The following is a 144,179-nucleotide window of genomic DNA, read 5'->3' as shown; positions in this document are numbered from 1 at the left end:
TGACTCTGATTCCCAGTCAGAAGAGCAGGGACTAGAAGGGGAATGATTTTCTTAAGAGAATTCTCTTCAAACTGAAGGTTCTGTTTCTGAGGAACAAGTTTCTCTAGATTTCCCTCCAGAAGACTTATCTTTTTCTGAAAATATTGCTAAAATGATTTGTTTCAGTGGGAAAATAATGAAATCTCTATTTCCCAGCAAAAATATTATGGTTTGCTGCAACTGGATTTTGCTTAGCGAGCAGTTGTTTCTCCTGTTTTATCACCTTTAAAGAATGTGATCTTAACAGTTTGTAGCATGACTGACAGTGAGTCTCATGCTCTCAAAAATTCTGCTAGGTTATAGAAACTACCTCAGATACAGACACATCTGTTGTCTAATCCCAGATCAGATTCGGCTATTATTTCCCTATCTAAAGCCTTTTGCTGCTTAATATATTGTGAACATTAATCCAATTCCATCTGATAAGGATGAGAAAGGTTTTGATAGATATGTGAAGGAAGTTTATTCTTCTGTCTCTAACTTTCAAAATTCTGAATTGCCAGGATCGTATGTTAAAATTCTTACTGGCCTTTTTTGAGAACATGAAAAAATGAACTGTTAACCTTCCTTTTTCAGAGGTTAAAACAGTGTCTGCTTCTCGAGTAACCAAACATTCCTTAAAATGATCTTATAACTCTGCTGAAACTGTATCCAGAGCTGCTGCTACTGGGGCAGTTATGAGAATATTTGCTTGGTTATGTTTTCAAAACTTAGCAGAGGATGTAATGGCAGAAATTTTAAAGTCTTCCCAGGACAAAGATGTTATGTTTGGTCCTTCTGATGGTGAGATCATAAAAGAGTTGATGAAAAATAGACACTCATTCAGTGGGGTTATCCAGATTTTTCCACCCTCCTTTCCAAAGTTCAGTAAAAGTTTTCCTTTGAATTCAGGGCTCTTATTAAGAAGCAAAGTAAGCAATCTCAACAAAGTTCAAAGAAACAGCTGCCTTGTGGGCAAATCCTAGGCTGGAATTAACAGGTAGATCTATAGCTACTGCAAAGGTGAGGTAATGTTGAACATCTGCTATAGTCTGTGTAGTAATACTCAGTGTTTTGCCTTCCAAGCGGTGGTCATGGTCAGTGAACTAACTACATGCAAAACTAACATCATAACCTAGAAGCTCTCATTCTTAGAAATCTGCAACACATGGCTTCTTAAACAATTTCAGACTAACAATACCACACTGGAAAATATGTGCAGTTTAAAAGTTTTACTAACAGCAAAAGCAGCCACTTCTGGAGAGGACAAAAAAAAATCAATGAGGAGGCTTGTGTCACACTTCAGTCCTTCGCCACTTTAGGAATCCAAGTTAATCTTGTTGGCGTGGGCTAGGAATTATTTAAAATAGGTATGCCATTACTGCAATCCCCAAGTGAAACTGATAAATCACATTCACCTGCCATATTTACTCTGCAATAGCTACATGATGTAGAAGGACTGAGCCCTCACTACATGACGACTAGAAATGTAACCACTTGGCCGCCTTGGAGGTATTTGCCTTTTTCCCCACAATAGTGCAGTCTTGGTGTTGGTATATAAAGTTGGGGGGTGTAGGGGGTGAAACCCCCCCCCCCCTTTGGTGGGTTTTAATTGCTTTGTTGTGTACAAGTTGTCCTGGTGGCCAAGTGGTTACTTTTCCAATAAATGTTTTCGCTTGTTTAAAGTTTTGTGTAAGTGAAGATTCGGCATTTTCATCCAATGAAATGGTTTTCAATGACATGTTTTTTTGATATTCTGAAGTAGACCCATATATAGATATAGATATATATATATATATATGTATATATATATATATATATATATATATATATATATATAGAGAGAGAGAGAGAGAGAGAACGAGAGAAATAAATTGATATGAAGTTAGTAAATTTGTATTTTTGTAAGAGGCACCTCAATATGGAGCATTGGAACAAAAGGGAGGGGGTTTAATGAATTGTGTGATTCAAAACTTATTTAAACAATTGTATTGAATGGTGGCACTATCTGATGAAGTCTGATGAAGTCTAATGAAGTGCTTACTGGTTTTGCTTTAATAAGTATCAAAGCCTTGTTGGCGACGGTAGAAATATTTTTACTTTTTTTTTTCTTTTAGTTCTTTTAGATCATTGCATCCCAGCAAAAGGTTGCTTCTGTTGCCAAAACTCCACGCTTAATTTTGACATGAGTACCTGTGTCTGCTCAAGGATTTTCTATACTCCTCTATTCATGCATGTTTGCTTCCTCATATATGTTGACAAGGGCTGCCGCCATCATCATCTTGGATAGCTGTAGCCTACATCCTTCCCTGTATGAGTTTCCTGCTTTGTACAAGCCTCTGTTTGTACCAGACTAGTGTCTGAGCTGGCCTGGAACAATCACACCCTAATCTCAGGATAAGTGAACCATACACAGATCACTCCCTTCCCCACCTGCTGAGTTCTTTCAGCACCTGTGCTTCTATATAAATTCTGTCTGGGTCACAGGTAAGGTCTTATTCTTCTTCATAATGAGTGTGGCATTTGGTGCACTGTGTTGATCATGCTTCAATACTCTGCAACTGATTAGACACCCACCCCTTTGAAAATGGCTTAAAGACACTTCATGTTGCATTATTAGATGGAATACTGTATGTTTTCCACTGCCAACGCTCTGTCAAGGCATATTCAGCACACACTTAAATATATAAACTAGGACCTGATAAAACAGTGCAGCAAATACACACTATATGCCCATTAATCAAAACATGGAAACTCTTTATCCAATGTACAGTACAGAAAGTCATCTGAGCAACATACACTTTCAATATCCTGAAAGTGAACAAAGTTGTTGGAGATGCCAGTGAAGGTAGGGACTGTACAGGAGGTAAGTCTGGTTTTCAGTAAGGAATAAGGGGATAAAGGTCAGGAATCCAACAAAGAAAAAATTACTACCCCACATCAGGTTCTGTTATTTATGAAACTGGGAGTGGAATGTGGAAATGAAAAGAATAGATGATTTTGATGGGTAGGTTTTGTTTTCTTAAGAAAAATTAGCAAGTAGTAAGTAATGCACCTTAGGAAGGAATGAGGCAGGGAATGGTAAATGGCTTAGTGGTAAAAAATGCTGGCTTATAAAGATGGCAATGGATGGAGGAAATGGAAAGCATCATCCACATACAGGCTAATAGCATGGTAGCTAGGCTACTGTAGAAAGCAGAGAGAAAGCTTGAGATCTTAAATAATGCAAGCAGTGAGATGACAGGGATAAAGCTGGACATAAAAGGGTTGTTTGTATAGACTTCAAAGCACAGGAACACATGATTACAGATTCAACATGTTGGATGGAAAAGGGAAAGATGTGAATTCTAATGCTGAAGCAGAAGCAGTTCTATACTCAGCCATCAAACAGAAAAAAACATTGAAAGACATGTCTCAACGAACATGCTGTTCATTGAGCCATTTGAGTACAATTGCATCACGGTAGGGATCAGGAAATTTACCCTTTCCCCAATGTAGTGGGATCTCTGAGTTAATATATATAATTAGTGGGGGGTGGGGAAGGTGCAGCCCCTCACGTGAGGAGTTTTGCTTTATGGCATTTTCGATGTAATGCTGTTTGCCGATTTTTCCATTTGACGGCTGAACACAGACCCAGCAGAAGCAGTACACATATTCTTCATTTTGGTTTTAAGAAAATAATGAAAAGCAGTGTACACGTTTGGGAGTTGTGAGCAATTATGCATGAGGATGATTGAACACACTAAAAAGTGCATGGGGGAGTATGGAGAATAAGTTCACAGCACTAAAAAAACAAAACAAGAAAGTCTGAGTATGCATGCTTGTGTGTGTGTATGAGAGAGGCAAAGAGAGAGAGTGTGTGTAGGCCATAAGACTCGTGGGTCTAACACAGACAACAAAACAAAAATAAATAAATACTACATTTACATGGCATTTGGCAAAGGCTGCATCTGAAAATGTTAGTTATCTTATATAACAAAAGATTAAGAAAATGATCTATTTGGTGTACACATGAAGACTGACTTTAAAAGTAAAGGATGGAGTTTGGGAGTTGAACTAGAGAAACAAAGGAAGAAATAGATTTGGAATTAATGAATATTGTTGACCAAAATATGCAACAAAACTGCACTGTTTATTCCTGAAAATCAGTTGTGTACTGGACTCCTGCTGCGATAGCGTTGTCGCCTCACAGTAAGACGCTGTCCCGTCCAGTTCGATTCTCAGCTAGAGGGTCTTCTGTGTAGAGACATGCATGAATGGGCGTACCTTTGTTGAAGGTTGTGCATCAGGGCTGGTAACTCAGCGCGTAAAAATCAACTACCAATCATTAGCGGGCTGGAGTTCCGCTGTGGCAACCCCTAACTGGGAAAAGCCGAAGGACACAAACAAACAAGTTGTGTACTGGACTCCACAAAGAGAAAGAGAGTGAGATCAAGAGGTGGAGACTTGGTGAAACACGTCATTTTTCCACGGAAGAGGAAACTAGTAAGGCCACAGCTGGGGCTCTGCATACAGTTCTTATGTGTCTATTCAATAAAAGTGAAATCAAACTTACAGAAAGTATTAGCAAGAACACCATGAAAATAATCTGGTGGTTAGAAAAGCTGAAGCAATAGAACATTAATATACTACAAGTCAAAAAGACAGTAGTTGGGAAGAAAATAAGATGGACAGCAGATCTGAAGCTGACACTGTGCTTTGCCTTTGCCTCTGTTTAAAGAGCTACTTTGCTTTCAGAACCCAAAATTATCCATTTAAAACTCACCTGGTATTCAGTGCTACCTATCCTCCAATGTTTATCCCAAGGGTCTGTGCTCGAGTCTTATTTTTTCTACATTTTCATTAAAGGAAAGGGTAAGTCTTGCATCTGACTTCCCTTATACAATACACCAATTAAGTTCTCTTATTACAGCCTAGTTTAGTGCAGACGTACAAAGATCCCGTATCTGAAAAACAACCTTGATACCCTGAACAGTATCTAAACGTAAATAAAACCTAGTGCATGCCATTTATGTTAGACCAATTATATTATGATAATTAACAATTCTTCTAGCAACACAGTAAATTAGATGGTAAAGTCTATAAAATTTCTGGCTGCAATTTTTAAATTGTTAAATGATCAGACTTTCAAGCCATATTTTCTATATCCAAAAAAAAAAACCCACCACCAAAAAACTGTACATTTTTATACCTCTACAGGTTCTCAATCTATATCTTGTAGAACTAGAACCAACACAGAACAAGTTGCACCACTCTTGTGACTCTTGTACTATTGTCACATTTGTCACCAACTACCATTCATGCCCCCTTCCAGATGTGAAGCTGGCTGTAATAAAAATGTCCAGTTTTCAACATGGTCAGCTAACTGTTTCACCATCTTTTTCTAATTCTGCACAAGTTTGCACATAAATGCCTGCATAAATGTAAAAGTCAATGTCTATTTCACGCATACTATGGCATTCCCTCACTCACTCACAAAGGTCTTCTAATGTTGCTCCATTTATTTCTACTGTATTGGCAAGAACTTAAACAGGATTACTGAGCCATGAGGCAGTTCTTTATCGTGTTATTAAAGCCCTTACAATGTGGTTTGACATCACAGGAGCACTACATTTGTCCAGACTGCCAGCTCTCTTGCAAGTTTGTTCTTGCCTTGTGCTTCTCAATTTTTCTTTGCTTCATTCTTTCTCTCTCTGCTGTTTTTACTCATACATTCTTTACTACTCCATCTCCCACCCTACTTATTTCCTGAGTTTACTTTTCATTTTGCCCTGCTCCCATTTTCCTGCATTACAGTCCCTTTTTTCATTTTCCCTCAACTATTTTCCTATTCCTTTCCCGGCATCTTCCCTTTCTCCTCTTCTTGTTTCCGTCATCTTGTTTAGGATATCTAATCTCAGTCTAAGTCTCTCTTAACTTGCTTACCCCTTTCCTCTCTTCATCTAGTCTTATTTATTACTTCTATTTGTTATTCTCTTGTTCTCACAATCATTTTTCTCTGCTCTTTAATTTCCCCAATGTTGTCTTTTCTTATTAGCTGTAAATTTCACAGTGTTTTCTTAACTCAAGTATTTCATATCTATCTATTCTGCACAGAATTTATCACTGCACCCTCATCTTTCTCTTTGTTCTCCTTCATACATTATTTTCTTTTAAGTGTAACCTTTATTTTGCATGTACAAATATTTATTATACCATGACCCCCCCATTATTATTCCAAAATGTGCACGCTGATTGGCCAGCGTGCCCATTGTAAATCGAGTTATACTAATGGAAAAAGGTCCGGTCGCATAATGCCCTTCATGGACTTAATGCCAACAGAGACAGGGAGACTGAGCCCTGAAAGGACAATGCTAGGAACAACAAAAATAAATGTCCACACTGGCATAAACAACACAGAAAAAGCAAGGGAGATGGAGAGAAGCAGCAGACACTGTAGTAGTGATCATTTGAGCATCTACTGTTTATTAAATTTACATACACAACTGTAATATGACCATCATACTGGTCACTGCTGCAGAAGTTTTAGCCATATCAGTAGATTGCACTGGCTTACTATATTTGGGAGGTGGAAGAGGAGGAGTCCAGGATGTCCTTGAGAATGGTCCTAGCAAAGCATGAACCAGACCTAGAGAAGGAATTGAGCTTATAGTACTTTTAAAAGTAAGTTTAGAAAACCAAGTTGCAGCTTCTAGAATACTTTTAGCATATGACCCTTTCCAAATACCCAGAGATGAAGTCAAGGCCCTGCTAAAGTAGGCCTTGACTCTCCCTGGAATAGTTCATTGTGTAGAGTATAATAGCCTTAGACAACCATTTGCAAATAGCCTGTTTTGACACAGGTTGCACCTTTTTACCTTCACAAAAAAATGAGCAATCAATCTGAAGATCTAAAAGATGTAGTTCTGTCAAGATAGTACTTGAGACATCTGTGAACATCTAAAGTATGAAGTATCCTCTCTCCCTCATTTGTAGGTTCAGGAAAAAAATGGGAGATGAATAGTTTGGTTTAAAATAAACTCTAATACCACTTCAGGCATAAAAGAAGGATTAGTTCTCAAATAAACTCTGTCACTGTGGAAAATGAGATAGGGATGACTCACCATAAGAGCTTGTAACTCAGATACCCTTGTTGCAGAGCACAAAGCAATCAGAAAAAAACGTTTTCTGTGTTCAGAACCTCAAGTCAGCTAGGTTAGCAGGTTCAAATGGAGTAAATGTTTGCCATTGTAGAACAAAATTAAGATCCCGACAAGGGACCACAGATTTTCTTGGAGGCATCTTATGCAAAACCCCTTTGAAAAACATTTTGACATCAGAATACATTGAAAGAGGAGGATCCATAGGCAGACATGCTGAAATGGCCAATAAATGAGCCTTGATAGAAGAGTAAGAATGGCCACAGGATAGTAACTCACACAAATATTGTAAAACCAGAGAACAACTAGATCTAAATTGATGCTGGTTGTGTTGTTTTCACCAACTAGAAAACATTTTCCCTTTACTAATATATCATTTTCTTGTAGCAGGCTTTCTTGCCTCCATCAGTACCTGCTGCACTTCCTCAGTAAATAGGTGCCTAAAGGGAATAAGACTACATTATCCAGGCAGTCAACTGAAGCTGATTGGGGTTGGGGTGTATCAAACACCCCTGTTCTTCTTTGAGTAGATCCAGTCTTTGAGGAAGCATTTGGTAATTGTTCTTGACTATTTCCAAAAGAAAGGACAACAACGGTTGCCTGGGCCAGAAGGGAGTCAACACAATGATCTTGGGGAATTCCTACTGAATCTTCAGAAGAACCTGGATATTATTGGAAAGGGTGAAACAGCATGCAGGAACATTACTGTCCAAGAAAGAAAAGGCATCTGTCTTCAAGAACTTCTTGCATGGAGTCCTGGACAGAATCGTGGCAGCTGATTGTTCAGAGTGGAGGCAAATAGGTCTACTTGAGGAACAGACTGCAGATGAACCAAATATTGAAAGATGCCTGATCTACTCACAATTCATGAAGACCTGTCACTGTCCTGCTTAGGTTGTCTGCCACACAATTTTGCTATGATGGAATGTAGGATACCTATAGAGTATGCATGTAATGTAATTGTGCCGTTAAGCAATATGTCATGTTAACATGGCTAGTCTGCAAAGGGACTATGACTTGGTTCCCCTTGTTTGTTAATGCACCACATGACTGTGGGGCTAGCTTTAACAACTTGAACAGATCCTGGGGACCAAAGAGCTAAGTGTCTTAATCAGGGCAATCATGTCTTTTACATTTATATGCTTGCATCTGTCCTTAGTGAACCTCACACTTTACACTTTTATTCCTACTGAAACTGCTCTCCAAGCAAATTCTGAGATGTCTGAGGTAACTGACTGCTTTGAAATAGGGAGGGAGATGGGGAAACCTTGATTTAAGTGATTTCTCATCTAACAAACCCCAGCACTGAATTTTAAAAAGAAAAAGGCTATTGGAGATGGGACCAAAGAGATTTTAGATATCACTGTATCTTTCTCATGTGGAGTCTTGTGAAGGGTAGTATAAGACTCACAGATGCCATGAGACCCAAAATCCTGAAGTATTAACTCACAGTGACTGAAGTCTGAGTGGAAAACTTTTCAAATAGGTTTAGATAAAGATCTATTTTGGTCTGTGAAAGAAAAACTCTCTGAATAGAGTTCTCTTGCTGATATCCATGTAATACAGTCCTGTGCAATGGAGTCAAAATAAGACTTTAGAATGTTCTCTTGGAATTCCAGCTTGTGAAATAAATCTTTCACCCAAGTAAGAGATTCCTGCCACTTTGAAAAGACTCTGCCAAGATATGCAAGTTGTCTGAATAGGGAAACATGTCGATACTCTGTAGCCTGCGATGTGCTATTATTGGAGCCAGATACTTTGAGAACAGTCTTAGTGCAGTGGATAGTCCAATAGGTAAGGCAAAGGTAATAGTGTAAGCCAGACAAACAAATCCTTGAAAAACATCTGAAGTCTGAATGAAAAGGGATGTGATTTTAATCATATTTTAAATCTAGTATTACCAAGAAACTTGAATGAGGAAGACGAGATAACAGCTTTTGATGAAACATCATTTTGAACTTGGGCACTATCACAAATAGGTTTAGGAAAGAATGATCCATAACAGGTTTCCAAATACTTTCTTTGGCACAAAAAAAACATCCTTGAATAAAAATGTTTCACCACCTGGGAAGGAGGAACTGTTTCTATCATTCTATCACCACCTATTACAGGGACAGCATGTGATGAAGGACAGGTGAAAATAAAAGAGTCTGGTCTAGTGGATGAGGAATCCCCACCCCTATTCTCCCACTGCCATCTTGTAATACTGATGAATGATCTTCAGAACCCATTTGTCTGAAACTATCCATTACCAAAGGGAAAAGTAAAGGAAGAACACAAGCCAACCATTGATCCTCAAAGCCTCAGAGGAGTGAACTCTTTGGTAGCAGGAAAACTCTGAAGGGCTTTATATCAAACCTGTTGTTTTAATCATCTCAACTTGAGCTGAGAAATGCTTCGAGTGCATGGAAGGTACCCAAAAGCTTTGGAAGCTGGATGGCTGTTATATCCTTGGCAAGAAATAACTCAAAAAGCTAAGACAACTTCAACAGTGATCAATATGATAAACACTTTAAATGCATGCCAAGAAATATTTTTTTAACATTACTCAGAACAAGCTCTGAGGTCCTGGAACAACTTATAGACAAAATGCTGGCAGGTGTTTCATCAGTGGTAATGAAAGAAATGTTGAAGTTATATGAGACGAATGGCAGCCGAGCAGTAGATATCTGCAACGGTCAGGAAGTTAATATAGGTCAGTGGTCTTTTTCTAGTGAGTAATTCATCTTTTCATTGACATGTGTGTTCTGTTCCATTAACTCTGACATACCAACGCATATTTTAAACCCTTGAAAAGTAGTTTGTTTACTTAAGGTTTGCACATATATTAAAAAAATGAAAAAATATGGAGGCTGTGTCGATTTCTAATGAAAGCACATGCTTAATGTGGTCTTTTTGCACTGCTCCTAAGCAGTCTCCATTTGTATTAATATGGTTGCAAAAGGGGTGCTATTAGACATGCTACTGAAGGAAATCATAAGATATAGGGGTGGTAAAATTTAAAAAAAAAAAAAAAATCTCAAAAGTCAGCAATTGTTTTGTCTCAAGTGCTGTGACATCAGAGTTTTGGAAATAAATTTATACATAGATTAGAGGCTCTTTTCCACATCAAGAAAATATCTTTTGAGATTTTCTCATCTTCTGAATAATTAGGAATAAGATTGCTTCCTACTAAACATAATATTACAAAACAAGCAAACAGCTTTCAATTTAAACCTGTGCATCCATGATCAAGCAAAGCTTATATCACTACCACCATCTAAACTGAACACTAATTTAAAATGGAAGTTTAAATCTGAAAAAGACAAGACAGACTTCATTTTCAATGATGAAAGGGTATAGCACAGATCTGTTGCACCTGACAAAAGAGTCCCAACCACCATTAGTTTTGTGCAGTGAAACTGTATCAATGTTCACTTCACAGAATGATATAAAAAACCTATTTAGTTTTTCTCCAATCAGTGGAAGGCAATGTTCTGTGAGTAATTCCAGTCCAACCCCATCTACTACAGAAAACAGCCATGCCCTTCCTTCCATTTGAGATGCACAGTGGACAGAGGAGTTGTATTGCTACTTTCATCCAGAAATGGACAGGAGTACAGTTTTCGACTTCAGCTTATTCCCTTCGAAGTAAACAACTTCCACTGAGTTCCTTTTCTTGGTGTAGATGATACTGTTTATTAAAATGTAAATAACTTTATACATTCACAGCAAAATCATATCTTGTATCTACCTCTGTTTCTGTACATTATGAAAACTTTTACTTTATTCTTAATTTTCAGTAAACAAGGTATGCTCTCACTTTAAAGAAGTATTGTTAACTAGGCAGCAGGTAAACCACTTACTAAAATAGAAGAATGAAGCAAGAAAAAGCTGCTGCCACCCTTTTAAGGTAGCTTCTTTTTTTTTTAATTTTCTTTACTGCTTACATTCACATTAGCATTCTAATATTTACTAAGGTTCCATGCAATTTATTTTATTGCATTTGTTTTATTGATTTTGTTTACCGGGAAAGTCCACTGGGCCTAAAAGAGCCCATTTTCAGTGGCAGCCTGGGGAGAAAAGCTCCAACGAGATACAGAAAAAATATAAACATTAATTGGTATAGAAGTAGAAACAGTGTTACAGATAGTAAATATAGTAACATATACAGAATATATACATAAAAGCAGGAATCTAGTTTGTTTGATTACAGTAATATATACAGAAAATATACATTAAAGCAGAAATCAATTAATTCAATCAGAGTGGTATTACATTTGTCTACATTTTGCATACTAACATATCTCATCTCTAAACTATGGTGACTTTCCTTTATCATCACAGTTAAGTGAATCTACACGTTCTCGACACTTGTTGCAAAACTTCTCAGTACTTAACAGAGCACATCATTAGACATCGTCTAAACTCATCTTCACAAAGGATAATATCACTCTCCCGACTAAATCCCATAAAACCACAATACTCAAAATCATCCATAAATCATATCTTATATGTCCAGATCCATTTCTACTAATATACACCATAGATGTCTCCTCTACTTCTTATCTTATCGCTATTCAGCATGCCACTTTACTCACAAATGTTATACTCTCTAGCTTCATCCCCAGAAATCCTGGATCAGCAACAGGTAACTTTGCATGTCAGCCTGCCCTATGACAATTTACTGCAGAATATTTCACCTGCACTTCTAGACTACTCCTCCCTTCTATACATCTTCAACCTCAGGATGCATATCATCTTTATTCTACAACACATGAACCAGTGTCCAAGACTCATAAGTTTCCCATTATCAGACTTTTAACTTTAAAATAAAAGAATACCAAAACAATTTTTATTACTATTCAGTCCTGAGGACAGCATCCACCACAATGCATTATATCTGAATCATACATTTCCATATTTTATAGTATGTGCAATAATTGCCTATTGCAACCCTTTTCTGTGAATGTATCAGCATTATTTCAGTTTGTATTTAATATTGCTCCTTAATTTCATTGTATGTTGTTTTCATTTTATTGCCAGTTGGCTTTGTTCATACCAGAAAACATCTTTGAAAAGTGTACTTAGGTTAACAAATATATATGCATGCATGCATAAGTAAATAAAATAAACAAACATATAAATACATGTTATCATAAATATCAGCTTTGCTATAATTTTACTTTATACCAACACTCAGTTTTAACAAGTTGCCCTTATTCAACTTAATATCAAATTACTCAATGGCTAGATTATACCATCATCCACATAATAGTAAGAGCATAGTATCTATGACTAATCCTTCACCATTTACCAACAAATCTAGAATATAAACAGCATTGTGTGCTATTTTATACACCGAAATGTGATACACATCTTTCTCAAAAAGTTATCATATTCTGCATCATATCTCCAGTTCAAATTCCCACATATTTTCATTAAAAAACACAACAAACTCATATAAAGCAATATTTCCCATTATAAATTCGTCTTGTCCATATTATTAATATATCATATTCTGCAATAATTATTCTTGCTATGAAATTACTCCATATAATTCATCATCATCAGCCTCCTTTTTCTACATGGAGTTGGGGTATCATGTAAACTGTCACCATCTCTTTCAATTTAATGCCACACTCTTAGCTGACTATCAAAGATCTTCTCTCACACAATTCATCCACCTCTGTTTGATGTCCTCAATTCCTCTTACCTTCTTCCTGTCTGTCCCAAATCATCTTTATCAGATTGTCTTCTGCTTTTCTGCATGTGTCCTAACCATCATAATTTGTACTCTTTGATCTTTTATGAAATTGGAGTGACTTTAGCTTCTGCTCTTATGTCCTTATTTATTCATCTGTCCCTCAGTGTGCATCCTGATAACCTTCCCAGGAACTTAATTTGTATCACCTCTAGCCTCATCTGCTCTGCCTTTACTGCCTAGGTTTCTGTGCCATACAGTAGTACTGGTCCCACTCCTGTCCTGTACACCTTACTTTTCAGTTTCTTTGGCATTCTTCCATCATAGACTACAACTGAGACTCTATGGCAGTTGGCTGCAGCCCCTCTGATTCTAGCTTTGAACTCTTCAATCAGATTTCCCTTCTCTTCAACCACCCACCCCTACACTAGAAGCTATTTACCTGTTCCACTATCTCCTCTTCTATCTCAGTTCTCAGCTTCTTCTGATTTCCCCAGTTTGCTGCCATTACCCCCATGTTATCTGTGCTTTGTTTCATCCCGGGTACCTTCATTTTTGCATTCCATTTCCAATCCTTTGCTGAAGTTCTTGCTCAGAGTCTGCCTGTAATGCTACATCATTTGAACTTTGCTGATCTGTCCCCTCCGACCTGTTTGGTAATGTAGTCCATCACCATTATTAACAGCAGTGGGCTCAGAGCTGAACCCTGGTGCACACTCACTCCTATGGGGAACCCCTCTGTGAACTCAAACACTTTACTTGAGTCATTGGGTCATTGTATGTAGCCTGCATTAAATCTACCAATGTTTATGGGACTTCAAAATACCACAGTACTGCCCATATCAACTTTCTTGGGACTTTGTTCATATAAGTTCATAGATTAGTAATAGGTAACTTCCTTTGGAACCATTTTAAGCCTAGCCAACTACCCCATGTCAGATTCAAACCCTGTATCTTGTGCATGTAAGGTAAACACCTTAACCATTATGACAATCTCCAAGTCTATGAATGCCCGCTTGGACTCTTTCCTCATCTCTAGCTTCTTCTCAACTATCTGTCTCACTGTACACATTGGGTCAGTTGTGCTACATCTTAATCTGAACTGCTCGTCTCCAATCTTACATTCTACTACTCTACGTATCCATGTATCAGGAGTTTGATGCCTCTGTACTGCCCACATTTGTGGATATCCACTCTGTTCTTGAACACTGGCATACTTATGTTTATTTTCCAGTCATTTGGGATATGCCTTTCTCTCCACATTGCTATGAGTAGCCTTAGGGGCCATTTCTCTCACGTCATCTTCATCATATCTGCTGTAACCTCATCTGAGCCTACTGCTTTCCCTGACTTCATTTTCCTTAGTGCTGTTCTTACTTATTCTAGAGTAGTCTCCTCTACTTCTCTCATCATGGTCCATCTCTGTAGCAGTACAGCTTCTGTGGGGTTTTCTCCATTCAGAAGCTGCTGTAAAATACTCCTTCCATCTATCTTTGATGTCCTGTGGACTGGTGAGCAGGTTGTTGCTGGTATCCCTTATGAAGAGTGTCTGACTATCTTCTTTATCTTTCTGTCTTTGCCTTGCAACCTGATATAGTTTCTTTGTGCCACCTACGGAGTCACTTTCCGGAAGCTGGCAGAGTGATTCCAATTCCCTGTTCTTTGGTACAGCAACTCTTTTTAACTCCCTTGTTAGCCAACTAGTAGTCCTACCTAGCTGAGTCAGTCTTTTCTATCTCACACTTTTGCCTGAACTTCTCCTTTCTTTTGATGACTTCCTGGACATCCACATTCCGCCACCAGCTTTTATGTACCTTATTTCCATACTTGGCTTGGCCACTATCACTTCTATAGTCCTCACACATGCTGTTTTGAGGTTCTGCCATTCTTCTTCAACTCAGTCTATTTCCTCCTCTTCATGGAGTGCTAGAACCCTGAGTAATTCCATTTCCTTGAACTGCCATACTTTCTCTCCAGTCAACATACACATCTTCAGCCTGGTCTCTGTAGACTTTAGAGAGCCATCTCTGACCCCTGCTTGCAGCTGATTGTGGCAACCAGTGGTTTATGCTGTGGGCTGACTGTTTCACTGGGGATGACGTTGCAATCATTGATTCTACCCCAGTACTCTTTCCTTGCTAGGAGAAAATTGCATGTCAGTCACTCTTATATGTCATCTTGTGATGGTCTCTCTTTCTGAACCATGTGTTATCTGCTATCAAGCCGTTTGCCAGACAAAAGTCTAGAATGGCCTCCCCTCCTTTATTCCTATTGCCCCACCCATGTGGACCCAGACAATCTTCATATCCTGCTCTGTCTGGCCCAATATGTGCATTCAAGCATTACAGAGACCAGTTGGCATAATGGTTAAGATCTTCACCTCCCATGCACTCCATATAATTAATTCTTTAAAATGTATATCCATCGCTTTATACAACATATTCTGCATTATCTTTACAGGTTCAATCAAATGCCCATTCAGTATAACCAAATCTTCACCAAACAAAAATCAATAATTTATAATTACATGACACAAAGTTCTCACCTTTGTGAGTTTTATCATATCCACATAGTTAATGAGTGACCATATTCTGTAACAATAATTCACTTTATAAAATGACTGTATAATCAGTATAGCACCATTACTCTGTATTAACAGTTCTGCGTGGATGGTTAATACAGGACTATATTTCATGACTTAAAAATCATCTCAGTGAATATCAAGCCTGTTTAGTGCAAATGATATACAAGTACTAAAAGAAAAACATCTCAACCTTTTATGTCTTTATAATACTTAAACACATTAAAATAAAAATACTGCAGTATCCTCCATTCTAATTAGTTGCTGTTCATCTGCTTGGTTTGTTTTACTGACTCTGCTGCCATACTCTGAATCTCAAATACTGGCTGTTTAACACGTCCTAAGGCTGCTTGATGAACCTGAAGGAAATGTTGCATCTTCCACTCACATCATTTACTAACATTAAAACTATGCAATAGACAAACTGCTTAATTTCCACACTTCAAATATTGCTCCTTCCAAAACAGTTAACTCTCATTCCAAACAATGTTCAGTCATATGGGTAACACTTCACTGTATTCCATTTCAAACCTTGCATTAATAGTCTCAAATGCTTAGAACTTCATGATAGTCAATGATTTCTAACAACTGGGCAAATGTCTATACAAGTACTCGGTAGCCCAAGTATGGAACAAATTCCTAGAGACATATGTTGTAACTTAAACCAATCCTACTTCAAAGAGAAACTCAAACTTTATCTTCTCAACTCCAGAATCTGCCCTTGTCAAGCCCCAACTTAACTCCCCTTACCTCATCTCCTTCCTCTTCCTCATGCACAGAGCTATTTCCCCCTCAGAGAATGGTTACTAGTCCTAGCTCTCTAATCACAACTGTTGAATTTTAAAACTTGTTGTAAATATGTATATACTTTTGTTACTCTGTATACTTTTTGACAAGTGTATTTTCCTGGTGTAATGCATTTTAAGCAATACCTCCTTAGGTATATGTATTTTAGTATTTGCAAAAATGTTACTTAGTTTTTGTGTAAACTGTATTTTTTTGGAGCTTTTCTCCTCGGGTCTCCACTGAAAATGAGCTACAAGCCCGGTTGGACTAACCTGGTTAACAAATGTCAATATATAAATAAATAAAATAAAACCTCTAAAAATCATCTTATGATCTATTTTTTACAGGTACTTACTCAAAAATGTTATTAATACTGCTTCTGTCTACCAAATAGAAAAACATTCACATGCCAGACATCTAGAGAGTTTGTCCTTTCTCTGTATTATGCTAGGCAAGTGGTCTGGCAAAGTTAAACAACTTCAAAAAAAAAAAAAAAAAAAAAAAAACTCCTGTTATATATCCCTTAAAACGGAAGCAGCCTCATCATGTTTCTCAGACCATCCTGTTCTAGATATTGCACAAGTAAGTATTCATCTTTTATCCCCCAAACCCACATTCTCTCCCCATTCATCTTCTATTTCTCCAACATTATCAATGCCTCTCATTCCTTTAACTCTGCACTTGCATCATGAGGCCTCTCAAAAATTAACATGTTACCAGTCAAACTTTCAGTGTTACAAGAAATGTCTGTTTTGCCCTTTCTCTTCACTTGCATTACGTTACTGCTTCTAGAAGTAACAAAGGATGCTTCAATGTGAGCTCAGAATAGTCGCACTAAACAACCAAGTTACTGATAAACTTTAGCCAGCCCACCAAAGTATTTCCTCCTGCTCATAGCATGTTAGAAACTCAATCAGTATAGGCTTCAGATTCCTAGCTTTAATGTCTGACTCCAGTATTGGAAATTGCCTTAACAAAACAATCCCCAAAAAAACTTTTGCAAAGTTTATCCATTACACCATCTTGGGATCTGCAGAGTCCATCAAATCTAACAATTCTTTACCATCCAATATTTCAAATAGTTGCAAATTTCACCTCCTTACCTTCTACTCCAATTAATTGCTGCTGTTCACCTGCTCAATTTGTTTTACTGTCTCTGCTGCCAAATGCCAAATATCAAATCTTTGGCATTTAACAGGTCCCATGACTATACGCTGATGATGAAAGAAGGTGAAATCCTCTACTACAGTCCCTTCCTAATATTTCTGATGCAACCATAAACAGTCTGCTTAACTTCCAGTTTCAATCTGTTTTGCTTCCAAGCCATTTGTCACATCTGAATTATTTACTTGTATCAATTATATCCGGTCTCTGCCCAAAGACAGTGAAGCACCATCACGATCCTGCTCCAACTTGCAGCTTTTACTACATTGCTGAAATGGTCAAATGCAGCTACACATTCTGCTTCTGCAGTCGGTCAGTAAAAGTTACCTTTGGTTTTCAACAGACTTAAAAATGCATTGGTTACTCAGATTTATGAAAGAAATGTTTGTCTTAACTTCACCCAGTTTTTTGAAAGAACTGTCGATGTTCTAAATTTACCCAATTGGCCCTTAATGAATTTAATACTTATCTAATTAATTTAATATGTCTACAGTACCCAGTAATCTTTGTATAACTGGAGTTTACCATGATTTAATACTGGAATCACTGCTGCTTTTTCTGTACCAGATGAGATGTGGATGCACTGTAGAGGCATAGATAATATATAAAATACAGATGTTGCTGATGTTAGTTAAACATAATATAGTTTACAAATTAAGTGATCTAACCGTGTGTTAATAACCTTTGCCTAAATTATGCTAAAACTAATAATGCACTTGTTGTTTAGATGTAAGACCGGTGAGAATCTCTGAGTAAAGCTACTTAAAGTAATATCATCCAAGGGCAGGGTAACTGAACACCTACTTGTATTTTAATATTTCATTTTACATCTGCATAAGTATTTAAATGTTTCAGTACATGCTGAACACTAAACTGGTATGTTACACTATCATTTTATAAAATACTGAATGCTGTATGATACCATAAACCCAAATGTAAGGCAGATGGAAAGTAATAAATTCCTCCAATGGTAAATGCAGGTATAGGACTTACAACATTAAAACAAGCATAAATGCAGAGGCCTTGAACAGCTTATCAAAAAATAATAAGAGTTGCAACTGAAGCTAGTAGAAATCCATATCATCTCAGTATTATATTATGTTTGAAACAGATGAGTTAATCAAGTATGTTATTAAAAATGATAAAGGGTAAAGGCAGCCTGCATAGTTCTGTAATCTGTCAGAATTGTTACACTTCCTGATACACATGGGTGTGTATGCTTAGGGAGTTGAGGTCTGTATCATTTTCGGATGCTACTGCACATTCCAGTTTGTCTGGATGACTTGATCCATGTGCAGCTGACTCTGATTCTGGCCTAATGACATTGTGGAAGAATTTCCTGAGCATATGATATTGACTGCTTATTTTTTATCATATAATCAGCCTTGATAGAACTTGAAACCTTAAGATAGGGAAGGTTTTTCGTGTTTCTAACTCTCACATATGGACATAATTTGCAGAAAAGAAACACAATGGAGATATACTTCAGTACATTTTTCTTTTAATACTGCTGCTATATAGAAATAATTATATTGCAAGCTATGAGATATATAGGCTTCATATAGTTTTGCCAGAGTGAGCCACTACTGAAATACATGTATGAGTACACCACGTTTGTTTGGAAACATACAACTGATTTATAGGCAAAGTATTGTTTATGCCCATTCTGCCTTATAATACATCTGATCAGTATAAGCAGGGATGCTTATATATCAAGACTGTGATGTACCTAATTTTGTAATATTTTTGGAACCGTATTTCCTGATATATTTCTAATCCAAAACTTTGCTCAGTAGGTATTAGATTTGGTTAACAAAATGTAAATAAAAAAAAAAAAAAACATAGCTATCTTAATTTCCGTTTGTGTAAAAAAATACTCCTATTTCAAATGCCACAATAAGGCATTAACAAGTGGTATGCTGAATTTCCCCCTGCACTGTAAGCCACGCCAATTTCCTGACAACGTATTCTTGTACCATAGCAATGAAATTTCAGATAAATATTAATCTTCAAATCATGTCATTAACTCTATTGCGCTATGAAGATGAGGGCATAGCAGAAATTGTTCATTTTGATACAGGAAAGGTTTAGGATGTCTTACATTTTCAATTGCTTTATTTCATGCTAGCCCGCATTTGTACTGAAAGAAATGTTAGAAAGGGAGAACACAGTCCTTTACTAATTCTGTACATGTGGTTCCTCAAACTTATTCTGGTTGCTACATACTCAGTGAAAGCAAAGAAGAATCAGAAGGGATCCAGAAATTAAATCAAACTAAATGTATTATACAGAGGAAAAAAGAAGACAGGGAAAGAAGTATCTGATGCAGAGATATTTAAAAAAAATCTTTTCATTATGAGAAACTATCATGGAAAAACATTACTTCTATGAGGAACTGTCTTGCATGTGTGTCAACTGCTCAAGCACAAATCTTTTACCATTTTAGCTGTGAACACCATTTATTCCTAAAATACAAAGAGAAGGAATCACAATTCTTATCCCTGTCTGTTCCTGTTTATTTTTATACACTGATTCTAGTAGTAGTCCTAAAACAAGGCTAATCAGAGTATTTTAGTGGTGGCAAACTACAATTATCAACCACAAAAAGATTCATTCAGCAACTAGATAAAATTATTTAAAGTTGATAACTACAATAAAATATCAGCAGCACATTTGAGGTAGTAAATAAAAAATAATAATAATAATAATAACATGCCTCTGTTGCAGATGAAAACAGCTTTGCAGTGTCTCTTTCTTAGTGCCTCTGTATTAGAAGCATGACACAGACATCTGTCCCTTCACTGCGTATGGGTAAAGTAATATAGGCATGCTCATTAGAGGAGAAAGGATGTCTCCCTTTTCCTGATAATGTGTAAAGGTATCTAAGTATCTATCAAGGAGACTTATGACTGAATATTACATCAGTTAGCATACAGTACATTTCTAGATGCAACGATTACTAAAAGGAAGCACTATTAAGTATTTTGTACATGTATGACTGATCATGATTATGGCAATATACAGTAACTTTTGCATTTAAAATGAGTTAAGGCAATGACATTGCTAAAAATGAATAAATATTTGTTTAACATACCATCTAAAAGTTGGCACACTCAAGAATGCACCATAGTCCTTATCCTGCACTGCAGTATCAGTAATGGACAATGAAGCCAAACAGCATGAGTAGGAACAGAACTTCTGATCTCTCAGCATCAAAAACAAGTATACCACCTGTTGTGTCACTGGATTCAGACTAATGTTTTTCTAATTGTATTCAATTTGGCATCTGTCCCAAGTCAGGTACTTAATATTTTAGTCTGGTTTATCACTGACTGCTTATAATCATGTGATCTTTTGCAGTTCTGTTTTATTCACCTATATTATTCAGACTTCATTGTTTTTTACAGAAGATGTCTCTTTTGAATAATATGGAGAAAAAAACTCAAGCTTATTTTCTGAATAAAGAGCTTCTATAAATATATAAGTATGGTTCTTATTTTTTTAATATTTCTTTACTATCTGAGTAGGTGCTTTTTTCATCCTGAGAAGATATAAAAGCCTGCATACCACTCCTATTACCACTAGATTCTCAGGGTCACGGTATATGCTGGACACAATCTGTCATTTAAATAAGTAATTCTGTTTTGCATTACATAAGCCTTTTGCCTTTTCAGTTTTACTTTGGACTTCATTATATGGAGCTATTACCATATACTGCCTTTCCTAAAATTCTGATTCAGCCTTACTACAGATCACACTATTATCAAGAGTTTCACCGTCCTCCATTCCATCAAACATGTCTTCTAGCATCCTAAGGTATACTTCTGGAGCTGTCCAGATTCCAAAGTAGATGGTAAAAATAGAGTAGTAAAATCATAGTTTAGCAGTATGCTTGCTTACCACTGTTTGGGAGAGCTCATATCATGCATTTACATCAAGAAAAACACTCTTCACAAACTCGTAATGTCCCCCACGTATTAATGTATTGAAGCCCCTGTGGCCTCAAGCTTCTATTTTTTCCCACTATCACAAGTGAACTGAGCCATATAGCTCAAGTCTTGTGATCTGTTCCATATTCTATTAGAAAAATGATCTCAGCTTTCAATCTACTCTTTAGAACAATTTCTGTTTTCCTCATTGGGTGTATCAATGGTTCTGCACTACTTTATGAATGTATTTTATGAGTACCTGGTAATCATCCAACCCCCTTAAACACTTTTCTTTGTTATAATACCACATAATGTGTGTTACTGACTGCCTCATTCTCTTATTTATTGGGTAACTTGCTTTTACACTAGTGCAACTCATATTAAGAACTTTGTTAATGGAAGCAAACCTCTTTCAGATCTTTAACCAGAGGTAAAGCTTTTTCTTTGCTTCCCATAACCAAAAGAAGGCTTCTGCTGCAGTTTCTTTCTGGGTCAAGAAATGTTATTTTTTTTTTCAGAAGGGCTTATTAGAGTGTCTTCTTATAATAAGTCTATAAATTTACACTCCTGGCGTAAATCTCTAGATATCTGCAAAATATTTTTACCACCTTTATGAAATCAAGAGTTAAGACATAGGCACATGTGCATTAAACTAAAAAGAAAACAAACTCTATTAATATTTTTATTTACATACATTATACATCATTCCACGGTGGTACAGCGGTAGCGTTGTTACCTCACATCAAGAGGTTCTCCTGTTTGATTCTCGGCTTGCCTTGGGAGTGCCTTCTGTGTGGAGTCTGCATGTCCTCCCCATGGTTGGGTAGCATTCGAAAGACATGCGTGAATAAATGGGCATGCCTTCATTGAAGGTTGGGTGTCGAGCTGGCACCTTGGCGTTTCGTAAAAAAATCTACTGCCAATCATTAGTGGACTGGAGTTCTGCTGTGGCCACCCCTTACCGGGAAAAAGCCGAAAGACAAACAACATTTACATACATTATACATTAATGTTATGTATTCTTTTTTTAACAACTATCACTCAGTCCAACATTACATAAATAGCTCAATTATAGCTTTTCTGTAAAACCCATTCCTCCACCTAAACATTATTCTGCATGTAGTGTTCCAACAAATTCCATTAATTTCTATGTAATTTTCTCCTTCCCTTTTCTAAAGATTTCACTTCTGGTTATCATTGTTACAATATTTAATACCGCAAATACAGTCGGTTTAGATTTTGATTACCATTTTCTAGTAAATGCTTTTTTGGCTGCCAACAGAATTAAACTTAAGACCTTACTATCTCTAAGTAATTCAGATCCTGTGCCCCAGCTCAAGTGAGTAATTTCTTAGATACAACCATTTGCTCCCTCAATATTTTTGACAGAGTGTTTTGTAGCAAATTTTTAGTCGGACAACTCATAACACTCACAAAAAACATATTCCCAGTTATCTTTCTTCCCCATCACAATTCTAGTATTTGCCATCTACACGGGGAAAAATTCTTTGAAGTCTGCTTGGGGTATAAAAATACCTATTTAAACAAAATCCTCAACCTTCTTGACTTTGTTGCATACTTGGAACTTTGGAAGACATGCACGTCTTCCTATCACTCCTTTATAAATTACTTTTCCAGTGGCTCTTCCCAATCTTTTCTAATGTCCTCTGACTGATTATTAGAGTATATTTCAATATTTATATGTCTTACTAATAATTTTGTAAGGCATTCCCTGGTAAAATGTTCACTTGGGCCAGAGTTTCCATTTTTAATAATAAATGCCCCCTATTTACATTTAAAATGTTGCCCTTGTGATGTAGAGTGATAAAGACCAAACTGCAGCCCATCCAACCCATGAACCTATTAGCAGCTTAAGCATTTCATGAAGTAGCAGGGTGGGGTACATGTTACCATCTCTGGTGGGATGGTGATTTTGTTGATGTCGCCTGTGATTATCCCTGTTGGAGGCTTAGGACCTCACTACTGATCGGTGCACACCAAATGGGTGATAAAATGAGGGCATGGCCAAGGTGCTGTAGAACTGGGGCAAAACAGCACACATCCCCATTTTACTCCCACTTTTTGGACTTTACCATGAGACCACTGAAGAAGCTGGGGTACAGGAGTAGATCAAAAACAGAACCCATCCCCTCAGCAGATATCAAAAGACAACCCCCTGGATGCCCTTAAAATCCTTGTTAGTTGCAGATTTACTGGAAAAAGTCCAGGGGTTAGTGCATAACTGGGAGACCCAGTGATGGACTCGGGGTACTGAATAGGGAGCTCCAGCTTAATGCAATGAGTAGAAAAATCACCCCCCCCAAAAAAAAAATATTTACATCCAAATGCATTACACATTCTGTCTTGGTATTTGTTTTCTGTTACTGCTTCCATGAATAAAGTTTTTTCTATGTGAACAAATTCTTACTTTGTATAATGACTTGCAATTTTTTAAAGTAAACATTTTCAGTGTGATTTTCCCCCTCTGTGCCTTGCCCAATCTTCAACATATGTATGATTCAAAAATAAAAAAAAAGTACCCAATGCAAAAGTGCACAACCAACTAAATGAAAAAAACAATCACTTCTAGAATAATTCAGCAGACCAAAAGATAAACTATTAGCACTTTTGTTCCTTCATTTGTTAACAGAACTTCATCAGAAAGTCATGTATGATTTAGGTGTCTGCTTCTCACATTCCTTATAAGCATCATCCTCAAATAACTTTCCTCATAGACTTACAATAACTAAAACTTCTCCTTTGCACTATGGTGCTCTGTGATGTCTGATTAAGGTTAGATCTGGCTCTTAAATCAAGTATGTTTTCACTCACTTGTATTGTAATTCTGTATCAGAGTGATCTCTTATTTCTGAAATCATTCCATACAGCAAAACAGCAAGAATAGTTATTTAATCTTAAATCAGAGATTATTAATGTATTCACCATAACTTGGCAACTGTGTTGTCCATTTTCATTCTTCCTCAACAATGGGTTCGGATCTAACCTTTGGATCCCCCCTTGAGCTCCAATTTCTACCCATAATGCTCTATTCTATCACCAACATCTCAGATCGAATTTGCTGCCTAATCTCCCCATTTTATAGCAGAAATAAACACAGACAGAAGATGGACTGAAGAATGACAAGGCTCAAACCAGGAAATGAATAGTTCCAATAAGGTCTAACAGGTAGTTCCAGGTGGGACAAGGATGAGGGAAGGATGTGAGGGAAGGTGAGGAAAAATGTAAATGAACAACACAGATGACAAGTTATGGGGAGTACATAACTAAAAAATCTGATGTCCTTTTCATTCTTCCAATGGGACAGAGTCCCCAGCTATGTAACCCTTGGGAGGCCCTCATGGAAGAACCTGTCAAAGCACTGTCAAATCAAAAGAAGCGCTGCTTCTGGAAATTATACCTAATTTGTAATGTGTAACAAAGGTATGACACTTTGAGCAAGTAGCTGCAACATAAATGTCATCAATGGAAGTTCTTGACCAAAAGGCAGCTGAAGTAGTCATGGACCAAGTACAATGAGCTCAAGGAGTTTGTAGTAATTTTAGTCTTTTTTTAGAATAAACCAATGAAATGCCATCAGTAATCCACTTGGCTAGAGTAACTTTAGATACTCCCTGATCCAAGCAATTTGGGGAGTAAGATACAAAGAGTTGATCAGACTTTCTCAACTGTTTTGTTCTGTGAAGATAAAAACATAGTTTTTTCTGTGCACATCAAGGAGATGAAGCACATATTCCCTCTTATTTGTAAAATTCAAAAAGAAGACTGGTAATTGTATGCACTGGTTGATGTTATGTTCAGATGCCACCTTAGGAAGAAAGGAAGGGTTAGTGTGCAGAGACACCCAGTCTTTATGTAAAATAATATAGGGAGGCTTTGCTGATAGGGCCTGCAGCTCAGAAATTTTTTTTTCTTTTTTTTTGAAGTAACAGCTAATAAAAAGATCATTTTCCAAAAAAGGTACTTCAGATCACATTTGTTTGCTGGTTCAAAGGGTTTTTGAGTTAAAACCTGAAGAACCACTGTAAGGTCCAAAGGAAAGCACCACCCTTTACTGGGGATCTGAGGAGAAAAATGTCTTTCATGAAGGCCCTACACAATCTGAGTAAAGCCAGAGAAGAAAATTCATTTCCAGAATGGAAATTTGAAATCGCTGACAACTGAAGTTTAATTATAGAAAAACTAGTTTCTTCATTAAAAAGAGTTTGGTGCTGAAAAGGGGTCAATATTTTGATTAGAGGCCCAAATAGAAAATGTTTTCCATTTTCTTCTGAAGACTTTCTTGGTACAAGCTTTGTGGGAGGCCATGATAATATCTTGAATTGGGGAAGAAAGTCTGGACTGTCTAACTATTACTGGAAGCAGAGAAACCATGCAGTTAGCTTGAAGGTGTGGATATTGGGGGTGCTGAATTCTCAATGGGTGAGACAGGAGATCATGAGTGGGTTCAAGTATCCATTGGGGGATATCGCAAGTGAGAGCATATGAAGAGCAACCATACATTCTGAGGCCAGGAGGGGGCAATGAGGATGAGTGAGATCATCAGTATGCTTGCTTTCTGTAAGAAATTTGGAATCACAGGAAGAGGAGGGTAGGCAAACAGGAGACCCAGGGGTCAATTGTGAATCACAGCATCTCTCACTGACTCCCCAGGAGGGGGGATCTGAGCTGTTCAGGGCTGAGGCTCCAAGAGGAAGTGATGGATCCAACAAAATCAGACCTGAACCCCCACACACACACACACACACACACACACAAGACTCAGTGCCAACCTCTCAGATCCAAAACCTGCTCTGATCTGAGGATATCAGAGCAGAACCAGTCAGGAACACTGTCAGTGTCCAGGAAGGTACTTTTCTTGGATCGGACACTGAACCTCTCTGGGATCTTCATATCCTGGGACTGAAAAAAACACTGGTTGGGTCAGAGGAGGAGAGAGAATGAACTTAGCAGATGCACTTATGGATCTAATAGGGGATGGAGCTGGCAGAACTCCCATCTGGATCTGAGACCTGAGAAATTTAAAAATAATCCTATCCACATCCACCTTGGGCAAGCTCTTAAAAGACCTGGAAGACACTGTGGATGATGGTGGTTAGTGTTTCATCAGAGTCTGGAAAATCTGGCCTGGTAAAGGAGGAGATACTGGCTTAATGTTATACTTTCGAGTATGGCTCCTGCGGGCAGAGCTAGAAATTGGATCCAAGGTCTTGGGATCTGATGAGGAAGTAAAAAAATGTGGAGAAATCACTATTGGAGCCAAAACTGTATGATCTGAAAGGCATTTAGGATCTGAAGGAAGGTGTTTAGGTTTAGCATCCAAAATCGTTGGATCTGAGATACTATTGGAGCCAAAACTGTATGATCTGAAAGGCATTTAGGATCTGAAGGAAGGTGTTTGGGTTTAGCATCCGAAATTGTTGGATCTGAGATTTTCTGAATTTTCTCCAATGACTCCAAGAAAGTTCGAGGAGACTTCAGTGGAGATCTCTTTTTCGTTTCTGAAGAAAAATATTTTGCTGGTTTAGTGGGGTTTGAGCCCCAGGAGAAACAGGCAAAAGACCTTTAAGTATTAATACATTGTGCCTGTCAGCTAATGTTCTGGGGTTGAAGGTAGAGAATACTGAACAGGCTATATTAAGGTAATCATGTCTTAATCAACAAATGCATTTTTTGTGGGCATCCAAATTGGGGATCTTATGCCCACAAGAAGTGCACTTCTTAAATTCTGTTTGTTTCTCAGACATAGCCAACTACAAAAAGAAATCCGATCCACTAGACAACCCTATAAGCCAAAGCAATTTTTTTTTCCAAGAAGATCAATAACAGAGTAAGCCCAAAATAAAATAATAAGTAATACCAGCTATGGTATGTTATAACTACCTAAAAAAGTAAGGAAAATATGCCAAGAATGGTATTCGATAGGAACTACTGAAGTACAAGATTATAAAAGGTAGAGCAAAAGATAAACACTAACTACACTAATGCCCAGTGAAAGCTAAGAGGGTGGAAAAAGCAAGTAAAAGGGTATCAAAGGAGGAGAAAAGGGAGAGGATTTTAACTCAAAAAATGATCACTTACAGCTCAAGAGCTGAACCTACTTTTAACCACAATGGCGGCAAATGAGATCTGAGGTGTTGGTGATGGAATAGAGGATTATGGGTAGAGGAAGAAGCTTGAGAGCTGCATCTGAAGTCTACTGAATGTGGCTGAGTCAGATCCAAGGATCAGATCCAAACCTATTGGTGAGGAAGATGAAAAGGGCAACATCAGATCAAACTGTTTAATAGACTCAACATATTCCGGAAAAATATATTTTCTTCAGGTCTATTGTTTTTTTCTGTGTTTACAATACTCGTCAACCTTAACCAAATGTAGCCGTAATATTACTTCCTCTTGCTTCAGTAGGTATGCACTGTAACCATCTGACGTGCCTCAATATGCCAGTACGTAAACAGCAATATATAACTTTAGTAGTTATTTTTCTTATACAATGTATGTGCCTGCAAATAAATCTCAAAATACTGAATGAAAGTTTTCCATAAATTTTTAGTTAGTTTTAAATTGTCTTCTGGGGGAATACCATTCAAATTTGCAATCATTTTGCTAACTTTGTTTCATAATTTAATCTTCATATGATAAATTGATGAAAGTAAAACACAACATTGTTTTTATCAAACAGCTGCACACCTGACTTCACACAATAACACAGTACAACACTATCTCATAGCACCTAAGAATCTCACCACATAATACATTTGGATCCATTCAAAATTAACACTGTGAAAACCTAAAGCTATCCTACTTTTTATGTTTTTTGCAGGTAGCTGAAAATACACTTCATTATTCATATTATTACCCAGACACAATTTCCCTGCCATCAAATACAATAAATAAATTAAAACCTGTATGGTCTATTGTATCTAACTGTAATGTATGAACTCTAAAAACACCTCCTCATATAAAGCTGCATGAAACACATTAACCTAAGCACAGAAATGCTTTAAAGACATAAATCTGATCAGCACAGATCGCCTAACAGATTAAAACAAGTCATTTTGCGGAGGGAAAGACCCTCCTCTGCCCCGCATACACTCCCTAACAACATATTTTGACTCTGAATTGCTCCAACTCAGAGGAAAAAAATGAACTCAGAGCAGATATCTCTTTCTCTGGAACTCTTCCAAGTCAGAGCATTCAAAATGTTCACATGATGTGCCTAAATGCATCAACAATGGGTAGTGTGCAAATCTGAAGTTTGAGTAAAAATGGCCAAGAACACAAAACAAAAAGAGTAATGCCACACTGTTCAAGTCAAATAAAGCATATATACACACAAATACACACTGGATGATAGTGGGAGTATCCAGACTCTAATGTTGGTTATCTACAATGTTATTCCTTTTATATTTCTTGCATGTAGACGGTTGAGCTTTTCCTGTTATGCCGTATCCCCTATTCCAACATACACATGCTCATAGTCAAGATCAGTGGTACGGCACTAGAATTTCCTGATTATTCTTAAAATTATACATTTTGGTAACTTTCAACTAGAGAACACGTGAATCAATTCCTGTATAGCCAATAATCTCATTAACTATCCTCAGAAGATTCTATGAGCTTCCTTATTCATTGTGACCAAAGACAGCATATTTAAGCATAATTTCCACTTTTATGCACCTCACAGATTGTTTTCAGTAAGTGTTGTATTCAACTTGCTGTAATTCACCTTTAACACAACAGTGGCATCTCCTCACAAACCACTTCAGCGATGTTGCAAACTGTTTTTTAAAGAGTCTCATGTAGCTATTATCTAATATCATCCTTTGGTGCAGAAATGACTTGACTAGCTTTGTTCACATGAAAGCTATCTTTTAAAAGCTTGTAGAAAGGCATTTCTTTCACGGGCAGTATGAGTTTGTGTTTGATTCTGTGAGTTCAGCTTACAATATTGTTAGTGTTTAAAATGTATACTCCAAGAATGCAGCAGAAGTGTATCTGTTGAGCAGTCCTTCGATGTAAAGTGTGGAATCGATGACATCAGTCCACATCCAGCAAAAGTAAGCAGTGAAACTATCAGAATACATGAATTGATCTGCCCAGATTATCTTCTAAGGTTCAAATGTATAGTAGTTCCAAGCTGCAGATCTGTAATGATTCATTCTATGTCTTCCAGAGCAATCTTCATATAATAGTATTATGTTGAATATCTGGCACAATAACAGTGAAACAAGAGCTTGTACAAGGAATGTGTTGTTTCCTGATGTTATGTTAAAGTCTTAAGAGATTTTTAACATTTTTCAGACAGAAAACAGTAGGACGTTTCCTCTAAAGACTGTATAAATGTTGCAGCTATGCATTTTATATAGCCTAATAAAAGTGTTTTCTGTACACACCGCTCAATTTCCACCAGGTTACCCATTTCTCATCACAAACACACCCTTGCACATGCACTTGTGCACACACATATAGTGCTAAGTGAAGTATACAATGTCTGAAGCAGCTTAAGGCTACTTCTTCAAAGACTAGTTACTGCAACGTTGTTATTTCTAGGTCAGCAACAAGAAAAACGCAAAGAAAATTTGCACCCTTAATAACTGATTGCATCTCCCATATTGTGTCTACCTGCAGGATCATTTCTTTGAAGCTTCACTTATTTTCTTTTTCAGCTTCATTTTAGCAGTTTTCTTGTTTGGAATGTCTCACACTCTGTTCTTCTTTGTATATACCACTGAAGTAGCTGCAAAACTTTCTGTCTCATGCTGCACATACCAAAATTGCAACTCTTATAACTACTTTCACAGCATTTTTTGACATAAACGTGCTACACAAGTCCAGTTAGTTTGTCCCTTAAAAGAATGTTCATTCTGCCAGTTTCTAAGAAAGACATAAATGGTTTTATTTTATTTTATTTTGTTCCCTCTCTAGCGTCTCATTCTGCCTCACAGGAGTACCTAATACAGGTCTTTCAGGTTCACTTTGAAACTACAAAACACATTGCAAGTATGTATCAAAACTAGAATTTACACAATAGCAAAGGGAAAACATGTACATGCTAATGCAATTAAAAATAACATACTCTACTGCATTTTCTCAACTCTCTAGATAAAACTGGATTCCAAGCCGTGCTGATTAAAGATCTTGTTAACAAGAAAGCTGGGCTGTTCTTCACAAAGCAAATGCTCCTTCATTAGGGAAACTGGCAGCTGCCTTGTGCTACTTTTCAACAACTTTCCTAAAAGCAGATCCAAAGTCAGATGTTGTTTCTGCAGCTGTGAGAGTTCAGCTTAATTAGTCTGGTTTGTACCCTCTGAGAAGACTTCTTCAATATAAGTGATACATGTTGTTCTGTAATGAAACGTGTCTCAATTTAAATATTTCTCCAACACAGAAAAGTAGTGGAGAGGAACATAAGTGCCATGCAATACAAATGTAAGTGAAAAAATAATCATAATCCTCTTCAGGGTAATTGTGTACATTTGGTTAAGACTCTAACCATGCATTGGAAGGTTTACAATAAACATTCTTTTTTTGCAGAATTTTCTGTCACTTTTATAAAGGTATTTTGTTTTAGTCACAGTACCTTAACTCCAAATAAGTATAACTTTAAAGCATTCATTTTATAATTGTATCAAGAAATCCACTTTCAGCCATATCTTCCACATGACTGTAGTACATTTTACACTTCTTTTTAGATTAATACTCAAATCCCAAATTGCAGGACAAAAAAAACACCCTCATACCACTAACTTTATTAAACTTGTGCTATCTCAATCGAAGGAGCAAAATACAGTTGGTAAGATGACTGACATAGGAGGAGATTTGGTAAACTTCTATGCCCCTTGTGATAGGAAGTAAAAGGCTACCAGACTTACAGCAGACAAAAATCAGGACTAGTGTTCTGTGACCCTTGACATCAGCACTGGAGATTTATTTATGCAGTCTGATTACTGGTTTGGTAGGTAGGGATACTGTTCTGAGGGAACCTCTGTTAGACACAACTAAAGCCATGAACAACAGCAGAAAAACAATGACCCACAACACTTACTAAGATTATGGTGATTTCCCCTTTCAAATAAAAATAATAAAAGTAGGAAAATTCACAGCCTAATTAATGCACCCCATGAACTGTATAATCAGTTGAGAATGGTTGTAATCAAACACCACAGATATCTCTTAGCATATACAGGATTATGATTGAGCCTCTAATCATAAACAAGTATTCCAAATTTGGAAGTCAATAAATTCACCTTGAGAAGTGAATCTTGATATCTACGACAAGTACTCATATCAACGAGTTCAGATGAAAGAGACCTGATCACAATTCTTCATAGTACATGTAGCTTTAGCTGCTCAGGTCTACTATTAGTTACATTTAAAAAAGTGCAGGAGCACAACATTTTTTACAAAAGCCATAAAAGACAGACTGGTATAAGGACAGCAGCCAGAAGCTAAGTGTACCTCTGATGAATGAACATAATTAATTGTTGATAAACGCTTCACTGTACCACACTTTTCTAGGTACCAGTGACATGCATAAAAGCTTTTAAGTTGGTTTCTTTTTCAAGCTGTTGCAATGTGGTGGACATCGGTCACTGTTATGACCTAGCCTGAGACTAGAGCTTAATGGTGTTGTAGAGTCTTTAGCAACATTTTGTTGCGCATCTTGCTGACATGAGAAAGCTGCATAACAAAGTTGTCTTTATCTTAAATTTGGATCACAATTGTGGCACTGTACGTATTCGACATAATTAACCAAACAGGTAAGATCAGTGATTGATATTAAACACACAGAAGAGTCTGAGCAACAGAAGCTGGATATTTCTAAAACATCAACAGCAATTCTTATAATGTCTTGTACATGCTTTGTATTTTTATAGTCATCTCGGAAAAGTTTTTACTATCTTGAAATTTCTGTCAATTTGGTATTGTGAATTTATCTTCTAGCCTTGGAATGTATCTGAACAGTCTTTTTTGGATTAGTGTGCTCATCTGGTCAACAAATGTATAAATAAATGAATAAAATAAAAACAAGGACAGACCATCTAACGTCACACATGAGTGCAGTGCTACCTGAAAACTAAAGTGATCCCGGCCCAAATATACAGCTCAGGCAGTCAGTTTTATCATAGACCTGTACAATCGAAAAATAGCTTTCAAAGTCTCCCCAATAAATCTTAAAAATTTCTGTCTTATTCCACAAAGTATAACAATCAGTTTTGGTAGTCAAGTTTAATACTGTATCATATTCTGGAGAGACTAGGGTGGGGAAAGAGGGATATGAGGATCTAATGCTTTGCTGTCCTCTCTTAAGAGAGAAGGTTAAGAGGCTTAAAACACAAAAGCACATCTCTTTGGGGGTGACAGACAGCCACTGGGATGCATGAGTGAAAGCATGTACCCACTACAAGCACAAAAGTCATTGCACTGTGTGCACTCTTGGAGGGCAGGAATTACAAGATAGGGTATGATACAGAATAATCCTGACTTCTACATTATGACAGACTCTATGGTAAGCTTTCATGCCTTGAAGGAATGATTAATCTGGTAGGCAGTAGACTGACTCTGGGACTCGGGATTAGTAAGGTACAATCTGTTATTTAGGTGTAGGTATGAGCCTTACCTTTTCTGTCATTCAGTATGGATGGCAAAGCCTTGAAGGTTTATTCCTGTCTTAGCATCTCACTTGTACCAGTGCATACTATGAAATAAAGAAATAAGCCATGTTTCTTTATTTGAGGTTATATAAAGATAAAGAAAAATCATGGATTTTAGTCATCAGTCAGGACAAGCAACACTGCATCTGGCATCCCTTCCAGTTTACATCATGAAGGAAAGGAGAAGAAATGGTGTATGAAACAACATCGTAATGGACAAGCCAAGATTCTTCAGTCACCTTAACAGTGACTAGTGATGGGGGTGCCAAATCTGCTGGAACAGAAAAAATAAAGTTTGGACTATGGTCCATACAAACCAATTTTGGTTAACAGTTTGGTGCAATAAGGTCCTGGAAGGGGAAGAATGACATTCTCATCTATAAAGAAGTGGAGTAGAGCAAAATGTGCACTGCCACAACTGAGAAATACAAATCTATATCCAGAGGGGTGCATTTTTCATTACCCTAATCCACTGCTCAATGTTAGCCTTCGTAGTGAGTGTAAAGGAGAGTGTGCTTTCAAGAGAAAGTCATTATGTTTCTCTGTGGTGATGCGCATAGCTTGGCCCCTGTCTAGCATGTGGGGTAGGGCAATTACAAATGTCCTCATAGCCAAGATGGCAGCAAGGACACAAAACACCCTCATGGTTTGCTATATAATTCCCCTCTCACTAGGCTTCTGCACATATGCATCTAGTGGGTAACTACTCCAGTATAAGGGGAACAAATGGGCTGAAACTGAGTAGGGAGAGGCTTGATACTCTGGACACATTGAGGCATAGCTGACAGAGAAGAAAAGAATACTGAGAAGTTATTAAATGCTGGCCTTTCTGTATGATCTCACTGCATTAAAGTGCACATGTAAAAAGTAAAGTGTCAAAGTAAGCAAGTTAATCATCAGATTTCATCTAAGAGGACATAACTGCTCAACCAAACAGCTATGCTAATAGTTGCCAAAAAGGTTAAATTCAGAAACAGTCCTGCATGTGATATTTCTGGCATGACAAACTTATTTTCATTGCTTCTCCATCATTATGCATTGTTGTCAGACACCAGCTGTTTTGCATTTCTTTTCTAAGTTCTCATTTGGTGGGTTTCTGAATGATAATAGAATGTTAAAGTGGCAGCAACACAGAATGCATAGTTATTTAAAGGAAAGAAACACCATACTTGTTTTATATTATGGGAGGAGTGTATCTGTTATGGTTGGAGATATGAAAGTGAAACAACTACCCTGACTTACTGTTGCATACAAGATGAGAGATCTACAGACTTTCAAAAAGAGTGCCCCCACTCGGCCACAGAAGCCAAATTCTCCAAAATTGTAAAGAGGTCATTTTATGCCAGTAAGCCAACATAAACTTGGCCAAGTATGACAATATGAAACATAATGAACTGTGCTTTTAGTGTGCATATGTCTTATGGAAAGGATTAGAAAAAGAGGATTTTGAGTGCTGAAGTCTTCTTTGGCCTAGTGATAAACTGAGGTCATTCTATTTTTGTTTCATGTAAACTGTACACATCAGCACCTTGACTGCCGTACATTCCATGCTTTTAAGATTCATGCTCAAATTGTGTGGACACAACATTTTTGCTTCTCTAAGGCTTACTTATCTATGTGAAACTGCATGCAATAATATTAGCAATGTTTTGCCAAGAATGACATCTAAATGAAAGTATGCAGTGCATCAAAATTCTTCACGGATCTTCCCTTTTCCTGTGAGAGCATAATTCTCAATATTAATATGCATTGCTTTCCCATTGATCAAAAGGTATTTAGTAATATCACTTTCCTCTAGTTCAGTGTCCCGTGGTAGTGGTGCTGCAGTAGCATTGTCGCCTCACAGCAAGATGTTGTCCCGTTCGATTCTCAGCTAGATCGTCTTCTGTGTGGAGGCATGCGTGAATGAGCGTGTCTTCGTTGAAGGCTGTGCGTCAGGGCTGGTAACTCGGCACGTAAAAATTCACAACCAAACATTAGTGGACCGGAGTTCCGCTGTGGCGACCCCTAACTGGGATAAGCCAAAGACACAACAACTTTCCTCTAGTTCAGTGTTCACAAAAACATGTGCTTCATTTCATGTGGATTATATCATGTGATTTTCAGTCTATAATTCCATTCATGTAAACATACTTTTAATATTGCTAAATAAGGCATTTTACCTTTTGACTTGATTGGTTCTTGGCATTTTTCAATTTTCTGTAAATATACTAATAATAACAAAGCCAGCTAACTTGAAGATGTTAAGAATAGTTCTTTCACAAGTATCACTAACATTTTGCTGTTATTAATGTTGACCTTACGACTGGCACTTACTGGGATATTTTGCTATATTACCTGAAAAGAAATCATACTAAAGCTCTAGGCCGAAAAATAATACAGTTTTAAGTGCAAGTAATAGGAAGGAGAATTTGAATCATTTGTTATCCTCTGCTACAAGTACCACCTGCAAGGCTAGATTTGTGGGAGTCCAGGTAAAGGATCTTACCAAAGACAGAGGATGGCCGAGACAACAATAAAATGCAGATTTTGGAAAGATATTGCAAAATATGTATTTAATACAATAACACGGATACTGAAATTAACTGTTAGTGGTATTGCCATGGTACAATCATCATTGCCATTTTTTTTCTTCATGCTAATAAACATGGGCTTCTAAAATGAAGAAATTCTGTTTTACAGACATGGAGTTTTAAAGTAAAGTATATTCAGCACTTCCAGTAGCCTTCACAGTTGCAGTATCATCACTTCATTATCTGATTTAGGAAAAGTAGAAACATACAGTATTAGGATGTGACATGAGAAAATGGATCCACTGTTTAAGAGAACTTTCACAGCCTTTCATGTTTAAAATGTACATTTTACTATATATGTCTTACCACCCTTCTGTCTTGGGCACAAATCAAAATATTGTACATGCCAAATATATTTAATGTTATAAAATCTAATGATTAAGAAAGGCAGAAGGTGACAGAAGTGATATTTTTAATGCATTACTTCCAGTAAACTTCAAATGACATGCAAAAATGCAAAGCCATTTCTTTAGCTGCATCTTCAGTTAAACAAGTGAGTGATATGAGGACATATGACCCCTCCCCCAGAATCAGTTATGGCATTGCTACAACAGTATTACAGAATTAAGTAAAAACACATGAATGCAGTGCTTTTAAATTTAATGGATTAGTACACAAATAAAAAATAACTGCAATAGAAATACAGTGATACTGCAATGAACTTTATTGGGATTCATAGGTGACAACGTTGTTTTATACCAAATTCATAAACAAAATAACAGGGTTTGTGTTTGGAAGAGATGGCGACATTATTTGCATTGTAACTGAAAAGCACTTGTTCATGGTGCACTGAGCTTAAAAACAAAAGTTTGTCCTTCAGCATGAGCTTTCAGAAATAATGTGTGCAAGCTGCTAAAATGAATAAATAGCCATTTAAAACGTATATACTGAAAACATTTATCTGTATGTTAACTGCATAATGTGTCGGTTTTGCTTTAACAATGTTCTTGCATTTGAGGTTCACATACACTAAAGTTTGAGAAGTCCAGTGCAATGTGAAATTACTGGAAAGGAAAATCTGTTTATCTAACTTGCCCTGACCACTAACTCTCTAAAAGGTATGGAAAAGCAGCTGTGATCTTTATTGAAAATTGTCTTAAAAGCAACTATCTGAATGCTGCCACTCCCAGATGATCTACTGTGCTTCCCATGTAAGTAGGTGATGGCTTTTTACTAGGTATCGGTGACATATCATAAGTCCACATTCCAGAAGAGAACTACCGTTCTATTAAAAGTTCTAGCTTTTACTTCCTATCATTTTAAAACTTGTCTTTTTTTATCTTATCATACAGTGTGCATTTAAACAGATACAATATTTTTAAATAAAACAGTGACTCAGTCATAGCATACAATATATTACCAAAATCCAACAACACACTAAGTTCTCTTTTTTCATGTTCTTTAAGGTTTTAACATATCCAACTACTTACTGACTCTCAAATTTTTGTTTTGGAAAAGACCAATGATCTGGATTAGTTGACATGGCTACACTAGAAACCATCCGTTTACATTATGCATGTTCCTGAAATGTGTATCACTTGCATATATTCAGAAAAAAAAAACTCCCATGCTTTACTTCTGCATAGCATCTGCATATATAAATGCTTCCATGCCAAATGCTTTATAGTGTACAATGTGATAAGCTTGTATGTATAAATGTGTTCATGTGCATGTTAATAGAAATATTCACTGTACATTAGTTGCCACAGATTGGTACTTTTTTAAACAACACCTAAAATTAATGCTGCTGAAACAGAACAATGCCCATCATTTTTTTGATAAGCAAAACTATATTGCTTTTGCTGCTTTATAGCACAGCCCATGATTCACTGATTGATTTTCTACTTCTCACTGAGTTTTTCATTTTCTTTTTGATATTACTAAAATATGTTTTCAAGGAAAACTGCATGGATTCTGACAGCAGATAAAACACCAACACACTTCCTTGGTATAATGGGAACATATTTCAGTTGTCTTTTTATTGTGAAATAAAAACATAAAGGGGTATGAAGACACTGTGGCCAGTACTAAAGACAGCACTAAACTCAAGGACTGCATTTGCTAAGTCTGATTCCAAGACTGGGCCCAGAACACTTTTGCAAAAAGAGAACTTTATTTTCAACAAAAAAAAATCAGCTTTGTAATAACTGAAGCATTGCAGGTAAGACCAATAAACCAATAGCACTGATATAGAGGCTGAGGCTATGAAAACATCTCCAATGCCAGCCTGTTAGGCAGGGCAGTGTGGTGGCAATAGTGGCTAGAATGCTATTAGGTCAGATTCAGGGGTGAGGATGAGCTATCTCACACCTGTTAGGGTGTTGGGGTGGTGCTACAAAGTCTGTAATAATGTCATCTGGATAGCTTTATGTGACAGTGCACATGGAGAATTATAGAAAGGAAGAATGTGGGACTAGATATGCAGTATACTTAGCCATATACTTTCTCCATAATTTCCATCTCTGTCTTCATCATTCATCTGTCTGAAATAACATACAATACCAATCAGGTCATCTTTCATCTATGTGAAGTCTGCTATTATCCTAGTAAGCGAGCCCAAACATTCTCTACATTTCTCCTCCGAAGTAATCAGTTGGACTTACTGCTGCTCAGTTATTCTATGAAGATGCAATGAATTTTGCCCAACAATATTTTATGTACCTGTTGTTTCTTGGCTTTTATATTCAAGAAATGCTGAGACTTTTGTGACAGGAGGATATTTTCTCTCCTGAGCTCACTACTTTCTGTGAAACCTTGTGTTGCTTCCTTTCATACTTTTCACAGTATTACTTAAACCTTTCAGTTGTTCCTGATTTTCACTGACTCTCTTGATTTTGCTGTGATGGTGTAAGATATTGCCAGCTATGCTAGGAGAAGTAGGGTAGTGGATGTGTAACATATGCCAGCATAGCTAGATGGAGTTTTTGTAAGAATTATATGTCATTTGTATATCAAACTGATTTATACAGGTGCTTCTGCTGAAAATGTATTTGTAAAGTTGCTTGTGTTAAAAAATGTACCAACAGTGCGTCCTGCTGGACAGAAAAGAAATACACCTGTATGTCAGACTCTATTGTAACTGCGAAAAAATATATATTATAACAGAGAATACTGGAAGATAAGACGTTAATCTCAGTCCAGTTAACTTTGAAAAAATAGTCTGAAATTAAATTACCTGGTTTAGGTCATAAAGAGTGTATCCTACAGTTCTGACTGTAGCCAGAAATTAAATATCTGTGAAAACCAGGACTAGAAATCCTACTACATCATGTATAGAGGTGAACTAATTGCTACCATGAAAGGGTTGATGTTTTTGAAATGGTTTTATAGCTTCCAGATGCTGTAACACATCTTAGCAAAGCTCTGTGTATTTGTGTATTATGACACATATGTGCTAGATGTTGGTTTAGTTGCTAGTAAAGGGGGTAGTGCGGGAACCAGAAGTCAGATGACAAGATTTATGTGATGTCATTCTGTAATCCAGAACTGAAATAATGTTTTAATACTAGATGAGACAGAAGTCTCAGGGCAGTCTGTTTTTGAAACTTGACAAAAAAGGATTACCCACCCACTTCATCTTGCTTTGCTCTAGTAAGTTAAGTAGGGGACAGTAATTCTTTAGATCAGTCAGGAAAATATAGTGAGATTAGTTAAGTATTGTTTATCTGTATCTGTGTGAATCTTTCAATCGGTGTTATTTTTAATATTTGCTATGACTGAAACTCTGGTGTTTATTGTAAACAGATATTTAGTATTTTCATGTTTTTTTTTATTATTTATTATTAAATATATTTAAACTTTTCTTGTGGCTGTTCATTTAGAGAATATTTTAACCTTTAAGAATACTTAAATTTATTTGGTGACACTATGACCACTCCTGAAAGCCTTGCTGCATTGGTCAAACACTACCATTTGTATTAGTATTCATTTAATTCAGTATAATAGGGTACCCCTGTAACAGCCTTAGCTGGCTTTGGAGTGTTCTGATGACAGTATGTACCTTATAATTTGGGCAGAGGCGACATAGCTGGTAAATGTGTTCCAGCCTTTCCAAAGTGTGTGTGTGTGTGTGTGTGTGTGTGTGTGTGTGTGTTTGTGTGTGTGAAAATCAAATCTCAAAAGAGTCTGTATATCAGCTTCTTGGAGCAGGAACACAGCACACTGGTTTCACAGAGAGGGGGCTGGAGGACTTGACTTGGAACACTCAGCTGAAGACTTAACTCTACAGCTGTGGTCAGTGTGGAGTCTTATTTAGGGCCTGATGAGAGAGACAGGAAACTCAGCTCTAGGGTGGGAGTGTGCTCTCTGTGTACTCTTCAGGGAAATTGTGCTTAGTGCAGAGAGCTGCATTTGTAAATACTGTTTGTATCTATTTTTGTTCCAAGTGAACATTCCTCACCAGTGTCAGTAGTGAGGACTGAGGCTCATGGATTACTGGCTTAGAGGAGGGATGTCATATTTGCTTCATTTTTTCTTATAAAATTTAATTTTTTGATAAAACTCAGATGACTGCAACCATTATTTAGTGCCAACATGTATATTAATACATACCCTCCCAGGTATTAAAACAAGTTTAAGGTCTAGTGGAATTCATAAAGTATAAATGTCACTGACTATTGCTGAAATTTATGCACATCCTAAATATTCTATTAATAATGTGATGGGAATGGAACCGTTTGAATATGGGGATGCATTAATTCCAATGATACATTAGATGTTGGACTAGAAATAAATTCTTACTTCTCTTTGTGGAGATTTTAAGTCATTAGCCCTCCCACTAGCCTACTCTTAAAAGACAGTCTACAACCTGAGAGGGTATTTTTAGCCTTGAAAACGAGGCACAGATGCCTCAGAGGAAATGGTACCACAGTAGAAAAATGGACATCACCATCAATTCATCTGAAAAAAAGTTGCCAAACCTTTCACTTCTTTAATGAGGAATCTCTATACTTTCTCAAGTGGATCAGTGTTTTTTTTCTTAGGAGGTTGCAGATGGGGTTACTCTATTCTGATTTATGGGAAACTGAGGAATGCAAGGGAACAAGTAACTTCCCTGGAATGCCTTGCAATTTTTTTAAGTAGCATGTGGATAACATTAAAGGTTTCTGTTAATATCATGTCCTGCTGATCATCAAAGAAGAAAGTCTATTCTATAATTCTACCAGTATCTATTGTAACAGAGTTTATCTTTAGTGCTTTCTCAGTGTTGTAGATGGCAAGACCACTGCCTTCACAAAAGAAACAATGAAATTTTTAATTTCAACCTATTATCTTTACACCCATTATACAATGTTTTCAACTCTGTCTGGAGAATTAATACATCTGGGGAGACAGAAAATGCACTCCAATCTGCATTTGTTTATAAACTTTGTGAACTAGACTTTTTTTTTCTAACACTTGGATGCCAAAATAAAATAAAACATCTGAAATAGAGGTTTGAGTATGGAACTCTACAGAATAATTAAATGCTTTAAGTGATATGGAGTTTACCACTGATAGTCACTTTGTTATACAGAGGAACATTCCTCTTATGCTATGAGATTTGTAAGTGAAGTGTAAATATTTAATAGGGACCCCTGATGTTGTGCTTCTTATACATGATTACGCTGAAGTATGACACTGACTCCAGGGACAAAAGTTAAAAGCTATGGAAATGTTTACAGTACAGTGATTTTCTTCCTGACAAAGACAGGAAATGAATACAGAAAGATAATTTTATCTAAAAAAATACAGCCATCAAAACAAACTAAACATGTCTCTGATTTCAGCTTCCACAAATAACAAAACAGAAATGTATTTAGGTAGGTAAAACTGGGCATATCCTTTCAGGGAAAGTTATCAAGTCTGCATATATAAGCACTCAGCTAATGATAGCCAACAGCTTCTCTCCTTTGGTAGGCACTGTGCGAGAGGTAACAGCAGCTACAACTCTGAGTCAGAATAAAAAGGAATTAAATTAGCTATTCTTTCAAGCACAGCTATTGAATGAAAATTACAATGGATATTTAGGATGCAGCTACATTACATTTTTTAACATTTGCTTGCTTGAATTACTGTTTTTTTTATATATAAACTTCTTTGTGATAAAGCACTGCAGTGGAGGTTGCAATCAGTTAAAATCAAATTGGATTACTCAGAAAAAAATGACATTTTCACCATAAACAGTTAAATAAATCAGAAAACAACAAGACTAATAGTGTAAATGAATGAAGGGCCAGGATCCATGCAAATGTTGAGACTCTCTAATGTTATCTTATTGGGTTAGAGATTTTAAAGTAGAAGCAAACTTTCATAGCAGCCCCCATCAATCCATTTTAGTGCGTAACAAATCATAAGATTATAGAATCCTACCACCTGTATAACTATTAAGTGACTAAAATGAGCACTAACATTCATCACTTTCATGGGGTGGAGCAGCTATATTGCTTATTATATTATGGGTTGCATTAAAAAAAATGATTGGCGCAGAGTAGTATAATCTAAATAAACAACTGCTCCGACAAGCAAACAAAGATGCAGAAAGAACTGAAATATTGTCAACAATGACATACCAGTGGAGTTTGATAAGGTGGCAAATGTCATGCACATACATTTTTAAAACATTCTCGAAGCATTAGAATGTATGTCATTGTGTACAGTAAACATGTTGATCACAAAACATAAGGATGGTCACATTATATTATCAGAAGCAAAATTCAGATGAAATTTTCCTAAGCTGTTTATTTTAATATACTAGCAACCAATATACACTATAACATACATCTTGGTCCCATTAAGTGTTTTTCATGTCGGTTATGTGGACACAGCCAGAAAACAGCAGCAGCAAAACAGATGTGAAGTAAATACACTTTTAAAAGAAACAGAAGTAAATGGATTAAAAAAAAAAAAACTTACCTGGTGTCTTTGTGACTAGTAGCAAAGTCAAATGCTGTTAGATCTGGTCAATGCAATAGCAGTGTGAATCAAAGAAATGCAGTGCACAGGAGCTAAATCTTCCCTCACATTAACATAGTGATCTGATTAGAAGTACAGTTCATCATCATCATCACGCATAATGATGCTTGATAAATGTCCTCTGGTATGTCAAAAGCTAATATGGATATTTCTTTGATCAACCAAAGCATAATACATTCTATCCCACTGCAGAATTCATTAAGAGCTGATCCAATATGTTAACTTTGTTTCACTGCTGTATCAACATTTTTCAAGATTTTGCCACCTATAAAGGAAGCTGTTTCATCTTCTTTGTGTAGTAACTAAGATTGTTTGGGTCACAAACTGTTTTTTAAATGAAATTATGTCCTTTTCATCGTCTATATGTAGTCACTTTTATTAAAGAGATATTTGCTTATTTGGAGAATTATTTTTAATTGCTCATAGGGCTTCTACAGTTGTCTTCTCACAGCATAAATATTTCAGAAGGAACCATTGTGTGTGCTGCAGTGTACATCACAGGTTTACATCATGCCAAATGTACCACAGGGCATATCTAATTTGAGTTTTGTTTCTATTTACAACTAATACAAAATAAATTGAAAAACAGTTTCAGGCTGGCTATTTCTTAATGAGTACCATCTGGATATAGTCAATTATCAAATCAACACTACCGCAATAAAATGTCACAAAAGGAATTAATTTAAAATCATAAGAGGAAAGGTATAATCATATTATTTATAAATCTCACTAGCAATAGGCTGCATACATGTATGATTATTATGCTTTGATAGCATTTTGCACTGATAGCTTTATTAATGGATGTGATATCTAACAGATCTGCAGTCTAAAATTGCCATTTTCAACATGGTGTAAATGTGCCTTCAAATGGCTCTGCCACAAAACACCTGTTCACATAAACACATTCTTGTACAACAACCATGTAAATGCAGTGATTACTCATCCACAATTATAATGCTAATATTATATCTAATATACTCGCATGCATTTCAAATAAAGCACGGCTTTCCTTTCTATTGCCTTTCATATGTTCATACTAACAACATTTACTTTCACTTTCATCTGCATTTCTCTGCATAGTATGCCTTTTCATTTTCCTGCTAAAATCCAGTCAGCTACCACTGCTATAGGAAATCTCTACAGTAAGAAAACACTTTGCATTCACTGGGTATTCCAAGATGGTAGCTGTGCTGTCACTGTGTGCCTTTGCTCCCTCTGAACCTCTTCCAGTATTTTTTATTTATTATATTGTGTGTGTTTGAGTGATTTATTTATTTTTTTCAGTTTTTTTCTTTCTTCATGGATATTTACAACACTTTTGCTGATTTCAGTTTCCTATAAGTTTCAGCATATCAACAGTCTGTCTTTTTCACTTGTATGGCTAGCAAAACTATAGAGGAGATATAATCTCAAGTTGCAGAGACAAAAGATTTTCAACAGCAGAGAAAGAAACTAATGCTAAAAGGCATGGTACATCAGAAAATGAACGGGGAAATTCCGTATCTCAAAATCATTATTTATTTCTATAAATTTAATAAGTGTTTACTGCTCAGACTGGACCACATGGTGTGGTTCCAACTTAGCCCTAGCTCTAATCCATATACAGGCACGTAGTGTCTGGTCACATGGTAGATTAACACTGCTCACAAGGTGAATTTCTTGCCATCCATGTCTTGAACACTGTGGCTACCCTAACCAGGAAAAGCCAAAAGACACAACAACAACAATGTCTTGAACACAAACTAGTAAGGATTGGCGACCAGCTCATAATCCTCTTTATTAACAGCATGCATTGGCTGGTTGCAGGATTGTGAATAAACATTATCTGTAAAGCAAGTCTATATCACTTCATGTGCAGGTATTTACACAGTGCATTTTTTGAACACTCAGAGGTGATCAAGACCTCTTATTTTAGCAATGAGTTTGCTCCATAAAGATGGATTCATTTGGGAAAATGCACATTCACATGTGATAGTTTTAAAAGGAGGTCTGCTTAAAGTAATAGTTTAATTCTATGCATTTCTTTAGTTGTAAACCTGGTCCCTAATGAACGTTTTCTTTTAGCTTCTGTAGTAGGTCACAGTGGTGAGCTCCACTGTCAGCCAAGAAGGGTAATCTGCAAATTTTATTTTCATTGATTTGTAGCCTTTTGGTACTGTAAGTTGTGTAAAAAGTGGTAAAGCACATTACAGTTTAGGAAGGAGCACAGTTTTTGCTAGACCAATATTGGCTGTAGAAGAAAGCAGATAACAACTTCTATAATGAGCCTGCCAGCAAATGTTAGAGTGAGAGTGAGGGTATGACCTAGGTACTTGTATTTTGAAACATGGAGGATAACACTGTTGTGCTTTCCCTAATAGATTCATAGGTATTTACTAGGCTAATGAAAAATAGGGCCTTTATAAGCCAAGCCATGCATCTCAAATCTCTGACAAGTTTTGATACCCTTGTGTAAGCATGGGCCTAAGAGATGAAACATTTACAGGTTACCTGTGTCCAGTAGAGACACAGCTGCCACACCAGGGATGAATTTCCAGTTTCCTAAAATGTGCAAACCCATGCTAGTTTGGAAGTCAGTGTGGGATTCACACTTGTTCTTTGGGAGATACACACACACATATATATATATATATATATATATATATATATATATATATATATATATATATATATTTACACATATACACCAAGTGGGCTGGAGTGAGATAAGAACTCCTACCTATCTAGTTTTACAGACTACAGATCACAGTACTTAACACATGTGCTACAGCTCAAGTCTACTTTAAAGACTGTGTGCATGTCATACCATTTCATATATGGCATGGGATATGTAATGTTGCCCTTGTTTATAATGCTTAATGCTTTTGACATTTGGTAAAAACTAAAAGAAAAACTCAGCCAAGCTAGATTTTCCATTGTGTGATTCCTTAACATCTTTTGTATTAGATGTAATATGGGGTATATGGACTTACTACAGCTGGGATATTTGTCGACATGGCTAGGACATTTGAAACTATCAGCCATAACATTATACATGGGATAGTGGAAAATTTCATCTTTGCCTGTAAAAACATAACATGGTTTAAAAGTTACAAAGACAGAACATCCCAAATGTATTCTAACAGCAGCTTGTCATTTTGTGGCTTCCTTTTCACATCTGTACCCACAGTAATCTGTGCTATGACCCACCCAGTTCTATTTGGGCAGAATCTAATCATAATTTAATTAACCACACAAAAACTAATATTATGTTACTTGTCTCCTCCCCAAAAATTCAACTACCACCACATATTAACATTATGTCCATAAGGGGTCATTTGCATATACATGAACAGTCCATCTGCTACCTAAACTAAGATGGAGAATGGATGACTGTATGCAGATTGCAAGACTAGTCTGTCTGCTATCTATAATAGCAGTAGAGAGGAACGGGGTTTGACTGACACACAGTCAAGAGAAAGAGAAGGTAGATTAACTGACAGTACAAGAGTAGTTTATCTTCCGCTGAAGTAGACAATAAGATAACCGCAGGATGAGCCTGTCTGCTGCTAGGGTGATAATATGATGGAGTAGGCACCCATGGGGTGCTGCTCTTGTGCACTAAGTATAAGGTCCAAAATAATGCAATGTATTTTATAATAACTTTAAAGACAAGAGCAGTGCAAATATTAGGCATAATCCTATCAAATAATAAAGATAACAGCACCAAAGAACAGTGATTCAAATGTCAGGATCAAGAGACTCATGCAATCACTCTCATGGCATGCTGATGCAAACAGCACCAACAAACAGCTAGTCACTCCAGGAAAAAGTGAGTATAATGAGACAATGGTTTTCAACTGCAATACACATTAATTCATAGCTTAACTACCAGCTAAGCAAGAATGAGATTCACACTAGCATTATTCTACAGCAACGCAAGTTTTTCAACAATGCAAACTATTTGCATTTATCATCAGTTTGAGCAAAACAGATATACTTCCTAAATGGATTTCCTATTCCTCTGCCATCCTACTACACACAAGCAACTGTGCTATACCAAGCTTTAGCAAAGCTTTTCAACTCACATGTGATATTATTAGTAGCATGTGATGCAGTTTCATCAAGTTGTTTGACTACTACTAATTATTTATAACAAATATGACATCAGCAAAATGGATGACTTAGAATGTGAACTGTTATCATACGTACTTCACTACCATTTCAAGCTTGAGCTCACATAGCCATGCATCACAGTCCACAAAATGCAGAAGTGTGGACAACTCTCAGGTAACAAACAGCAGTAACTAACTTAAATAAATGCTGTACCAGCACAAATACTATTATAGAATAAAGGCAATAAATAGCATACCCGGATGAAACACAAAAACAAAAACAGCCTTAAGGAGTAATTGTAACATTTATTTTATCTTAACAACCAATTATAACTGTAAAATATAACTCCTTACTCTGAGTTCAAGGAGGCCACTACAAGAGAGGAGAGGATGCACTTCATGCCTTGATTAAATATTAGCCAGGATGGCTATACATCTGCAGAGTGTGGGGTGGGGGGGTAGTCAGAAGGCAGGTAGAGGAGAGAGAACATCGGAGTAGTCAGTGAAGGGGAGATGGCTGGGGGATATCTATATTTATTTTACCAAAAGTGGGATGAATAGGAGGGTTACAAGTAAAGTTTTCAGTAAACTGAGTTTATCACACTGCCCCAAAATGGCCATTCTCAGTGCAAGATGCATTCAAGGACTCTGAGATTGTGGAAAAGTTTCATCCACTATCACAGCATGAGTGAAAGAGAGAGGCAGAAAAATGCACAGTTTTTCTCTGCTCCCTCCAAAAACAATCAACAAGAGGCTTAAAATGTATCTAGATTAGTGTAGAGGTGTGTAATCCCTCTGAAAGAATTATCAGTCAGCTGCCAAAGTGAATTACTGCTTCCAACTAAGCCCTGAGTAGAAAGTGTTATTCTTGGAAGAAGGGGGGTCAGCACTTAGGTCCAACAAGCACAGATAAACTCCTTCTAGTAGCATGCTGGACTTATTTTGTCAAGTAACACAGTTAAAAACTGTGCATAAAGGTAGCCAGCCACTCTGCACTTACTGAAGCCTTTTCCTGGCAACAGGCACTAGGGGAAAAGTCGAGATCTTGTGCATGCTTGACTTTAACAATCCTGTTTCATTGAAAACAGGAAATTACTTGTGTGTGCTGCTTGAGCTGTTACTAAGGTATACATTTTATGTCCCTGATTGCAAGGGAGGCCCACCAGAAGCTGCTACATGCTGCAATGCATGACATGCATGCTTGTGTACTTATCGTCTTTTCTACTGGTAATACCCATGTGGTGGCTACCCTGTGTATTGCTGATGAGAAATGAACAGTGAGCATATGGGTCTTCATCTCCTATCTGCGTAGTATTCATGGAGGTGACCCTACTAGCTGTACTGATAACTATCAATTATCTTCAGCTGAGCATTTCTCCTAGTTGTGTCTACTGGGGATTGTATGGTGAATTTGCCTGCATTTTATAAATGCATGTGATTATGTTTTTAGCCATTACGCGCACTAAACAAATGAGATGCAGCAATGATTTACATGAGAATATGTTATTCCACATCCAGTGTTAACAACATTTTTTAGTATCTGATACAATAGCAGTCAGTGATCACAACAAACGGCATGGCTTAGTCAGTTTTAGTGTATACTTTTGATATCTATACTTTACAGCTTGTTCATAACAGATGAATAAGAACAGAAAGATATATCTGCAATACTAATTATTATAATTTCCACCTGCACTGTTCCTTTCCTTTGAACTCATATTTGTTGCCACACTAGCAGATGTTTGTTTAACTGCTGTCCTCCTTGGCAACAAAAATATATTTGTTCTTATCGTTCTGCAGCTATCTCTGTTGCTAATATCTTTTAATGTGCATGTGTGCTCTTTTGCACCGTCACCCCAAAGAAAGGCCCAGTATATCATCTAAGTTTCCAGTTATGAATTTTGGGAACTTTACCTTATAATCCCTGAAGTTATTTGTATTGGACTGTTACCTCTTCTTACTGTTTGGTAATGATGACCTTGGGCCACCAATTCACAAACTGATACCTCACATCCTGAGCCAGCATTACAAAATATCTCCACCACTGAAGTAGATGGCTAGGCACAATAAGCATGATTTGGTACTCTGGACACTATGTGCAAAACCTGGAACTATGATTTTTTATTACCAAATAACACATTTTGGAAATACAGTGCTTGAATCTTAAAGGTACTATAGAGGTTTCTTTTTTTTTTGTTTTCTTTCTTATGTGGTACACCTCTGTATACCCCATGCAATGAGCTCTTTTCCTTTTATCATTTTCACAAGATATCCTGTTGTTTCTAGCTTTGTAGTCATGGCCTTCAAATCTGTGGTATGGAGCCAGTCTCACTACAGTCGTTATTAATGTTTATTTTTTAATTCACATTCTTCATTATATACTCAGGTTTACTTCCCTCTTCCCAAGGACACAACTAAAATAAGTCAACACCAATAGCATAGTAGAAATATGTTTTTCTGAAATGTTTTAATGCATTTTTATTCTGTGAATCATGTATTTGCCTGACTACTATTTTCATTGCTTTGCTTGTCTGTGAACATCTTAATCCACAATAAAAAAAAAAAAACATAAAAACTAAATTTATTCTGTCCATACTTCAGTTTTGTTATTCATCAGTAAAACATAAGTGCTGTCAAATTCAAACTATGTCCTAGAAGTTGAAAACAAGTATAAAGACCACATGGAATACTAAATAACCAAGTAAATAAAAAGTAATGTGTCTAAAAGTGAGATCGACTATTAGAATGCCTTACAGAGATTTTAAAAATTATGATGTCCATTAAAGCCAATCACAATTCCAAAAAATGTCAACATGAATAATTAAAAGTTGATGACAAATGATAAGGGATTTCACTGCTGCAGAGTGCACTATTACACATTGATTTCGGACTAATTATATTTCCAGATGATGTTCAGCACATAGCTAGGGCAACAAGGTTTGCTGACACTAAATAATAAGTAAATCAGCTACCAAGTAACCTACATCAAATGGCCAGACAACATGTTTTGCAGTCATAATGAAAATAAATGCACTGAATGTCTGAATAAAACAGACAGCTGTCTGCACTGACCAACATCAGTGAAGTACACCTGTGGGCCCGACACAGTGGCATACACTCTCTGCTAACTCATCTGAAACACCTTTAAGCTTCCTAGTAAGTATATATAAACAGGAAGATTATTACCAAAGACTTCCCAATACACATTTTATAGAAAGAAATTTCCATTGCTCTATCAATAATTTCCAAGATCAACAATAAGTGAGATACACTATGAAGTCTAGAAATCTATCTGTCTTTCATAAAGACAAAGTTTGTTCTTCTCTCCAAGACCATTCTTCCAGATAGTAAGTTTAGCTTTTCCTTGCGTAATTCTTTCTGTTGGGCTTGAGTTTTGGAAAACTGAATGCCTGGATCTAGAACACAAGAGAGACATCAATAGGAGATTTCAAAAAGATGGAGGCTGTGGCAGTGAGCTTTATGACAGTATTTGGGTATGGTAGTCAACAAAATCTTTAGTTTCCAGGTTTGAATCTGTTTTATTTTTCATAATTGTGCACAATTTAGCAGGTAAGGGCACTTACTAAACAAGACAACTAAGTGTCTGATGAATTAACGTGCATTTATGAAGTATGCATAACGATGGTTCAAACACCTGATTCTGCTAACTTCCGACTTACATTTTCAAACTAAAGAAGACCTGAGATACATCAGCTAAATAAAACTGGATTACACCCAAAGGGAAAAAAAGAATGTATAGCAAGATGTACAGTTTTCAACTTCCCCAAAATTATTTGGAATTACACATGTTCAGCTATAATGAAATTATTGCTTTTATCTCTTTATGTAATCCAAGTGGAGAACCCATTAAAAAAAGAAATTACTTTGTGATCTTGACCAAGTCACTTAACCAGACAGTGCTTGGGGGCAACTAAGAATTCAAGTTAGGTTCCTCAATACTACCATGGACTGCACACATAGTAGTTACCTATGAACTTTAATGAAAATAATGTATACATTTCAAGCCTGTGTGTTTCAAAGCATAATTTGTATGGGAAAGAGGGACACTGCATTGTATCAACTACTGTAAAGGATGTACTGCTGAATGTACATTTTTCTGTATTTTTATGATAGCAAATCATAATAAATAATCTTTTTTTCCTTTAATATGCAATTAATTTTGCTTGAGGATGATGAAATAATGAGTCTATATTTTTAATGAACCAGTCAGCCTAGAAGAACATATTGTAAGAATTCCAACTTTTGGAAAGTCAAAGATGTGCATAATAAGATAAAGAAGAAAATGATAGCAGTGTAGATTAGAAATAGAAAAACATCACTGTTTTGTTGTGGAATGCATGGAGATGTAGATTTTGTATAATTTGTTGTTTGTAAACAGACAATTAGATATAGAATAAGAAAACTTTTGGAATCCAAGTTTAATTACTCATCAAACTCAGAAAGTATCAAGAATGGAAGAGGCATATACCATTTTTCTTAGAAAGTATACAGCTGTGATCACGGTCATTATAAAACTACTCAAAGAATGATTGATTTTAATCATATTTCCCAGTTTGAGAGACCATGATAAATTGTGTAATGCTTTAGATGAATTCTAGGAATATGTGTTAAAAATCAAATTACTGAATAAATTATTTTATTTGTGACTCCACAGATGTTAGCATCAGTATGTACGCATTCTGAGGCAAAGTCATTTTACTGATGATGGTGACTCTGTATTTAAATGAAAGAAAATATTTGTGTAACTGTATTCTGCATTCCTATTTACTCACTCTCAACAATACATGCATTGTCAAATTAAAACCAGTGTGTCTCGTCAACCAACATCAGTTAATTTATTACTGGGAAATGTTTAAAACAGTACAATACAAAGAACACAGGGTTTTCAATGCCATTAAAACAGCATCTGTGATGTGTGCTATTTATAGTATTTTACTCCAAATACTAAACTATCCAAAGTACCCTCAAGGAAAGATGGCTCATGAGGGCTTAAAGCTGAAATGTGGATTATCTGGATTCCTGACCCAGTGCCTGCAGTGTGCATGTTAATATCTAGTATCCAAAGCAATATATGATACAAATATGATACTTTTTGCATTTCTAACACCTACTTAAATTTACTAAGAAGGCATCCTAACTTTTTCTAAATCCTGAATTAGACATATCAAATCTCTAAAGTACATGGTTATAGGGACATAGACCAACAACAGGATACATGGAATAATTTCTTAGAAGGAGTAACTGGTCTAACCATTCATCTCAAAAATGAATGAGTATGTGAAGGTGGAGGTGGGTATATCATTAGCTTTTAAGTCAGATATAAGTCTAAGCATTATGTTCCAATCACTGTGGAAGGATAGACACTCTGAATACATATGACAATATTTCACCTATGAATCTTTAGGCCATCATTCTGGATAGCTGAAGATCAAATGTATATTTGCATATAGCAAGTATTGAATATGTATTTTTGATTGTTGATAATGATGCACATTAACCATATTCCAATGTGACAGACTTGGAAATCTAGTTATTGGAATGTTTTTAACAGACTTCTTAGGATGAGGAAGCAACACTAAATTTAGTTCTACAAATGAATCTTCATAACTTTAATAATTCAGATATGAATAGCTGTTCTACAAATTCCTTGAAAGGATGTGAGTGACTCTTCAGATTTGGAAAGAAACTGCAATAAATAAATAAAATGAATAAATAATCTGTATATAGATTTTATGTCATTTATGATTTGTGGATATAAATACATGCTTCTGCTCAAATGTTTTTTATATTTAAGTTTCAGTGGCTAGATCAAAAATAATATAAGATAAATGACATTGTTTTGTACTTCTCAGTGGAATTTGAAGAGAAAGAAGATAAAGTAATCCATTTTGATGATGAAGTGGGATTCTACATACAGATTTGCCGTCATCTGTGAGCATAAGGAAAAGTAAAATTGCACAAGAACTTTATTTATATATCCCTCAAAAAATCACCTTCCTCCACGAATCCATGATTTTCAACCTCATCAATATAGAATCCTTCCCTCTGTTTGCCAGCAAACTTGCAGAAAGTTAGCCACCATACAAGCCTTATATCCTTATCTTCCTGAGTCCTGATGTCCTCTGCCTACACACCAAAATTAAATTATATAGAACATTCTTTCTTTGTCAAAGGTTCCAAGAAATACAGTGACACAGTTTCCATTCCTACACTCAGGAAAAATTATTCTCCATTATGGGCCCCAAAACATGGGAATCCATACCTGCACAACTTAGTAATGCACTTTTCTTCCCTATTTGCAGGAAAGGATTAAAAGCCAAGCTCTTTAAACAAGCAAAATGTACATGCTATAACAAAAGTAATGTCACAAAGCCCTAAGACTCCATCCACATAAAGACACTTGCTATAATCCTAAAGAATAAATTTTCCTAGGTGTACTATCTCCAAAAATGATAATCTTCAACCCAGTATGTTCATAGCCTTTTCTATTAATTGCAGCATCATTACTGTGCTTAAACTGTTATAACTCTGACTAATATTTTCTCAGATATGGTAATTCTTATCTCTTTGAATGCATTCCTCATTATTTCACTTTGTGTTGTGTATTAATGTTCATCTGAGTTGACACTGAAAATGGACCATTTTGATCAATGTTCAACACTGGTTAATAAATGCATAAATAAATTAATTAAAAGTCAGTGGCTGTCCTAATACACAATAATACAATATACTTCTCTTATTTATATGTTGATAGTTCATAATGAATACGTTTTTTTTTCTAAAGTGAATTATCACTATTCTTACCTTTATTATTATTTTATCAGTATAATGCCTCATTGTGTATGGTTTCACCATAATTATTTCATGACTTGCAATAATTTTTCCCTTTTTTCATTGTGTGATGATGCACATCCATTGCAGAATTGGTTGAAATGTTTAATAAACAATTGTGAACGTCTCTTTTTTTTTTTTTTTTTTTTAGTTTGGACACAATAAAATATCACTGGGCCACATAAGACAGGGTAGTTCTTTGGGTCCTGACAACTTAACCAGGATGCTTTAAAGATTACTTACATTAAATATACTTCTACAATTATTGCATCATTCTTTAATACAATGTTATTTCATGGTTATGTTCCTTAAAGATGCAAGTGTGAGATGATATACCTCTTCACAATGCTGATTCACTGGAAAACATCTCCAGTTATATGTCAATTAGTTTAACTTCTTTGGTGGGCAAGATTTTTGAGAGATGTTTACTATCAGTCTTGACTACTGATTTAAAGGATTGTCTGCTGGGCCTGTTTTAACATGATTTTACCTATAACAGATCAACATTTACTAATTTGACAACTTTTATGACCCTGCTACTTTGGCCTTGGATCAGAGTTCTTCTGTTGCCATGGTATATATTGATAATTCTAAAGGGTTTGACAGTGCTCCACTTATTGAATATTATTATTGATGAAATAAATGAAAAGCTGATAAATCCATACAAAAATAAGATCACAGAGAGGGAATATAGAACAGAGGATTACTAAATTAGAAGTTAAACAAATAGAAGATGAAGTTATGGAACACCTGCAAAGTGAGGAATTTAGTGTAAAAATATAACACAGGTTATGCCACAGCATGATGGGATAATCAGTCCCCAAAGTAAGGAGAAATAGGTGGAGCAGGAGACATCTGAAATAGAAATATGAAAATGGGAGAGAAAAAGAGATGTAATATGGTGAAATATTTATGCAAAGGAGAAAGCAAAACTAATTAATACAATAAAGCAGCACCAAAGATATTTGCAGAGAAATACAGACAAAGGTATCCAGATATGGAAAATTTCACAATACAAAAAAATAAGATCACAAAGGGGGGAATGTAGAACAGAAGATTAGTAAAAGCAGAAGTTAAACAAATAGAACCTGAAGTTATGGATTACCTGCAAAGTGGGGGGTTTAGTGTAGAAAATCCAGCTCATAATTTCACAGTTTGATGAAAAAATGAGACCTAAATTAAGGAGAAACAGGTGGAATGGGAAACATCATATCACTTGCCACATGAGTATACTCTAGAGCCTTCAGTAGGAAACCAATACAAAAGTTCAATTGTAGTTGCATAGCAAGGGATAGAGCAGAAAACAGTGGCAACTCTTTAGTTTTGCCTTTAAGCTGTCTACTTAACAGATTAGATCATGGCTACAATTTAGCTCCTAGGAGACAACCAAGTGTAAAGACTTATCTTTTTGCGTATAGTTCATCAGATGAGGAACTGAAAGCACAACTGCAAGTGGTTAAAACGTTCTCAAATGATGATATAATGTAATTTGGTCTTGAGAAATGTACAAATAGAACTTTTAAAGAGGAAAGCTGCAGCACCACAAAACTGTCAGTGTGGGACAGGAATGTGATACATATATATATATATATATATATATATATATATATATACACACACACATATATATATATATATATATATATATATATATATATATATACACACACATATATATATATATATATATATATAAAAACTTGAGCAGGAAGGAATGTGTATATATATATATATATATATATATATATATATATATATATATATATTAAGGAACTGATGAAGGAATGACATAAAACATGAACAAAATGTGAGCAAAACTCAGTAAGAAATATTTTATAAGAATAAAATTAATACTGAAAACAGCCTTCATCTAGAAACAAAGTCCAAGCTACAAACTAATTTGTTTCCTGCTCTAACTTACAGTTTTGGGGTGACTGACTGGACCCAAAAGGTACTAGATCAGTTGGACAAGAAAACAAAAAAAATGTTTTATGCTAATAAAATGATATAGAAACATCATATTGCTCGTTCTTTAGGAGGTATGGGCCTCCTTGAAATTGATTACATGTATAGATTTGCTGTTGTGGGACTGCATACATATCTGCTGACCTCACCAGATCAAAACATAGTGAAAGTTTTAAAATATGAGGAGAAAAGTCTAAGATGACACCCCTGCTTAGTTTAGTAGAAGCATGCTAGTGTTAAGTGGGAATGGAAATCAAACCAGAAGAAGACAAAAATCAGGCAGCAACTAAATATGCCAAAAAACAAAATACGTAATATAAGGAGAAGGATCAGATGACAAGGCAAATAGTGTGGAAAAGGTATAAATATTGTGGTAAGTGCAGAAAACTCATGCAACAACCTCATGTTGATCAGGATTTGATGCAGAAAAGATCAAGGAGATGTGAATTAAAACCAAAAGATAAAAGATTAATATTGGCAGCCAAGGATAGTGGGCAACATACACATTAGTTTACAAAGTTCATTAAACATGTGGGAGAAACAGACAAATGCAGGTTCTGTAAAACAGAACTAGAAAGTCACACATCTTGTTATTGAGTGTGATACACTAATGACAGAAGGCTTGTATACTGAAAGGCATAATAATGTGGCAAGACTGTTGCATTGGGGATTGTGTAAACATTACAATATTGACATAGATGAGAAGCACTGGAAATATGAGCCACAAAGTATTATAGAGAATGATGAAGTTTATATCACATAGCTCATCCATAATCAACAGTTTGGAAAACAGATGTGAGAAAACCAGATAGAGTAGTCCATGAAAAGATGACAAAAGTAGCATTGATCACTGAAATTGCTACACCCAGTGATTACACTGACTTACATACAGAGAGAGACAAGGTCATAAAATACCAAGGTTTCCAGACAGAAATAAGAGCAGTGTAGAAGAAAGAAACCCAGACAGTTCCAACAGTAGTAGAACAAAACAAAAAAGAATTTACAGTCTTATTTAGATATGCTACTAATACATGCAACTCCATATGAATTTCAGGAGCAGTCATAGCAGGTGCTGCAAAAATAACTTTTGGCTAACATCAAAGATCAAAACAACATTAATTTCATGAACTTTAATCATACTTTGATTTAGGAATGGGGTCCATTCTTGTCATGGTATTATAAACCCAAATGACTTGGAGAAATTAGACCTGAAGATGGGGGTCTGTTTAAATGTTTATATCCACAGGTTCATAAGTAAATACCAATCTAGAAAGTAATCCATTATTGCATTGCTTATAAACAAAGGGATGGTATCTAGATCTAGGGATGTCATTGTTCCCCTTTATTCAGCCCTCATTAGGCCAATCATTAAATGCAATTCCCCTTTTGGCATGTATCTTTCCAGAGACATACAGCAACTGGAATGTTCACAGAAATAACTTACTAAGAGGATACAAGGCCTAAACATGTCCTGCATGGATCAACTCAAAGCCCTGACACTATACTCGGCACCCTACAGACTGCTAAGAGGTGACCTGTGTCTGGCTTACAAGGCAACCTTCAATCCATTACTAATGGATTTACTGCACATCAGCAAATCAAATGGAATCAGAAAAACTGGGTCCAGGAATCTAAACCTCTTCTGCAACATCAACAAAATGGACGGACAGGTATATCTCATAGATGATACCGTTGCTGTGAAAAATACTCCCTATCCAGATAAAACAAATATCATCCCTGTCCATTTTCAGGCTGCCCCTAGTTCTATAGATGGGAAACAGAGAATTTACCCCAAGACTGCCCCCTGTACTACTAATAGACAAAGGCAGCTCTTAAAGTCTTTATCCAATGCAGTGGTCCCCTCAAATCATCTGTGGTATGATCCCACTTATTCTTATTCATTAGGCTATTTATTTATTGCCAATGGGATGGGTCATTCTATAACCAAATGGCAAAGACTATTTCAAGCATAAAAAGGGAAATTAGCGAGACTTAAAATGACCTGCAAGGACAGCTAAATACTTACCTAAGAACCTATATGACTTTATAGAAAATGAGGGATAGATTCCTGTCCCAGACAAACTACCTATCTATATCAAACAAAGCTCCTCATTAGCACCCTTCAAGAAAAATCTTGATGACTGGATGGGAAATAGGAAATTCACCCCGGGGATCACCTCTGTGGCTCTGCTCGACAGGAGTACAGGAAAATATTTTCTTGGGTGGCGAAAGCCAGGGTACCTTTTTGGCTAGGCTTATATAGGCCCTAGGGCAATAGCCTAGTACCTACCTATAAACCTGTGATATTTTAATCCATTTTTCAGTCTTGTAAGGGTTTGAGGAAACCAAGTAATAATGTACCTTTAATTTATTCAAAACATAAGCAAGTAAAACATCCATCTTTTCTTAAAGTCTATGAGATGTGACATCTTGCATAGGCTATCTTCATTTGAAATTTGTAAACTATTAAATTAAATCAGTTTTGTAGGTGCAATAACACTTCAAATTCAAAATCTAGCATCATTCAACTTTTCATTGAAGAGAACCATTGTGGTGGTGGTGGGGAATAGGTTCTGGTTCTACGTCATAGCACAAAATACTGTACATGACTGACTAAAAAAATCAGTTTTAGGTGCTATGACATTTCAAAATATTTGGAGTATTCATAATCTGAGAGAGCAAAGAAGAGAAACAGTTTCAGTTTTTTGACTATCATTTTAAATCAGTATGAAATATTAACGAATATATAAAGGGAATAATCTCTCAATATCAAACATTAAGTATTAATACGGAACAATGATAAAAATTTAGTGCCCGTCTGCACTGCAAAATATAGACAGTCACTTCATTGTATTGAATTAACAAGGAAAATCTGATTTCAGACACTACGGATAGTGAGCTGTTTATGTATTTACCAAGAGAGAATAGTACCTTATTAGAACTTTCTGACATTTGATATTGAAAGCTGATTGAACCTGACATTATATATAAATAATGAGAAAACTTCTCTGTGTGGAAGATCTAAGATTCCCTGTAGTTCATGCACCTAATAAAACATTATATATACCTGTAGTTTGATTATTTAATGAATTTATATGTAGCAAGTTGAAGAGACTATTGTTTTTTTATCTTGTTTGCATTATCACCAATACTATTTATCCCACCCTTCTAGAGGGTATTGATAACTATCCCACTGATTCAGAAGAAAACAGGATCTGTTGTTGAGAAAGGCTTTATGTATGTCTCAAAGGAAGAGTTATAATTAATGTAAATTTTCTGGTAAATCTGGTCAGTTTAATTACACAAAGTGCTCATTTTCAGTTTTTCCAGACTTAGACACTTAGGAGTTTTCATTCTTTATGGAGAAATTAAATATCTATTCCAAAAAACAGGGCTTGTGGATTACAGTGCAAAAACCGTAACTTTGCCAGCAGTAGAAGATGGACATGCCCATCCTGAGGGACAAGAGTCAGAGCTGGTCATATACTCCATCGGTCTCCTTGGAGGAGGGGCTAAGATGCAAATAAGTGGTGTGTGGTACGCATTATGCTCACCAAGCACCAATGAGTGGTAGCCTTCATAGCTGATGTGCAGGAGTATGAATCCAAATGTGGAAGCTTATTTGAGGCCCGCACAGCAATGCAGATTGCTTATTACCCTTCCCCAGAACTAGAGTTAGGTAGTTTAAATGTTCTCATTGCTGGATTTCACTGACAACACAAAAGCACACACACAGTGCTGACTGAATGATGACCCCCCCTCCCCCAAGACAGCTGTTACTACTGGGTGAAAGCACCAAGGATAAGAAACGTATGAAATTTGTCTGTTTTTGGGAAGGCCTGATGGTCAGCAAGCACACAGGCAAAAATCAAGTAGCAAAAAATCTAATCTAACAGTTATTATATATCATTTATTTTAGGTATTCAATAATGATATAAATTAATTTTGAAATTTGTATTTTATCTCAGCTGGACATTTTACCTCAGGATTTTTTTCTGTGATGAGATAATTAATATAAACCATGTTAATGCTTGGTGACCATTTTGATACTCCATTGTATATGTGGGGAACTGTTCTAATGTCTTATACATATCGGCATTGGAGATGAGAACTATTAAGTATGTAGGTCTGGGGCATAAAATTAAAACTTAAGTATTGAATCTACAGTATAATGGCCAACAGAAATAAACAACACAGTCCTTGTCTTAAATGAATAAATGATCAGAGAGGGCAACCGATAAGACCTGGGGCTCACTGAAGAGTGCCACTCTCCTCAAGATTGATGAAAAATATCTAACGAAAAGCTAATAAAAAAATCTCCTACAGATACAGAGACCACCAGAATGAGATTACTAGCTATGAAAAGCTAACCCTGGCTGAAATAGAGCAGTCACTATCTGTAAAAGGAAACCAATGTGGATTTGTAACCCAAACAACACCATGTTCGTTCAGTAGTTAAGGTATATGACCTTACCCTTCCCTGCGGTTAAGACCCAACTTCTGATGAGTGCATTAGGTTTTCATGTTCTCCTGGATTTACCATGGGTTTTCTGCTACTAATCCATATGCCTCTCACTTCCCAGAAAAATACTAGTTGTCTAGCTAATTGAAATTGTAATATAAATTGCATTTCCCTTGACCTTTTTGCCTAAATCATGACTGAAAAATGTGTGTGAATAGCCAATGCACTTGCTCAAATAACAGCCAAATGAATTAAATTAAAATGAAGGGGGATCAGAGAAAGTTAGTTAAGGATAATCCGTAAAATGAGGCATAAAATGCTTGCTTTGATAAGCTTTTAGTGTTTATTTCTTATTTGCATGATGTTGCATTCTGCTCAGTCGTGTGTTACTGGAGACTCAAAAAGGGTTGATCTGGAATGAGTATAAATAACAGGATAACACACAAAATATATCCCCTCTTGCAGACCTGATCCCCTTACATCAAATGCCTCATCTCAGGTCCTAAGTGTTTAAAATAACTCACTGGTGGGATATGTCCATGAAACATATCTCCTTTTAATCCCACGTATACAGACATATCACACCTCCTCCAGTAGGTCTGACCATGCCAAGGCTACCAGTCACATACAGGTTTTCAGTGATGCTATATTCCTGAACAAATTGGCAGACTCAGATATTTTGTGTCCTCCATATGAATCCTAAACTTGTTTTGGAAGAAAAGATGCACAATTTTCTCTTGAGTGATTCTACATGTTTGGAAAGTTACTGTGCTGACTACAGTCAAGTTGCTTTTCCAATAAAGTAGACTTAATTTACTTAATTCTATCCTGGCTGAGTACTTTTTGCTGAATAACTTTTAAAAAATTAGGCCAGTATGTGTGTGTGATAACCTCAAATTCATGTACTCATTCATTCCCACTCTGAACATTGTCTGCGAGTGTAGAATTGCTCAGCCATCTCAAACAGAGTGAACTGCAGTGATTTTTTTTTCTTAATTCAGTTCCTCATAATATGACAGAATTGTCCAGGGAATGAGACTACATTAACAACAAAATTCTCAAAACACAGTGAATAAGCTAGCCATTAAAAGGCACATACAAAATAAAAAATAAAATGCTTTAAATATGAAAGGAGTTCCTACTAAGGGAAAGGAAAGGACCCAAAGAAGGGTGCGCATTAGTGTGTCTGTGTGTGTCTATAAAAAAATTGCTCTAGACCTTCAAAATGCTATACTCTGGAGCCATCCTTAATACTTGACAGTTTTGTGTATAATTCAGTGCTCAGGTGGGGAGAAACGTCTCCATAGCGATAATATTACCTAACTGATTTCCTGGAATAAGCTGGACTTCTGTAGTTTCAGGAATCAATTTATGGCAGGCTCCTGCCCATCCTCCTTACTATCACCATCGCCTCGGCCATGGCAGAGTTCTTCTGTGCATTAATCACAGATTTCTAGTATCCAGCATCCGCAGCCTGTTTTTTTTTTTTTTCCTTCTTTAGATGTAATTAATAACACTGGACAAAAGTCTGACTATAGTAATGCCTCATTAGCCCATTAGAAATAATAACCTGTGATCTGGATATATTATAAAATTTTCAGTGATTAATCAGCCATTTATTGTTTTGCAGTCTATGAAATTACATTCAAATACTATATTATTTTTTCAGTGATCAGTCCCATAGCAATCAGGTTTTTAAAAACATATTATTTTTAGTTGAACATATTATCTGCTCTGAGCATGAATAGTACATACTGAACTGCATTTCCATGTCATTTACCCGAAATCAAAGAAACACATTAGCAGCTCAAGATTTTCATGCCGAGATGACAGGAAGTATAGTAGGTTATCACTAAAAAATTATCATTACTGACCATATGTAATGTGCATCTTTGCATAAAATACAAGAACAGAAATGTTACAATTGTTAGTTACTCAATGATTTAAAAGCAGAAGTTGCTCAAGGTTATTTCCCATCAGTGCTTCCTGCTTTATAACAATAATTCTATTCACCTGCAATATAGTTTGTGAATAAGATCAAAGAAGCATCTGAATTTTTAAAATATAAATGTAGAGAAAAGCTTTATAAATGGACCTGGGGAACAAGAAGAGTTGGCAAAATACAGCATACACCAAATAGTTTCAACCACATCATGGTCATGGAGGGAAGTAACACTTTCCTTCTAGTACCTTAACTGTTGCTAGCATTCCCTGACCAAAGTTTTGGAGAAAATTCATTAAGTAAAGTAATCATAACAGCGGCTGCTCACATTGTCACTGCTGCAGTAGCCTTTGATATGTGGGTTATATCCTGCATAGAATATAACAGGCTGTCAATTTTCAAATCTTCAAGACATTTTCCAAGAGGACAAACTATTATCAGCTCAATCACAGCTGAAGGAATGCTTTGAGCACCAAGCCCTTTACAGCTTTCATGACAACTAAGAGTAGGAGAACAGTGTCCTGGAAGAGGTCAATGTTAGGTACTTAAAACTAAAAATCTTTACCTCGGTAACAAACACGTACAGAAATAAAGGGGTTGGATAGCAGAAGTGGTGCAATTATCATTCAAACATCTACTATTATGCTATGTTTACTGTACTGTGTTCATTTAATCACTACTACAGTAGCCCTAGCTATATGGGTGGATTATCATAGCTTATCTTTACTGGAAGGAAGAAATCTGAAGTTGTAAAATCCCCTGGAGAATGATCCTAGTAAAACCTGCTCTAGACCTGGAAAAGGAATCTAGTTTGTTGTGCTTTGTAAAGGCATGTACAGAGGACCAAGTCCCTGCTTCTGGAATACTTCTAGAATCTACCCCTCTCCAAAAATCCACAGAATATGCCACAGTCCTTGTAGATGGAGGCTTGATCCTGTTTGGAACTGACTTATTGACGTTGGCATAACAAAAGGTAAACAGCATGTGACAACCACTTGGAGACAGTCTGTTTGGACACAGGTTGTCTTTCTTTATTACTTTCTTAAAAAATGAATAGGTGATCAGTTTCTGAAAATAATAGTTCTGTCAAGGCAATATCTGACTTCTATGTGGGTATCCAGAGTATAAAGAATCCTCTTTCTCTCTAGTCTCTGAATAGTTTAGATCAAAGTCATCTTAGACACCACTTTAGGCAGAAAGGGATTTGTTTTCAAGGAAACTCCGGCTTAGTTGAAAATGAGAGAATACTGATCAACCAAAAGAGCTTGCAACTTAGGTATGCTTACTGCAGACACTGGAGCAATCAGCAAAACAAAGTTGAGACTCCAAGGAGGAGACATCTGTCTTCTAGGAGTGCTGGTATGAAAAACCTCTTTCAAAAACATTTTAAGATGGGAGTGCATTGAAAGGGACGGATCCATTTGAAGATATGATGAAATGGCTATCAAATTCAACTTGATAGAAGAGTAAGAAAGGTCATGCAAATATTGTAAAACCATGAAAACACCACTCCTAAAAGGGTCCTAGTTTTTGTTTTGGCACAAACTGGAAAATCTTTTCTGTTTGCTAATATAATATCATCTAGGATTTAGTTCTAGCGGTTTCAAATTGAGGTGCATCCACCACCCCCTGTCTTGTGGGTGTAAATCTAGTCTGTGAGGAAAGATTTTGATAATTGACCTTGGCCATTTCCATAAGAAGGGAGAACCACTGTTACCTGGGGCAGAAGGAAGTCACCAAAATGATCTTTGGAGAGTCCTTCTGAATCTTCAGAATGACCACGGTTATTGGTGGAAAGGATGTAAAAATATATAAGAACATTCATTCTTGTCCATTGAAATGAAAACGCATCTGTTTTATAGAATTGCTTCAGTGGAGTTTTGGAGCAGAATTTTGCCAGGAGGACAACAGTTCTGAGGTGTTTCCCACTGCTGGATGAATTTGTGGAAGACCCTGACTTAATTTTCATCCATAATGGTCTGTCCTGCTCCTGTTCAGCTTGTCTGCCACAATTTTTTTTTTGTGATGAGATGCAAGTTGTCTGTGAAGTGATTCTGTACTGATAAACTATATCCCAGGCTACTCTGTACAGGGGGCACAATCCGATTCCCATTTGTTGATGTACACATTGCTGTGGTGTTGCCTGTAGCCACTTTCAGTTTCTCTGGGGACCACAGATGATTTTCAAATGTTAATATTTCCTAATGCCAATATCTGTTTTATGTTTATATGTCTTGGTCTATCCTTTTTGTTCCATAAACCCTGCTCTCCAAGAAATGCCTGAGGTGTCTTCTGTTACAGACTGGAAGCAGATAAAACTAATCTCTCCAGATCTACTGTTTTCTGTGGAAGACAAGCGTTCTGGTCTGAGGAATCTTAGAGATATCCCTCAGAAGCAATCCTGTAAGGAAGGAGTCAAACAAGAATTTTGGATGTTTTCCTGAAATGCCAGTCTGAAAAGATCTCTCACCCAAGTGAGAGATTCCTGACACTTCAAAAAAGATTCTGCAAAGATAAGCAAGTCATTTAAATAAGCCAAAATGTGAATACCTTGGCCACTAGGGTGATATCCATTATAAGGGTTTCCCCCTCTGCCACGAGATGCCCTGTCTCAAGACTATTCTCTCCAGGGTGAGAACCCCTGTGATTTACAGAACAAAATTTTCATGCCTCCATTTTGATTCCTGAAAATGGTCCTTTGAGAAGTAGAAAATTTGATCCCTATGGCAGAAAAGGATTTGTCCTCTTTTTCACTTCTGCAGATTGTAACTTTCACCTGGGACCAAAAAGTGTTGATCTACCAAGGGGTCATTCATGAAGGATGACGTGAAGTGCTCTACAAAGTTGTAGAGCCTCATCTAAGCAAGTTTGCTAATGAATATGCCTGTGCCAGCCTCTCTAGACACATCCTCCATAGTAATAGAGATAACTCACACAGAGATACTGGACAGAGATTGAAGGGTGGCCAGCTGTGCATCAATGGACTTTCTTTGATCTGCAGGCATGGTCTTAGGAAGAGATTTCGGGATCTATATTATATTTTCAAAAGTTTCAAACATCAACCACTATATGGTTGACACCATATGAGCGATGTTTGAAATTTCAAAAATATATTAAAAAATAAAAAACTATACTTACCTAAATGCTGTAGGCACCCCCCCCCCCACACCCCCGCTACTTAATATTCCTACTCCGAGATCGCACTGCATTGAAATAAAGGGAAATATTCCCTACGGCAATTTTCGTGTTATGCTCGTGACATTTTGATGTTTCGACCAATCGGGTTCGCTCAATACACGTTCGCCATTTACGATTTTTGATCACGCGATAGGAACCCAAGATTTCGATATCTCTTTGGTCAAATCTGTCTGAAACTGTGCAACATGTGCCAGATAATTTAAAGCTCTCACCAAGAAAGTAGGTAAGAGTAGACTCATTTCCCAAATCTGTCCAAGACACGAGACTTCCTGATTGGTGGGTGGACAGAGGAACTCTCTTCCGCTAGTTCCTTCTTGGAGGCCACTGCCACCACCATAGAAATTACAGTTGGGCCCTTACTGCAGTAGCGGCTAGTTTCAGGAGTAATGAGAAATTTTCTTCACCACAATAATAATCCAAGAATATTGGTCTTTGTGATAGACTGTGGTTATACAAACAAAAGTAATGAGAAATTTGTCTGGTTTATTGGGAATGGCTTCCTCTGTGTCTGGCTCCTTCCAGGCCTGTGTGGAGATCAGGTCTATCATTTCATCCATGGGTAGGGACCACCCAATTTGTGGATGTGACAGAACCAAAACCTTGCTGAATACTGACTCTTCTGGAGAAAGTGGCTGGGAAGACCATCCCTGTTTCATTTTAAGTACTTCAAGGGTATTTCTGAATGACATGCCCTCAAGTGGGGAAATGGAGGACCTTCTCATAGGTTGGCACTAGGCTATCGGCTCTAGGGCCTATACAAGCCTAGCCATAACAATTCCCTGTATATTTCTTCCCACAATATTTACTTCTCTGGACCCCTGTCTAGCAGGGCGACTGACATGATCCCAGTGGTGAATTTCCTATCTCCCATCCAATCGTCAAGGTTCCTTTTCAAGAGAGCCAAGGAGGCACTCTGCTTGACATGTATGGTCAGTCTATTCCAGAGTAGGGGGAGTCTCTGGGTCAGGAACCTATCCCTCCAACATGTTTTGTTCATTGTGATGACAAGGTTTAGATCCCTGGAGCATGTGGCTCTGAGGGATAGGGATTTCTTTAAGTGGAGTATGTCCAAAAGCTCAGGATTTGACATGGCCTTGTATTTTAAGCAGAGATCACCTCTGAGTAGACGATATGTCACAGAGTATAGCTGGAGTTTTTTTTAGATGGTCAGCATAGGGCATCTGCTTTAGGCCTGTGATTCTTTTAGTGAGGTCTTTCTGCAGCCTTTCCAGCTATTGCAGATGTCTTGTGAGGTACATACCAAAAGGGGCATTGTACTCTATAATGGGTCTAATGAGGGATGAGTACAGTGGGACACTGACCTCCTTTTTTCTGGATGAAAATCCCTTAGTGATGAGGTGTGCCATATAGAAGGATTTCCTGACTGTTGTGGCGATGTGGTTATGAAAGGTGAGACCACTGTCCACCTGTGTCCCTAAGTCTCTCATCACACTGGTGTTTAGTTTACTGCCACCTATGTGGTAATTCATGGGTACATGTTTTTTCTCAAAGGGGACAACTATCCTTTATCAATGTCCATGGTAGACAGATTCTTGAGGAGAATCTAGGTGCTGCCCCTCTTACACATGTGCTTTGTGTGTACTACTGTAACTGTACTACATCAGTGGATTACTCTGGTGAGGACACAAAAGCTGATGTGGTCTGCTCTGTAAGAGCTAGTGTGAGATTTGCGGTAACTGGCTGTCCCAATGGGACAAGAGGAGTAGGATCTGGACCCTGAGAGATCTTTTGAGAAAGGCACAGGTCCAAGCTCGAAGTAAACGTCTTCTCTCTGGAGTGACAGAGTACTCTCTTGAAAGCCTGAAATGCTGAGCTTGAAAGAGGTCCAGGGAACCAAGCAGTAGAAGTTGAAGTCTTGTAGGAAGTTTCAACATGAGACAAGCCATGGCTAGGATCAAAGGCTAATATCAGGGAACTATCTAGTGGCAAAGCCCTGAGAAGGAGGAATGGCTTAGAGGACCTCAGATAAGAACCCATCATGTCAGAGTCAGCCCAACAGTTTGACTCCAAGATTCAAATGTCTCATAAGAAGACAGAGTTCACTAAATCTGAGAATTCGTTGAGGTATTAAGCCTAGGCTCCAATCCAGGCTTGTTTTGGAACAAGGTCAGACCCAATAGCTTAATCTGAATGGTCGGATCAGAGAAGGAGTAACTACTAGATGCAGAGTAGTCATTCCTTCTGCTCAGGAGGAGACCAAAACCATGAGGACCCCCAACTGGAACTGGGTCTGGAGGAATTTCCTCATCATCTTGCCCAGATCAGTTACCATTAGGCTCCTGGAAGACCTGAGTAACTGGAAAGATGAAGTGATGGAGGAAGGTCTGCAGTGACGATACCTTTTCTCTTGTAGGATCCGAGAATGGATGACACACGGTCAAGAGAAAAACTCAGCAGGATACTGGATCCAATAATAATCAGATCAAAAAGAGTATTGGCTTTCAGGGATTTGGAATTTTTGAGGCTGGGTCCAAAGAGGAAGAATGATCCAGAAACCATTTCTTCAAAGATTTTGACTTTTCATTATATCTTTGTCTTTATCATTTTTCTCTGTGTTTTTTTCTTCACTCTGTTTTTTTCCTTTGGTTTGCCAACATATTTTTTTGAAAGCAGAAAAGAGAGAATTAGGAGAAGGTTTTGAGAAAACAGGAGCAGGGTCTTGGAACAGTCCTTTTAAAATAAGTCTGTTCCTTTTTCTTTATGATGCCTCACTGTCCAAAAGCTTCACAGATGTTGCAGGTTTTGTCCAGGAGTGAAGCGCCCAAACAATAAACTTGTTTGTCATGGGAGTCAGAGTTAGGTAGCTTGTGAGAATAACACAAATATTTTAACATCAGACAGTTTATCGTACATGCTGAAAATAAAAAAAAAAGAAGTAATCACAACAACAGTAATGATAATAATCTAACAGAAATGGAAAGGTATGAAAAACAGAACGTATATATATATATATATATATATATGTATAGACAGATATACATAGATATATATATGTGTGTGTATATATATATATATATATATATATATATATATATATATATATATATATGCACACATATATATAAAGAACTCTCTAGACGAGAAATTTGATGTACAAGGCAAAGAAACAGAAAAGGAATGTTAGAGGAGGAGTAGATATTGTAAGATATATTAAGATATATTCAGATATTGTAATATAGCAACAGTCAAAAGTTTTAAACTAAGAAATATAAATATTTCTGAGGGATTTGTTAAATATTAATCACTTATCTCCTGATTGCTCTCAGATCTATCCTACACTTGTGGCAGCAAATGAGATCTGAGGTATTTAACATAACATCCGGGATTACGGGTAAGGGGAGGATCCAGAAGCTTGAAAGTGGACAAAGTCAGATTAGATATGGCTCTGAGACCTGCACATTGAGGAATGCATGGAATAGACAACATATAAATTAATTAGTTCTGGATATGGTTTCAGAAAAATAAAATCTATCTAATAGACTATAAGAAGAAGAAGAAGCACTCTTGTCTGAGCCAGAGTCAGTTACCCAAGAAGAAACAACAGAAGTTATTTTCTCAATCATTTTCCTGAAAATTTTCAGAAAGTGAACAATTCTTTTTTCTCTTACCAGTAACACCAAAACTAGGTGGGTCGAGAGCCTGAAATGAACCTTAAGATAAGCCCAATAAATTATTCCTATCCAAAGTAATAGAGGATGGGAAGGTAGATGTTTAATTTTTTGTTTCTTTCCTACACGACATTTCCAAAGAAGCAGACTTACTCCTGACAGAAAAAAACATCCCTGGAGACAGACATTCTAGTCCAACTTGGCAAAGAGGCATTCCCTGCTCCTTCCTTTAAGTTTGATAACAGTGGTTCTCTCTTGCCCATCAAGTGCACTCTAATAGCTCAAGAGGACATGTTTAACCATTGGTCCACAGTAGAATCATCCATCTGTGGTTGAGGCAAATTTGTAGCTAGCTGAAGAGTTCTCCTTTTGTGGATGGAAAAAGAAAGAACCAAGGAACCAGTATGTTGTTCTATGGTGAAGCAAAATAGAAGGGCCTGAAACCTTGGTAAGATTGACTGGCAGACAGACAGAAGTAGTTGGAGAAAAAGATTAGAAAAAAAAACATATTTCCAGCAAAAAAAAATACAGTGAAAACCATTGTCCCACCCAAGAGCACTCTTCAGTAGCAAGAAAGATTGGAACCCAGACTGTTAGTTTTCTTCAGCTCTGCTTAAGCTGTTAATGGTTTGGGAGTGTGGAAGGTACGCTTAAGCTTTACAAGTTGGCTGGCTGTTATAACATATGCAGGGTATAATGCATAAAGCTAAGGTTACTGCAGTAGTCATAAAATGATGAAAATCCTATGCCTCATTATTCAGAAAATGTCATGACTGTAAATGCATTGAAAGAAGAGGATCCATGGGACGACATGCTGAAATGGCCATAATGAACCTTGACAGAGGAGTAGGAAAGGCCATAGGATAGTAACTCAAACAAATACTGAAAAAACAGAAAGCAGAAGCAACTATCCCTGAATCCGTGGTGGTTATGCTGTTGGTAACAGCTAGAAAAGGTTTTTCTTTTCACACTATGATTTTCTGTTATCAGGTTTTCTTGCCTCCATTAGTACCTACTGCACATCCTCAGTAAACAAGAGCTTAAAGGGAGTTAAGACCCTATCATCCAGCCAATCACTTGAAGTTGATTGGGTCGAGGTGTATCAAACAACCCTGATCTTGTGCGAGAAGATCCAGTCTGTAAGGAAGCTTGTGGTCATTGCCCCAACCATTTCCGAAAGAAGGGAGAACAACTCACTGATACCTAGCAGAAGGGAGTCAATGAACTTGGAGATTCCTTTTGAGTCTTCAGAAGTACCCAGAATATAAATGAAAAGAGTGAAAAAGCATACAGGGTCATTTTTTGTTCAAGGAAATCAAAAGGCATCTGACTTTCAGGCCGTTTTGCATGGAGTCCTGGAATAGAATCTTGCCAGATGATTGTTCAGACAGAAGGCAAATAGGTCTACTTGAATTCCACACAGATGGATCAAATCTTATAAGACCTCCTGATTTAGTTTCCTTAAATGAGGGTCTGCTCTTGTTTTGCCCAGCTTGTCTGCCACACAATTATGTTCTGATGGAATGTAGGATGCTTGTAGGGTAAAAACTGTACTGCAGAGTTGAATCATCAGTTAACATGGCTAGTCTTCAAAAGGATTACAACCTGGTGTCCCCTTGCTTTTTGATATACCACATGACTGTGGTGCTGTCTCTAACAATTTAAAGAAGTCCTGAGAACCAAAGATGGTTTACAGATTTGAATGCATTGATCAAGGTCAGCATCTTTTTTATATGTATGTGCTTGCATCTAACCTTGGTAGCCCACACATCTTGTATGTTAATCTCTCCTAAAACTGCTCCCCAAACAAAGCCTAAGGTGTCTGTGATGACTAACTGCTTTGGAATAGCAAGGGAGAAGGGAAGACCTAGATTTAAAGATATTTGCTGTCTCCACCAAATAACCTCCTTTCTGACAACCCCCAACACTTGGATTTGAAAGGACAAAAGATATTGATGCTGGGACCAGACAGATTTCAGATACCATTGTATCTTTGTCATGTGGAGTCTTGCCGGGGTACCATGAGAATCATAGATGCCATGATACCCAAAATTCTAAGATATTCCTTCACAGTGACAAAAGTCTGATTGGAAAACTTTAGAAACAGATCTAGATATACATTTTCCTGTGGAATAAAATTTTTCTGAATATGGTATCTAGCCGACACCTGAGGAACACAATCCTGTGAGAAAGATTCAAAAAAAAGACTTTGAATGTTCTCCTGGAATCCCAGCTTGTGCAAGAGATCTCTCACCCCAGTGTGAAATTCCTGACACTTTGAAAAAGACTTTGCAAAGATAAGCAAGTTGTCAAAATATGGAAAAAATCTATACACCTTGTTGCCTTCAATAAGCTATAACTGGAGCTAGACACTTTGTAAATAATCTTGGTGCAATGGATATTCAAAAGGGTAAGGCAGAGACCTGATAATATGAGGAAGACACAAAACAAAAAGACACATCTGAAATCTCTATAAATAGGCATGTGATAAGCATATTTTCAATCTAGAGTTACTAGGAAACTTGGAAGAGGAAGAAGAGATAACAAGTTGTGAAGTTACAGCATTCTGAACTTGGGCATTATGGCAAACAAGTTTAATAAAGAAAGATTCAGAATGGGTCTCCAAGCATTTTCTTTCTTAGGAAATAAAAACCATCCTTGAATAAAAATCTTTCCCAGCTGGGAAGGAGGGACTGGTTCTATCACTCCCTGACAACATGTCATAAAGAACAGGTAGAAATAAGAGTCTGGTATGGTGGTTGAGGGATTAAATCTGGAAAGGTGGAATTTCCTCCCACTGCTGTTACCTTGAAGAATGATCTTCACAACATGTTTGAAACTATCTGTTGCCAAAGGGAAAAGTGGAGATTCACACTTTGTGGGGTTGGAAAACTGACTGCCAGTGTGGTAGGGGGTAGAGAGTCCCTTAAATAGTCATTCTGACTTGTTGGGCTGTAATTGGTTTGGGTGGGTGCTGAATTCCTTTTGGGACTCTCTTGTGGTTTCTTCTTAAACATCTGTCTACCTGCATTTTGTTGAGACTGTTTATTTTGTTTTTTTGCCAAAACTGGATGATGAGTTAAAAAAATCCCTTAGAATTTGGAAAAGAAGAGCTGAAAAATCTTAGAGATTCATTGCATCAACTTATTCCTCTCATCACCTTTTTGATCACCTCTGAAGTAGAGGAGCCAAATTAATCTATATCCAAAGAATAATTTAAAATCTCATTTTTAACATCATCTAGGAGGTTCTGAGAATGCAAACAGGCAAACATCCTCAATACAATACCAGTGGCCAGAGCTCTTGAAGAAGCATCACTTGAATCACATACATATGTTCACTGTAAACAATGAGTACTGACTTGTACAACTTAAGAAACTAAATTATTTAAAGCAGGTTTTCCCTCAGAAAAAATGCAGACAAAACTTTCCTGATAGTATCTCAATTAGTCCTAAAACCTTAACATATGAGCCTGAAGCATGCACACTTTTTTCCACATACTTACAAATACACTTCCCATTCTTATCAGAAAGGGTAGAATTGGAATTAATTAAATGTTTAGCAGTAGGTTTAATTGAAGCTATTGCTGTTGGGTCAACTTTGAGAAGAGAGCATAAAAACTTAAAAGACTGAGGAACTTTATACATCCCTTCTGCCTGTTTAGGGGCAGCCAGCAGACTATAAGGAAAATTGTAAGCAGTAATGCACACATCCTCCAAAGCTGACAGAACTGGATGAATAAGTGAAGGTTCTGGAAACTCCTTATGTAACAGGTTGTAGTATTTTCTGAGGTACTGAGAAGTCTCAATGTTTTCCCACTGAAAATACTGGGACATTTTGGAAATGATCACAGATAAAGATAAATCCTCATGTGGAGAAGTAGAAACTGAGCCCTTCTCTGAGTCAGAAATCTGAGGTGAAAACCCTGCATTTGTCTCTTCATCTTCCTGTTCATGTTCAGAATTTTGAATCTCTTCAGAAAAAAGGTATCTCTCATTCTTTAACCAGAAACTATTTTATAAGAAGGATAAATAGCCTGAATTAAACCATGAACCCATACACAGTAAACTACTCCTGTCCAAGGAAATTTGAGGAGGAGTAGATGCATGTTTAGATTTCTGTTTCTTTTTGACAGGAGAGATGTCAATGTGAATGATTATTAATGGCAGCAGCAGTTTCGCCAAAGATAGCCACCTCATCCTTAACAAAACCAGGGAAGCCTTCATTGTTTTCTGATGCAGGCCTGACAAGAGTGGCTCCACCTTCCCCAGTGAGGGGACCCCAAGAGTTGCACAGGATGTGGCTAAGCCCTGGTGGTGCTATGCCAGAGGGATCCAGGGTAAAAGATTAGTGGTCTGCCATACAACTAATTGTTTTTACAAAATTCTGGTTATTACTATAGTCCACTTTTATTCTTAAAATTTCCTCACAGGCTAAATCATTTTAAAGGTACTGAATGGTGACTCTCACTCTGGAAACAATTATTTTCATTAGATGCTTTTAGAAAAACTTCTCTAAGTATTCTACCAATATCTATACCTTTCAAAATAATGTCTAGAAAAGCAATTGCAACTCTATTGCTATTTACAGTGAAATTTGTCAGAGATCTGTTAAGATTTAATACCTCTACAGTTTCATTAAATTCAGCCATGTCTCCTTTGCAAAGAAAAAGCAGAAACTCAAAAAACATAAATACACAATACAGCATACTTTTGTAAATATTTGCTACTTTGCACATAGGTTCATAGGTTGGTACTAGGCTATCGGCCCTATGGCCTATACAAGCCTAGCCATAACAATTCCCTGGATATTTCTTCCCACAATATTTACTTCCCTGGACCCTTGTCTAGCATTAACATATTCAAGCTTAAGCAAGTGCATGAAAACATTTGCTTAAACATTGACACATGACACCCCAAAATATTGTCCTTTTATCTGCAAATCAAACACTCCAAGAAAATGAGATACTTTTAGCAACATTTCATGAAATTCATTAAAATGTGCAGTTTTTTAATCAAATATTTTAAAAGCAGCCTCACAGCCTTGTTGCTATTAAATGGCTTGATGAAATTCTGTAACATCCATTGTGACTCTCATATAATCATTGTTCCATTCTATTGTTGATAAGCTATTAAACATCTTGTACCTCCCCATAATTTCCTCCTTTTTCTTGACTTGGCTATCTAGCTGTATTTATATCAGTTCTCATTTGACGATCTGTTTTTCCCTCATCCCAAAGACATCATGTAGGTGAATTGTCATGTCTCGGAATTGCTTTAGGTATACATCTGATGTGCCAGCAGTGGAAATGAATGAATGAATGAATATCAACCAGTTACCTCAAAGTATAAGACAAGAATGGTGCAAATAAGAAGATATATATCTCTCTTAATTAAGACCGTTATAAGGTCATCTTATATGACTTTGATGATTTGCTTCTATTTATTATTAGATCCTGATAATTCATTCACTTTATTACAGACAAAACAACTGATGCTGTATGGAAAATGTTATGTTTCCCCAATTTATGATGATGTATGTAATAAGCAAGATAAACTAAACTGTACAAACAGTTTAATATATTATAATCTCTGTACACCTAATGTACTATAGTTTGAGTACATCTCCATATATTAAAATAACCATAGTCATAACAAAACAAAGTAATCTTGTACAGTGCACCTTTTTCCACCTCATTATTGTAATCTACATACTAGATTTTTCATTAACCTCACAGATCTCTCTATCCATAATAATGGCCTAAGATACTCTTTTGAGTGGTATATTTAAGTAGTAACACAGGATTTCAACAGACTACCTTATAAAAAATGTAGCATCTCCAAGCAAAACAGATTGCAACCTAAAAAAATTAATTTCAAATAAAAAAATACAGAATAGAAAGCCTACGAGTGGACGTACTACCTTAGGAAACCAGCCCAACTTAGTAGGAATAAAACAATACTATTTATTAAGCAAACAAACTGTTCAGGAAACATGGTTTCTGAGACTCTAATTCCAAACTTAATTTAAGTGCTGATGAGGCTGCAGCTTTAAACCATTCATGTCATTATTCTGACCTGAGGTACATGAGGGCTGATAAGGGCAATGGCCTTGTTATAAATAAAGAAAATTACACTACAGCAATGAACAAACTTTTATCTGATTGTAGTAATTACAGAATAGTATCAAATGAGTTTGTTAGGAGAAGTTACAAAATCATTGACATTACATTCATGTCAAAATTATATTTCTCATGATATTTTTGATTACTGCTTACTTGATCAACCACAACTTGAGTTGTGTTTGGCATACCAAAGATTCACAAAATACAAACACAACCCCCCTTTAGGCCAATAGTTGCCTCACCTAGAAATAAGACAGCCAATACTTTTTTTTTCTTGATAGTAGTGCAAAATATGTTTTTTTCTGGAAGATACTTGGAATCTTTAGAATCATTTGAGAAATTACAATTTTAATGGAAGAGAAAAATTGCTCTGTATTGTTGATGTTAGTTCATTATATACTTTCATCATTCAAGAGATAGGGATACAATTTGTAGATTTATACTTGAAAACGTTTGTCAACAACTTAATTTTTGATGCTAGAACTATTTGTGTCATGTTAAACCTAGTGTTGAGAAATAGTTTTTTTTCTGTTTGAAAACACCATTTTTCAACAAATTTCTAGTGTTGCAATGGGGGCTAGCATGGCACCGGCTTTTGCCAACCTGGTGATGTGTTGGTGGGAGATGCCACTCCTAGTTACTTCTTCCATTTTTCACCATGTTTCCATATACTGCAGGTACATTAATGATTTCATTTTTATTTGGAATGACAAAGCAAGTACCTTGGCTGAATTTTGTTGTTGTTAGTCACATTGGCAAAACGGTCAGTTTTTTGGACCTTCAGATTACAGCTGATTTTAGTTCATAAAAATTTGTAACTAATGTCCTTAGGAAGGAAACCTTTAGTAACAACTATTTACACTTTGACAGTTTCCATCCTTCCTTCATGAAGTACAATATATTTCGAGGACAGATTATTCGGCTTAATCGTATTGTTAGTGATGACGCCAAGTTTTTGAAAGAGGTTAATGTTTTGATGGGCATGTTCATTCAGAGGGGTTATAATGTTAAAAGACAGCTTGACATAGCAGAGCCATTCTGTAACCTATTACAGCATTATGTAAAATTAAAGATGGAGTCCTTAAAGATAGGGCCACCAAATTTGCCCCCATTTTAACATTTGGTTTTGTGGCCAATAGGAAAAATAAGTATACTATAGAAAAAGTGTTAGCCTTTCCTTTTCCTATGAGTATAGAATGAAATAACACATCAGACATTATTTCTATGAATTGGAAAGTCATACTCAGTGGCCCTCTTCAAGTGAAATCTTGATGAGTGGATGGGAAATAGAAAATTCACCCCAGGGATCACTCTAGTGGCTTTATTCAACAGAGGCACTGGGCACTAAGGTCGGGTATTACAATGCCAGGGTAATCCTATGGGCCGAGCTTGTAAAGGCTCCAGGGCCATTAGCCTAGTACACACCTATGAACCTATACTTGGCAATGGTGATTTGACTAAGGTTATTGGTAATTAATTTTTAGAAGGACACGTAATTTGAAATATTTATTGGAACATCTTCAAGGTGATGTTGTTAAGGGATAAGTTGGGAAATTTCTTTGCCAGGCATGTAGGTGGTTCAGACTTATTAATTCTGTCACTTCATTTCATTTTGAACATATTAATTTTATGTTTATTGCCAAGGGTAGGTTTACATGCAGTACAGAAGGATTAGTTTATTTGGCTTACTGCGTTGGCTGTGGTAGTTTTTATGTGGGGAAAACTACTAGGACATTAGCTTGTAGGATATCTGAGCAAGTGCAGGCCATAAAAAATAAAGATCTTGATCATGCACTTGCATGGCATAGCTTAAATTGCAATAATTTACGTAAGTTTACTTTTTGCATTTTAGAGAAAGTTGACAGCAGGACTTTTGTTGATGATGTTAGTCATTATTTACAGTTTATGGAGCTCAGGTGGCAGGTGTTTTTACATGCCGATGTGTCTCCTGGGCTCAACAAATCAATTTCACTTAAAAGTCTTCTTAGATTTAAATGTTTATAGTTTATATAAATATTATACACGCTTTACCATATTTGTTTTGAAGTTTATTATTTGCTTGTTATTAGAGGCTATAAGAAACTCATTTAAGATATTTACATATTAACTGCGGTGGTGGTGCTGCGGTAGCGTTGTCCCCTCACAGTAAGACATTGTCCTGTTCAATTCTCAGCTAAATCATCTTCTGTGTGGAGACATGCGTGAATGGGTGTACCTTCGTTGAAGGTTGTGCATCAGGGCTGGCAACTCGGTACGTAAAAATCTACTGCCAATCATTAGCAGACTGGAGTTCCACTGTGGCGACCCCTAACTGGGAAAAGCCAAAAGATACGACTTATTGGTAATTGTGAGACTACGGTGGTGGTGCTGCGATAGTGTTGTCACCTCACAGTAAGATGTTGTCCTGTTCAATTCTCAGCTACAGCGTCTTCTGTGTGGAGATATGCATGAATTCGCGTACCTTCATTGAAGGTTGTGCATCAGGGCCGGCAACTCAACATGTAAAAATCTACTGCCAATCATTAGCAGACTGTAGTTCCACTGTGGTGACCCCTAACTGGGAAAAGCCAAAAGATACAACTTATTGGTAATTGTGAGACTACGGTGGTGGTGCTGCGATAGTGTTGTCACCTCACAGTAAGATGTTGTCCTGTTCAATTCTCAGCTACAGCGTCTTCTGTGTGGAGATATGCGTGAATTCGTGTACCTTCATTGAAGGTTGTGCATCAGGGCCGGCAACTCAACATGTAAAAATCTACTGCCAATCATTAGTAGACCGGAGTTCTGCTGTGGCAACCCCTAACCGGGAAAAGCCGAAAGACACAAACTTATTGGTAATTGTGATAGGTAGAATATATTGAATAATTGTACTATTATTTGTCAATTAAAAGTTGACATCATTGATTTTATGGTTTAAAAGTTGTGGATCCTATTTGAATTTTATTCTGAAGAAGTTCTGTATGAAATAGAATGAATGCGCTTAATCTACTTTGTGGTTTTTAGTCTTTTTTCCTGTTCTCTATACTTGGATTATTTTAATATTGGCTATTTATTAAGCACTTTCATTCTTATAACATAAGGACTTCTTCAGAATAAAAGAATACACACCCAAGTGTGTAAACAGTCAGTTACAATCACATGACACCTTAATTAATTAATACATAATCATCCTATAAAAGTAAAGTATAAAAATAGAAACTAAAAAAAACAACTATCCTGTGTTTTTTCTTACTTTGGTTTTCAAATAAAAACTACTGCATCCAACTTCTTACCAAAAGTATAAGGCAAATGTAACAGTAATTTTCAAGCAAATCATCTTACTATTTATACATCAAATCTTTACATAATTGGAAGTATCTACTGTAGATGTTTTAAAAGAGATACTCCCAACAGTAAGAATGAGATGACCTAGACAAGGAAAAAAAATATTAAGCAGTTAATACTGCCACATCTGGCATAATTTGTCTGGCAATGACTGCACAGAACTTTCCATATGCCACATATACATTAACGTATCTTTGAACCATCAAGGTCATACCGCTGGAGATGCAATCATCCTACTTGCAGGCTCATGAGCCCATAGACTATGATTGTCCAGCTATTAAATAATTATGGGCATAAATTCAACACAATATCCAAACTAGGTGAAAAGGCAGAATCATTTAAACCAGTAAAATAGTCTTATTTAGAAAACATGATGGGCAGTCTTCACATTTCCAAAAAAAATGTAAAGCAAGAAAATAAAAAATACAAACTATCACATGTGCTGCTCCATGACGCTACACATACTAGCTCTAAGATTGTGCAACAGTGCAATAAGAAATGAATTCCTTGTTCCCAGCACTAACAGACCTAGCATGCTGCTTATAACTGATTAAAGAGATTTGGAAGTGAACTTAATGCTACAATTGGAAATCGTGTCAATGACAATCCGGCAGGCTCCTCTCTACTGGCTACTTTCACCCTGTGTAAAGGTAACTTTACCACGCACATTCAAGTCTTGTTAAAGGTGGCTTTTTGTCTTAAAAATACTTAATTTAATCATACATCCTTACACATTCAGAAATAAAACAACTTTAGGCTTAATATTTATAAAGAGGTTCCTATATAACAACAGTTTCTTTTTGCATCAGTTAGACAAAGGACCTGCTTTCTATGGGATATCTGCTTAACTTATGGTCTGTGCCCCTTCCCTTCCCTTTGCAATTTTTCTTTCCCTAACCACTGTCAATTTCATTTTTATTTTATAAGTGCTTTCTCCAGACATAATTCAAAACACTGAGACATGTTAGCATTTTTTGTTTTCTTCACTGTGCATGTTATAACATGGGTTAAAATAACTGTATAATACAATATGCTCTTAACTTATTCACAAATGTGATTTCTAGTGTCTGAAGGTGGATTTTATTCAATTCCAAAATGTGATTTCTACTGTCTGAAGGTGGATTTTATTCAATTCCATCAGTTTAAAAATAAATGAATGTTTTCCTATCTTTGTTAATGAACTAATCATACTGGATAATTGCGCAACATAAAGATTAATAAAAAATATTTGCACAGTGAACATTTGTGTAACAGTATTTGGCATAGTATGCATCCCATATACTACCCTGCATTCAGCACAATAAGCCACATTTCTGCAGCAGTTCATTTTTTATTTTTCATGTTTATAAAATGTGCATATGTTCTGCTACTACAGAATTGTTTAAATGCTTGCAAGTGCATCCGTTTTTATGACTCATTTATTTATGTTGCATTACTTATAGAAGAAATCTATGATTCAGTATGGTGTACAAAGTACTGCTAGTAACAGTAGGGGACCCATCAGCAATGGAGGAGGAGTAAGGCGTTATCATTCAAAATACTTCTGCCAGAGACAGGTATATGACAACATGGGAAGGAATGAAAGTGTTAGATAAACTGAAGTGAGCAGAAGCTAGTAAAATGGATTTAACACACACACACAAAAATAATAAAAATAACTACAAATATGATCTATTTGGCATCGTGTGCTATCAGCTTTGTGGTCAACACAACTTCATCAGGTTGATATTTGCAAACCTTTGTCACCATAAACCAGGCTGTTAATAGAAGGACGATATCTTCTCAGGCACCAGTGCATTAGGTTTCTCTCAAACTAAAGAAAATAAGTCCTACTCCACAGAAGCAACATGTTATTAAACTGCACACTGAATCATCTCATGTAGCAGAAATAATCATCATGGCTACAAGTAAGTGATTAATGAAGAAACCCATCTCAGGCAGCAGAAGCAAGTATTAAGACTACAGTAAGTTATTAAAGAAGGAAAGTGTCCCATGCAGCAGAATTGTAACTGGTTAAAATGGGAACTGCAGTTCTCCCTAAATTCTGAATGTTACCAGGCTCTGGAGAGGCACTTATCAGTGACACTTATGAAAACTGACATAAATAAGCACAGCAGGAAACATAGAAATAACATTCAGTTTAAGTAAGAATATAGTGATATAGCTAACAGATTAAGTAGATTAAGTGAAATGAAGTGAGTTTCATTTAGTAGTGCTCAATATATGACACCATCTCCCACAAGTATGGCTTGTGATGGAACATCTCAATTAACCAGACCAGTTCTCTGAAGTTACTCCTTGAAGAGGCATTACTGTATGTAGTGGTTGTAACAAAAAGTAAAAAGAATATGGCACTGTACATTAAAATGTCTTTTCTTTGTAATGAATCTGTCAAAAAACATAAGATAATAATGGTGTATTAACAGGGATGTAGCGAGAGTTTAGTAAGAACAGACTATATACAGATGCCACATATATGGGCAGTTGGAAGCTTGACATAGCAGAGCCATTCTGTAACCTATTACAGCATTATGTACTATGCTGATTCTCAGTTACACACAAAAGATTGTCTAGTCACTGATGCAATTTCATACCACTTGTAGATAATGAGGGGTGCCATCTTTATATATGTTACATGTCGCAATGTACTGCAGCTGGCTGAGGTACCTAGAATATGACCTACCATTAGCAGCATCACCCCCCTCCCTAAAACGCACACACACACACACACACACACACACACACCATGCCACCATTTGGTAAACAGGATGCAATCAGATAAATACTCCTTCCAACATTTGAGTATCCTGAAATCATCTGTTGCTATGGAATGATAGATTTGCACCAAAATTCATGAGTTATCTGATAGTTGACTATTTTGCTCTTCAGCAATCCTCTCCCAAGTGTCAATCACATAGGAAGAGGGCAGCATCTGTGGAGTGACAACTGTGAGTAGTGAGTATTAAGCATTCATATGGGAAATGTATGATTATTATGTAAGTTTTTTGATATTTTCTGATAAATGGTGCACAGAATTTAGGACACACAAAAAAATTAAACAAGGTATACTACAAGAAGACTTACCAAGTGAGGCTAAGAAAGTGTGTTTGCATTTTAGTATTGCCAACAGCAAGACAAAATCTAGACATTCCAGTTAAAGCCCCAGCATTTCTACAATAATTTCATATTAAGGGTTGTTCAGCACCAAAGAGCTTGAGTGGCAGTAGTTCCTAATGAAAAATCTAAAGAGCATTAAATGTCTATTTGGACGCATTCTTATGTGTAATAGTTTAGAGGACTTTGACCTGCTGTCCAATGTTGAGACGGGTCTGATGAGGTATATTAAATGTCCAGCTGTATGGTCTATGGATATTCTGGTAAGAGTACACTTCTTCAGTGCCACAACTACCACAGTGATTTTAGCTTGCCCATTTCTGGTTTCCTCAAAATCGAATTATGTTTTCTTTTTGTTTTGTTTTATGTTTTCTAGACACACAAAGAGCACTTCCATTCTGCAAAGTCACAGAAATTCACCTGCTTTGCTGTCTTTCCCAGTTGTGATTGTTACCTAATGCTAAGGTGCATGCATCTCTTGTGCAACCAATGTATACTGAAAGAGCCTGATAAGATTTTCAAAGAAGACAACCACGAGTTGAGTACCAAATATCATCTAAGTTTAAAACTCTTGACAGTAAATTTTAATAAGTTTATTTCACTTGATTAAAAGTCACCTCAGATAATCCCAAAATAGTGACAGTAAAATATCAGAAAAGTCTTACAAGGAAAGTAACACTATTTGAATTTTGGAACTCGGAACAAAATACAACATAAGTGCTATGTAATACAGAAAAAATTCAAAATGTTTTTTTCTAAAATGGCAGATCCACCTATAATCTTGCACTCATAAAAATAACAATTCCAGCATTTCATAAACAAGAGTAAGATACAGGTATTTAGGTGTTGAATATTAATTTGGTAGTTTGCAGCAGGGTGTATATGTATTCAAGGAAGCAAAACAAAAATCCATACACTTGTTGGAGTGTTTGATCTGCTATTCCAATGCTGACTTTAAGAACTGCAATCTCTCTAGTATCATAGGGTATTAAAAATGCCCATAACTACAAAGGACCTTAGCATTTGATGAAATGCACTTAAACTGCACAATGAAGCATGTAACTAACTCCTCTAGCTGGTAATGCAGATTTGTTGAATTTCTACTGAAAGAACAAAAGCATGAATGAATGCTGAACACAAAAGCCAAAGGCTTGGTAAGGTGTCTGGTAGCTTTTTATGAGTTTGAGGATTGTACTGCAGGGGTAATATCACAGAAACACCAATATATTTTTGTTTTACAAGGTTCGTAAAAAAATAAATTACTATGGCAAATTTCCCACAGATTACACACAAAAAAGATGCACTAGACACTCTTACTGAAAGCACATATCTGTGGGTGAAGTGAAAAGTTGTGTTCATTATGCAGGATTGTGAAATGGTCAAATAAGATGGCTACCAAGAAATACTTTAGCCATTAATACACTTTCATAAAACCTGTGTCTCCTCTTCAGAGTATTTTTGGAGGATGCTGAGGTGAAGGACCTAGGGAGCTGTAATAATTATACATGGCCAACATAACTCTAACTAATGCACTGTTCACAGTGTACATAAATAATTTTAAAAAGTACTCTCAGTGTGGCATACTATATCTCTTTGATGTAATTACTTTGTACAAGGAAAGAATAATCAGTCTGGGAATTAAAAATACAGTAGATATAATTGAGTTTACTTGGATTTACATTGGTTTTGAAGGGTTCCAGATCTAAACGTCACTTAGCTGTTTGATGACCAGTCTTATGAACAGCTAAGAACTAACATTTTCTATAAACAAAGTGTGTTCACATCCTTTGAAGCAAAGTTTTTTCTCAGCAAATGGTCAGCGATGGCGGGGTTTCAGCACACAACATTACACACAGTACTTCTTGCTATTACAGTGTAATTGTCTCAGAAAATGCCTCACTTAACCCCATGCACTAGCTTTAAAGGAAGTTTACACTAAATTATAAACATCTGGGCATGAGTTGTCAAATGTTCAACTAATGAGTATAACACCTACTGACATAGGATCCCCTTAAGTTGCCTACAATGATGGTGGTAATTCAGAGTTTAACTAAATATACAGGAGAGGCTTTGGGTCTTTGTGAGTTGCCTTTAAAAAAAAAAAAAAAAAAAAAAAAAGATGTAATATATTTGCAGAGTGCTGTGCATTTAGAATGTTGTCTTTTTGAATTAATGAGGCTCACTTTTGATATGCCGATTCAGTGTGATTTGTTAACAAAACATTCTCTACATATTAAAATATTCCTGTAAAAGACTCCATCACAAAAAAACTTTCCTATTCTACAAACAAAAAAAAATACATTTAAATTTCAAATACATGTAATGTAAATGGAAACCAAGAATTACTAGAGAGAGAAAAAAATGTAGCATAAAGTGCTGTGCTCCGATTTACATTCAAAGATAAATGTTATTTAAGCCCTGTGTTATATATTGAGGTGGATTGCTTTTAAGCTTTGAGACTATAACAATTAACTAAAGAAAAATGTCAGAGTAGCAGACCTGATGTCATAAATTTGTTGACTTCATTCTGATATAAGAGATAAGCTATGACTGAATCAGCAAAAATGCAAATGGAAATATACAGGAAATTACATGCTTTATAAGCCAACCTCTGACTGTATAATACAATGACTTGTATCTAAACATATAACAGGTATGTTAATCATATATGTTAATCATACTGTTCACATAATACCATGCAGCATGAATCACAAACAAATAACCAAATGTTGGGCTCATGTTGTTTGGTGCATCTAGACTATAAAATTCAAAAATTTGAAAAGAAAAATCGATGTATTACTTGAAATATTTATTAAATCCAACAAATCTGTACAAATTGGTACAACCAAATCAGGTAAGTACTTTCATCCTTGAACAAATATGGACTTCATCAGAACTGAATGGTTGATAGAATTATTTCACTTTATCTATACAACTTAATTGATTAATCAAACAATTACATAAATAATTGTCATTGTCATTTAAAGAAACTTACATTGAAAAACATTAGTGCAAACATGAACTTCATGCCTCCATGTTTGGTTGGGTCATAAAGTAATGAAACATGGAAGAAAGTAAAAAAAACTGGGCAAACAAGATCTGTGAGCTCCTGTCAATGATGTATTAAGCCCTTGGCAAATGACTAGCACCACTGCAGAAATATTTTAAGTTTAAAGTTGGTGTGGAGCAGACTGATCAGAATATCACAATATCACCAAATGAGTCTCAGTAGCAGGCAGACATGGTACAAAGGGACATATTTACCACTGGTAGCTGTACTGCTAATGGTAAAATTGTTCTTAGAACTGCTTTAAGAAAGTAAAATATATAGAAACAATGACAGTTCTTTTATTTATATTCTGTATATCCAATAAACCTCACTAATATGTCATATTCAAACCTGTACAGAGACAGTGGGCAATATAAGCACATATAAGCACATGTTATATGCTGAAGAGCTGACATCACATGTCTTGGACAAAGAGACTGACAAGTGGGTACTTGTAAATAAAAATGATTGCAGCCACTAGACAAGGCTTATCAAGATAAAACTGCTTATTTTTACATCCTCATTAACAAACACTGCTGGTATCAGGCAGTCCTACAAAATAATTCTTCATTAACTTGGTCAGGCAACCCCCTACATCTATTATACATTAGATGGCTACTGAACTATTCATTGGTGAGTAAGGTGAATTTGTGAAAGTCCTAGTTACCTTTATGGGTTTTCCATTCATTTTGGACAGCACACTGGTGCAACAGTTAACATTATGCCTCACAGTGATTGGTTCTTCAATATGGCCCCCTATTGGGGAGTCTTCTCCCCTATCCTTCCCTATATCTTTCCTTTCACTTCTCAATGACATGCTGTAGGTGAACTGGCAGTCCATCAAATAGCCTGTTGGTGTACTTGCCTTGCCTTGTGACTGTCTGGATGTATAACCTGTAACAAGACATCATCTGGGTGTATAACCTGTAACAAGACATCATTTTATCCAGGATGTTTTTCTCTTCCTCATGCATGCTGGCTCATGGGATAGGCATCAGTGTGCATCACAAATCTGAAGTGGTTAAAGTGGGTATCAGAGAATGAAATGAAAAATGAAATAGCTCTCTCTTTTTATATATTTATATGTATATAATTAAAACAAAATGTATTTTTCTTCTCTAAGCAGAAATATAATGTCAAATTACAGTTGTCCCTGGTGATCAGCATGGCACAAAATAAACAAGTCTGCCCACAGACAAAATCAATTTATAGGAAATATTTCACAGAGACGTATTGTAGTATCAGTCAGCATAATGAATAGCTATAAAAGGTGAGTTGGGTGTACATTTTTTACCAACCACATCTGTTTTGCCAAGTCGGCCAACACACTCTGCAGAAGCAGTCTGCAAGTAAGATTTTGTTAAACAGGGGCAGATGGGTGAAGGGAGCATTCATTCACAGATAAAATTTTTGGTTAAACACAGTGATGGAACAGATTAAGTAAACCATGTTTCAGAGAACTCGTGTCCAATATGGGCTCACAAAATGGATGCTGTAGTGTTGCAGAGCAAATGCATAGTATTGACTTATTCTAATTCTTCACGGAAAATAGTAGCACATTCATTTCCTAAGCTAAAATGGACTGTAGCAGAAACTGAGACTTAAACTTTAAGAGTTGAAAACTTTTAAGGAGATCTAAATAATTAACATCTGTCACAATTATGAGGCCACGGTAAGACATGGATTAAAATGGTAAATAATGCAAAACGTACATGTCCGCATTTCTAAAATTCAGTGTGGGCTCATTTAACTTTCTGTAACTTATTAATTTTACATCAGCTGTTCCTGCATAAGTTCAGGCATACTTCATAATATAAATTATTTCACACAATCTTCAACAAAGATGAAATAAGTAGGACTTTTATCCAGGAATGTACATCAGTATAAAGGCCTCAGCAGCATTTCTTCTAAGTTGCTTTCATTTCTCAGAAGTGGCCAATATGTTCAACTACCATGTAAGAAGCAAGCTCACATGCATGCATAATAAGTTTTATGGCTTACTATAAGAGAGACCTAGTTCTTTCTTTCTGACACAAATAGAATTCAGAACATCTTGTTTTTGCCTGTTTGAAATGTATGATTTCTCCCCTGCATACGTCAGATTTTTTTTCCAGATAATCTGATTGTGTGTGTGTGTGTGTGCATATCTATCTATATCTATTTATATATATATATATATATATATATATATATATGTACATATGGATCCCTGTCAGTTGATTGCGGTACAGCGAGGCTCAGGAAATTTACCCTTTTCTTCACTGCAGTGCAATGGCAATGTTGGTATGTACAATTTGCAGGGAAGCTTGCCCCCTTGTATAAATGTAAAAAAAGTAGATTTTTGTGTGTGTGGGGGGTGTTTTTGTTTTTTTTTATGTTCAGGTTTCAGAGTTTTCATTTGTATGAATTTCAAGTTTCTGAAAACTCAGTCATCTAACATAGACCCGTACATACATATTTATATATATGGATCTACTTCATAATATTGAAATTCAAAAATGTTGAAGACCAAAAAACAGAGACGAGAATGATGAAAGTTAAAATGCCGAATTCCCAGGGCAAGTAAACACTTGGCCAACCCCATATTAAAACACACCACAATATCTAAAGCCCACCTGGGGAGACTGCGCACCCCCCCCCCCCAATTACACATACCAACTCCAGGATCACACTGCAGTGGAAAAAAGGGCATGATTCCTTATGTTAAGCAAGTGTTTACTTGCCCTGGGAATACTTACACAGTCTGGCATTTTAAATTTCATGATTCTCATCTTGGTATTTTGGAATTTCGCTATCCCAAAGTAGACCCATATATATATATATATATATATATATATATATATATATATATATATATATATATATATATATATATATATATATATATATATTTATATATATATATATATATATATATATATATATATATATACATACACACACACACACACATAAGCACACAGATCACAAAATATCAAAATCTTAAAATATCAAACCATAAAATATGTAAAAAAAAAAAAAAAAAGACACTGAAAGCACTATACACTGTAAATGCATAATATTAAATCACAAACTATCTAATAATTCTGCCCATCTAAAAATACCCCATATCATATATCCCAACTACAAAACTGAGATCAAATGTTGTCTTAATAGTGGTACTGTTAAGGTATGGTTAGTAATGTAATGTATAGGGATAGCGGTAGGGGTAGCGCACATGAGGAGGGTGGTGCAGGGGGAATATCTGAAGCATGCTATGTGTTAAGTTGTAAGCTTCAAAGGCACACAACAGCACACATATGTCCACTACCACAAGTATACATGGGTACAACTGTATTCAACTATACCTTGTCAGCTCACACAAGTGTTAAAGTACTACATGGCCCACCAATGCAATTGAATTTTATCTTATGTAATTCACCCTGCCCATGCTATACACTGCCAATGACAGCCAATGTATGTATGTTCTGTGACTTCAGACCACTGGCATAAGATCCCAGTCTTAGTATGCATGCTATATAGCAGCAGGCTACCGCATAATGCTGGCCATATATGAGCATGTCAATTGACACCCTCTCCCTATGACCCACGCAGTGCTTCAATACATGCATGAAAGAAGGGCCCCTCCAATATCTCAGGCATAGAGCAACACACTGTGGATGTATTACAAAATGATCCATAAATGCAATGTTGGCTTTATGATCCTCCTCCAGAAACAGTGAATGAAACTGTGTTTGCTTCAAGCTCCAATGGGACAATGGCAAGCCTACATGATTAAGCAAGGTATTTAACCCCCCCCCACACACACATACATGCACACACAGCTACTGACATCCACAGGACATGACTATACCCAACAATGAAATCAGTCATTCACAGATTGCAGTCACAGTCCTGAAAACATAGGTTACAGTGGTTGCCCTCACAGCTGATAACAATGTGGACTGCTATGGGAAAGACTGATCTTCACACAATCATCTGCCAAACAACAGGGACACAAAGACGTTCCTATTCAGGAACTCACCATCCTTTAACTACTCCAAATAGCGTAAAGGAGGTGGATAGTGATATCAGTTACGTACTCCCATACAATACCCATAATGCTTAATTTCTGAAAGTTTGTAGTGCATTATCTCCATACTGGTCATCTCCCAATCGCACCCTGATATCTTGTACCCAGGGCAACTGCCCCTTTCTTCCCACCCTAGCTATGCTTCTGCTTGATAACTCAGTGCACAATGTTACATGTCATGTGCCAACAGCAATGTGTGTTGAAGTGAATGAGTTTTCAAATTCCTCTGGAATGTGACCTGTTTAATGTCTATGGCTTCAGAAGGCAGAGATGGATGCAGGGCTACCTTATGTAGAGAGTTAGGAGATCCTGCCGAGGAACTGCTATGAAGATCCTCAGTGTAAGACAGAGGCCTACTACAAACCTATAAAAGCATTGGTTGATGCAACTTGCTTTACCACTTCTTCTGAGCAATGGAAGTGTGATGATCACCACTGGACAAGTAATCAAGAAGCCTCAATCCTCACCACTAGCATGTGTGGGAGGGATGTTCACTGGGAGGATAACAGATACACACACAGTATTTCCAGATGTAGCTTACTGCATCAAGTGCAATTTCCCTTAAGAACACACAGGAACACAGTCAGTCTGGGGCTGGCTTCTCCCTCTTTCACCAGATCCCCAATAAGACTCTCCACTGGCACAGCTATAGAGTTGAGATCTCAGCTGAGTGACCAAGCCTCTCTGTCCAATCAGTGTTTCATGTCCCTGCTCAAGTAGCTGACTGTGATGGATCCATACAGTCTACCTTGTTTTTGTTATGCCTCAAGCAAATTACCACTGTGTATGTTTGATTATTGCTTGATCTGACATGCTGTTACAATACTATATGCTGCTATTATTGTAACAATACAATATGCTTAAGAACAGGCATTGCTCACTGATTACTGGTACAACTGAACTTTTGTTGACCTGTAAATTGTTTATTATCTTAAAAGATGTTTACCAAAATATGAGGATTTCAAGGAGAAACTATATCACAAGTTTTGTGGGCTAACTGCTCTTCAGAAAAGGGAAGTAAGGCATAAGACCAGACATTACGAGACTTGTTTACAACTTAGAAAAATATCTATAATTTTCGAAAATATTCCATCAACTCATGATGAGCTTGTGATCAATATGTCATTAGTTGAACCTATTGACCCTGTTGTTTGTTCAAGACTATAAAATGCTCAAAGGCAAACATGTAAATCATCATCATCCGGATTTGATCACAGCATCAGCCTGTACTGAGCATAGAGCCATTTTGCCAGTGTAAGCCCTGCCTTGACTGAACAGATAGCTGCACTGAATAGGATTAAAGTCTCCCTATCAGTGGCAAAGATGATTTTGTTTATGCATATGTTTGTAAGTACATGATTTATTAGCTTTTCTGTTTATTTAGTAAGTTTTTGTTTAATAAATTGTTAAGTTTGAGCCTTGGTGTCTTATGTCATTTCTAATTCTGTATTAACCTCAGACTTTAAAGTAACGGACTAGTTCAATTTGGCGCAGCGAGCAGGGTCTGAGGTTTGCAGTGGAAATGTTAAAACAACAACCAATGTTTTTTCCCTTAAAACATATGGACATAGGAAGAAGGATGCTGTGTCAGGTACCCCAAATAAGTTGGGCATTGGTTCTATGATGCCAGCATTGTTTGGTTAATGGGATCCTCTTTCTAAAGTATTAAGTTAAGTTTCACCCCTTCCTTCCCCAAAACTTTTGCAAGAAAGACCTAAGGCAGACCCTGGTAGTCTAGCTAGAGCTTTATTGGAGCTAAAATTGGATAATAAGGGGAAAAAGATGAAGGAAGGGGTGGGAGCAGCCAGATGGCTGTTCTTTGAGGCAATTCAGGAATTAGACGGAGACATAGAGAAACTAAAAGAAAACGTCTTAGAGTTAGAAGAGCAATGTAAAGAACAGACGCACACACACAGATTGGATAGAGATGCCTCGGAGAAGGCAGATATGGCACTTGTTAAAGTAGGAGAGGAAGCTGAACATTGGAAATCTAATTCAGTGACTCTAGCTACTGGAATAATTCAACAGCATAGACAACGAAATGGGAAAAAATTATGCCATCCGCTCTCAAGGCCCCGGGTTTGTGCTTTGCTGTGTAAGGCAGAGTTTGACCCCAAGAAGTGGGAAGGTTATCTCCCCTCAACTGAAGAGGGTGATAGTGATCAGTGGAGGCATGTCCAGTTATTAAGAAAAAGGGACAGTACACTGGGTGGGGGCGCCAAAACAATGGGTTGAGGTGCAGAGTTATACCCAAGCTGAGTTATTAAGTGTAATCCAAATTTATAAGCAAAAGCCAGGAGAAACTGTTTTAGCATGGTTTCTTCGGGTTTGGGACACAGGGGGAGAAACAGTGTCTCTAAATGCCGAAGAGATGCACCAATGTGCATGCTTGGTGTTTCATCCACATCTAAAGCAAATAGTAAACAATGTGAACCATGATGATCCCCAGGTGAATACACTGGTGGTGTGGTTAGCCTCGGCTTTTGGAGCTACTTGGCCTGATGCTACAGCAGTAGCTGATGAACATAAGCCTTGGAAAACAATAGCAAAGGCAATACAACAGTTAAGAGAAATGGCTATGTTGGCTACCATTTATTCATTGGAATTAAGGAATGGGGCATTAGTGGTTCCAAAAGGACCAGATGCACAAATAATGACCAGCAATATGAGAAGTAAATTGATTAAAAATGCACCACAGTGGTGAAAAGGGCAGCTGATGGCTGCCCCTGGCAGGCTGCGTAGATCAGCAAATATGGGATGTAACAGCCACTCTAAATCAGATGGCAGAACTAGTGGAAGAAAAAGAACAGAGAAGAGTTAGAAAGGCAAATGCAGAGAAACCAAAAGATAAATCTGGTGAGAAAGTCATGAGAAAGCAAATGTTTCTGGATCTATTAAGGTGGGGGTAGAAGTTGCAGAAATAGATGGGATAGCTACCAAGGAATTATATAAGAAATGGAAACAAAAACAGAAGTAGAAAGGATCGAGCTCTGCAGGCAGAAAGCAAACCCCTACAAAAAGTCCAACCAGATGTACCACTGAAGGGAAGGTAGGGTGGAATCAATTATATCCTGATATTCCTACTGATGAGGAGTTAGCACAGTGGCAAAAGGGAGAATTTAGTGATGAGAGAGATTAGGGAGAGAGGGAATGGAGAACCCCATTGAAAAAACAGAGACAAATTGACTAGTAGGCGGGTCTCCAGTAACTAGGGGTACAGTAAAAGCAATTACACCTGGGGATCAACGCCCTTACGTACCTCTTACCATTTTTTGGAGGGGAGGGCCACAACATGTAATGACTCTGGTAGACACAGGATCAAAACCATTTTTACAGGCAACCCCCGTAAATTTCGTAGACAATACGTAGAGATTGATGGTTATGGGGGTAAAAACACTAGGTACCAGAACCAAGGTTAAAATAGCTTTTGGGGATGGTATTTCTAACTTCATTGAAGCAGTAATAGTGCCAGTACCTGAACACATTTTAGGAATAGATGTGTTAAAGAGTAGAACTTTGGAAACCACTGTAGGGCCATTTAGGTTTGGAGTGTGGCATTGTTCAGTCAACACAGTCAAGGCTGTAGTTTGAGGCAATGCTACATGGGAATCACTTTATATTCCCACACCTAAAACAATAGTAAGCATCAAACAGTATCGTATCCCAGGTGGGCATGCCGAGATCACAAACAATCCAAGAACTGCTTCGGGTTGGCATACTCGAGCCAACTGTGAGTCCATTCAACAGTCCGGTGTGGCCAGTAAAGAAACCTGATGGATCATGGCGGATGACTGTAGATTATCAAGGTCTGAACAAGGTGGCCCCACCCTTAGCGGCAGCTGTTCCAGACATTGTTATGATCGTGGAAAGATCGTCTTCATCTGCTGGGCTGTATCATGCAGATTTGGACTTAGCAAATGCTTTCTTCTCCATTCCAATAGCAGAAGAAAGTAGAACCCAATTTGCTTTTACTTGGGAGTGGAGACATTACACCTTCCAAGTCTTACCACAAAGATATCTGCACAGCCCTACCCTGTGTCATGGACTGGTGTCTAGAGATCTAGCCAAGTCACAACTGGATAAAGTGACTGTTTTTCATTACATTGATGACATAATGATTACCGGAGAGAAGTCTGATGTAGATATCGCATTAAAAACTGTAATCCAGCACCTTCAGAACAGTGGGTAGGCTATAAATAAAAATAAAACACAACAAGGGACATCAGTAAAATTCCTTGGTATGATTTGGAATGGAGCGAAAAGAGAAAATTCCTGCAGCGGCACTACAGAGTATTCAAAAAATGCAGTCCCAAAGATGAAACAGCCGGCACAAGCCTTATTGGGAGCAATGGACTTTTGGAGGGCATTCGTACCTCACCTTGGACTGATTTTGTGGCCCATTCACTATGTAACAAGGAAAAAGTGTGACTTTCAATGGTGTCCCAAGCAGCAAACAGCTTTCAAAGAAACAAAAAAGGCCCTACAGGAGAGTGTGGGGCTGGGCCCAATTGATCCACAGCAACCCTTTATCTTGGAAGTAACTGTTGCCAATAATGTTATGTCTTGGGGGCTGTGGCAGAAGGATGACACTGGGAAAAAGAGACCATTAGGATTTTGGTCCAAATCCCTAACTGGAGCACAGGTTAGATATAGCCCCCTTGAGCAACATGTGTTGGTAGTGTACACAGCATTGATTCATGCGGAAGGAATATCTCAACCAACAGTGACAGTTAAGACAGACTACTCAATCCAGGGGTAGTTATGAGATAATGATTTGATGAAAACTCTAATAGCACAATCTTTGACCGTACAAAAATGGAAACGGTATTTGCAGGAAAGGGCCAACATCATACCTGGAGTATCTCAAGTACAACAACAGTTGGCTGGACTGGTAATTTTGGATGATACTGATGCGACAGAACAACAGCGACATGAGCTTCCGAAGTCACCAATAACTGAAGCGTCATCATTTCATAATTTAAATGCAGAAAAACAGAAACACGCATGGTTTACTGATGGTTCTGCTACAACTGGATCAAATGGCAGGACCTCGACTGCAGTGGCTTATTGCCCACGAACAGAAACTGTGTTGTCTGATGAAGGTACTGCCTGTTCAAATAATCAGGCAGAATTATGAGCTGTTGCCCTAGTCATCGATAGTATAAATATATGCTTCATCTCCAGGTGATAAACTGACAGCTGGGCAGTTTTTAAGGGACTAACAACCTGGTTACCTGCCTGGCAGCAACAGAATTGGAAGATCCATGGTAGACCTCTGTGGGGAGGCTCAGATGACTGGCAATGAATTTGGGAAAAAGCTCAACAATGCAAAATCAGTGTCGGACATGTAGATGCCCATGCATCACTTGTGACAAATGAGAGGAGGCATAACCAGCAGGTAGACAAGATGGCTGTGGTACGTGTTTCTGAAGAGAAAATCGAAAGTGCTAGTATGGCAAGATGGGCCCATGATCAGAGTGGGCACTTGGGAAGAGATGCAACAATAGAGTGGGCATGGTATGCAGTTGAATAAGGAAATAACTGCGGATGTTATAAAGCAGTGTGAAATTTGTCAAAGAAATAAGCGAAAGCAACTGCAAGCAGAAGCATGTGGACACATTCACCGAGGCAGATGTTCAGAACAATTATGGCAAACAAACTTTATTGGTCCTTTACCCCTAGATCAAAATCAGCAATATTGCTTAATGATTGTAGATACTTATTCGGGATTACTAATGGTGTCCCCATGCAAAAAGGCAAACCAACAAGCAGTGTTAAAAGGACTGAATAAATTGTGCATAACATATGGGGTTCCCAATGAAATCCAAATTGACCAAGGCAGTCACTTTAACGGGGTTGAAGTTCAAGAATGGGCAAAAGAAAATGGAGTTCGATGGGTTCTGCATAGTCCATATAATCCTCAAGCTGCTGGTTTAATTGAAAGGTAAAATGGGCTCCTTAAAGAACAAATCCAAAAGAATACAAGTGATGGAACATTACGAGGCTGGGCAAAGGTATTAGAATTAGCTGTAAGCCAGCTGAATAATAGGCCTTGAAAGCATCAAGGAACCCCTTTGCAAATGCATATGAATGACATTCAGTCCAACTGTTGTATTTTGAAATTAGAAAAGCTGAACCCAAATGCCATATACCCTCTTTTGACAAATGCTGATCAAACCCAGTTCTGGCTATGCGAATTGACTGAACAAAGAGTGCCAGCACAACATGTAGTATTAGTCGAGACAGGTTGGAGAGACTATCTCCCAGAAAATTGGCACTGGGGGCAAAAAGATCTATTAGGGGAAAATTGGGAGGTTTTTACATTATGGGAGCCAGAACGGGAAGTAATAGTAAAGGCTATCAATTTAGATAAGACACAGATGATTCAAAAAGGACAACCTTTGGCAGAAATGTGCATGCATCAAGATGCTCTTATTTTGTTACAAAACTGTGATACTAAACCAAGCAAATGGCTGGGGATGAGTGTTATAGTAACCATACCCAATCAGTCAAATGAACATGGGACTGTGATTTGTGATGGACCTGGTGATACTGTTTTAGTATTACTTGATTCTGCTAAACAACCACTGTACTTTCCTCTTCATAGATTGTTGCCACTGTTTGGGAAAGCACCAACCTTTTCCGACGACAACACTTAGATGGGCCATATGATTGTCTTGATCCTATTCCCCTATTTAACAAGGAAGATGTTGCAAATCTAATGGCATACTGTGATTTTTACTGGAAATTAGGAGATGATCTATATGCGGTGACACCAAACTTGCCCTAACTTGGAGCATCACTCAGATGGAGAACATCACAACTGCATGTAGACTAAACTGTGATAGACATCCTGAGAAGTGTGCTTCCAACCCTTTTGGAGGTTTTTACCAGAGGCTAAATGAGCTGGGATTTCCACTGGCCAAGTCTCAATTAGATTCCTCCTGCAAAGCTGAATTTCAAAGGGAAAATGACACTGCGGAAACCATATGTCCAAGTTTAGAGATATATGCCATGGACAATAGTTCAACTGTATTTGATGGTTTGGGACATGTGGTGAGGTATACAAGAGGATGTAAAACTGTAAGTAGTGCTAGAGTTAGACAACATATTAAAATGATAATTAACATGACAGCAGTTGTTATTACTACCAGGTATGCACATTGTAAAATTGTGAAATTATGGCCAGTTAATTCCTTACATGTCAAATATAGACATTACAAATATAAAAGGAATAAACGTGATGTTACAGCTATTCTAGGAACTGCACTGTCGGAACAGGGAATGGATTCTTAAACAGTGTAGATATAGATACCCTACATAGCAAATTGGGTTGCTTGGGTACCGACCTAAATATGGCCTTTAAACTACTAGTAGATCATGATCCCGAACGGGGACAAAGAACTGTAGACAGTATTTTAACTCAAACTGTCATGTGGAGGTGGACTGAACATGTTAATACATATACAGAACAGATTTTAAATAACCTCACAGCAGAAGTAAATCAGACCTTTTGCAGCCTATCTCAGTTGGTGGCTAATCAGCAATATTTGCAATTTGCCCAAGTTTGAGGGGCAAAAAGGCAACTCATTGGCAAAGAGAACTGCAACTATATCACTGGTTGAAGCCAATAGACTTTACATGTGAAAATAAGTCCTGTATACTGATTTTTGACTATCTTGCTAGTAAAAAAGGAACAAAGCAGGTCTGTCCATTTGTTACATTGCCCTTGCAATTTAGAAATAATTGGTGGGTACCTCAAATTGAGTCTACTTTGATTGATTATAATGATGTAACCATTGATTTGGCAGGTTGTGAGAACTGGCCCCAGTGGTGGGTATTCATTATGGTGAAAAGGAAGCCTCACCCATGCTTACATAATGGAACTGGGGAATGTACTTGGCACAGGTATGTAGTAAATGATACAGACATCTACCAACTAAATGATACCACTGTTTGTGTGATATCCTCCTGCAAATTAGCCTGGAGTGATGGGATAATCATAAATGGCGGAGCACACTGTAAGAGTAATATCCATGCAATTATTGATTTTTGTACTGGAGAACTTATTAGATTGACTAGATGGATGGACATCACATTTAATGCTAGCATAGAACCATTACACACTTTTAGATGGCCATCTCTAGTCCACCCGGACTTTCAACAGATTAAGCAGGAAGGACAAAACGTGTTACAACTATTAAATAAAACATTGAATGATGCGCATCAAACAGTGATTAAAATGATTAAAGATAAAGGTACCATTATAAAAATTGCAAATGAAATATAGGATATAACTGTTTCACATTGGTATGATATTTTTATGTGGTCACCTAAAGCTTCAGTGTGGTTTAATTTGTTGTTGTATCCCTTGCTATTGACCACAACAGTTTCAGTGTTATTTTGCTTAATATCATGCTGCATCTACTGTAAAGAAATGAAAAGATACAAATTAATGTTGTCAGTGTTAACTCTTATAAGGGATTCACAGTCATACGTTGCTCGATGCAAGGGGTGGTCTGTGATGGATCCACACAGTCTACCTGGTTTTTGTTATGCCTCAAGCAAAGTACCACTGTGTATGTTTGATTATTGCTTGATCTGACATGCTGCTACAATACTATATGCTGCTAATATTGTAACAATACAATATGCTTAAGAGCAGGCCTTGCTCACTGATTACTGGTATAACTGAACTTTTGTTGACCTGTAAGTTATTAGCTGAAAAGACGTTACCAAAATATGAGGATTTCAAGGAGGAACTATATCACAAGTTTTGTGGGCTAACTGTTCTTCAGAAAAGGGAAGTAAGGCATAAGACCAGACATTACGAGACTTGTTTACAACTTAGAAAATTATCTATAATTTTCTAAAATATCCCATCAACTCATGATGAGCTTGTGATCAATATGTCATTAGTTGAACCTATTGACCCTGTTGTTTGTTCAAGACTATAAAAAGCTCAAAGGCAAAAATGGAAATCATCATCATCCGGATTTCATCACAGCATCAGCGTGAACTGAGCATAGAGTCATTTTGCCAGTGTTGGCCCTGCCTTGACTGATCAGATAGCTGCACTGAATAGGATTAAAGTCTCCCTATCAGTGGCAAAGATGATTTTGTTTATGCATATGCTTATAAGTACATGATTTATTAACTTTTCTGTTTACTTAGTAAGTTTTTGTTTAATAAATTAAGTTTGAGTCTTGGTGTCTTGTGTCATTTTTAATTCTGTATTAACCTCAGACTTTAAAGTAACGGACGAGTTCACTGACACACACACACACACACACACACACACACACACACACACACACACACACACACACTTTGAGGCTTGATTTATACACACACACAGACACACACACCTGGGAAAGGCTGGCACAGGTTTACTAGCTGTTGCTTTCATGTTGGTACACAAATAAATGAGTCTTCATGGGTTTTGTTTAAGCATCTTTATTCTATAGAAACACATTACTGTAAAGCTTATTTGACTATGACTAAGAAACTTACATACAAACTGACTGCTGTGATCATACATGCTTAAACACTGGGTGCTGTTTCAAAATGGCACTAGGGATTGCACTTGCCTGGAATATATATACTTGCATGCACAGTCTTGCATGCTTCTTAAAGACATAGCTCATACAAGCTACACTCTGATCTACATCTTCCCACTTTGAGAAATAGATCATGCAATTTGTCATGAGATATTTAGCATGCAGAAATCAGAAATAATGTAGAGACATGCATTACACAATTCTAAGTACACATCTATATCCAGGCCTACACCAAAAAAACTATATGAGCACCTACATAGCTATGTGAACTCAGCAATACCTGCCAGGACCAAATCATCTTCTCCACAGAAGAGTAAACCTGTCTGGTGGACAGCAGTAAAAAACAAACTCTATAATAGAAAGAAAATAAATTGCTGTCCAGGGCCAGGAAGGAGCAGGTGCCAAGTTGGAAGCAATCTCTCCTTTGTCTGAACAAGCAAATAAGGTCACTGGTGAAATCCTCTAAGGCTAACTTCGAGTCCAAATTGGCCACATCCACCAAAGACAATCACAAGGCCTTCTTCACATATGTCCACAATCTGAAAGGCAACACCCAAATCTGCTCTGAATTTGTGGTCAATAACACCACATATAGAAATGCCATAGATATAGCCAACCTGCTGGCAGACAAGTTCAGTGAAAACTTCATCCCCCATCCCCCCCATCAGTAAACCAGGACATCCCCAACACCCCCTCCCCCTCTGCTGATTACCAGGGAGCAGGTCCTTAGTGCCCTCTCAAAGGCAAAAAATACAGTCACCATGGGACCTAATAACATCCCTGGCTGGATCCTATATTAACTCAGGCATGAGCTCTCAGCTCCATTAGACACCCTATTCCACCAAAGCCGGAGCACCGGCTTCATCCCAGCTGAATGGAGGACAGCCACTGTCATCCCTCTACACAAAGGTGGAGCATCCACTGACCCAGGCAATTAGAGGCCCATCAGCCAAACTAGCCTGATCTGTAAGGCCATGGAATGCATTATCATGAACCTTATAACCAAGGACATTGGCAATCTCCAAATGTTTGACCCCCACACAGTTTGGTTTTGTCAAAGGGAGATCATGCCTGTTAAACTTAGTTGACTTCTTTGAAACAGTCACCAAAGCCAAGGACGGGGGGAAGATGGTGCACACTGCCTACCTTGACCTAAGCAAAGCCTTTGACACTATTCCCTATTCAGGCATAATAGATAAACTCTCCCAGCTAGGCATCAACCCAAATGTTACCAGATAGGTAGATAACTGGGTCACTGACAGAACCCACTCAAAGTAGGGGAAGCCACCTGTAGAAGTAGACCCATAATGAGGGGTATACCCCAAGGATCGGTCTTGGGGCCTCTACTGTTTAGTATATACTTTTCTAACGTGCAAGCCAAAACCAGTGATCTGTGGCTGGCCAGGTTTGCACTGTCTTAAATTCCCTTAGTGATGTGAACATTCTCCAAGAGGGCTTTACCCAAACTAATGACTGGTGCCAGAAGCATGGCTTCAAACTGAATGCCAAGAAATGCATCATTATCCCCTCTGGGGAAAATGTCATCCCCACTAATTATCACATTAATAACGTACTAAACATACAATCAGTTGTGAGGGACTTGAGCACCCAGGTTGATAGCAACCTGACTTTTGACCACCACATTGCCTTCATTGTATGAAAGGCTTTCTACATGCCCCACCTCATAAATAACAGTATTTCATCCAGCAACAAGGAGGTCATAACATCCCTGTACTCCTCCCTTATCAGACTCATTATCGAGCACAATGCCTCCTTCGGCATGTACCTTGCCAAGCACATGCAGCAGTTGGAGAGACCACAGAGGTTGCTGACCAGGAAAATCCAAGGTCTCAAACACCTATCCTATACAGATAGGCTAAAAGCCCTGTCCCTCTACTCAGTCTCATACAGACTGCTCAGACGTGACCTGTGTTTGGCATACAAGGCCATTTCAGACCCAGCCTTGATGGAGTTGCTGCATATCCGTAAGACAAACTCCACTTGCGCAACCCGCACACAAGGCCTTAACCTGGTCTGTGACATTAACAGAATGTGTTGGCAGGATAGATTTGTGTTCCAAAGACTCCCTGTCTGTGGAATAGACTCCCTCTCCATGTCAAGCAGAGTATCTCTCTAGCCCTCTTTAAGAGGAACCTGGTTGACTGGATGGGAAACAGAAAATATACCCCTGGGATTCCACCTGTGTCACTGCTGGACAGGGTAAACAGGTGCTGACTTTGAGGGAATATGGGCAAAATTCTTTGTTAGGCTTATAAGGGGCCCCAGGCCAATAGTCTAGTTTCATCCTATGACCCTATATACAATCAAGTCCACATTGCTGTGTATTTCACATTGGGTTTAGAAACGTTACCATATCATGTGACATAAAATTGAAAATTAGTTTTAGCAACTGGAACAGTCTCTGCAAAATGGTTGACCTGTGGAATGTTTGAATTACTGTCTTGAACAGAATCAGACTTTTGAACACAAACTGGTCAGGAAATAATGTCTAACTCAGTCTTTGATTTAGAGTCTGCATCACAGAAACAATGTTGTGATTGCAATGGTGATGCTTCCAGTACAAGAAGGTGATGTTTGCGATTCCTTCTACACTCTACACCCTCGGAGCCTACCCAATAAGATCCCGGCTCAGCAAAGATGCCTGTTATCTGTCCGATTCAATCAAAACCTTTCATTGTCTGGATTCTTATCGTCTCTCCTTCCCTCAATGAACAGAGAAATCTGCTTGAGCTGTCATAACTAGATTTATATGAAACTTCAACAAATGAGCCTTGATGGCTTTATTGTTCTTAGAGTTAGGCTGCAACAAACTTGATGAAATAGCATAGTTCTAGTGTTTGTCTAGAAAGTATTCTTTGAGCAGGTGGACCAAGAATATCGTCACAAGATATCTTTCTGAGATTAAGTAAATTCAAGAATACATTGGTATTGTCATGCTTTTACTTTTCAAGTAATTACTTTGCACTCTGTACTGCATGTTCAGCTAGACCATTGGATTAAGCATATTGAAGACTACTTGTGACATGTACAAAGTCACATTCTCTTGGAAATTTTTGAAACAACTGGCTAGTAAACTGAGTACCATTGTCAGAATAAAGCTTGTGAGGACTACCATGAATTGGAAAATGACACTTATTGATGACAGCTGCTGAAGTTAAGTTTGGTAGCAGATCAATTTCAAACCAGTTCAAATATCTACCGAAACCAAATAGTGTTGATTATTCCATTCAAATATATCAGTTGCAACACTAGACTAAGGTAGTTCAGGTATTAGATTTAGATGAAATGATTATTTTGGCAAATGTGCTCTGATACTATTATATATTGAACAAGAAGAAAGAACACTATCAATGTCTTTGGATAATGAAGACCAAAATACTAGTTCTCTAGACCTTCTCTTAGTGGATAATAAACCTGGGCAGCCACAATGCAAAATCTGAATATATCCATGCTGTAATGAAGGAACAACTTTAGTTATTTTGAAAATTATAGCATTTTCAATCAATAGTTCATCTCTGTTGGGAAAGTATGATTGCACCTCAGGTGATACACTAGATTGTCTTGATGAGTATCCGACACTGATGTAGTGATTGAGATTTTGTGAAATTTGATCAGTCATAGTGTGATCCATATCTCTCAACCGTACAGAATTTCTCAATTTTTACCAGTTTTGAGGTCCAAATAATGGGGTGCCACGATTCCTGAGTGGCACCCTTTAATTTCCAATTTTCCCAGCTCTTTTTTTTTTTAAATTGCCGGCCTTGAGCTGACATCACATGCACGATAACGTCAGCTCCATGAATAGCCTGCCAGCCTGCTGGAATTGAGCAAACCCATCATTCATTTTTGGAGTCACCCATCCAAGGAGGAGCTACTGAGTACTACTAAAACTTTTTAAATTACGGTAATGGGATAACTCGAACGTTAGGGTCTGCAAAGAAATCTCTGATTTTGTCATCTAAGGTGCCTTAATCAGTTTGTAAGCCCAATTTCCAGTGGGAGTTCATCTTCTGTCCTCAGACTTGTGAGATCTGACATCAATATTTGTGACATGAGCTTCGCCGGAGGGTTGGAGCCATGGATAGTGAGCTTGAAACCGGCAAGAGTTAGAGGTTCCTGAAATCATATCAAAACTTCACTATACTGTCTGTGCTGCAGTGCTGTACTGTACTTGATGTAGTACTCCTTTGCATGCATCCATTCCTTCACAACATGAAGACATTCTCTGGTGGCAGGAACATATCGGCTAATGGTAATGCCCAGGAGTATATGATTTACGTTCCGTGAAAGCTAGGTCTTTGGGTGCATTAGAATCTGAAGTATTGTTGTATTGCTATCATAACTGTATGTGAGGCAGCTGGAGAATTTTAATAGCTGACAAATAATTTAAACTTAATTTTTGGCTGATAACGCTGTGTGTTGCAGTGTGGAATGCTTTCATTGATGGTGGCAAGGAGTAGGGACTACGACTGAGAGGTATAAACGGGACCATTCTGGCAATTTGAATTACTTGCTGCTGCATATAGTTACGAAGTAAGTGTGTGTTGCAGTGTAGAATGCTTTCTTTCTGTCGCACTAGTTAGATTACCTTTCTGGTCACACTATTTACTGCTGTTTAACCTGTTATTCATATGTGCTGTTCCAGATGCATATAGTTATGAAATAAGTATGTGTTGCAGTGTGGAATGCTTTCTATCACCCGCCCATTCTATTATTCATATGTGCTGCTTTAAGATGCTTTCTGTTTTACTGGATGAATTATGACCATTCCACTTTCTGGTCACATTAGTTGCTGCTGTTAGGACCATTCCCGTAATGCTTTGATTGATGGTGATATACAGAACGAGACTTTCTGGTCATGCGCACAATTTGAAGTACTGTGATGTTTGAATGAGTTTTGCTGCTGTCATATCATGCTTTTGGCCTAGCTGAATTTTTGAAGTACTGTGATGTTTCAATTAGTTTTGCTGCTGTCAATTTTGAAGTACTGTGTTGGGTGAAATAGTTTTGCTGCTGTCATATAATGCTTCTGGTCTAGGTGTGTGTGTGTGTGTTTGTGTGTGTGTGTGTGTGTGTGTGAAGGAGTTAAAGCTTTTAACTGCACAAATTTTCATAGAATGTGTGGAATGTTTGGTTCATACATTTGGTCTATTCCTCTTAAAATGTGGGCGGTGCAGTGGTAGTGTTTTCACCTCAAAGCAAGAGGCTCTCTGGTTTGATTCTTGGCTGAAGTGCCTTCTGTGTGGAGTCTGCATATCCTCCCTGCATTTGTGTGGGTTTCCTCTGGGTGCTCTGGTTTCCTTCCATGATACAAAGACATGCATCTGGAGAATTTCTCCCTGGCCCTCTGGTGAAAATTGGCTTTGTTCCAAGTCAGACTTTCCTGGTAAACAAATGTTAAATAAAAATAAAATTTGTGGTTTTCTGGCAAATCAGTAAGAAATTAATTCACTAAATAATGATAGCCATTTAAGTTTCAGTCTTCCTATCTTTCAAGAAACACATAGTAATACATTTTATTCTAGCAATTTTCTAAGATTATACAAGCAATGTTAAAAATGTGTCCCCAGTTTTGGGTCTTTGTGCCCCCTCCAATAAATGTTGGCTTTTTCTTGATTTCTTGTGCTACACAGTTCTTCAGCGGAAATAGAAGTTTAGTGCTGCATATGCAAAGTTTACTTAAATTGTTAGTAGCACAACAGGTGGAATACTTGCTTTTGATGGATTGTGCTATAAAATGCAAAATAAAAGTTTTAAATGAAATCCAAATAATCATTGTGGAAGTAAAGTAGCATGCACATTGCAGTGTTTATAGTAAATGGGGCAAAATAGCCAAGTAATGGGACATTGGATTGGCTGCAGGGAGGCTCTGGGGCCATATTTGGTTGTATATTCTTCAGTTTGCATTTGAAAGTTGGAATCCCACAATGCCACATAAGTGGGTGGGCTTACATAATTTATGCAAATTTTATGTTAATCAGCGTATGGATTTGTACCTACTTTTCATGGACCTTTGTCCAGATTTTTGATATTTCCAGGTTGAGAGGTATGGCATAATCTCTCAACTCATCAAGTCTAGTGGTGGAAAAAGTATGCACTGACATTACATCAAAGTCAAAATTTTCAGCATCAAGCAGTTCTGTTGTACTTCGAGGTAATCTGGGTAAAGTATCAGCCAGATAAAGCAATTTATCTTCAGTGTAGACCATTTTTTAAAGTGTACTTTTGCAATTTGAGCAACATTCTTTCTAATCTCGGTGGAGCAGAATGCATAGGTTTCTTGAGAATAATAACTAGAAGCTGATAATCAGTTTCAATCTGAATAGCTTGACTATAAATATAATCGTGAAACTTGGAATATGCAAAAACTATTGCTAGAAGTTCTTTCTCGATTTGAGCATAATGCATCTCAGTTTGATTAAGTGTCCTAGATGTACAGGCTACTGGTCTGCCCTCATAGAATAACTGCACCAAGTCCAAAATTAGAAGCATCACAGGATAGGACAACTGATTTATTCACATCATAGTACCTTAACATATTGGGGGGGGTAGCAATTTTCGGTTACCTATTAGAAAATCAAAGTTATGGAACTTCGAATACCATATGGTCGACACCATATGATCGAAGTTCTGTAACTTCAAAATTAAAAAAACAAATCAAAGACAATGTACCCCGACAGGTTAAAGCAGGGGGGCAAGCCCCCCTACACTCCACAACTCCTACTTAAATATACTAACTCCAAGATCACACTTTAACGAACTATGGTGCGGAAAGGGAAGATTTCCCATTCCTACACTGTAGCGCAATCTCGGATGTTGGTATATTTAAGTAGCGTGGGGTGTGGGGGGTGCAGGTAGGCTTGCCCCCCTGCCTACACTCTTTACTTTTTCTTTTTTTTTTTTTTGATGTTAAGTTTGATAGATTTGAATTTCCAATTTTTCGATCATTAAAGGTCGACCTTTAGTGATTCGGACAATTAGAAATTTGATGTTCCAATACGAACCCTCAGTTTTCTGCTTAATGTTATCAGACTCCTTCTGATGATGTTGTAACCATGACCATACAACATTTTTTTTCATGTCAGCTCTCTTAACGGTGCTGCCAGCTTACTGAAATCTGGTATAAACTTGCCCACAAAGATCATGTCCAGAAAACTCTGTAAACTCTGCACATTATCTGGTGCTGGCATCTCTAAAATAGTTGTTTGTTTGGTCGGGTCAGGTTTTAAGCCTGTACTTTTAAACAAATGTCCTACATAGGTCATTTTTGGAAGTCTAAATTGCACTTCAGAAGACTGAGCTTCAAATCTATTTCATTTGCTCTATCTAGAACTTTCTTGAGGTTTCCGTCATGCTTTGCTTTGCCATTGTCTCCAGCTAGTAGATTGTCTACTATTATGACACAAGGATAACCTGAAAAAACTGTTCCATAGCATGCTGAAAAACTTCGCTTGCAGAATTTACTCCAAATGGCATCTTTAGAAATCTGTATCTGCCAAATGGGGTACTAAAATTAGTTAGAAATGAAGATTTGCGATCAAGCATCACTTGCCAAAATGAACTCTCTGCATCCAAAACAGAAAATACAGTTGCGTTTGGTATTAGAGCTGCAACTTCTCTGCTGTGCACATTGGATGATATGGCCTCCTTAATGCTTTGTTCAAATCTCTTGGGTCCTAATTTCATCTGAGCCTTTCTTGTGAGTGGCTACCATGGATGACACCCATTCAGTTTGTTGTGAGATTGGACAAATCAAACCTTGCTGCACCATCTTGCCCAACTGAGCTTTGACTTTATCTTGCATAGCTATTGGAACTCTTCTTACTAGTCTAACTACTGGAGTGACTTGGAGATCTAATTTCATAGAATACACAACTAGAATCTTGCCCAACTTGTCATCAAAACATCAGCATACTCAGAAAATGGTTTCTGCAAAACTTGAACTTGGAACTGCACTTACATGATAAACTTTTTTAGCAAAAGAAAGCAGATTCATTCTCAAACTATCTGAGACCTAATAAAGATTGCACTGGTCATCAAACTACATAGAATAATAAGTTGTAATAGTTCTCAGCCAAATAACATGGAAGCATTACTGAACCTTCAGTTTGAATTTTTCACCTCCATACGCAACATGTCTCACACTGCTGGTTACATTGAGTGATCCGTTGGTTCTTACTTTTGCAGATGCATCTGCTGATATAACACTGTACTTTGAACCAGTGTCTACTTTGAGCTCTGTGGATTTCCCATTGATTTGAACTGTGCAAAACACTTCACTCCTTGTTAATAAGTTTTCTGGGTCAACTCTTTCAGCACCAATACACCATCTATGTAGAAAGCTGACTGTTCTGGCTGTACTTGATCAACTTGTTTTCTTGTATGACCTTTCTTTACAACTGTGTAAGGCTTTCCAGATTTGCAAAACTTTTGAAAGTGGTTCCATTTTTTACACTCATGGCACTGCTGACCATATGCTAAACATTTCTCTCCTTTACATTTATGATTTGCACCACAGTTTTGACAGCTACCAATAAAGCTAGACTTGGGTTTTGCTGACTCATGCTTCTATGGCACTGAGATGGCGGTGGAGCTTGCACTTCGCCTGGAACTTTATGGCACCTTCTTCGGAATTCCTATAGTTGCTCTTTGCTTAGGCCTGTTTCTATTTGCCACTTGTTGCATACTGTCTATGGTTGCTCTGGAGCTTACTGAAACTATGCTTTTGTCATTTGTAAGCATATTCGTCATGCCTTTCTGTCACCTCATGGATCTGACAAATCTCTATTGCCTTACTTAATGACAAATCACTGTCACGAAGCAAAATCTTCCTCACAGCACCACTATTAATACCACATACAAGTATATCCTTTATCAGCTCTTCTTTCAAGTCACCAAACTGACACGTTTTGGCCTTGTCCCTCAAGTCACTTATATAAGCTGCAAATGTTTCCCCTGGCTTATGATTCCTTGTGTAAAACAAATGCCTCTCCAATGTAATGTTCATCTGGGGTTGTACATTTCTCTAAACTTAAGCACTCTGGTCCTTCTCTGGATTCAGCTTTCACAACAATATGGTGGTCTGCACTTTCTCATTCATACACTGCTGGTGCATATACAAATGATTGTTTTCTTTCTACATCCTCAGATCATGCTAGATTTAAAAAAATAAATGCCCTTGTGGATGAACTCTATCTGTATGAGCTGCTTGCATAAAAATATCATACTCCTGTTCAAATATTCTCTAGTTCTCCACAATATTCTGGTCAAACACAAGTGGTTGTTGTTTTCTAAATCCATCTGCCATATTAAAACATACCAGTGAAGGGTCTTGCAAATAGGTACAAATATACACACATACATATACACACACACACACACACACACACACACACATATATATATATATATATATATATATATATATATATACATACACATGTGTATAAGTAAATGGCATGAACATTCAATTTGGTTCTGCTCTTCTTCCTTACAACTGCACTTTCTTTCTTTGCGCTTAATAGGTATTATGTGAATAAATAACCATGTAGTGCTTTCAATTGACTGTACTTTGCAAAGCAAACCACTTGGGCTTCTTGATGCTTTATTGCACTTTGCGAAACACCTTTACAAATTTCTTAATGCTTCATTGTGCTTTATGAAATAGCTTTTTAAGTTTCTCACTGCTTTATTGTACTTTGCAAAATAACTTTTTAAATTTCTTAATACTTTACTGTGCTTTACAAAATGACTTTTTAGCTTTCTCAGTGTTTTAAGAAACTCAGCAGAATAGCTTTTCAACTTATTTACTGCTTTACAGAACTTAAAATATTTTCTCGGACTTTTCAATGCTTTACGAACTTCGATAAATTTCTCAGACTTTGTGATGATTTTATGAATTTCAATAAGTTTCTCAGACTTTGCAATGCTTTTAAGAATTTCAATAAGTTTCTCAGACTTTGCGATGCATTTATGAATTTCAATAAGTTTCTCAGACATTGCGATGCTTTTTTAAATTTCACTAAATAAAGGCAACAATGTTGAATCTTTGTCTATCGGAATTGGTAAAGGCAAAAATGCTAAAGTAGTTGCTTGGAAGTTTATTGATAGAGACATGCATGGAACAGTCATGGAATATCACTTATTAAAATTGTCACTTTAAGAAACTTCGAGAACTTTGCAAATTAACTGATCAATTCATGAGCACTGAAATAGTCTTGTAATCTTTTATAAGAAACACCCTTCTTCAATACAAGAAACTTGTTAAGCAATTGCATAATGTGAACAATCTGATTTTGGTTGCCCAGATTCATTGCCTCTTGAGATATATGCACTTTGTAAATAACTAGATGAAATGCACTGAAATGTTCCCAAAATGGCGGCACCTTGCCAGGCAACTCCTTACAGTACGAGAAACACTCTGTAATGGTGGCACTCTGTGAACAGCCACACCCAGCGCAAGAACTTTTCTTCAAACAACCAAGCATCAATTGAATGATACCAGATAGTTGCACTCTACACACAGTGAACTGTTTGAAATACATACACAGTAATAAGCACACACTGTAAGCACTTTTCCACACACTAAGATACTTCTAATGACTTTAGTTACTTTTTTGATATCAAGCAAAGTTCTAGTTATGCCCAAACACAGCACTTTGCCCAATGTAGCAGTCACCATACTTTATATTTATTTTTTCTACTCTGCCCCTTTTCCATCTCATATTCTTTATGCTCGTTTAAACCCTTTTTCTTTTTTTAGGTCCGGCGTGCTTTCCTTGTGCTCATTTTACTCTAAGCATGCCCAGTTATGCCTTAAGCATGTTCATTTTGTACTTTAACATGCTCGTTTTGTACTTTAACCACATTAATTTCATTAAACACTTATCTTAAACATTTTCTTTAGTTAAACTTTTTGAGCTTTCTGCTTGCCTGATAATGTGGTTTATACCCTTGTAATGCCTTTTCTTGCCTCTCTGCATCAAGTAAATAATTTGTGTTACTTTTCATTACCTTTTATTCCTTCTGGTTATGTTTGCACTGTTTTCTCTTGGTTTTACCTTAGCTGTAGCCTTTACATCTCATTGCTCCAAATGTTTTGTTCTTTTCCATCCTAGTTCTGACAACAAATCACTTTCCTGCTGGTACATGAATAAACGAGTCTTTGCAGGTTCTGTTTAAGCAGCTTTATTCTATGCAAACACATTACTGTAAAGCTTACTTGACTATGACTAAGTAACTTGTACACAAACTAACTGCTTTGATCGTACATGCTTACACACTGGCTGCTTCTTCAAAATGATACTAGGTATTGCATGTGTCTGGAATATATATGTACAAGCATAGCCTCGCATGCTTCTTAAAGACATAGCACACACATGCCACACAGTGATCAACACTAGCTATTTCCCCTTCTGCCCAGACTATACAGTAGTTACCACTGTCACCAGTCACTCCTTCTCAGTTACTTTAGGGCCCTTAACAACGGGTGTCCAATCTTACTGAGTAATATTAATACTAGTACAAATGGTAGTTTGACAAAGAGAAAGGCTATTAGGAGTGGCCCACACAGTGTCACCAAATAAATATTCAAGTACTCACAAAACTTAAATATCTTTATACAGATCACCCACAATGAAAGGTTTAAATATATTTAATAATAACTAATGAAAGAGTAAGACAATACTAAATATAGATTCACAGTGACATCAGTGTTCAAAACCACAGGAAATATTTAAAATAACATTGCAGTACAGGTTCACCTCAAACAAATAAAGAAAAACAAAATCTAATCTAAGCTTTGCTACATTTCTGACTGTATCTAAGAGAGTTCCTATACCCTAATAACTTACTTAGACCAAGGCAGATGTGGAGAATGGTTCATTTGTTGTTGTTAAGTCCAAGGCAGAATGAAGAATGCTCTGTCTCACTGAGAGATTTCTCAAAATATTATCTAAAATATGGTGGTGGTGCTGCGGTAGCATTGTCGCCTCACAGTAAGATGTTGTCTCATTCGATTCTCAGTTAGAGCGTCTTCTGTGTAGAGACATGCGTGAATGGGCGTACCTTCGTTGAAGGTTGTGCGTCAGAGCTGGCAACTCGGCACGTAAAAATCTACTGCCAATCATTAGCGGACCGGAGTTCCGCTGTGGCGGCCCCTAACTGGGAAAAGCCAAAAGACACAACAACAACAACATTACTGCTAGGATTGCTTGCAAAATGACATAATTTCTGTTCATCTGACTTCTAGTTCCCAGGCAAAACCCCCATCGCTGAAGCTGGCAGTAATTAGCATCTACCTATAAAAACAGTCATACAAGGATTTTTGCTCAGATTTTTGGCAGATGCTGGAAATCATAAAACAATTGCATTCCTTCATGCATCCAAAGTAGCAATTAGTTCTCCCCAAAGGCAATACAGAAAGCTTCCTAGTACAGACTATGGCCTAGCCTATAAAGTAATTTAATTTTAGATATTTTTCTAAAGTTTGCTGGACTGAAGTTAATCCTCCATGTTTCTTCTGTTAACATATACATTTAAACAGTTACAACAGCGCATGTGCATTTTTGTTCATTTCCAGTAGTGCACACTGTGGGCACATTTTAAGCACAAGCACTTTACAAATACCTTTTCAACACATACATCTGTACAGAGCAGTTTGATACACAAATGACATTCAGTTCTAATACATTTGTAACACAAGCATCTTGTATAGATTAGTGTGATATTCCCAAAGACATAATTATTTACAAAATTCCAGCTAGCTGTGCTGGCAGTACCTCCTCCTCTTGCCACAGGGGGTGCGACTACAATGATCTCAAGAAGAGCCACTTAGACATTCTGTGCCAGTGGGAATAAGATGTCATAAGGAGTGGTCTTGAGTTGTATCTCAAGTATTAATAACAGGTGTAGTTTAGGAATAAGTTACTGTATAACTACAAGGATCCTTGATGGACATGTTTTTGTCTTCCTTTTTATTTTGTGTGCTATTATTTCTGCTCCTGAACAGAGGAGAAGAGGCTCACATTTTGGAGCTTTATGAATCATTTCTCCACATGCAGGAGTGAGTAAGATAATAATATACACACTTATTAGATATCATTGTACTATATTACCCTAAAGCATAATTATGTTCTGATAACTCTAACAGTCATGAATGGCGGCACCACATACCTCTTCACACCCCTTCTTTGTCCATGTTAGTAGGAGAGCTGAGTAATACATAGAACATGCTAGTGGTTCCACACCTTCAATGTTGTAATCACATGCCTGTCACAGCATGTCCTTACACCATACCTACTACAATGCAGCACCACACATCTAAGACTCCTGGCCCATTAATGTACTGTGTGCATTACCACAGCACTACCAGTCCTATAAAAAGCAATGCATACATTTCCCTCATTTGCAATGCACCACCAAACAAAATACTCATGCCTGTACCACTTATACATAGAATTCGGAAGTCTTTGGCTACTCTGTCTCATGGTACAGAGAAACTTACAACGCTGTACTTGTCCACCATATTTTTTAGGATTTCAGGATTAATCAGCTTTCTAAGATCAAAAACCAGTATTTTCAAAAATTAACTGTTTTCAGGAGAACAGAGAAAAATGCTCCTTGCAAATTCACATTGTAAGTTCAAAAAAAATAGTGTTAGTACGGAAGCTATTATGTTGAGAAAGTCCAAAGTTGCTGTAAATAAAATAATTTCCCTTTCACTAAGGTACAAAGATCTGAGAGTTAGTATACGCAAATGTGTGTGGAAGAGATGTGCAGGTGTCTTGTCCCCATAATAACATGCTTTAATGGGGAGCTGTGACTTTCACAGTCTACTGTCATTTGTAGCAAATTAAAAAAAAAATTGTGTATCAGTTTTACAACTTCCATTAGTCTTTAACTTTCTGTAGGCTGTTTTTTTAATACAATATAAACTTTGCATGTTCCTCTGCAGAGGCAAAAATCACATTGTTAAAGAAAAATAAATCATACATTCTAATATAAATGGAAGATTCAGACTCTGCAACCTAAACAAATATGCGGTAGTGGTGTTGCGGTAGCATTGTCACCTCACAGCAACACGTTGTCGCGTTCGATTCTCAGCTAGAGCGTCTTCTGTGTGGAGGCATGCATGTATGGGCATGCCTTCATTGAAGGTTGTGCATCAGGGCTGGTAACTCGGCACGTAAAAATCCAGTACCAAACATTAGCGGACCGGAGTTCCGCTGTGGTGACCCCTAACCGGGATAAGCCGAAAGACACAACAACCCTGAAGAAATCTACCTGAAACTAGCACAGAAAAGCATTCCATATTCACTAGGAAAAAGTTATATTATTCACTCTTTCATAATGGGAACTATAAATAAAGTACAAGTTCCAGTGGAGGTAAAAGCAAATTAACCAGAGAAAAAAATCTCATATTTGTATTTTCAGTTTGCTACCATTAGAATGACAATCCCTGTAACAATTATGTTTAAAAAATCAGCACTTCAAACCACGATACACCCACTTACTTTCACTGATGACAGTTCATTAACTATACCTATAAATGACATTTCATGACACACACACACACACACACACACACACACACACAAAGGTATTACAGAATAAAATATTTCAGTTAAGGTACTAGATGCTCCAAATACAGCTCAGCAAAATAGAGCACATGTTTCAATATGCCCAAAGACATACACCTGCACATTATGATTCCTTACTCTTTGCAATTCATTCACATCAGTAGAATGAAACAGCAATGCGACTGGAACTGGAGGGGTACAATATAAATACATTTATAAAAGTTAATAATTTGTTTATTAAAAACAACCCCATGATAGTATAAAGCCAGTGAGTACAGTGATAAAGCCCTAACAACAACCTGAGTTCAGTCAGTGGCTTAAGGCTATCTGTTCTTTTTACTTTGATGTGTTGGAGGCATGTGCTCGGGCATGCCCTCTGTGGGTGAAATCACAGAACAGTCCAGGGTCTGCAAAGGTGGAATGGTGAATACACATCTTAGTAGCCCACTGGGCTTCTAACCCATTAGATGCTATTGACATGTGCAGTGGGATGGTTGGGCTTAATATAGAAATCTGTCCCCTACTTTGCAAGAAGTGGCTTCACTTATATTTTACTCTTCTCTTGACCCAAAGAAGGAATGAGTAATTGGGCTGTTGGCCAGAGGATCCGATAGATTCACTGGGTCATAGGGAGGAATAAGGATGGCTAAGGAGGAGAAATAGTCCAAATAAAAAAAAAAAAGAAAGGATATGTGTAATTTATCTATTTGTTGGCCGAACTGGTAGTCTGAAGACCATTTTTTTGCTGTGATATGGGCCAGTAGGAAGTAAATACAAAGGTAAACCCTCAGATTTATAAACATAGTGCAGTAACTCACACTTTCACTCACACTGGTTGGGAGGGTGCCCTAATGGTCAAGGTGTTTGCCTTACAAACACAAGGTGCAGGGTTTGAGTCTCACAAAGGATAATTGGCTAGGCTTAAAAAATCTATGAACCTATGAACACATACATCTTGTGCAATGTGCTGAGTAAGGCACCTTAAGTAATATGATTTGTAGGAATGGACCATTGTCCTGAAAGGGGACGAATAAAAAAACTTATCTTCTAAGAAGTGTGCACAGAACGTTATGTATACAGGGTTGGGAGTGGTGAGGAATCCATTGCATCATGACACTGTTACACAACCCAAATGGATACAGCAACTTAGTAATTATAAATATTACTATGTAGCTGAAGTATACCTTACTAAACTGCTCTCTGTTGCATTGTACTTTCTCTCTTGCATATGATCTATACAGATTTATGAATCATAAGGCATGCCCGTAGGTCTGTAATCATTACCATAACATAAAAAAGAAGGGAGGTGGTGCTGTGGAAGCTGTCATTGTCCACAGCTCACTGGTATCTATTGGTGGGTGTGGGGAAAAATATGACTCGCAGCAGGGTTGCCTGTACATTAAAGAACTCTGTTGCTGATATGGGATTTCTCACCATGAACAGGATTTTCTTTTTCCTATTTCATTGCTGATATGCTGCTCATTAAGGACGGGGGTTCAATGCACATATAGTAAACCATCTGTTGCTATTCAGCTGCAATTATAATAAGTTATACCATTGACAGAAACCAACTCACATAAACTATGTGCTATTTGTGAAATTTGTATGATTCTGGGGGCAGAATATTCTCAAAGCACAGAGTTTGTCAAGTACCAGGTTGTCAAACATTGAATTTATCAAAATGTAAGCATCTAATAGCCTCCAAGAAAAAAGGACTAAATATACCTCCCCCCAGCAGAATGCATTTTAATGGTTGCTTATTGGTAGTGTGACCAGGAGTTTAGTTGAAGCTTAATGTCTTTTTTTTTTTTTCACTGAGTTGCATTTTAATGAAACTAAAACTCAGTGAAATGATGTACAGCCAGGTCTTTGCATATGTCCTCCATGCATGGACTTCTAAGTTTACACAAAATGGATAAGGCTACATGTAGTGCTCTTGCTCCATTGAATTGATGCTTTTATGAATCAGATAGGAACTTGGTACATAACTACATGCAAGTCCTACTCCTTGTGGAAAACAATGTTTATTAACAGTACCCAAAAACACTGCCAATACTTCTATGGTGGAACAACGTGTCGTAAGTGCAACTGCATATCACTTTTTTGTTGCAATAATACAGTGTTTGTTTAAAAAAGAAAAAAAAAATGCTATGTTACATTAATAAAGTTATTTTAAGTTACTATTCTCAGAAGTGAGACTAGAGAAAACATAATGACGGACGGTACAGTGGTTTACATTGTCACCTCACAGCAAGAGGTTGTTCGGTTTGATTTTCGGCTGGGGTGCCTTCTGTTCAGAGTCTGCATGTCCTCCCTGCATTTCTGTGGGTTTCCTCTGTGTGCTCCAGTTTCCTCCCACGTTAAAAGACATGGGTCTGGATCATTTCTCCCCGGGCCGTCACTGAAAATTGGGTTCGTTCCAAGCCAGACTTTCCCAGTAAACAAATGTTAAATAAATAAATAAACAAAATAAATATGCATGCTACAGTTAGTCACATGTTTATTTACTTACATAACAGTACCAAGTTGGCTGATTCAGCCATTTACAGAGAAAGAAGCTTTATGCCTGAATTGGCGGTTTGTTTACTATGGAAATAATGCTTGGGTTTCAGATTACAACCCACTGTCCCGGGACCATTTTTGGAAGAGTATCCTTGACACAGATTACCAGCCTTTTTTTTTTTGTTTTGCTTTTAATTTAAACATGGTAATGAGGACTGTACTTCTCATAACTTATTCATGCCCTGGCATGGAGTATTACTACAGAGCATCCCCTCTTGGTGGTTAGAGAAAAACAACTTTGAAATATCATACAGCTGTAACTCTCTGAGGTAAGTCTTGTGTAGCTATATCACTGTTGTTAGAGCTTTATCACTGTACTGCACTGGCTTTATGGTTTGGATGAACTAAATGGAAATTTTATTTAGCAAATAAATTTAAAGACAAATGCTTGAGAACAGCTAAGTAGATGAAAGATCTGTAGACTTTTTCAGATCAGTGATAATGCTAAAGTAACAATGTTTCTTTACCGCATGTCTTAATTGAACTTTATTGAGCAGTTAAAAAACTCTGACTTTATCATTCATGTGAAGACTTCCACAGCTAATGAAAATAGTTTAGTTTCTTTCCAAGAACATGGTCCACTTATGCACATTCTTCTTCTTCTTCTTCTTTCAGCTTTTCCCGGTTAGGGGTCGCCAGAGCGGATCACATGTCCGCTCATGAAAGGCAGAAAAGTAAATTGGCTAACTTTCTCATTACCATTCAGTGTAAAGTTTCCCATTTCTACAGTGTTATTTTTTGGGAGGGAGGCAGTTTAAATAAGATAATGTATTCATTGACCTGAAATATCATTTCAAGAAACAGTAAGTTGTAAACACTGGAAATGTGTGTTGAATTTTGAAGCCAGTTTCTCTAAACATCTGCATTTTCAATGAAAGCAAATATATTTATTATTTTACACACTGCAAGATGACCAGAAAATGTTCTTTTTTAAATAGTCTATTATGAAAAAGAATACATTTCTCTAAGGTAAATACAGATTTCTATATGTTTTATAGGCTCATAGGTAGGTACTAGGCTATCTGCCCGAAGGCATTTATAAGCCTAGTCAGAATGTGTTGGCTTTCGCCGCCCCCTTAGATTAGTTCCCTGTGCCTCTGTCCAGCAGAGCCACTAATGTGATCCCCAGGGTAAACTTTCTGCTCCCCATCCACTTGTCAAGGTTTCTCTTGAAGAGTGCTAGCGAGGAGCTCTGCCTAATGTAGACTGGAATCTTGTTCCAAAGCATGGGAAGTCTCTGGGACAGGAATCTATCCCTTCAGCACGTCCTATTTATTGTTATGGTGAGGTTTAGATCCCTAGAGCGTGTGGCTTGAGGGGATAAGGTTTTCTTTAGGTGGAGCATGTCCATCAATTCTGGGTTGGACATGGCCTTGTATGTCAGGCAGAGATCACCTCTGAGCAGGCGGTATGCAACCAAGTACAGCTGGAGTTTCTTCAGTCGAGCTGCATAGGGCATCTTCTTTGAGGCCAGTGATCCTCTTGGTGAGGTACCTCTGTGGTCTTTCCAGCTGTTGCAGGTGTCTTGTAAGGTACATCCCAAATGGGGCATTGCACTCTATGATGGGTCTGATGAGTGATGAGTACAGTGGCACAATGACCTCTTTTGATTGAAACATTAAGCTTTATTTCTGAAAACAAATTATTTGCTTTAGCTTACTATCACAACCACAATTTTCTCCCTCCTTATTAGACTTCAGCAAGTTTTGGAGAGACAGTGACAAAAAATTAACCTTCGTAGTACAGGTGAATTTTAAGTTTTGTTATGCATTCCCCAGTCTTTACACACCATCTGCATCTAAATTACTGTCATGACCCCACTGTTGGAGTGCCATGCTGTATGACTGCAATACAAAGCATCTTCTATGACATTTACTATCTTGTCCACTGTCAGTTGTTATGTTGTATCTGCTCAACTCCACCAATGGCTGGATATTATCCATGACTCTCCACAACATCCCACAGTATGTGGCTACAGTGCTCATTTCCCGCAATGCCACCCCATAATATAATGTTGCAATCATGCTTTGCTATGCCCTCCTACATAAAGGCATATATAGCAATCCTGGAAGTGGTATACTATAAGTCTAGGGGGTTGGAAGGGCTTGTTCCCTATATGTGGGGTGTTGCAGGCAGTCTTGCTTCCCTCAGCAAAAGAAAAAAAAAACTTTAAAGGTATCCAAATACGAACCAAGGAAGCCGGTGCAAACTATGTGAAAGTCCAGTTATTGAACATCTCAAAAACTTTCACTGTAAGTTTCTACTGGCTTGTGACATAGGTCATTGCTGAAAAGTGTTGAAGGAACAACCAACTCAACTGATTAACAAATCAAATTTAAAAAATGAAGAAATGCTTTTGTATTTTACAGTATTTTTGAAAATGCACTATATTAAAAATAAAATGCATCTAATCAAGGGCTTCTCATATGCTGTCATGATACAGTTCCTTGTAAGCATTAGAAAACACTTCTGAATATATTCTATATACAAAAAGCATGTTTTGCAATATATACCACATCAGAAGTATTTTACAAGCAGTTAGAGGTAATTTATTTAGTCTATTACCCCAGACCCCCCCCCCAACTACTACTACACCATGCACAGATAATAAGATGAGGCTTAGCGCATGGTTCCTGAATCGATGATGTGCAATCTAATACAGGAATCCATTGACTATTATTTATTTACTTTTAAGTGGATTTCCACCATTTCCATAATATGAAGCAAATTCTGAAAGTCAAAGTTTAATGTACATTAACTTTTCAGTTTTCATTGGGTCTCTTTAGAAACAGGCCTGAGCCTCCTCAAGGAAGTTGTGCTCACAATTAAATAAATGCTGATTCACTGTAAACCATAATATGGAAATCTATTTAAAGTCTTTGAATTAAAGTAGTCTAACTCTCCTAAGATAAACAAAAAGGACTGAAACCCCTGAAGCAATGTCATTCAGATGAACTGTAGATTATGCAGCAAATTAGAAGGCCGGAGTGGTGCAGCAGTTAGCGTTGGTGCCTCACAGCAAGAGGCTCTTCAGTTCAATTCTTGGCTGGAGTTCCTCCTGTGCAGAGTCTGCATGTCCTCCTTGTGGCTGTGTGATCTTTAAAGGCATGCAGGTAGGTGTGTGTGCATGTGGGTGTGCCTTTCATGAAGGTAGGGCATCGGGCTGGCAACCCGGCACCATAAAAATCCACTGCCAATCAATCTGCGGACCAGTGATCCACTGTGCTGACCCCTAACTGAGAAAAGCCAAAAAACATTGCTTTTTGCAGCAAATTAGGTACCCTTCCACAAAAGTTAGATTGCTATTACACAAACAATTGTCTGTAGACTCAGGATGAAACTGTAACAGTATTCATTTAAGTAAAAATGTTACTTAAGTTGCATTCTCATCTGCTATCTTCTTTCAAGATACTCTCTTTGCATTTAGCTTAAGTCAGCCACAGTGTGCTAATGATGTCACTGGCCCATGTGAACAGTCAGTTTACAAGGCAACAAAGCAGAAAATAACCATACAAAGAAATAACTTGTTGTTGTATCTTTCGGCTTTTCCCGGTTAGGGGTCGCCACAGCGGAACTCCAGTCCACCAATGATTGGCAGTAGATTTTTACTTACCGAGTTGCCAGCTCTGAGACACAACCTTCAACGAAGGTATGCCCATTCAGGCATGTCTCCACACAGAAGACGCTTTAGCTGAGAATCGAACAAGACAACATCTTACTGTGAGGCGACAACGCTACCGCAGCACCACCACCGCAGTACATACAAAGAAATAAGTAAGAGCAAAATTAATCCTGATTCTACAAATGTATGAAAATAAGTTGCATTAAGTAACATAAATGAAATATGAGTCAGTACTGATCACGTTTTTTAAAGTGTGCAAACACATTATGTATATTTATAAGCTATTTTTTTTAAAAATATAGGGAAAAAATAGGAAGTCTTAACAAAGAAACATCATATAGATATTTAGGCCAATATACCAAATGCTCAAGATGAGTAAATACTTTTAATGCTGACTGGTTAACTTTAACAAACTGGATATAACATTATGAATATACCAACAATGAGGGCACAAACACAACCTTATGTTGTCTAATGTCACAAGTGCTAAAATACAGTTGCTGTTGCTGCACAGTTTACTTTTGCCACTAAACTAATTAATAATCATTGGAAGACAGTAATTGTTCTTCAAAGTCTTCTGGGCTCAATGCCATTTATGACAATAGAAGAATCCAAATTTCATAAAACACCACTTAGAAAATGACATCATACTAAAATATATGGCAAAACTGTGCATAAAAGCATACCATTATTTAAAGAAAATGGAAAATCAGAGATATTAAAATACATGGTAGAACTGTAAAGACAGTTAAGATTCTTTCAACCTGAAGTGGGGCTGTTTGATGCAGTAATAAATACACACGTCTGGATGCTAGATTGCTATCAAAAAGAAATGACATCCTACAGGGACTTTCTAGAGTTATAAGTAACATCTCTAAGTCATCGAATGGAATAATGCAAGAACAAAAATAAGGGAGTTGTTAGTAAACTGGTGCATTACCATACAGCAATGCAAGAGTGGGCCTACTGTTGAAAACTCAAAGTGATAATAACTGCTGGTTTAAGGTTAAAGAAGGTAAAAGCTTGCACAGGAAATGTCAAAGAGTAAGTGAAGAACAACAAAGACTGCATGTATTAAATAGAGAACATAGGAATGTGCAAATAAGATTCAAGTCAATGGTGAAAGGAATGTATGGAAGTGAAATATGTTCATAGGCTCATAGGTAGGTACCAGGCTATCGGCCCAAGGGCCTACGCAAGCCTAGCCAACAAGGTTCCCTGGCTTACGCCACCCAAGAAAGTTATTTTCCTGTGCCACTGTCGAGCAGAGACACAGAAGTGATCCCTGGGGAGTATTTCCTATTTCCCATACACTCATCAAGATTTTTCTTGAAGAGTGCTAATGAAGAACTTTGCTTGACATAGATGGGTAGCCTGTTCCAGAGTATGGGAAGCCTCTGGGATAGGAATCTATCCCTCCAGCATTTCCTGTGTATTGTGGTGACAAAGTTTAGGTCCCTAGATTGTGTAGCTCAGAGGGATTGGGATTTCTTTAGGTGTTAGGGTTTGACATAGCTTTATATGTTAGGCAGAGATCACCTCAGAGTAGGTGATATGCTACGGAGTAAAGCTGGAGTTTTTTGAGGCGGTCAGTGTAGGGCATTTGTTTGAGTCCAGTAATCCTCTTTGTGAGGTACTTCTGTGGCCTTTCCACCAGCTGCAGATGTCTTGTGAGGTACATTCCAAAAGGGGCATTGTACTCTATAGTGGGTCTAATGAGTGTCGAGTAGAGGGGAACAATGACCTCTTTTTTCCTGGATGAGAACCCTTTTATGATGAGGTGTGCCACGTAGAAGGACTTCCTGACTACTGTGGTGATGTGACTATCAAAGGAGAGACTACTGTCCACCTGGGTCCCAAGGTCTCTTATCACGCATTCGGTGTTAAGTAGATTGCTGCCTATGTGGTAGTTCATGGGTACAGAGTTTTTACCAAAGGGGATGACACTGCACTTTTTGGCATTGAGCTTGAGGCCATGGCTCTGACACCAGGCATCTGTCTCAGAGACGCCCTTCTGTAGGATGTTCACATCATTTGGGGACTTGACTATGGCTCCTAGTTTGCAGTCATCTGCGAACTTCATTAGCCAGAGGCCTTCTGTGTTTGCCTGTACTTCAGAGAAGTAGATACCAAACAGGAGTGGTCCCAGGACGGAACCCTGTGGTACTCCACTTGTCACTGGTTTGAGGTCAGATTTGGAGTCTGCAACTTTTACAGTGTGGGTTCTGTCAGTGAGCCAGTTGGCAACCCATCTTGTGATGTAGGGATTTATGCCTAGTTTATTGAGTTTAGCTATAATTCCAGAATGGGGGATGGTGATGAAATCCTTGGCGAGGTCAAGATAGGTTGTGTGAACCACCTTACCCTCATCTACGGCTTTGGTGACTGCCTCAAAGAAGTCAATCAGGTTCAGGAGGCATGATCTGCCTTTCACAAACCCGAACTGGGTGGGATCCAGAGTTTGGAGGTTACCAATGTCTTTGTTTATGAGTTCCGTGATGATACGTTCCATGGCTTTGCAGACCAGGCTCATCAGGCTAATAGGTCTATAGTTCCCGGGATCAGTGGTGGCTCCCCCTTTGTGAAATGGGATAATTGTTGCTGTGCACCATTCAGTGGGCACAAAGCCTGATGCGAGGCTATTATTGAACATGGTGCTTAAGTGGGGAACCAGTTCATTCTGAAGTTCGTATAAACGCAGCCTGGGATGTTGTCCGGTCCCATGGATGCTGTGTTTTTGGCTTTAGAGAGTGCAGCTTTCACCTGTGTAATTGTGATTACAGGGACTCTGCATTCTTCCTGTATAGATATGGGCCCTTTAGTGGGTGGGGGGGGTGGGTAAAGTTAGCAGTGAACCTATCTGCCAGGATGTTGGCAATATCAGTTGGTTCTGTAATTTTCGTGCCTTTGTGCTGTAACTCAGAGCAGATCTGGGTGTTGCCATTGAGATTCTTGACATAGCTATAGAATGCTTTGTGGTTGTCCTTGGCATTAGTGGCGATTTTATTTTCGTAGCTAGCTATGGAGTATCTTATAAGGGATCTCAGCTTCTTACTGAGGCTGACCAGGGAGCTCCTCCACTCATGGGATTTTACTCTCTTTTGCAACAGTTTCTTCCTTCTGTTTTACAATTTGTTTATGGCAGGGGACCACCAGATTGGCTTCCTTTTTTTGGAGGATAGCATCTTGGTTCTGTTTGGGATAGCACGATCCATGCACTCATGTAAGTGCTTATAGAGTGCATTTGTGTAGGATTCAGCAGTTGTAACTGTATTGTCCATCTGCATGGGTGTCATGAAGTTCACTACTTCTGTCTTAAGAAGCATGAAGTTGGCTTTGGAGAAATTATTTACTGTGGTTTCCTTAATGGGGGGTGGGGGTGGGATGTGGATATCGAGGGTGATTAACTTATGGTTGGATCGGACCAACGAGGAGTTGACTTCAGGTGTGGAACACCGGTCACTCATGTTGGTAATGACTAGGTCTAGGATATTGTTGTCCCTGGTGGGGGTGTGGATAAGTTGATCTAGGGCATTGGATTTTATGAATTCCAGAAAGCGTTGGGCTAAGGAGTTGGTACATGAGTAGTTTTCCCAGTTAATGGTGGGGTAGTTGAAGTCGCCCATTATTAGGGTGTTTGGTTGAACCCCAATATTTTCCAGTACATCAAGAAAAGAGGAGTGGGAATCCTGGGGCATGGTGGGGGATCTGTATTAAGCTACAATTTGGATTGCAGTTTTGCCAAGAGTTAAGTTGCACTTGGATAACCTCGGATGCATTATGCTGAGCAACTAGCCTGGAGGTGTGGATATCCTTAATGAATATGGACACACCCCCACCTTTGGTGTTTCGGTCCAGGTTACATGGCTGAAAAGTGTGGTATGAGTTATAGCCTGGTAGTGCAGAGGTGCTCTCTGGAGCCTTGAACCAGGTCTCAGTCACTGCACAGATATCGATGTTCTCCATTTTAAGGAGTGCCTCGAGTGAGTGCATTTTGAAATTTAGACTTCTAGCATTGAGTAGCATTACCCTCAGTTTTTGCTTACCTGTTCCTGTTATGGGGGTGAATTTGTTACTTGAACCCTGCAGGCACTATAGGGGCAGCAAAAGCTTTAGCCAGTATCCGGAATCCCAGGGGTGACAGGTGCAGGCCATCTGTGGCAAAGCATCATGGTTTGTCGACCATGTCATCCCAAGCAGACAGACACTGGATCCCCTTAGAATGACACCAGAAGCTTAGCCAATTGTTGAAGTCAATCATTTTGTCCTTGTACTGTGATATCATTCTGGGTGATGGCAGAATGCTACTCAGGGCTAGGGTCATACCTGATTGGGCTACAAGATCGCAGAGCTCTTCCATGTCTCTTTTCATGTAGTCCAGGGAGGTACGTCTCAGGTCATTCACACCAACATGGACAATGACAGAGTCATATTTGTACTTGTTGTGGAGTGACCTGAGTGCGTGGGTTATGTGGCGGATTCTGGCACCCGACAGGCAGCTGGCAGTAACCTTCTCCTTGTTTAGCCTGGTGAGTGGGATATCAGTGTGCCTGACTATAGAGTCACCTATGACTAGTGTGTTATGTATGTTGTTTTGCCTTATTGGCTGTGTTTGAGTGGCACACTGAGTCTGTGGGTTATGTGTCATTTGGGTTGTGTTGGGGAATGGAGGTTGCTTGTGTTTCTGCTTTGGAGGTCTCTGTTGCTTAGGCAGATTATTATTGAGAGCCTCCGCAAATGTTTTTGCGTTTCTGTGTGTGGATTTTGGTGGTGTAGACGTAGTGAGACTATGTGATGAGTGTGGTGTGGTGCAAATGTTTACCTTCTCCTCATGACTGTCAGGTTCAGTCTTGGTTGGAGAGAGCTTTACCTCCAATTTGGCTAGATAAGTGCATCTCTCACAGGTTGTAGTGTTGGGTGGTAGGAGGAGAGGGTTGTCTGTGTACATGAGGGCAATTTGTACATTGCCTCAAGATGCCCAGATTCATCAGATAGACAGGGGAGAACACTGGGAGTTGACCCTTGGACATGCCTGAATAAAAAAATATTTTCCTCTAGATAAGTGAGGAAAGTGAGTACAAGAGCTGTTTTTCTCAACACCAGTGAGAAAAGTAAGTACAAAAACTGTTTTCATTTAGGTAATGAGGAAGATTGAGTGCTATAGTAATTAGTAGCTTATTTAGTGCTTACAAGTTCTGAAGAAGTGCTGAGTATGAATAAGCAAATTTAAGTGCTAAAACTAAGAATTTGTATCTGCACTGGACAAGTTACAGAAACAAGTGCAAATGCAGGCTTTCAAATCAGAAAGTTGAGAGAGATGGAAGATTGCCCAAATGGCCAATAACTACAAATTCTGGGCCAGAACCACTCCTTATGTGGTAGACAGGTTACCTAATGCTTACCACTCCCACTGATAAGCTAGAAGGCTTCCTTCCAACACAGAAAGGCTTGGGGCGCTCAGAAGCTTACAAACAGTCCTGGATACAGCACATCTGTATCTGGAACACTAGTTACAGGAAAGATAGGAAACAGGCTTACAGTTTTTTTTTTTTTTTTACAGAAAAGTATCAAAAACAATAGTAAAAACAATTCACATGCTAGCACACGAGTATGTAACAATATTAGACCACACACAGTTTGAAAAATGAAATGAAATGAAATTGAAAAGGACTAAAAGCAAGTGCAGAAAGGGTTTATTAGGTAGAATGCGGTAAAGAGATGAGACTGGGGTAGTGTCCTAGATCAAATCTACAGTGGGGCGTGCACTGCAAAAGCCACCAAATTTAACTACAAACCAAAAACATGTGACATTTAATTGTAGCAGGGAACCAATGACACTATAGGAGTACCAAATGGATAACACAAAAAGAAGTGAATCACCACAGAGTTTTTTACAGCTGAAACTAAAAATGTAGCTGGACAATGAAGCTGCTATAGTTGTTTCTTTCAATAATTACAAGGAACTATATACACATATATATAGATATTCAGATATACAAAATTAATAAAATGAGCTCTTAATGTAAATGGATTTCAGGGGAAATTGATATTAAATTACTAGTGAAATACAAGTTAAATCCCTGGAGGCAGATTTGTATGTATGCAAGTGACAGAGAAGGAAGACCTAAGAAATGATGTGCAGATGAGATTTGAAATAGCACCCTATCAGTGCATTGCAAGTGACATAAAAAAATGTTGATAATCCCAGAACTCAAAAGCTATTGCAGCAATTATCGGATTCAAATATATATTTCTCTGGAGATGCAAGAATAATGATTCACATGGAGCATAGTACTAGCTCCCAGCTTCATTTCTCCTGTCAACCTCATGACATAAGGGAGGGTAAAGGGTGATATTCACATCCAGAACAGAACAGCTCTATGTATAACGGGACCTTCCTGTGTGGAAATCCCTTACATACATCTTCCCAGACTGATGGGTAGTGTACACAAAGGATGCCTAGGAACTGTAAAATTAAATCTGAGTCATAGTTTACTGTGCTGGCTCGGAACTGAAACAGACACAGGAGACCTAGCTTACAGTGTACTAGATGCAGAATGATCAAAAATGTGCCAACACTGGTACCAGCACTCTCCTAGGAGTGGCCAACCTCTCCATAGTAGCATGTCCATACTAATTTTACAGGCAAAGTCATGGATTTGATGTTTCTAACTGAACCAAATGTATATTCTAAATGAGAATAAGTCATCTACACAGACTGAAATGGGTTAATGTCACTTGCTTACTCACAATAGATGGAGATGATATTTGCTTGCATTTCACTGCTTACTTTATAGTGAAATGAGATTAAAATGCTCGCAGGTTAATACATTATGGGTAGTCTGAGGTCAATACAGATTGGAGAAAAAAAGAAATGGGTATTACATTGCTTGTCAGTGAATGTTCTTTTTTGAGGTGCAGCAATCTCATAGAGTTACAATATAATAAATTAAGGGATGCATGCATTTTAAACTCTTTTATTAATATAGTCACAAAGCATGCACTAAAAGAATGTGCATACTCCAGCTGTCACAAACAGATTTTTTGATAGATACTTTGACATGAGTTGAGATGAGATAGCAGACACAGTAACTCACAGTAAAACCCACTTCTGTTTGTCATAATGGTTAAGGTATTCAGGTAGTGAATACAAGGTACAGGGTTTGATTCTGATGGCAGGTTTTTAGATTTCTCTTCTGTCTCTACATTTATGACCTACTTTAGAGAAACTAAAACAATGTTTCCCAAAGTGAACAAAACTCCCAAGTAAACTGTATAATGTTAATGACACAGTTTACTTCAGAAAAATTAAAAAATTTAAGTCTACTGCATAGCAGGATACTAGAAAGCTTTCACATTTGTATCACCTAGTTACAAATGGGTTACTCGAACAATTTAAGTGCATCTTCAAGAAAGCCATCAGAATCTTGAGTCACAAAGGCAAATCCTTACAGTTCACACCAAATCAACTTTCTGTAGATTATTGGAAAGTACAGTTTGCAAATTTAATTTCCCACAATTGTATTCTGAAATGAAATATGACATCATGACTAGATCTACTAAAACCAAATGTTCAAAGGACAGTGCATGATAAGTATTCTGAACGTAGGAATAACAAAGCCTGCTAGTTTTCCTGGAGGTCTATATTGTATGCTTGCTAGCAAGCCATTATTGATAACAGTCATGTCTAACTGCCTGTCCAGGTTTTAGTTACCTGAAATGGGGAAATTTGTGTACATACGTAACTGACTTCCCTCTAAGGAAATCCTTTAATGTTGAAATTAGTGTCCCGTAGGTAAATAAATATAATATGGCTCAGTGTAGAGAGCTGTAAATTCCCTTGGCCACATTGCTGTCATTTTACTATAGTGTTTCCTTTTTAGTAAATTATCTGATTCACAATTATACTAGTTTGACAGCGGAAGTAAGGTCTGTTGAATGTATACTGGTTATATATACTTTTTTATACATATATATACATCTACTTCATAAAGGTTGTGTCCATCACAGGGTCGAAATGTTTTAATGTTTTGATGTTAAAACAGGATGTTTTTTTAAATTAAATAAGTTTTTCCCATTACCTATTGTATTTTATTTCATGTTACCCTATTTTATTTTATTATTCTACTATTTTTTATATTTAGTAGTTACCATTACTTGGTACATTTAGAGATACATTTCTATGTCAATTTTACACCCAAACACTATTTTTTTGTCTATTCAATTATTTATTTTTCACAATGTTTATTCGTACACTTTATCATTGTCATTTTTTAAAAAAAATGTCTAATTAATAATTGGTTATTAGAGGATGTTTCCTGTTGTTTTAACTAGGTTACTTTACCTAGCTAGGTTGACTCAGTTTATTTTAGTTTATTTTTTTATGATGGTTATTTAATTATGCAGAGTATTGTTTCAATTAACTAATTATGTAAATTAAGTATTTAAACTGAGCACCTTAACAGAACTAATGTCTGTCTGAAGAAGTTCGGGCAGTGTACCGAACGAAAAACGCTTTTTGGAGTGTTTTACGTTACTTGCTTTGTTTGGTCTTGCATATAATAAACTACTTGATCTTACGTGGATTTATGTGGATTACTCTATCAGAGTTTTACTCTTACGAACACACTGCTTGAACTACCATTCTTATTTTTGAAGTCCTCCACCTCGGATACATTTGTGGAACCTACCCTTTTGTTTTTTGATGTCTAACTGCCTCCAAGGAGTTAGTGAGAAATTATCACATGCATAGTTAATGCTACATATGGAAAAGATAAACCGATTAAATCAAAAATCCAAACCTGGTAAAGGAATTCACTGCACCCATCAGATAAATTTCAGCCACTTAGTGCATGGTCAAGTATGAATCCCCATCTATGGCTACCCCCAAGGAAGGATAGTTAATCAGCATTGTACTACTAGAAAGATTACTATAGTTATACACAAAGACCAAGTGAAGATTGAATTGCCAAGGTGTACTGTATTTCCAGCTCTATTCTGAAGTGCAGTATTGTTGTGTAAGCAAACTTTGTATAACAACTGATGTTCATATAGATCACTGCTGCAGTAGCCTGAGCTTTATGGGATGTCCTGTCAAGGATCACACCCAACAACCAGTTTCAAAGCTTTATGACACCTTCCACATGCTCTAACCACTATCCTGCATGAGAGTCTCAATGGCTAGGGAGCCAAAATTTCAGAGCTTTCTTCCCTCCAAAGAAAGTTAGTGTCCTGCCAAACAGGATTACCAATAATAATCCTATAACCTGGCATAAATATAGCAAAAATAAGGGATTGGCTACTACAGCAGTAATCTATTTGAACATCTACTGTTACAGTAAGCTTATTTACATAACTATACTGTTTTTCATTAGATAACTGCTGTAACTGGGTAAGCTATATTGGATGAGTACCAAATCTTAGAAAACAAGGGAGGAAGAACTCCTGGAAATAATCCTAGAAAAGCCTGCTGTTGACCTATAGGAAACATATTATATGTAGTGCTTGGTAAAGATAGGCACAGAAGACCAAGACATTGTCTCTGGAAAGTCCTACAGTCCAGACCTTTCCAATAGGCCACCAAAAAAGCAGAACCCTGTAAGAATGGGCCCTGTATTTTCCTGGAAGTGAATTGATAAGGTGAAAAAAATAGTGTAGCACAACTATAAAGAAATTGCCAGTTTTGAAACTGCTTGTCCCTTTTTCTTAACTTCATAGGAGACAGCAAATTTGCCCCTGGGGTGGCACCCATGACCCTCATGGACAAAGGTAGCTAGTGTTGACCACAGGCCTGCTCTGTTCATAAATTCATTCTAAGAACTACCCAAAATACAACAAATGGGGATACTTGGGATTAACATGGCTAGGCTTATAAAGGCTCTAGGCTGCTAGACTAGTAACTGCCTATGGATCTACAAGGCACACTGCTGATCAGCATTCCTAGAGGTTTTAGTACTGTCATAGTAGCATCTGAGCTGTTAAAGGACATCCAGAATATGTGATATTGTTTCTTTACTTTTTTTTAAATCTGGAGATGTAAAACCAGAAAGATCAAAACAAAAATCTGGGTTAAATAAATTCTGCAAGGAAAGCTTGTCTTTGAAATAAATGAGAAAAGGGTGATTTTTTACCTCTGATATTGTTCTTCTAGATGTCAGAGCAGCATGTGTTACCGTGTTTCAAAACAGCAACTTCAAATCAGCTAGCTGAGAAAACTCAAAAGGATTTCTTAACAAAATATTATAATCTGAAAAAGATGTACCAGTTGGCTAAGTAGGCAGAGAGTAGAGAGGAGCTGCAGTTTCTGAGCAAATAAGCAAATATAGCTAATAGCTTAATCTTGTCAGATGAAAACGACAGGCCAAAGTATATGGTGTCTGAGCCATAAGAGGCAGTGGCTCTAACTAGAAAACCTTTCCTACTTATTCCTCTATGAATTTCTAGTCTTCTTTGCCTCATTTAATACTTGCTGTATGTCCTCAGAAAAAAAGAGTGTCTAAAAAGTCTCAAGGTTATTTCATCCAGGCAATCAAAGAAATCAAAGGTTGGGATGTATCAAACAATTTCTATCTTGTGGCAGTAAGTGCATTCTATGAAGAAGTATGTGGCAATTGCCCTTAACTATATTCAAGAAGAACCACTGTTGCCTGGCCAAAAGGGGGTCACTACAGTTATGTCTGGGGAGTCCTTCTGAAACTAAAAGAACCCATAATATTAGAGGAGAGGATGAAAAATTGTATAAGAACATACCTGTCCATGACCCCATGTGCAAAAATGGGAAAAGGGGTTGAGGATGAATGGATGGATTCCTGTCCATGGAAATGAAAAAAGGCACCTGACTTTCAGGCCCAAGAACAGTGTGTCCTGGAATAGATTTTTTTTATTTAGTTTGTTGTAGCTGGAGGCAAACATATCTACTTGAGGCTTTGCTCACAGATGCACCAATTCCTGGACCCCACCCCCAAATAAAACTTTCTGAGGGATCTGTCCTGGAACTTTTTATTTTGTCTGCCATAGTGCTTTGCTCTGATCGGATACAACCAAACTGCTGAGGTGGGGGGGGAGTTAGGATCTGGCTACTTCCATAACTGTTTATATACCACTTCACTGTGGTGTTGTCTATGAATACTAACAGAGGGTCTGTCATTGACAAATAGCTCAAGGAATACAAGACGTGGTAGAACCATTATCCATTGCCATTTATATATCTATATACTTTATAATTTCCATAGTTGTACCACAGATCTTGGAAATTCTTGGACATCATCATCATCATCAGCTCCCTTTTTTCCCATTTTATCTACATGGGGTCGGGGTATCATGTTAACTGTCACCAACTCTCTCGATTCACTGCCACACTCCTGCATTCTTCAACGCTCATGCCTGACTGTCGCAAATTTTCTTTCACACAATCCATCCACCTCTTTGCTGGATGTCTTTGCTTCCTCTTACCTTCTTCCTGTCTGTCCCAAATCTTCCTCACCAGATTATCTTCTACGTCTCTACACATGTGCCCAAACCACCGTAAACTGTTCTCTTTGATCTTTTCTGCAATTGTAATGACTTTGGCTCATACCTCTCAACCTGGAAACATCAAAAATCTGGACAAGGCTCATGAAAAATAGGTACAAATCTGTACGCTGATTAACATCTAATTTGAATACATAATTATGTAACCCCACCCACTCCAATGGAATTGTGGGATACTAACTTTCAAACACAAACTGAAGAACAGACAAGCAAAATATGGCACCATAGTCCCCCTGCAGCCATTCCAGTGTCCCATTACCTGTTTATTTAGCCCCCATTACCATAAACACTAATGTGTGCATACTGCTTTACTTCTACAATGATTATTTGGATTTTATTTTTACAGCAGAACAATGCACAAACACTAATAGACATCTGCTAAACAAAGCAATGCTGTCTCACAATGAAAATAGACTTGGCATTAAAACTTCTCTGTCCTTGAAGCTCACATTCATTGAAAAAGCATTTGGGGGGGGGGGCAAAATGTGAAAAAGCAGGGACACATTTAACACATTGCTTGTATAATTTTGGAAAGTTGATAAAATAAAATGTTGTGTTACCACATTTCACTGGCAAGTCTTGAACCCAGGATTGTATGCACTACAGACAGAGTAACATACCACTATGCTAAATCAGCAGCTTCCTGACAAATAGGAAGACTGAAACTTAATGGCTATCATTTAGTGAATTCCTTTCTCACCATAGCGGTCAACCTCTTAGCACAAAAAACCTAGACAAAGCCAATAATGGGGGAATACAAATTCAGTTCTCACTTTTCACCACAGCTCTCAACTCTTAGAACAAAAAACCCGGACAAAGCTCACAAGTGGTGGTGGTTAGGGACTTTAGGCTATTTTTTACCCTGTACCCAAGGTACAGGGTTTGAGCCTGAGTACCTCTTCCCACGAGGTGTATTAAACTAGGGGCATTTTCACACACACACACACACACACACACACACACATAAAAATCCTAAGCTGAATTCTGAACCAGAAAACAATTATTATTACATAACCACATTCAGTGCTATAACAGTACAGCTCACACACTTTCACTCATCACAGAAACGTCTAAAAACAGAGACACATTTAGCACACCAGAACATAATTTAGGCACATTGGTAACCAGATTTTTCATGCTGGAAAACTATTTTGCAGGCTTTGTCTTTTTGCATTTCTGAGATATTTTTACTTATACAATTCTCCCACACTGCATTATAAACATTGGACACATAATTGTTGTTTTCAATTTGCTTATGACAAATGCAATGCACTAGCCCATGTAATGTAACCAGAAGAGAAGCTGATTAACAAAGACATAACAAAACACTTGCTTCAGTTTGCACACATCCCATCACATCACTTCCTATTTTCATGTGAATGTGGGTAATGCATTTATTCTTTTCAAAATACTGGCTCTAGAAAAAATGATGATAATAACTAATGACTACTTTATATCCTGACACGGCTGTATTAGTGAAAACTGTAAGATCCCTGGGTGTGCATATCTTACTTATTGTATTATTTTTATTCAGGAAAATTATTAAATTGACATAGAAAATATAACAGTACCACAGGGGAAAAGGCAGTAGGCTGTAGCTTTATCTACAATAACTGAAATAAGTTGTACCATTTGTATTAATTCTAAATGCTCCAGAACATTTACTAGTTACCTATTAGCTGGACACACACACACACACACACACACACACACACACACACACACACACACACACACACACACACACACACACACACACACACACACACACTCTTCTCTGACTGTTTCCTTTCTTGCAGTCTTCATTCTGCTGTTCCCGCGCCACATAGTGCTGTAACTGCTGGAGTCTTCATTCTGCTCCCAGCCCGAGGCCCGAACATAAATCCATTGGTTTATTCCACCAGTTCCCTGCCTGGCCCTTAGTAGTGTAGTTGTAGTGCTATTTCCTGCTTGATGTAATTGCTCCCGCTTGACATAATCCATTAGTTCATTGTTCCCTCACATTTGCCAGGCCAGCCAGAAATATGTGAGCTCCTTGAGCTCAATTCTGATAGACTGGTAGCCCTGACAGAGCTGACATCATCGTGCACATGATGAAGTCAGCTCCAACAGTACAAAAATTTTAAAAATTTAAAAAAAAGGAAAACAATCGGAAATGAAGGGGTCCCACTCAGGAATCGTGGCACCCCTTCATTTGAACCCCAAAACTCGGTAAGACCCATGTAATTTGGCACAGTTGGGATGTCTGCTTTGGCTTCAGCTCTTATGTCCTCATTTCTTCGTCTGTCCCACAGTGTGCATCCTAGCAACTTCCTCAGGCACTTTATTTCCATCACCTCTAGCTCCTTCAATTGTTCTGCCTTTAGTGCCCAGGTTTCTGTACCACACAATAGTACTGGTCGCACCACTGTCTTGTACACCTTACCTTTCAGCTTCTTTGGCCTTCTTCTGTCATAGACTACACCTGATACTCTATACCAGTTGGCTGCAGCCCCTTTGATAATACCTTTGACCTCTTCAGTCAGACTACCTATCTCCTCAACCACCCCTCTCATTTACTTGAGGCTGTTTTCCTATTCCACTGTCTTCGCTTCTCTCTCTATTCTCAGCTTCTTCTGATTTCTCTAATTTGCTGCCATTACCACTGTCTTATCTGTGCTTAGTTTTATTCCATGTGCCTTCAGATTTGCATTCCATTCTCCCATCCTTTGCTGAAGTTCTAAGCTCAGAGTCTGCCTGTACTGCCACCTCATCTGCATACAGCAGCTTTGTTGATCTGTCCCCTCCAACCTGTTTGCTAATGTAGTCCATCACTAGTATGAACAGCAGTGCACTCAGAAGTGAACCCTGGTGTACACCCACTCCCACTGGCAACCCCTCTGTGAGATCGAACACTGTTCGTATGTGAGTCACTGGGTCCTTGTACATAGCCTGCACTAATTCTTCCAATGTTTCTGGGACTTCGAACCACCACAGTACTGCCCAGATCAACTTCCTTGGAACCATATCATATGCTTTTGCCAAGTCTAGGAATGCCCAGTTGGACTCTCTCCTCATCTCTAGGTTCTTCTCGAGTATCTGTCTTAATGCAAACATTGGGTCAATTGTGCTGCATCCTGAGCTGAATCAAAACTGCTCATTTCCCATCTTACAGTCTACTGCTCTGCATATCCATTTATCAATCCCCCACACCAGAACTTTCATGAGTGTGGTAGGAGTTTGATGCCTCTGTACTGCCCACAGTTGTGGATGTACCCTTTGTTCTTGTACACCAGCATGAGTATGCTTATTCTGCAGTCATTTGGGATTTGCCTTTCTCTCCACACTGCTATTAGTACCCTCATGAGACATTTATTCCCTAACTCCCCCAGCGTCTTTATCATATCTGCTATGACCTCATCTGAGCCTGTTTTCCCTGACTTCATCTTCCTTAGTGCTGTTCTTACTTCTTCTAAGGTGGGCTCCTCCTCTTCTCTCATTGTAGGCTGTTTCTGAGGCAGTACATCTTCTGTGGGGTTTTCTTTATTCAGGCACTGCTGGACATACTCCTTCCATCTGCCTTTGATGTCCTGTGGTCTGGTGAGCAGGTTGTTACTGGCATCCCTTATGAAGGGTGTCTGACTACCTTCTTTACCTTTCAGTCTTTGTCTTGCAAGCTGATATAGTTACTTTGTGCCCATTACTAAGTCACTTTCCAGAAATTAGTAGAGTGCCTCCAATGTCCTATTCTTAGCAATTGTAACTTCTTTCTTAGCTTCTTTGTTAGCCAACCAGTAGTCTTCCCTAGCCTGGTCAGTCTTTTCTATCTCCCACTTCTTCCTGCATTCCTCCTTTCTTTTGATGACTTCCTGGACTTCTGCATTCCATCACCACCTTTCCTTATATACCTTATTTCCATATCTGGCTCGGCCACATATCTTTTCTGTAGTCCTAACACATGCTGTTTTTAGGTGCTGGCACTATTCTTCAACTCCACCTATTTCCTCCTCTTTATGGGGTGCTAGAGGCCCAAGTAATTCCTTGAACTGCTGTACTTTCACTCCAGTCAACGTCCACGTTTTCAGCCCGGTCTCTGTTGATCTTAGAGCCTTCTCTGACTAGTGCTTGCAGCTGATTGTGGCAACTAGTGGTTTATGTTGTGGGCCGACTGTTCCACTGGGAATGACTTTGCAATCATGGATTCTACCCCAGTGCCTTTCCCTTACTAGGAGGAAGTGTACCTGAGTTGCATGCTGGCTACTCTTGTATGTGATCTTGTGACTGTCTCTCTTTCTGAATCATGTGTTGGCTCCGTCAAGCCATTTACCAGACAGACGTCTAGAATGGCTTCTCCTTCTTTATTCCTGTTAGCCCACCCATGTGGACCCAGACAGTCCTCAAATAATGTTCTGTCTGTCCCGATATGTGCATTCAAGTCATCCATTATCAACAACAATTCATGTTGCCCTGCTTTATCTAGTAGGTCCTGCAACTGCTGTCTAAATGCACTCTTTTCCTCACAGTCACAGCCCTGCTGTGGGGCATAGTCTGTCATTAATTCTGAAGATATCCCTCAATGCCGTCTAAAGCCTCTTTCTCACCACAATTCCTACACCATTTCTAGCCTGCCCCCCACTTGAGTAGTACAATCTGGATCCCAAGCAAAGTGGCTTTGCTGCACTGCCCTACCATCTCATGTACTGGATACATAGGATGCCCAGCCTCCTTTGTATCATCATATCATCCACTTCCAAGCTGCTTCCTGTCAGTGAACCTACATATTAAACATAGCAATTCTCAGTTCATGTTTGCAAGGTTGGTTGGTTTTACATCTAGCGTTTGCTCAACAGAGCTATCCCAGGTAACCCAGGCGGGGCAACTAGACACCGAGCAGTCAGTAGCTTATTGACCCAGGACTGCTGGGCTTTATGGCAGGCACACACTGGCCAATAGGGGCACATATACCCCTCCCACCATTAGCAAGGGTCCCTGGCATGAATCAGAGTAGGCTGGATCCTCAACCCACTTATCATCTGTAACTACCTATGCCCATTTTTGGTGACATTTGTCAACATGAGCGAATCACCAACAGCCATATTTTTACACCATCAAGTGGCCAGCCCTGCCATGGTGCACAGTCTGTGATCCATGTTCTCCTGTCTTGAGGATACTGCGCACCACAGTAGATGCCAAAAGCAGCTGGTCTGTACAACTCTTCCCCCTGTAAGGCATCATGTAGAGTCTGTGCTGCTGCTGCTCTCAGCTCCATTCATTGGTGAGTTTGAGATGGAAACACTCAGCATGTTTTTTTCAAACATGGGAGAAACCCCAAGGAGTCACAGGGAAAATATGCAAACTCCAAACATGCATTGGTCTGAGGTCAGGATCGAACCTTGTACCTTGTGCATGGGAGGTGAAGACCTTAAGCATTAAGCCATCTGGTCTCAAATAACTGTTCAGAAAAGTTTGATGTATCTCTTGCCAAAGAGTGAGCAGGATTTGGAACCATATTACTGAATATGTTATATGACAAGTAAGGCCAACGAGATCATTAGAATAGGGAAGGCAATGAAATCAAGAATTCTGAGATATTCCAAATGGAAATGCCAGATTTGTCTTAGAAACATATTGGAACTTGTTTCACTCTTTCTTGAGAAATGAAAAACATTCTATCAGACATCCCAGAAAAACTATTCTGAGAAAAAGAATGAGAAAAGATTTCTCCCAATCCATCTGTCAAGCCAGGCCGAGAAAGGGATCTTTTACTTTGAAGAGATATTAGAATAATTTTTAAGATAATCTGTACAGATGAAGCAGTTGTCTAATATTATTATTATTATTATTATTATTTGACATTTGTTAACTGGGAATGTCCGATGAAGCAAGAGCCCATTTTCAGCAGATACCGGGGGGGGGGGCATACAGGAAAAATTACAAATAAAGTTGCAAAAATTGTTCAAAGAGTAACAGTGAATACAGAAGAAGAATAATTAAATACAAAATATACATCTTATAAATCAGATTACATACAAATATGGACATAAGTGACTATTCTGCCTCCTGATATTGCCCATTAGGGGACTCAAGCCCTTTGGAAAATACTGTCATTGCTGCTGACACACCAAAAGACAAGTCAAAAATGAAAAGTTGGATAAAGAAGTATCCCTTGACAAGAAGGAAAGAAAAGCTATTACCAGTTACAAACTCTAAATAGAATCTCAATCTTCAAGCAAAGCAAACTGGCATCACAAAGGAAAAACAAAATAATTAAGGGAGCGTGTAATATGACTGGTAATTGAAAAAAAAAACATGTCTATGGAAGATCTTTCTTCCTCAATGAGACTCCCTGCCAAAACATTAAAAACCTGCATTGTTAGGTTGGGAGATTCAGCATGATTCCAGGCTTTCAGAATGTCTGTAAAATAAGTTCAAAGTAGAACAGAAAGGAAGTAACCTCTCTGACATAATATTATCCTGTCATAATTCTTAGTAGAACTGTCAGCAGAGGAAAGATCTATTAACACTATTTCCAGAAATGCATATGAGAGCTCAGCTTTGGCATGTTATGAAAATCTGAGAATATAGGTAGACATCTGATCCTATCACTGTCAGCATGGAAACAGCTCTTAGAAAGCAACAATAGAATAACCAGCAGAAAGGAATTTGTGGTTCTGGGGCTGTATATATATTTTATTAGACTTGTTTGGGATAGATGGCAGACTGTCAAAATGTTGGGTGTAATAAAATACCTTCAAGACTGCCCATGCAGGAGGAACAGCTGCATAAATTAAAAGGCAGCAGTAAGAGTTATGTTTGTTGAAACTCTGTTAATACTTTTTGTCCCTAATAGCATCTGCATATGCCTAAGCCCTTTTGCACTATCCAGCCCTAGAAAAGAACAGCAGAGAGGATTAGCTCAGGAACAACTCTCAGACCCTTCTCTTATATATGCAAGAGTGCTTCTCCCTACCTGAACAAGGAAAAGAACACCTGCAGAAAATCACCTAATTCACTGTGGCTTCCCAAGGAGCACTGCAGATGGACTGAGAGATAAGATGAGTGGTCTGAGGCACAACAGATGGGCATAGAGGAGCTGTGTATCAACAGCTGAGGCAAAAGGGACCCAGATTAAAGATAAAGCCCCTCCCAAATAACTTTAATCATCCTTCTGCTAATATAAGGAACAGCTAAATTACATATATCCAGGTCTTTATCAAGGCTGCTAAAGGATCCTGACAAGCTATGACAAAAGCCTTGAAATGTTTTTCTTACCTCCCATTTGAAAAGTTATCATCTGAGGTAAAAGTTTTTAATGACAGACACCAAACATCCTGGCCCTAACTCTTAGGAGCCAAAATTACATTTTTTACAGACTAAATAATAGTTATTAGAGGAAATCTCACAGTGAAGCAGAACTGTCTGTCAACCACGAAAAATACCTGACCAAAAGGCATAGACTGGAAGAGACAGCTTTACCCTTGACAGAGTATTTAAATTAATGGGAATATCATGTTGTGACAGCCAACTCACAGTGTGTCCCTAGACCCTAGCAATTTCTTATAGAAAAAAGAATGATTTTCCTTCACAAAAAAGAATGAATTTAGGAAGGGAACCAAATACGGAAGCCTGCTATGTGGAGAATGGAGCATGAAAGAGTCAAAACAGAAGTGTTTCAAGGTAACATATTTTACTTCTTAATCACCCAGTAATGCTTATTCTCAGAAATGTAGTCTGTTTAATTGCTGAGGGCTACACACTCAAGTGCACTAGGCATTTTACTGTCTCAAAAGTGTTTGTATTACTGTATCTGTTCTAATTTTCAAAAAAAAAATCCTCTCTCTACTCGTTTCCCACCTTTCTATAACCAGTAGAATATACTTTTCAGATTTTGCTGAATTCTGGGCTGTTTTGTAGCTTCTGTGCTGCCCAGACCTTAATAGGATAGAGGGAAGCTTCTCTGTTCATCAGTGAGAGTGGTGAGCTTTGAGTTGCCTATCTGTTGCTGGAGGAGTGGTTTCAGCTAAGAATCTGTAGTTTTATTGGCCATTTTGTGCTATTTCTATCCCTTTCATCTTTCTGTTTAAAAAAACTGTGTTTGCACATTTTTTGCTCTTGTATTACCTCAACAAGAGCCTGCCTGGGTGTCCTGCAGAGTTCTACAGCAGCAGAAGGAGAAAAGAGAGACTTTGAGTGGATTAATAGATTCATAGATTAGGTTCATAGATTAGTACTAAGCTAACTGCCCTTGCGAGCCATTTTAAGCCTAGCCAATTATCCCTTGTGAGACTCAAACCCTGCACCTTGTGTTTGTAAGGCAAACACCTTAACCATTAGGCCACCCTCCCTTGTGTTTCCTTTTTACTACTTATTTTCACTAACTGCACTATTCCAAGCATTTTTTTATTTATTTTGCAACTTATTTTGAACAGTTTTTTTAATTCTGATACTGTTTGCACTTTAACTAATATTTTTTTAAGTATTTTTCAACTGTTTAATTGCTGTGGGCTACACACTGAAGTGCGCTAGCCATTTTACTGCCTCAAAAGTGTTTGTATTACTGTATCTGTTCTAATTTTCAAAAAAAAATCCACTCTCTACTCGTTTCCCACCTTTCTATAACCAGTAGAATCCACTTTTCAGATTTTGCTGAATTCTGGGCTGTTTTGTAGTTTCTGTGTTGCCCAGACCTTTCTAAGATAGAGGGAAGCTTCTCTGTTCATCAGTGAGAGTGGTGAGCTTTGAGCAGCCTATCTGTTGCTGGAGGAGTGGTTTCATCTTAGAATCGGTAGTTTTATTGGCCATTTTGGGCTATTTCTATCCCTTTCATCGTTTTGTTTAGAAACCCATGTTTGCGTGGTTTTGCGCTTCGCGCAGCACCACTTAACTACAGTTAAACTATTCCTGGTGCCAGAAGGTCTGCTCTTCAGATTTCCCTTAGAATTAGCCAGTTTTCTAGTTTTAGCACTCAACTGTTTCTTTTTGCTCAGCACTTGTCCAAAACTCATTGCAAACACTAAATAATCTACAAATTACTGCAGCACACAACTTTCCTCACTTATCAAGAGGAAAACAGTTTTTAGTACTTAAATTAATAAGCACTAACCAGGCATGTCTAAGGGCCAGTGTTTTATCCTGTCCACCTGATGAATCTGGGCATCTTGGGGCAATGTAGTATGACAACCCTCTCCTCCTAACACCCAACACTACAATCAGTGAGAGATGCACTTATATAGTCAAATAGGAAGCCAAGCTCTCTCCAGCCAAGATTGTACTAGGCAGTCAAGAGGAGAAGGTAAACACCACACCACACTCAACACATAGTCCATCAAAACCTGTATCACCCAAACCCACATATAGCAACACAAAATATAAACCTACATTCATGGAGGGTCTCAATAAAAATCTGCCCAAACAACAGAGATCTCCAAAGCTGAAATGCAAGCAACCACCACCCCCCAACATTACCCAAATGACACATAGCCCACAAAATCAGTGTGCCACTCAACCTCAATCCATAAGGCAAAAGAACGTACCCAACAAACTAGTCATAGGTGACTCTCTAGTCAGGCACACTGATGCCCCTCTCACCAGGCTAAACAAGGAGAATGTTACTGTCAGCTGCCTGTTGTGTGCCAGAATCTGCCATATAATGCATGCACTAAGGTCACTCCACAATAAGTACAAATATGACTCTGTCATTGTCCATGGTGGAGTGAATGAGCTGAGAAGTACCTCCCTGGACTACATGAAAAGAGACATGGAGGAGCTCTTTGACCATGTGGCCCGGGCAGGTATGACACTATCCCTGAGTAGCATCCTGCCATCACCCAAAATGATACCACAGTACAGGGACAAAATGACTGACTTCAACAACTGGCTAAGTTTCTGTTGTCATTCTAAGGGAATCCAGTATTTGTCTGCCTGGGATGACATCATCAACAGGCCATGATGTTTTGCCAGAGATGGCCTGCATCTTTCTCCTCTGGGATTTTGGATACTGGCTAAGGCTCTTGCCACCCTTATAGTGCCTTTTGTAGGCAAAGCTCAAATGTCAAATGCACCACCATAGTAGATACAAACAAGTGAAATCTAAGGGTAATGCTACTCAGTGGTAGAAGTCTAAACCTCAAAATGCACTCACTAAAGGCACTCCCTTAAGATGGAGAACATCGACATCTGTGCAGTGACAGAGACCTGGTTTAAGGGTCCAGAGAGCACCCCTGCAATACCAGGCTACAACTATTACCACACTTTTCAGCCACCTAACCTGAACCAAAACACTAAAGGAGGAGGTGTGTTCATATTCATAAAAGATATCCACACCTCCAGGCTAGTTGCTCAACATAGTGCAAAATGATTCAAGTACAATTAATACTGGGCAAGACTGCAATTCAGGTTGTAGCTTGTAACAGATCCTCTGCCATGCTCCAGGATGTCCATTTATGTGTCTCGATATACTGGATAATATTAAGGTACAGCCCAATACCCTAATACTGGGAGAATTCAACTACCTCACCATCAACTGGGAAAACTACTCATGTACTAACTTATTTGCTCAAAGTTTTCTGGAATTCATCAATTCCAACGCCCTGTATCAGCTTGTCCATACCCCCACCAGTGGTAGCAACATCCTGGACCTAGTCATTACCAATATGGGTAACAGATGCTCCACACCAGAGGTCAACTCCTCACTGGTCAGATCCGACCACAAGCTAATTACCCTAGATATCCATATCCTGCCCCCACCCCCCCATTAAGGAAACCACCATAAAAAAACTTCTCCAAAGCCAACTTCATGCTTAAGACAGAAGTGGCTAACTTCACGACATCCATACAGATGGAAAATAGAGGCAAGACTGTTGAATCATATACAAATACACTGTCTAAGCACATACACAAGTGCATGGACTGTGCCATCCCCAACAGAACCAAGATGCTATCCTCCAAAAAAGGAACCCAATTTGGTGGTCCCCTGCCATATATAAACTCTACAACAGAAGGAAGAAACTGTTGCAAAAAATAGTAAAATCCCTTGATTGCAGGAACTCCACGGTCAGCCTCAGTAAAAAGCTGAGATCCCTCATAAAATCCTCCAAAGCTGGTTACAAAAATAAAATCACCATGGATTCTAAAGACAACCACAAAGCATTCTACAGCTATGTCAAGAATCTCAGTGGTAACACTCAGATCTGCTCTGTGCTACAGCACAATGGCACTAGATTTATTGGACCAACTGATATTGCCAACATCCTGGCAGACAAGTTCAGTGCAAACTTTACCACCCCTCACCCCCAAAGGGCCGATCTCCATACCAGAAGATTGCAAAGTCCCTGTAATCATGGACACACAAGTAAAGACCGCACTCTCCAAAGTCAAGAACACAGCATCCATGGGACCAGGCAACATCCCAGGCTGCGTTCTACACAAACTACAGAATGAACTGGCACCTCACCTAAGTACCATGTTCAACCATAGCCTCACTTCAGGCTTTGTACCTATGGAATGGTGCACAGTGATGGTGATCCCACTCCACAAAGGGGGTGCCACCACTGACCCTGGGAAATACCTCCCCATTAGCCTGATGAGCCTGGTCTGCAAGGCCATGGAACGCATCATCCTGGAGCTTATAAACAAAAACATGGGTAACCTGCAAACTCTGGAACCCACTCAGTTTGGGTTTATAAGAGGTAGATCACGCCTACTAAACCTGATTGATTTCTTTGAAGCAGTCACCAGAGCAGTAGACGAGGGTAAGGTAGTGCACACAGCCTATCTTGACCTCACCAAGGCTTTTGACTATCCCCCACTCTGGTATTATAGATAAACTCACTGGACTGGGTGTAAATCCCTATGTCAAAAGATAGGTGGCCATCTGGCTCACTGACAGAACCTACACAGTGAAAGTAGCTGACTCTAAATTTGACTTTAGACCAGTGACAAGCAGAGTACCACAGGATTTGGTCCTGGGACCTCGCCTGTTCGACATCTACTTCTTAGAATTTCAGGCTAATAGAGCTGGTCTCTGGCTAATGAAGTTTGCAGATGACTGCAGACTAGGAGCCATAATAGATTTGCCTAAGAATGTGGACAGTCTACAAAGAGGCCTTATTAAGACTGATGCTTGGTGTCAAAGACATGGCCTAAAGCTCAATGCTAAGAAGTACATTGTCATCCCCTTTGGGAAAAACACCGTACCTATGAACTATCACATAGATAGTAGCCTACTAAACAGCAAAAGTGTGGTACACAGATGGACAGTAGTATCTCCTTTGATAATCATATTGCCACAGTAGTCAGGAAATCCTCCTACATGGCACAATTCATCACAAAGGGGTTCTCCTCCAGAAAAAGAGAGGTCATCAATCCTCTCTACTCATCCCTCATCAGACCCATTATAGAGAATAATGCCCTGATTGACATGTACATTGCAAGACATCTACAACAACAAGAAAGGCCAAAGAAATACCTCACTAAGAGGATTCCCAGCCTCAAACAGATCCATCTCAAAAAACTCCAGCTCTACTCCATCACATATCGCCTACTCAGAGGCAATCTCTGCCTAACATACAAAGATATGTCTAACCTAGATGTGATGGACATGCTACACTTAAAGAAATCCTAATCTCTCTGGGCCACATGCTCCAGGGACCTAAACCTTGTCACCACAATAAACAGAACATGCTGGAGGGATAGATTCCTGTCCCAGAGAGTTCCCATGCTCTGGAATAGACTACCCATTCATGTCAAGCAAAGCAAAGCTTCTCATTAGCTCTCTTTAAGAGAAATCTTGACAATTAGATGGGAAACAGGAAATTCACCCCGGGGATCACTTCTGTGGCTTTGCTCAACAGGGGGACAGGAAAATAATGTTCTTGGGTTATGAGAGCTAGGAAACCTCTTTTGGCTAGGCTTACATAGGCCCTAGGGTCAATAGCCTAGTACTTACCTATGAATCTAAACAAGAGGTGGACCCCTACTGAGTCTCTGAAAACATGCCAGTTAAAAATGGTGTCTGACAAGTAGAGAGAGGAGCTTAGGAGGGTAGGTGTTACCACTTAAATAAAATAACTATCTGAGGTAAAATATCTTATTCATAAGCACCAAACATACTAGTTCATACTGTTATTCAGGATAATTACACCTTTTCTTAAAAAAACATAAAAATAAGGGAGAAATCCCCAGACGAACATAAGATAGACTGTCAGCTGAAAAAGAAGTGTGACAGGTGGCTAATGGAATTTGATAGAGTAGGTAAAACATTTAAGCAATATGTAAAGTTTTAAGGTAAAAATTATCAATGACAGTCCTCAAAACCCCAAACCAAAGCTCTAAACAATGTTAAATTAAGGAAATATTGCTTTTAAGTCCACAAAATACTAGGATACGCAAGTGATTCCCCTGAGGGAACCATAGGATAGCACATTAAATTCTGAGTTAAAGTTTAGTGACAGCCACAAAAAAACTTTCAAATTAGCTGAGACATAAGATTTTGACTGAAGAGAGAAAATCTCTTTCAGAATACTAGTTCCAGGTTATTTTTTTTACAAAAGGTTCGTGGACGACTTAATTTTCGTAATAGAATGTAATTTAGACAGAGTCCACAAATTTGTAGGAACCTTAAACCAGGGCTCTGAGTTTTTGAAATTCACTCTTGGAGATGTGGGGTTGAAAGTCAATTTTTTTAGATGCTAATTTGGAATGATATTTGTGCTTGAATGGGTTTGTCAGTCGAATACATCGTAAGGACACATTTAGAAATAGTTACTTACATTACTAGAGTTTACATCCTTCTTTTATGAAGAAGGATATTCCAAAGGGGCAGTTCATAAGAGCAAGCCTTATGACTAGTGAAAATTCACATTTTTTAGATGAAGTAGAATTTCTTATTCATTTATTTCTTGAAAGGGTCTATCAAGAAGTTCAGCTAAGAAACACAGCTGAGTTTGCTATTAGCAAAAGCATGCCCCATTATCCCTCTATTCTTGTTGTTCCATTTGTTA

This window comes from Protopterus annectens, chromosome 13.part0 (assembly GCF_019279795.1).
Source record: "Protopterus annectens isolate FY-2018-M chromosome 13.part0, PAN1.0, whole genome shotgun sequence".
NCBI lineage: Eukaryota > Metazoa > Chordata > Ceratodontiformes > Protopteridae > Protopterus > Protopterus annectens.
This window is presented reverse-complemented; position numbering follows the sequence as displayed.